This window comes from Eubalaena glacialis, chromosome 5, assembly GCF_028564815.1.
Source record: "Eubalaena glacialis isolate mEubGla1 chromosome 5, mEubGla1.1.hap2.+ XY, whole genome shotgun sequence".
In the NCBI taxonomy this organism is placed as follows: Eukaryota; Metazoa; Chordata; class Mammalia; order Artiodactyla; family Balaenidae; genus Eubalaena; species Eubalaena glacialis.
The window spans coordinates 121903877-122048055 of NC_083720.1; the positions used below are offsets into that span (position 1 = coordinate 121903877).

General features: G+C 38.2%; 1 protein-coding gene across 2 annotated transcripts; it reads right to left on the reverse strand.

Annotated features, from left to right (window-relative positions):
• Positions 1–26851: 26851 nt before the first annotated feature.
• HHIP (hedgehog interacting protein) lies at positions 26852–114158 on the reverse strand. Of its 2 annotated transcripts, XM_061191633.1 has the most exons (14): positions 113849–114158; positions 107938–108130; positions 101841–101997; positions 100939–101140; positions 57424–57575; positions 56871–57044; positions 56114–56257; positions 52208–52329; positions 49798–49921; positions 48712–48842; positions 44866–44947; positions 31677–31825; positions 27692–27820; positions 26852–26872 (listed from the first exon to the last, which is right to left on the reverse strand). In XM_061191633.1, exons 1-14 carry the CDS (start codon positions 114125–114127, stop codon positions 26862–26864), a joined length of 2049 nt encoding a protein of 682 aa, XP_061047616.1. In that variant the 5' UTR covers positions 114128–114158; the 3' UTR covers positions 26852–26861. The 2 variants fall into 2 exon arrangements, with proteins under 2 accessions (XP_061047616.1, XP_061047615.1); XM_061191632.1 differs by lacking the exon at positions 26852–26872 and having other exon boundaries at positions 27603–27820.
• Positions 114159–144179: the final 30021 nt, after the last annotated feature.

Below are 144179 nucleotides of genomic sequence, written 5' to 3' on the forward strand. Positions count from 1 at the left end.
GTTGCACAGTGATTAGCTAGACTCTGCTTTTTTAAAAAAAATTTATTTTATTGAAGTAGAGTTGATTTACAATGTTGTGTTAATTTCTGCTGTACAGCAAAGTGATTCAGTTATACATACATATATACATTCTTTTTCATATTCTTTTCCATTATGGTTTATCACAGGCTATTGAATATAGTTCCCTGTGCTTACAATAGGACCCTGTTGTTTATCCATTCTGTATATAATAGTTTGCACCTGCTAATCTCAAACCCCCACTCCATCTCTCCCTCACCCCTCTCCCCCTTGGCAACCACAAGCCTGTCCTCTATGTCTGTGTAGACTCTGCTTTTCTGACCAAGCACTGATTGATCCCAAGGTGGCTTTGGTTGTTCTTCCTTGATAGTGCCATTTGCAAACCTCTATCAGAGCACTCATCAGGCTGGACTGCAATCTCACTGGCAGATACTGGAAGTTATTTAGCATTAAAACTACACCTGGGGCTGAGAAGAAATGCTGCCTGTTCAGATAATGTAGTTTGTTTCACATGGCTTTGGTGGCATTGAGTAAAGGAGTCTTGAGACATTTGCTTATGGCTAGAACCTCAAACTATAAGCCCCATGAAGCAAGGGATTGTGTCTGTTTTGGTTACTACAGGCTTTCCAGGTCCATCTGGTGCCTGACCCAAAGTAGGCTCTTAATAAATACTTGTTGAATGAACAAATGCATGAGAAGGTAAGAAGCTGCAGAGCTGAAGGAACACCAGCAGGAACAGGGAACACCACAGTTGGCAAAGGAAGGGCATTTGGCCCTCGCGGTCCCCACCCAGGCGGCCTTGGCAGTGAGGAGGAAGGAATCCTTCCCTGTGGGGGGCAGCTCTGAGTTCTTCAGCTGTTCTGAGTTGGAAGGCTCACTTCACTACATCACACCTGGCTATATTTCAAAGATTAATGAACAGCGTCTTGTCAGGTTTAATATATTGCACTTGGGAAGTTTACTTTGACGATGTAATCATAAATTCCCTGAGCTGCGAATTACACCTTAAGGACTTAAATGAAGTTCTAGTGAGAACCGAAGAAACAGGAATCACCGTAAAATGTAAAAAGTGCCAGTTTTGAGAGAAAACTGTAAATTTTCTAGGACATTAGGTTTCAAAAGAAGGATTACATGCAGACTAAACAAAGTAGAAGTCATAAAAATTTAAAGACACCACAAAACATAACAAAAATAAGATCCTTTTTAGTTATGACAGAATTCTAAAAGGAAACTTACACCAAATTATGCCACCCAAGCAGAGCCATTAATTAACCTAATGAGAAAATATCTTCCATTTCCATGGCCAAAGCATGTCAGGAAGACTTTGACATTTTAAAATAGGAAAAAAGAAAGAAAGAGAGAGAGAGAGACAGAGAGAGAGAGACAGAGAGAGAGAGAAAGAAAGAAAGAAAGAAAAAGAAAGAAAGAAAGAAAAAGAAAGAAAGAAAGAAAGAAAAAAAGAAAGAAAGAAAGAAAAAGAAAGAAGGAAAGGAAGGAAGAAGGAAAGGAAGGAAGAAAGGAAAGAAGAAAGAAAAAAGGCAGTTGCACCATTCTAAAAAAGTTTTAAATATTCACTTAACGGTTCAGGAAATCTGAGGTACTTTGATAATATTCTCAATGACCCCTTTGGGAAATTTTTGCAATTGTTGCATAAATAAAATGTGGATTACAAAAACAGTATTGGGAAAAAGAAGTTGGAGTCAAGGGAACAATCAGGAAACTAAGGATCAGTGTCTTAAGTAGAAGCTTAGCCACTGACCTTTGGGCAGAACTTCAGAAGATGAACTTGAGTAATGTGGACAGAGATAAAGCAATGACCTCCCTTCAGCCCTGTCCCTCCCAAACCCTACATTGACCCGAGGAAAGACTCAAGCAAAGCATGGAGATAGAAAAATATGTATTGTGAAACAAAACAATGACAAAAAAAATTCCCCAAGCCACCCCCCTTTCTGTTTCCTAGTACTTTTATTGGTTCTATGATTCATGTTGCTTACATTACAACCAAAGTTGTTTTCTCTCTGGATTGCCATATTCCACCCCCTTTCTTCCTGGACCCCTCAATGCCCCAAATCTCTCTACTGGCTCTCAGTCTTGAGCCTAGTTATGAGCTCAGAGTGAGACCTGGGTAATTCACTGATGCCCTCTTTTTTCCGCCTGAGAAATGGAGACAATAATATTTCCCATATATTTCTCAGAAGTTATTTTAAGGATTAGTGAGGTCATGTGGATAGTGCTTTGAGGTCTTCAGATGAAAAGGGCTATAGGAGGCTGACATATTATTAGTCAGCTTTCTTCAATTGCTGTACATTCTTGTACTAGCATAGTTACAGTCTAGAAGGTATTAGTCAGGGCTTTATGTATTTCTCCCCAAGATTACTCTTAAAACTGAAATTGCAAAGTGGTCCCAGTTGTGAAAGTTGAAACCAGAGCAGGTAACGAAGGCGCTAGGCCTGATTCACAGGCATCCCGGGCAGTGCTTTGTGGCCTGGACAGGCTCCAGGTTCTACCTTCTCTGGTGACCTGAGGGGCAACCTGCCTGCCCTTTTGCCCTTTCAGAGGTGATAGACAGTTAACAGAGTCCTGGCAGCCCTGGAAATTTTGCCTCAAGGTCTGAGGTCATAGATGTTTTTCCAGCCTATTCTGGGAAGGTAGTCTAATTCTTACCAGACTATTGATGCTGCCAATCATTTCAGGAGGTCCTCCATTTGGCTGACTGCATTCAAATAGAAGAAATGAATCTTGAGTCCACCCTTTTTCAGTCTGACATATTACCGAGCCATCCATCCTCCTCACTTTAGGGATAACCCCAAGGCCACTGGAAATGTTCAAAGTCGTGCCTAGACTTCAGGAACTCCAGTGCTCCTTGGCCTGGTGTCCATACCAGGGTATTAAGAGCTTGACTTTCAGGATTTTGAAATATGAAATATCTTGGCCAAAGATCATATTATTGAATCAGAAGATCTTTAAATGAAGGTTGAAAGGATTAATCTTTTTAAATGTGAAAAAAGGCTGAGGATTTTTATATGGCAGTTGCAACCTGATGATGAGAGTGAAACAGTTTTGAAATGAATTTAAGTGCTAAAGTCTAGATTTGTGCTAAACACATCAAACTTATTGATTCTAGACTTGATGATTGTTAGATCTAAGTTTGGAGACAGTGGCTAAAATTCTTTAGTTCACCTGAGTGAATCTTGAGAGTACCTCCCTTCTCAGACTTCAGGATGCATCTGAATTTCTGGGAGGAAATTAAGATGTTTAGTGCTGAGCAACACTGCAGAAATTTCTGATCTAGTAGGTCTGGGGTGAGAGCTGAGAATTTGCATTTTTCACAAGTTCCCAGGTGATGCTGGGTGCCGCTGGTCTGGGGACCATGCTTTGGGCACGGGCTATAGAATCTGGAGTCTAAACTAGACTCTTACTACACTATGTATGGTCTTGGACCAGGGTGTCAACATCACATAGAAGCTTGTTAGAAATGCAGAGAGTCTCAGGCCCCACTCCAGACCTATTGTCTCTGAATCTGCATTTTATAAGATGTCCAGGTAATTAGTATGGACATGAAAGTTTGAGAAGCGCCACTCTCAAGCTCCCCATATGTATTTGTTATTATCCAGTAGCCCGTGAATTGTTCTGCATTCTCAGGACAGAAATCTCTCTTAGCCACGTAACTTTCCATTTGAGTACAGCTCTGCTTGAACATGACCAAGGACTTTAGGAGAATCAGCTTAGCACAACAGAAAGAAAACTCATCTCGCACTCATGTTACATCAAAGAATGAATTAGGACCTATAAAAATGGCCAATGAACAAATTCAAATGGCTTCAGTACACAGACAAGCTTGCTTTTGCTGCAGGCACCAAAGCCCAAGGAGAGACTCTGTACTTCTGAAATCATCAGTGGGGTGACTCCTTTTGATCCAGACTCCCCTGAACCAGACGGGAGCTCATGGGTGTTCACCTTTGTTGCACAATTCTGTAGAGCAGAGATGTCAATGCCTCTCTTGGCAGGGCTGGCCGCAGCTCTCCCTGTGTGAAGACAGGTGTTCAACATCAAATAACACTGCCCCGGACCTGAGCAACCCAGCGAGAAATGTAAATGAAACTAAACAGTTATGATAAGAGCCAGTCGACCACCCCATCCACCCTGCCCCCAACTCATCCCCTCCACCCCCCCCCCACCTCCCTTCTTTGCTCACAGAGCTGAAATGACAGGAGTGTCTTCATAATTTCAAATGCTGTTTGAAAAAACAAACTTCACAAACCTCAGAAATCAGGACAGATGAATTGAAGGTCCTGGGCACAAAGGACTTCAGGCAGAAGAACCCATCGAACTATCCAGTGAAGGACACAGTTGGCAGATTACAGTTTACTAAATGGGCAGATTGGGCTACTCAATCAAACATTTGGTGCATATTTCATGGGTTTGTTCTAGCAAGTCATTCATTCAAGAAGTATATACTCAGTGGTAGGACCTATGGGGAAATACGAAAATGCAGCTCTTTGTAGGGGAAATAAATGTGAAGATAAAAAAGTAGAATGCAAGGTTGAGAGGGTTCAGGAAACCCAGCAGAGAATCTCACGGGGTGGGCGAGAATCTTAGGGTACAAATCTCTGAGATAACGGAGACGTGGGCCATGGCGGTATGAGCAGAAACTGGTGACTTTGGCTGTGGGTGTGCTGTCTCTTGAGGTCACTCCATTTTGATTTCCAATGGAAACCAAATTTCCAGCCACCATGTAAGCAGTTGGACCACCCTGGGGCCAATAGGCTGTGAAAAAGCTGAAACTAGCCTCCGTGGAGAGACCACGAGGAGTACAGGAAGAAGAGTGATGTCTAGCCAGGCCTGCTGGGGAAGCTCCAGTCACCTCCTGACTGCAACTGCACGAGAGCCTCTGGGCAGAAACCGCACAGCCAAGCCTTTCCTCATTTCCTGTCCTAAAGAAACTCAGAGATATAATAAAATGATTGCTTTTGCTTTATACCACTAAGCTTTGGAGTGATTTGTTGCCTAGTCATTGATAAACAGAAGTTAAGAAGGAAATGAACAGGTTGATGGCATAGAGAGTAACCGGGAACAAGAGCTACTTTAAACAGGGTGGGGAGGGGCACAGAAATTCCATCTCAGGAGGAAGATGTGAAGAGTTTGGAAGAGGGCATCACAGACAGAAGAAAACACCAAGACCTGAAGGGGGGAAAGGTCTGGTCATGGTCACAGAGGCCAGATGAGCTGGAGTATTGGAAGCAAAGCAAGGAATGAGGTTGGAAATGTAGGCAGGAGACAGTTATGCAAGGTCTTGGAGGCACTGATAAGGAATTTGGGTTTTATGTTAAGTGCATTGGAAAGTCCTGGGGTGACTTAAGGCCACTAGCTAACCCCAATCCATACCCATTACTCCAGCTGCCTTGGTTCCAAGGCTCTCTCTCCACAGGCCGCAACTCCCTTCATGCATGATCATTAGTCCAAATAATAAGCTTCCGCGTCCATTGGAAACCAAAATTAAGTGACATCTAGAGACCGTACATCCACAGCCCCAATCATGAGTTTCTGCTCATTACTGCCACAGCCCACGCGCCCTCTTCTCTACAGGATTTGGTTATTCTTGTACCACTAGCCCAAAGTGGGTGTGCATTCGTTGTTTAGCTGAAAGTTGAATGAATGCCCAAATGTCAGGATAAATGGATGCTTCAACTCAACTCTTCCATGAAACTAAAACACGTCCTTTTTGAAATGGTCTTTCCCCTTTGACCCACCCACTTTCTAAAGGATGTAGTAGTAACTACACAGCAGCAGTAAGAAGTCTCCCCTACCCCTTCTTCCTTTTAAGGTGACATTTCTCCAATGCTGTTTAGTTCTCGTTTGAAAGTCACAGACATTCTGAGCTCTTCCTGTGTTCCCAACAGGGCCTGGACTAGTCTTCAGTAATTACTTATCAATGGATTGGTGGATTGTTGTGTTCTCAACACTATCCTTGACAAATCAGTGTCTCCTGGTCCTAATGTCAGGTTTTATTGTGTAAATGAAAAGAGAGAATATGTATGAAGGAAACCTCTCGATTTGTCCCTCCTCTCTCCCTTCCTCCCTCCCTCCATCTTCATTCTTTGATTTTTCTCTCATTACAGAAATGTAGGGCTAGGTTTATTTTGTTTTTGTTTTTTCTCAGACTCTGGTGATCAGACTTCTCTATCTCCCTTTACACTTGCAGTCAGTATAGTACATTGATATGAATCTTTTTTTTGAAATCTAATATTGTAGGGGAATCAATCAGGGGAAACACTTCACTATGAGCTCCTAAGTCAAAACAAAAAGAGGTGAACTACTACTTTAAAACAAACTTCTAAGAAACAAATAGTCATTTCTCACAGTAAAACAAGGGACTATAGAGGCCAGTCTTCGCATATATCCATGCTGGGACAGAAAGCGGTAAAAAAATGTGAGTTCATGTCCAAAATGATATCACAATGCTTTTTATGAGGTAAATGCATAGACCCTCCACACCTGCTGTGTTGGATATTCAGCATGCCTTTGAAAAACCCTGTGGACTTTCTTTTTACCAAAGTTGGTAACGTAGTGAGTCAAGCTAGATAATGAGCAAACTTACCAACAAAGCACGATTGCACTGTAGTGTATTAAACTCATCATCCGAAATAAATGTTTGAAAACAAGATGAAAATAAATATTATTATTAACTTGGTAGTCACATTGTGGGAGGCAACCCAAATACCTAGAAGTGTGGAGTGATTAGGTCATAGGAATCTTAGGTTTTTTTTAAAAAAAGCGGATAGACAAATGGCAATAAACTCCATGTCCTCCTTTCCCTTTTCTCTTTACTAGAAACCACCGATGTGGTAACTATTATTCCAAAGAGATACCGGGCCCGTGTGGTCTATCAGCTTGCTAATAAATTGTATTTACATCCATGAAGCACCATTTTCAAAACACTTTCGCTATGTTATCTCTGACGTTTGCAAAAATGTGGCAGTTATCCCTATGTTCATTTTATCAGATATGAAATATGTATAGATGATGATTTCTTCCAAATGTTAGCCTTCCGGTGTCTGTTGAATGTGACATTGGAAAGATCACTGATCAGTGACTGCTGAGTTTCGGACTCAGTTTTCATTGCTGGTCCTGCAACCCAACCAACATGCTATTATCCAGTCCAAATTATCTTGGGCCTCAAACTATGAACACAGATTAATTTACGTAGTCATTGTTAATTCATAGATGTCCAGTTAGAATAGCACACGACCTTGAGTTACATTATGAGGTCAAAGGGATAGAAGAATGGTCGTGTTGGCCCATCTTTCCCATATTCTCTGGCTGAGGCTTTTCCTGGAAGAAAGCTGTTGCTCTCTTTGAGGCCATCCTTCAAACTCAGGTATATTTCAACCTCAGGATCCATTTAGGGCTTTTCCTCTTGCTCATGTCCACCGGGAAAAGAAGACAACATTTAGCTTATCCTGTAATTTCTTATTCTACCAATTTGGAGGTTACTTTGGGAGGAGTTGGAATGATAAATAGAATTTCCTAAAATTTTGCTACTCAAAGAGGGGTCTGTGGGGCAGTAACTTTGGAGTGACCTGGGAGCTGATTAGAAATGCAGACTCTCAGGCTATACTTCATACTTAGTGAATCATAAACTGATTTTGCCAAGATTCCCCAGATACCTGGTAAGAAAGGACATTAAAGATTTGAGAAGCACTGGCCTGAAAGACAGGGTACCACTTAACAGTGCTGGGGATGGGCGATCTGGGTCAGACACAGCATCTGAGGTAGAAGAAGTAAGCACATCCTCCTTTCAGACGTTCGGTGTTCTGGTGGTTTCTGTTGGTGATGCCTGATGTTCAAGGTTTTGGGCACTAGAGGGTGACATTGGGCTGCATGGCTAAGTGAGCAGGGCCTCCCTCCAGGAAGTATCTTGAAATGGGTATCTTGAAATGATGTACAATTAAAGTTTTTTTTGGTCTCTCATATTAAATTTGGTCCAGTTACCAAATAATGATTGACATTTATTTAGCATGAACTATGTGCCAAGCACTGTGCCAGGGCGTTTACATGAATGGCCTCATTGAATCCTCAGAGGTACTATTATTGATCTACTTTAAAGATGAAGAAATTAGCGTTTCAGGAGGTCACGTTCATGGTCACACAGCTGAGAAGTGACGCGAAGTGATGGAGCATGGATCAGGCTGGGTCTGTCTGACCGTGAGCCTGAGGTCTGAGCCTCCGCCCTGCACTGCCTTCTCTTTGCTCCTCTCAACAGCCCTCCAGGGCAGGCATCACAGTAACCAATGGTGATCCCTTTAAACAATTGAAATAGAAGAACAAGGAATTAAATAAAAATTCTGTACATTTTTAATGCACTTTCTTTGTGAGGCAGGAGAGCACAAAGGTTATTGCACAGACTCTAAAGTTATTCAGTCCGTTATGAAAGCCACTGGCTAGGGATGGTTATTGAGCCCTTGAAATGTGGCTGTTGTGATGGAAGAAATGAATATTTAATTTGCTTAATTTTAATTAGCTTACCTTTAAAATCCGATACTTGATTACTGGAAAGCTTTTAAGTATGTTTGGAACAGCTTGGGTGTGTGAATCTACTTTTTCAGCTGTCAAGTTTTTTCGTTAAAAATTTTGTATCTCAGATAAATTGGGAGGTTGGGATTAACATAGACACACTACTATACATAAAACAGATAAGCAACCACTGTATAAGGACCTACTGTAAAGCACAGGGAACTATATTCAATATCTTGTAATAACCTATAATGGAAAAAATCTGAAAAAGAATATATATATATATAAAATGTATAACTGTACATTGCTGTACACCTGAAACTAACACAATGTTGTAAATTAACTATACTTCAATAAAAGGAGAAAAAAGATTAAAACAAATTTCTGTCTGAATGAAGATGTGCTTGCTGTAAGTGTAGCATACACACTGGTTTTCAAAGACGGTATACAAAAGGAATGTATTTATTAATATTTCATTAATAATTCATATACTGATTACACATTGAAATGATCATATTCTGGGTACATGGAGTTATATAAAATATATTTTTAAAGTTAGTTTCACCTGTTTCTTTTTACTTTTTTAACGTGGCTACTAGAATGTTTGAAACGATGCATGTGGCTCACATAATCTTTCTATTGGACACTGCTGCTCCAGAGCCAGATTGTTGGGTTCAAACCCTTACTCTACTGCTTAATAGCTGTGGGAACTCTGTGGCTTCCCATTTCATTTGTAAAATGGTGTAAAGGTACCTACCTCACATGGTTGTTGAGATGGTTAATGACTCAGTATATGTAAAGTGCTCACTGGGTGACAATTCTCCATGGGCCTTTTGTGTTTCTGCACCTCTGGTAAGCAGAAGCCCTGAAGGCCTTTGTTCTAAACTATCTTATCAAGGATGCTTGCATAGCAAACGGCCTTGGAAAATAGATGTAGCTTCTCCCTCTAACGCAAAGATCAGGTGCGTTTGCCTGCTGTCTATTATAAAAGATTTGGTCACCCTAAGCGCAAAGTTCCTCTTCTGAAACTCAACCCACTGCACGAGCAGGTACCATCTGGGCCTTTCTGCGTCACACTGTGGGAACTGGAGCTCAGAGAACCAGTTACTGATCATGGCTATTGCTGTGAATAATAAATTGTCCATTGTCTCTGACCCAGGAGTCTCCCGTCTTCTGCCGGCATCCATGAAATTGTGGCAGGCTGACTTGTCTACTTCACCAAGTAGAGTGAAATTAACACCAGAAACTAACATAACCTTGTTAATCACCTATACTCCACTAAGTAGAGTGAAAGTCACACAACATTGTTAATGGACTATACTCCAATACGAAATAAAAATTAAAAAAAAAAAACAAAACTCAGACCCTTCACAGTTTTGGACAGTACTTGGAATAGGTGCCGGGCACACAGCACTGTGTAAGTGTTAGATTTTATTACTATTTTACTATTACTTTTTATTATCCCCTCTTACTTCCATTTAGTTTAGTTGAATCACTACCATCTTCTGCCTTTTGTGTCTGCTTCCACTTAGGGAGAGAGATTTCCTCACTCTCTCTTTGGACCTCTGGCATTCCCATTGGGTATACCTTATCACTCACCCCTCATGTGATGTCAGGTTGCATGTGGTCTAATTGTTAGAGCTGAATCTTATAGATCAGCCTAATGGATTTGATTTTCTCTCTCCAAATATTGTTTCTTATTGCTCCAAAATTCTTCTCTTCCAGGAGAACTTTCTAGAAATAAGTATTAAGGCACAGAGTGGCAATTTATGCCCTCTGTTCCTCTGACTGTACTTCCTCTAATACAGAGGACAGTTTGGCACATGACAAGTGTCAGCCACCACCACTTCTCTCCACCAACAATTCCATGTGTCTAGTGCTACTTCTTCACTTGTTTACACTCAGAGATGTGCAGACACACGATCACGGTGTGTAGTTTCCACATAGGCATAATAGAGTTTGACTGTACTATAAAAATATACCTAGAGTTAACAATTTTATTGGTTTCCGTCAAAGGCCAATGTAAAAAATTTCGGAGCAGAGTATGTACGTTATGCTATTTGGAATAAGCTACAGGATCAAAACAGAACAAAGTTAAAGGGAACGTGAAACATTTCATTGTGAATTATGTATAAGGGATTATCACACAAACGCATAGGTAAAACGTTTTAACTGAACTCTGTGAATTGCCTTTAGCTCTGGTTTTTAAAGTAGACACCTACTTTATATAATATAAAAAGACACATTTTTATATTGGCAACAGAAATTTCAATTTAACTAAAATTAAATAAAATTAAACATTCAGTTGCTCCGCTTGATAGCCGTATGTGGCTCATGGCTACCATATTGGACAGTGCGGATATAATACGTTTCCATCACAGAAAGTTCCATTGAGAATTCCTGCTCTCAAATTACATGAATGTTGGAATCAGATGGTAAGTATTGTTCTTTAGCAAGCAGCATTAAAAGTTGTGTCCAAGGTATTTTGGACATAATTCTAGATATGTTTACAACTCTAAGTAATGTGATTATATCTTGGTTTTAAGATAAAGGCATGAAACTTTAGCTATGAAAAAATTCAACACAACACAGAATTCATTTGCTATTGTGTCGAGGGTTATATCTTCATTTAAATCTATTTGCTCTTAGTGATATTTTCCTTCTTAAATGTTTCCTCTTGACCAAAATCTTCCACAGTTTTGTTATGACTACGTACCATCTTGGCACAATTTACACAGCTTAAAACTAGCATGGGCGGAGTGCGGTTCCGGGTCGTGGCGCGGCTCGGGGCAACCGGGCTGCTGCTCAGCTGGCGAGCGGCGGCGAGCGGCTGGGGCATGAAGGCGAGCCCGGAAAGCGGCTGCTGAGCCGGCCAGGAGGAGCGCCAGTCCCCGAGGATTCCGAGAGTGCGGAGCTCGGGCAGGGGCCGGGAGGCGCGGGGGAGCCGAGCCCTCCCCTCAGGAACGAGTCCCAGGGCCGACCCGGCCCGTAGTGTGGCAGCAGCTTCAGCCGTGTGGATGAAAGGCTCTTGGTGCTCCAGCCAGGCATCAGGGCTGTGCCTCTGAGGTGGGAGAGCCAACTTCAGGACACTGGTCCACAAGAGACCTCCCAGCTCCACGTAATACCAAACGGCGAAAATCTCTCACAGATCTCCATCTCAACATCAAGACCCAGCTTCACTCAACGACCAGCAAGCTACAGTGCTGGACACCCTATGCCAAACAACTAGCAAGAGAGGAACACAGCCCCATCCATTAACAGAGAGGCTGCCTAAAATCATAATAAGGCCACAGACACCCCAAAACACACCACCAGACGTGGACGAACCCACCAGAAAGACAACATCCAGCCTCATCCACCAGAACACAGGCACTAGTTCCCTCCACCAGGAAACCTACACAACCCACTGAACCAACCTTAACCACTGGGGACAGATACCAAAAACAACGGGAACTATGAACCTGCAGCCTGTGAAAAGGAGACCCCAAACACAGTAAGATAAGCAAAATGAGAAGACAGAAAAACACACAGCAGATGAAGGAGCAGGGTCAAAACACACCAGACCTAACAAATGAAGAGGAAATAGGTAGTCTACCTGAAAAAGAATTCAGAATAATGATAGTAAGGATGATCCAAAGTCTTGGAAATAGAATAGACAAAATGCAAGAAACATTTAACAAGGACGTAGAAGAACTAAAGAGGAACCAAGCAACGATGACAAGCACAATTAATGAAATTAAAAATACTCTAGATGGGATCAATAGCAGAATAACTGAGGCAGAAGAACGGATAAGTGACCTGGAAGATAAAATGGTGGAAATAACTACTGCAGACCAGAATAAAGAAAAAAGAATGAAAAGAACTGAGGACAGTCTCAGAGACCTCTGGGACAACATTAAACGCACCAACATTCGAATTATAGGGGTCCCAGAAGAAGAAGAGAAAAAGAAAGGGACTGAGAAAATATTTGAAGAGATTATAGTTGAAAACTTCCCTAATATGGGAAAGGAAATAGTTAATCAAGTCCTGGAAGCACAGAGAGTCCCATACAGGATAAATCCAAGGAGAAACACACCAAGACACATATTAATCAAACTATCAAAAATTAAATATAAAGAAAACATATTAAAAGCAGCAAGAGAAAAACAACAGATAACACACAAGGGCATCCCCATAAGGTTAACAGCTGATCTTTCAGCAGAAACGCTGCAAGCCAGAAGGGAGTGGCAGGATATACTTAAAGTGATGAAGGAGAAAAACCTACAACCAAGATTACTCTACCCAGCAAGGATCTCATTCAGATTTGATGGAGAAATTAAAACCTTTACAGACAAGCAAAAGCTGAGAGAGTTCAGCACCACCAAACCAGCTTTACAACAAATGCTAAAGGAACTTCTCTAGGCAAGAAACACAAGAGAAGGAAAACACCTACAATAACAAACCCAAAACATTTAAGAAAATGGGAATAGGAACATACATATCGATAATTACCTTAAATGTAAATGGATTAAATGCTCCCACCAAAAGACACAGACTGGCTGAATGGATACAAAAACAAGACCCATATATATGCTGTCTACAAGAGACCCAATTCAGACCTAGAGACACATACAGACTGAAAGTGAGGGGATGGAAAAAGATATTCCATGCAAATGGAAATCAAAAGAAAGCTGGAGTAGCAATTCTCATATCAGACAAAATAGACTTTAAAATAAAGACAATTACAAGAGACAAAGACGGACACTATATAATGATCAAGGGATCGATCCAAGAGGAAGGTATAACAATTGTAAATATTTATGCACCCAACATAGGAGCACCTCAATACATAAGGCAAATACTAACAGCCATAAAAGGGGAAATCGACAGTAACACAATCATAGTAGGGGACTTTAACACCCCACTTTCACCAATGGACAGATCATCCAAAATGAAAATAAATAAGGAAACACAAGCTTTAAATGATACATTAAACAAGATGGACTTAATTGATATTTATAGGACATTCCACCCAAAAACAACAGAATACACATTTTCCTCAAGTGCTCATGGAACATTCTCCAGGATAGATCATATCTTGGGTCACAAATCAAGCCTTGGTAAATTTAAAAAAATTGAAATCGTATCAAGTATCTTTTCCGACCACAACGCTATGAGACTAGATATCAATTACAGGAAAAGATCTGTAAAAAATACAAACACATGGAGGCTACACAATACACTACTTAATAACGAAGTGATCACTGAAGAAATCAAAGGGGAAATCAAAAAATACCTAGAAACAAATGACAATGGAGACACGACGATCCAAAACCTATGGGATGCAGCAAAAGCAGTTCTAAGAGGGAAGTTTATAGCAATACAAGCCTACATCAAGAAACAGGAAACATCTCGAATAAACAACCTAACCTTGCACCTAAAGCAATTAGAGAAAGAAGAACAAAAAAACCCCAAAGCTAGCAGAAGGAAAGAAATCATAAAGATCAGATCAGAAATAAATGAAAAAGAAATGAAGGAAACAATAGCAAAAATCAATGAAACTAAAAGCTGGTTCTTTGAGAAGATAAACAAAATTGATAAACCATTAGCCAAACTCATCAAGAGAAAAAAGGAGAAGACTCAAATTAATAGAATTAGAAATGAAAAAGGAGAAGTAACCACTGACACTGCAGAAATACAAACGATCATAAGAGATTACTACAAGCAACTCTATGCTAATAAAATGGACAACCTGGAAGAAATGGACAGATTCTTAGAAATGCACAACCTGCCGAGACTGAACCAGGAAGAAATAGAAAATATGAACAGACCAATCACAAGCACTGAAATTGAAACTGTGATTAAAAATCTTCCAACACACAAAAGCCCAGGACCAGATGGCTTCACAGGCGAATTCTATCAAACATTTAGAGAAGAGCTAACACCTATCCTTCTCAAACTCTTCCAAAATATTGCAGAGGGAGGAACACTCCCCAACTCATTCTACGAGGCCACCATCACCCTGATACCAAAACCAGGCAAAGATGTCACAAAGAAAGAAAACTACAGGCCAATATCACTGATGAACATAGATGCAAAAATCCTCAACAAAATACTAGCAAACAGAATCCAACAGCACATTAAAAGGATCATACACCATGATCAAGTGGGGTTTATTCCAGGAATGCAAGGATTCTTCAATATACGCAAATCAATCAACGTGATACATCATATTAACAAATTGAAGGAGAAAAACCATATGATCATCTCAATAGATGCAGAGAAAGCTTTCGACAAAATTCAACACCCATTTATGATAAAAGTCCTGCAGAAAGTAGGCATAGAGGGAACTTTCCTCAACATAATAAAGGCCGTATATGACAAACCCACAGCCAACATTGTCCTCAATGGTGAAAAACTGAAACCATTTCCACTAAGATCAGGAACAAGACAAGGTTGCCCACTCTCACCACTATTATTCAACATAGTTTTGGAAGTGTTAGCCACAGCAATCAGAGACGAAAAAGAAATAAAAGGAATCCAAATCGGAAAAGAAGAAGTAAAGCTGTCACTGTTTGCAGATGACATGATACTATACATAGAGAATCCAAAAGATGCTACCAGAAAACTACTAGAGCTAATCAATGAATTTGGTAAAGTAGCAGGATACAAAATTAATGCACAGAAATCTCTTGCATTCCTGTATACTAATGATGAAAAATCTGAAAGTGAAATTAAGAAAACACTCCCGTTTACCATTGCAACAAAAAGAATAAAATACCTAGGAATAAACCTACCTAAGGAGACAAAAGACCTGTATGCAGAAAATTATAGGACACTGATGAAAGAAATTAAAGATGATACAAATAGATGGAGAGATATACCATGTTCTTGGATTGGAAGAATAAACATTGTGAAAATGACTCTGCTACCCAAAGCAATCTACAGATTCAATGCAATCCCTATCAAACTACCACTGGCATTTTTCACAGAACTAGAACAAAAAATTTCACAATTTGTATGGAAACACAAAAGACCCCGAATAGCCAAAGCAATCTTGAGAACGAAAAACGGAGCTGGAGGAATCAGGCTCCCTGACTTCAGACTATATTACAAAGCTACAGTAATCAAGACAGTTTGGTACTGGCACAAAAACAGAAATATAGATCAATGGAACAGGATAGAAAGCCCAGAGATAAGCCCACGCACATATGGTCACCTTATCTTTGATAAAGGAGGCAAGCATATACAGTGGAGAAAAGACAGCCTCTTCAATAAGTGGTGCTGGGAAAATTGGACAGGTACATGTAAAAGTATGAAATTAGAACACTCCCTAACACCATACACAAAAATAAACTCAAAATGGATTAAAGACCTAAGTGTAAGGCCAGACACTATCAAACTCTTAGAGGAAAACATAGGCAGAACACTGTATGACATAAGTCACAGCAAGATCCTTTTTGACCCAGGTCCTAGAGAAATGGAAATAAAAACACAAATAAACAAATGGGACCTAATGAAACTTAAAAGCTTTTGCACAGCAAAGGAAACCATAAACAAGACCAAAAGACAACCCTCAGAATGGGAGAAAATATTTGCAAATGAAGCAACTGACAAAGGATTAATCTCCAAGATTTACAAGCAGCTCATGCAGCTCAATAACAAAAAAACAAACAACCCAATCCAAAAATGGGCAGAAGACCTAAATAGACATTTCTCCAAAGAAGAGATACAGATTGCCAACAGACACATGAAAGAATGCTCAACATCATTAATCATTAGAGAAATGCAAATCAAAACTACAATGAGGTATCATCTCACACCGGTCAGAATGGCCATCATCAAAAAATCTAGAAACAATAAATGCTGGAGAGGGTGTGGAGAAAAGGGAACACTCTTGCACTGTTGGTGGGAATGTAAATTGATACAGCCACTATGGAGAACAGTATGGAGGTTCCTTAAAAAACTAAAAATAGAACTACCATATGACCCAGCAATCCCACTACTGGGCATATACCCTGAGAAAACCATAATTCAGAAAGTGTCATGTACCAAAATATTCATTGCAGCTCTGTTTACAATAGCCAGGACATGGAAGCAACCTAGGTGTCCATCATCGGATGAATGGATAAAGAAGATGTGGCACATATATACAATGGAATATTACTCAGCCATAAAAAGAAATGAAATGGAGGTGTTTGTAATGAGGTGGATGGAGTTAGAGTCTGTCATACAGAGTGAAGTAAGTCAGAAAGAGAAAAACAAATACAGTATGCTAACACATATATATGGAATCTAAGGGGAAAAAAAAAAAAAAGAGGTCATGAAGAACCTAGTGGCAAGATGGGAATAAAGACACAGACCTACTAGAGAATGGACTTGAGGATATGGGGAGGGGGAGGGGTGAGATGTGACAGGATGAGAGAGTGTCATGGACATATATACACTACCAAATGTAAAATAGATAACTAGTGGGAAGCAGCCGCATAGCACAGGGAGATCAGCTCGGTGCTTTGTGACCACCTAGAGGGGTGGGATAGGGAGGGTGGGAGGGAGGGAGATGCAAGAGGGAAGAGATATGGCAACATATGTATATGTGTAACTGATTCACTTTGTTGTAAAGCAGAACCTAGCACACCATTGTAAAGCAATTATACTTCAATAAAGATGTTTAAAAAAAAAAAAAAACTAGCATGTATTTTATTTATGGTGCATACTGCTTTAGCAACCCAATTTAAGTTTACTCGGAACAGATAAATGAATTGCAATGTACCTAAAAATATTGTGCTTGTTTGTGTGATTACGACGCTACTGCTGAAAATCACAGCAGCTGAGTAACAACAGCAAGCAGCCCCAGCATCACAGGAATAACTGACTGCCAGGTACAAGTATTTACCCTGTGTTGTGTACAGTCTACTCAACTAAGCACAAGCCTGATATGAAGATATGGGACGTATCATTTTTTCCTTTTTGGTGACAGAAAGCCATTATTTCCATCAAGTTTTCCCAATATTACTGTTCTGTCCTTAAAGTAAGAACAGTCTATAAACCATCCTTTAGATCTTTGCTCTTCAAAATGTGGCCCGGGAACCAGCATTAGCATCACTTGGGAGTTTGTTAGAGATATGGAATCTCAGGCACCCCCCAGACCTACTGAATCAGATTCTGGGTTTCAGCAAATTCCCCAGGTGATGGGAGGTACACTGAAGTTTGAGAAGCACTGCTTTAGTCACCGAAAATGAGACCTCAGTAAATTTGATGCCATTTCTGAGGCACAGTGTTATGGATTGAATTGTGTCTCCCCTCAAAATGCCTGTGTTGGAGTCCTAACCCCCTGTACCTCAGAATGTGTTCTTATTTGGAGACAAGGTCTTTACAGAGGTAATGGAGTTAAAATTAGGTCATTAGGGTGAGTTCTAATCCAATATGACTGGTGTCCTTATATAAAAGGGGGAACTTGGACACAGAAACATGTATGAAAAGAAGACTATGTGAAGACACAGGGAGAAGACGGCCGTCTACAAGCCAAGGAGAAAGGCCTTGGAAGGGGTCCTTCCCTCCCAGCCCTCGGAAGGAACCAACTCTGCCAACACCTTGATTTCAGACTTCTAGTCTCTAGGATTATGAGACAATAAATTTCTGTTGTTTAAGCCACCCAGTCTGTGGTAATTTGTAAGGGCAACCCTAGTGGACACATGGTTACTCTTTCTTTTGTATCATGAATTGTCCGCCTTTTAGATGATGTCTACCAGGCATTTGCCCTCTTGTATCTGCTCAGAATGTGGTATCTATCAGTCAGGTAGGGTGCCTACAACAGTCCTCTTGGGAACACAGATCATGGAAGAGACAATTATGTTTCTAACAGTTGCAAAACTAGATATTAAGGGCTCTGGAAGGAATGGCAGCCTCCCTTCAACCCTTTAACAGTGCGCTTCTTCAGCATGAAGAAAATAATGGCCATAGATCAGAGAGTGCTTTAGATATTTAGAGCAAGAGCTGCAGGAGACATGAAAGGATTATTCAAGAATGAACCATACTGGGATGGGAGGAACAGAAAAAGGTGATTTGGAGAACACATCAGAGAAAGCAACAAAGAACCACAGAGAGCAGGAGGAGAGGAGGCTGGGAGACTGGAAAAAAATGAGTAAGAGTGTCTTTTCTAATCATTTAGACACCACAAATTCATGCAATGGAGTACTTAATGGAGTCCTATCTAAGATTTGCAATTTCCAATCTGCAACTCACATGGATCCTGGGATTAGGAATATCTAATACAATACCTGTTACAGCTGGAAAGAACCTGTCTCTCATTTTACACATAAGGAAACTGAGTCCACCTAATTAGTTGGAGAAACAAGCCCAGGATCCCCATCTCACAGCCGTAGCCCAGGGCTCCTGCCAGCACACCTGGCGTACATGACTTTTGGTAGCTGTAGATCATAGAACAGGGCATCTATGACAATCTAAATTGCTTTACATGAAGCACATGGATTTTGCATCAAGTAGTTTTAATTATAAGGCTATAAATGTGTCAAAGGGATCTGATGACATCTTATTAAATTACAAGAGTGAGCTCAAGTAGTTTCTGATGTGGGCATAGTCCCAAGAAGAATGAGTTTTATAGTCAAGTGCTATCCAGGCTTCTCTCCGCCTCTCCTGGCCCCCTCCTTTCCCCTTTTAAATTCTGTTTGTTTTAATCATAGAAAATGTCATAGAGAAATCAAGCATAAATCAAATTATGAAAATACAGAAGAAATATTGCATCCAAATTGTTTTTCTTTCTTTGATCCTTTCATTCCTTTGAATTATGGCAGAATTTAATCTCCAGAGAGACCTTTTCAGGCCTCCATATAGAAAAAAATGTATTTTTTTCTGATGAGATACTCAATGTAGCTGCCATTTTAAGTTGTTCTTCCATTGGAAATAATACATTAGTGTATACAATTCAAAAAAAGAAAAAAATGAGTGTAAAGAAGCAAGTTCATAGAATTCTCTCTCATATTAGCTGTCAGACTCCTGGACAAACTGGAAGCTGATAGGTTTAATAGTACAAATGTGTGTTACGAAAATTCTTAGTGACAACTGTGGGAATAATGGCCTTTTCCATTGGTAGCTGCCTAAGTAATTAAGGGTTATATATCAGGTTTGGCAGTAGGATCCCTCTGACTACATCTTGCTGTAATCACGTTGGGATTCTAGGCAGTGGTTCCTTAAGGTGTTCTCCTAAAGGAGATCTCAATTCCCTTTGTAATGCCACCCTGTTATCTCTCTTCTCATCTGTGTCTAAGTCACTCATTAACATATGTATCAATCAGAATCTAAAAAAAGAAAACAGAAACCACTTTCATGTTTACAACAAAGGGAATTTAATGCAGGGGATTGATTGTACTGGTGATGGCAGAGCTGAGAAGCCAATCAAGGAACAGTGAAGAAACCCAGAGAGATTATTAGCATCAGGAAAAAAAACCACTTCCATCTCTAGGCTGTTATATACATATTATTATTTTCCTTATGGCAAGTAGGCAGGAGCTGCTCTAGATCTGTCAGGGATTCTAAGCAGAAGGTATGTCCTCAGGAGATTTATAATCTGGTCGGAGAGACTAGGCACGCACAGAAAACAGATTGTGATTAAGGGCTAAACCACAGGGACAGAGTCTCAGAACTGGAAAGGCAGTCGCTGAGGGAGAGAGACCTCTGGTGCTTCCTGGGCCATTGAGGAATGTGCTAAGGGACACTTTTCATGGTGTCACTTTGCCTAACTTAACACTCCAGAGAGTAACCTGAGTTTAGGGACTCTGTCTGTGAATAAGCATCTGTAACACGTTTTATTCTCTTAGAACAATCATCTCTTCTAGGGAAACAGCTTTTCCTCTCAATGAGTCAGAGAGATGTATTTGTTCAGGAAGGAAGGAGATCTAGATGAAAGCATTTTGCTCTTCTAAAGAATGTTGGCAGATTTAAAATTCATGTTCAAAATAGCATAGTTGACCTTGTACAAATACTCTTGATACAGTTAACTGGAAGCAAAATGGCAAGGTCAACCAGGTTTTACTGTATCTGCAATCACTTTTTTCATGTCTCTCCCCTTCTACGTGCTTCTTTCCTTCAATGTGGGCACTTAGGACTCTCAACTGCTCTTTTGCATTCTTCACTTATTAATTCTTACTTACTTGAAAGGATCAGATTTAAGTCATTTACAACTTAGAATAAATTTAAGTCAATATTTGTACACAGTGAAACTGACCCTTAACATTGGCCTGTATTTGGGGAGTAAATTTAAAAATTAGAACATGAAAAATGACAAAAGGCAAGAATATTTTGAACAAGTAGTTTGGGTATGGAATATTTAAAAATTAGTGTTTATATAGTCAGTATGGATACTTAGGGAAAACTTTTAAAAATTCCAAAATAAAAAAGAATTTTAAAATAGCACATGTACATCAGGTCATAAGATAAAGTTTAATACATTTGATCATGTTAAAGGACACAAAACACAGCCAATCTAACCAAATTTCAGGCATGCATTTACATAAATATATTAAATTAAGAAAAGAAATTATACACTTAAACATCCTTTTCACCTAAAAATCATTAAATCCACAGATCAACAATAAAAACCAATTCTCTGCATTTATCACTTCAAGATACAATTGTTCTATTTTAAAGATAACACAAATACACTTGTTAGAATTTATATGCATTATACATATATTATATATTACATAGATAGTGTGTATACATATGTAGTGTTTGTACAGATAGATAAATATATATACATGGGTGTGTGCACACATACAGATACACACAGATGTACTTTAGGCCATCTGTACTATTATTGCTGGATTTTGATGTTGAACTGAATTGGGGCTGGATGGGTGTGATTATTATCTTTTGCTTCAAATGTGTTCATCATACCCATGGGGCTCACAATCCCCCATTATAAACATCCTTGCCTTTTCCATAGTACATAACCGTGCTGGGCACTTCAATAAATCTTTGTTGAATTATTGAATGGATGGATGGCTGAATAATAGATCAAGCAAAGAGTACTGAATATTATAATAACTTGGTTAAGTAAGTCAGACTAATTCAAATTTAGAAGGATTATCTGAGCCAATGACTTTGCATGTTACTTTTCAGAAGAACATTTACAGAAATTCCAACTAGTACATATATTAACTCTGCTCCCTTAAATGTGTACCTGCTTTAATTACTTGTGCCTCTTATTAATAGAAATCCAAGCAAGGTATCCTCTGTGAATAAGGTTATGGACAAATTGCCCAAACTGTCAACAATCTAAAGGAAAATGAACAACTAGGAAAAGCAAAGTGTGTTAGAAGAATGATAAAGTTAACCATACTTTAAAACTGGATAAAATTAATCACAGGTAAAGCCAGGAAAGACACAGGGGTTTCTGTACTGATTTGTTTTCTGCTTATTAATTATAATGATTTGATAATTTTTTCATTTTAATTAGATGAGTTTCTTTAAAATAGTCTTCTTTAGCATGTCCTAGCGAATTAAGCTCCAAAAATTCCATAGTACCTCAGTATCATTTATCTTGTTACCACATGGTTCTTGGTGAGATGCACGTCCAAAAATGTCCTATGAATATAATGAGATGTGGGAAATACCTGATATCTTATAAGGTCGTCAATTTGATTTCTCAATAATAGTATTATGAACAGAATATATTAATGTTTTAATAGTATTAGGTTCTACAGTACATGAACTCCTAATTTATTCTATGACAATCATGCTTCTGATTTTAAGAATATGAAGTAAAGAAATATCCAACGTACATTTGGGGCACAGACTACCAAATCTGATCACACGGTGTTCATGTGAATGGAAACTTTTGGCTAGTTATTTTTTAGTGCAAAGGGAAACGTACAACAATTAGTTTCTAACTGTGAAGACGAAGCGTATTTTCTATTTAGCCATTATGAATCTCCCATCACTGTTAATGTTCTATTTTTTCTATCTTATGTGCTAAAAATGGTTTTTTTTAACTTAAAAGATTATAGTCAATTGAGATAACTCACCAAACATGTTTGTTAATTTGCTTGCATATGTATACATGTATTTTAAGTAATACGTAATCTACATGTGCAAAAAAAAATCCTGACTGAAATGTGAGGTCTGTCTTTGTGATATACATGAGATGTAACTTTAGAATTCATGTTGAGTTGGTACCTTTTTTTTTTTTTTTGGTATGTCTCTGTGTATTCTGGCTTAAAAAAGCAGTGATAAGATTTAGGCCTAAGGCTTTATGTTAATACAAGGGATCATTATTTATTTTTTATTTTTTTTTCAACCAACTTATAGATGACCTATACAAAAGAAAGCAAGGTAAATGATGGGTGTGTCTTGGGCTCTCACTTAATGAAGAATTGAAGAAAAGAGCTAACCTGATAAGTGAGTAAATCTCTTCATAGCCACTAGGGAAACAACAACTATGATTGAGAAGAAAACAACACAACACCTTCTTACACTCTCATGAGTACATCATACTCCCTGAAATAGTTATTTTAAGACAATTTTCAAAACTTATATATGAGTAGCTATTTAAGAGAAAGAAGTGTTGAAGTTGGCTAGGATTAGTGTTTGGCAGGTTTTAGTTTTGTTTTTAATATTTTTAATATCAAAATGCTTCTATTCTTAGGTTTCCCACCTTCTTTGTCATCATATTAATTATTATAGGTACGACTGATTTGTGTTGGTGTGATGACGAGAAAGAAAGTAAGAGAGCAAACATCTATTTCTTTAGGATATTCTAATGAAGAACTTTCTAAATGTGTTGCCAGTAGTCACAGTAACAGGCCCACTAACTTCCTGTGGGTAATAAAGAAATAGGTACATTTTCTGGGCATGGAACTTTGGTCTGAGTTCTCTGCAAGTTCAAGTCTCAAGGGTGGGGAAAGAAGATTCTGAAGTCTCCGTTGAGGAACTACTTATTTTTTCCTCATCAATTTCGGATAGTCTTATTTAAAATAGACTCCACCAAGGTGGTGGTCGCTTGAATAGGAAATAGCTACTAACTTTCCCTACTGTTAACTTGCGCTCTCTTGACTGGGGATATTCTTTTCAGCATCCAAGATGGAACCCCAGCTGAGCTGGGACATCCAGGCTGGGAGTCATTTACGCTTTTTGTTACTTCTTTCAACGATTGTAATAGGTCAGTCTAGTATGTTCTTATTTGTCTACTGTTCTTTATGATATAGCATCTGAGCAAATGTGGTACTAGGAGAAGGTGTTTTCAGGAAACTAAAGAAAAGATCATAACCAGCAAAATCAATAGCAACCTGCCCCAGGGTATCTTTATTATGGGTGTACTGAAGACATGTCTGTTTAGTCAGAACCAATAGAAATAGAGAAGAGAGAAGTTACGAGGAAGAGGGATACATGGGGGTGGGGACGCAAAAAGACAGAGAAACAGAAAAAGAAAGATAGATATCTCAGGTAACGTTCTATAGAGACACCCAGAAACTCTAATTTTTTGATCAGCCAACTACAAATGCCTATGATATACCTTAGTTTCCTCTTAAAAATTTAGGTTTGGTTTCTCTTTTATGTTTCCAAACTAAAAAAGTTAGACTAATAAAAGTTTAAATTAATGTGTTCTTTAAAAGTCCCTAGATGTAGCATCTAACCTTAAGTCCTAAACCTAGTAGGCTTCTTGTATAGTTTATGATTTGGAGATAAAAACAACATCACAAAAATGTTAAACATTATTAGTACATTATCATGTAATTATTTTCAAAGAAATAAATAGAGAAGAAGTGCCTGCTCTGAAGTATGTAAATGAAAAAGAGAATGGTTTTCTATTTAGGTTGTATGTATATGTTGCATGTGTAGGTAGGTTTCTTTGCTCTTTCTTTATGAGATAGTCTGTTAACCTGAGAAAACTTCTGAGTGTTCTTTGTGATAAAATAAAAGATATATTTTACAATAGCCACATTGAAAGGAAATTCCAAGAAGAAAGGTACGAATGGAAGCACTTTTTATCATCACTCAAGTTTCTTAAATCTTCCCTTCTTTCCACTTTAATGATGTGCCAATTCAGTTATCTTCTCATTACCTTAAATAACTAGCAAGAAAACGAAGTTCTATTAACCAGAGCAAGAGTTTGGCAGAAGCAGTGGCAGAAAGTTTTTTCCCAACTCTTTAAAACTACCGTAACAGCATTTCACATTAAATTGATACCCAAAGCTTAAGCTCTAGAATGGAAAAAGGGATAATAATCTACATTTTTCTGTTTCTTTATTTTATCTTTATCTCACACATTTGTATCCATACCAAGGACATTTTCTTCCATTTTGATTATGTGTTTTTTGAACCAAGTAGATGTTACCATTCGTGTGATGAAACAATCATTTTTCCCTAGCTCATACTTTTTAACCAATTCTTACTTGCCTCTCATCATGAATTATTAAGATCATTCTCCAGTTACATATTTTAAAAATCTACTTGAAAGGAAAGGTCAAAAGATTTTTTGAAATGACCACTGAGTTTTAAAAAGGTAGCTATTAATTAGCCATTGCTAGTTACTTCTCTCCTAAGAACAGAGAGAAATGACTCCAATGACTGTCTTTGCTGGGGTTTAATATCCCTGGATCTTGCGATTTTCTTTTTGGAAGATTTTTATCTGTTATTCTAATGACTCACAATAGAAAAGGCAATGATACCTGGGGTACATATGTTTTTCTAAGTCATTTGAAACTCTTTCACTTGTGAAAGGGCTGTATAAAAAAAGCTGGGTCTGATGAATTTAATCTAGATATTTTTAAATAGGAGAACAAATGGCAATAGAACACCATTTCTTTTGGAAAGATTCTTTTGGAAAAGATGGAGAGATTAAAGATGTAAGAAGAAATGCTGGGCGTTTTCAGATTTGGCTGAATATATAGCAGTATCCTTATTGTTTTCAGTGAAACTATGTACAGGAGAATGTGTAATAAAACTGCACAATTTGACAGATTTAGACAGCTGGCTCCCTCACAAGAAGTTCACATTTTGTGAATGTCACCCACGTTGAATAAGGGACGATGAGATGGTTAAGGTCCATTTACAAAAATGGTTGTCAGGACATTTTTTTTTAATTGTAAAACTTTCTGTGATGGAATTCAGTAAAAGGGCTATGAAGAGAAAGCAAAGAGGACAAAAGACTGCTATTAACCTACAGATGTGGGCTAGTACAGGGTTCACTGCAAGATTTGTCACACTGTTGGGCCAATGAAGTGTTCGTGTGACTAGAAGGGACCACCCCTTTTCTGGGGTAAGAGGGCAATTTGGTCTCCATGCTCATTTAATCCTGAGACTTCTTTGAATAGACCGTCAATTGAAATCTAAATTGTGCAAAATTATGCATGCATTTTTTAATGCAGGCTATTGTTCCCTAAGCACTGCACCAAGATTTGTCAACCCATTTCCATTGGGCATGAGGTCACTTGAAACTTAAGTAATCATATATGGGAGACAAGAGCAGAGTACTTAACCAACCTTTCTATGTTGTGGTTTCTCACTGTGCTTTATTTGCAAATCTCTCGCTTGAAAACAATAGACAAATATTAGTTACAAGATTTTGTTTATTTTTGAAATCGAGGCTCCTTTTTGTAAAGGTAAGGAGCAGGTTTGGGAAGTCAGTCTGTGCTGTATAATCTGTCCTGCTCTACAATTTAGATTCTGGAGAAACAGATGTTTAGAGAAGGGCAACCTATAGTAGGTGCCCACATGTCATGAGTCGATGTTTGTTCAGTGGGGCAAAGAGGCCTAATAATTTCGTTATAATCCAAACGTGGCAGGATGGCCTCAAAAACCATGAAGAAAAACGTGTACCAGACTTCTTGCAGTTTAACTTAGAACGTGGCATTTCTTGAAAAACCCGAACAGAACATTTACAGGAAATTTATTCATAAATGAACCAGAGAGGATTTTCACTGAGTTCCAAAGGAATGTATACATTAAAAGTCATATTTGGCAGGAATGATCATATTAAAAATTTGTACAAGTGACAGCTTACACAGGCAAGATTTGTTAAAAACGAGTGAACTCTTTTCCAGTGAGGCGATTCAGGGTGAAACCTGCAACGTTCCCATCACATATACTCTGACAGTCTTGCTATGGTGAAAAGCACTTTACAAAGGTTTAATGCTGGAATTTTATAAGGAGTGGCTGTTTTCTTGCTTTTTCATCCGTCGGTAATGATTACATGTTGGCACAAGGATACACTGCTAGATTAGATCCTCAGCACATTAAAGACTGTTTGCTTTCTCACTCCCCTTCTTTCCAATTAAGTTGGTGAAAAATGTAACTTTAGTATTTTACAGGACAGGGTAAAGGTGTTTCATCTAGGTGATGTCTATATTATAAAAATAAAATAAAAAATATAAATATGTAACACAAACCCAGTGCCTATTGTTAAATAAACTATACAATAAAAGCAGACCTTTTAGGAAGATTGGTTTTAGACTTTGCCATTATGATTTAATTTGAAAACAATCTTGAAATTAAGCTAGAGTAACCAGATTTCTCTGCCAATAAAAAGGTAAGTGCGTTAACATTCTGCAATTGGATACACTGATAAAAATGTAGATTACAATTTTATATCAAGTTGCCCACTTAGAAATTCATCAGGGAGCTCTGAAACATTCTCTCGTAGTATAGTCCTTTAATATAAAAATATGGCCTTTTAAAATTCAATCCATCAGATTGCACAGTAATGTTTTAAAACTCCGTTGAAGTTGACTTTAGTGATTACAGACAGAAAATTCCTGGGAAGGCAAATAATCTCTTCTGGTGACATAAAAATTCTGTTATCAATTTACAATGGAATTTCTGGGGAAATTACTCCACACAAGGAAATATACATTTAAAAAAACCCATCTGTTACGCAACCACACTCACGGGGGTTGTGAGTGTGTGTGCGTACGTGCATATGTGAACAAACGTGCCTATATACACACACAGGGTCTGCACATTTCTGGAAATGACTTTTAAATTAATCAAAGAAAATGAAATCACAGGAGTGTGTAGCAGGATAACAGTCGTTCTTTTTAATGACAGGATAAAAAATAAATGCCCATTGGAAAGGAATAGTCAAACAGTCCCAGAAACTATACAATGTAACTCGTTAGATCCAGCAAATAAGATGTCATGTCAATGATCTGATCAAGAATACCTGCCCTGGTCACTCTGCGGAGGTTTCCGTCCACTTGTTCACACTGAGGACCAAGATATCCCTTTTTACAGAGGCACTTGTTGGGTCTAACACAGACACCGCCGTGGCGACATGCTGGCTCACATTTCGCTGGGAGAAAAAAAAAGAGCAATAAAATCACACTCCATTCTGTAAGTCGGAAACAGCACTGAGTATGAGGCCAATAAATATCTGACGAGTAAGGGAACGGAGGGAAAGGAGGATGAAGCCAGTCCCAAAATGATCCCAAAGTTAATAAGTACAAAGAAAGAAGGCTTTCAGGCTTCTGGGGGCCAGAACGCAACAGACGGTGGGAGACATTTCGAGAGAAGCGGATCATCCAGATGATGGGAAACAATTTCAATCCCTTGCAGAACTGACTTTATGTAAAACGAGGATTTCAGTTCTTTAAAACCTCTGCTTCCCTAGGGCATCTCCAACACAGGGCCTGCCAAGTACCGCTCTGTTTCCGTCCCTCTGGGGTAGGACCTCACAGTGCGAAGGGCGCGGCCAGAGACAAAGGCCCAGTGGCTGGAGCATCACCAATGTAACGTCAAGAAAGGGTCAGTTTTTTGGGCTTCCCCTGTGGTGCAGTGGTTAAGAATCCGCCTGCCAATGCAGGGGACACGGGTTCGAGCCCTGGTCCGGGAGGATCCCACATGCCGCGGAGCAGCTGGGCCCGTGCGCCACAGCTGCTGAGCCTGCACTCTGGAGCCCGCGAGCCACAGCTGCTAAGCCCACGTGTCACAACTGCTGAGGCCTGCACGCCTGGAGCCTGTGCTCCGCAACGGGAGAGGCCACCGCGATGGGAGGCCCGTGCACCGCGGCAGGGAGTGACCCCCGCTTGCCGCAACTGGAGAGGGCCCGCCTGCAGCAGCGAAGATCCAACGCAGCCAAAAATAAATAAGTAAATTAATTAATTAAAAAAAAAAACACTAGAGTTTAAAAAAAAAAAAGAAATGGTCAGTTTTTGATTTTGGTTGGAGGGAGGATCCACCACGTGGATTCCTCCCTTTCCTTGTTCGCAGGGGATGTAGTGCATATGCCCCTTTCTGATTACACCCTGAAGCCCCCTTCTTGGGGTCAGTGCAGTTGCCCAGTGAAAGACGTTCTGAGCAATCCTTTACAGGGCTGCTCTATAGAGCAGGATTGCTTCAGAAAAGAACGTTTACCACTATAAAATAGGTAGGGAATGTAAAGGTTTATTGCTAAAATGAGATGGAGACATAAAATTGGGTATATAACTTAATTGTCTCTTACTGATAGGATGAATCTGAGGTGTGCAGCCATTGTAGACAGAATCAATTTCCTTGAATAAATGTCCTTATAATTTTAGGGGACAGAGTTATTATAACCTTTTCCAGGGCGTTAATCAAAATCCAGGGGTCTGTGGCTGATATATGGGAAAGAAAGAACAGGGAGAAAATAGACCAAAATAGTCTTTTAAATTTGTGGGAGATGAGCAAACTATGTCAGTATATGAATAAAGTTCTTACTTGGGTCAAAAGTTCTTACTTGGGTCAAAAATACCACAAATATATTACTTTAATAAAATAGTTCTGGTTTCTCTTATATATTCAAAGTATTTAGTTGATTTAGTGGAAAGATTAAAGTACTTTATGACAGCCATCCCCAACCTTTTTTTTTTTTTTTTTTTTTTTTTTTTTTTTTTGCGAGGGCTTTCTCTAGTTGTGGCAAGTGGGGGCCACTCTTCATCACAGTGTGCGGGCCTCTCACTATCACGGCCTCTCCTGTTGCGGAGCACAGGCTCCAGACGCGCAGGCTCAGTAGTTGTGGCTCACGGGCCCAGCTGCTCCGCGGCACGTGGGATCCTCCCAGACCAGGGCTCGAACCCGTGTCCGCTGCATTGGCAGGCAGACTCTCAACCACTGCGCCACCAGGGAAGCCCCACATCCCCAACCTTTTTCGCACCAGGGACCAGTTTCGTGGAAGACAGTTTTTCCATGGACCGGGGTGGGGGGATGGTTTCGGGATGATTCAAGTGCATTACATTTATTGTGCACTTTATTTCTATTATTATTACATTATAATATATAATGAAATAATTATACAACTCACTATAATGCAGAGTCAGTGGGAGCCCTGAGCTTGTTTTCACTTGCCACTCACTGATAGAATTTTGATATGAGTCTGCAAGCAATTGATTTATTATGGTCTCTGTGCAGTCAAACCTCTCTGCTAATGATAATCTGTATTTGCAGCCGCTCCCCAGCGCTAGCATCACCGCCTCAGCTCCACCTCAGATCATCAGGCATTAGATGCTCATAAGGAGTGTGCAACCCAGATCCCTCGCATGGGCAGTTCACAGTAGGGTTCATGCTCCTATGAGAATCTAATACCACTGCTGATCTGACAGGAGGCGAAGTTCAGGTGGTAATGCGAGTGATGGGGAGCGGCTGTAAATACAGATGAAGCATCACTCGCTCACCTGCCGCTCACCTCCTACTGTGTGGCCCGGTTCCTAACAGGCCACAGACTGGTACCAGTACCAGTCTGTGGCCCGGAGGTTGGGGACCCCTGCTTATAAACTTTCATTTATATCATATATCATTATTAATATCTATTATGGAATGTATTAAGCCGCCTATATTCAAAATTATGTTTACCCTCAGTTTAACGTACTGTTACTAGCAGGCACTCAATAAATATTTGTTATCTGATGACTTGAGGTGACTTAAAAGGTTAGGCAAAATATAAGTAAGGAATAAGACAGAATGGACACCACGTAAAAGCAGAGAGAATAGATATTGTCAAGCATAGAAGGAAGCAGAGGGAAGATATATCATCAGGAATTAGAATATTATTGCATTTAAACACTGCTTCTCATTTTTTGGCCAACTGATGAAAAAGGAGACAGAATGGGTCAATAGAATATAAGCATTTTAAAAAAATAATGTAATTACTTAATTTCTGCTGAGTTTCAGTTATGATGGCTTTTTCCTAGATATGTAACCATGATATCAATCAATCGCGTAATATTATTAGTGCTGAAGCAATTTAAGCTTCAAATGGATACTGTCTCTGTGACTTTAAATGTCTACTTTATTTTGACAATATATGAGGTAAACGAGGTATGGTTATAATTTTTTGAAACAAATACATGTTTAGAATAAAGAAAGAAGGCATTTATGAATTAAGGATACTGTTAAATATTAATATGGGACTTGAATTTTCTTTGGCAAGAAGAGATACTTTAATATTTGAAATAGCAGAGATCAAAATCTTTTGCAAGTAATATGTATATGCTGGTTGTTGAAAATGTACTTTCAATATACACATCTTAAACTCTAGGTATCTAAATTAATCTAATTGTCTTACTTCACACCAAGTAGAATTTAAACGCGATTGCATGTATCTGCGGAAGTCGCAAGTGAAAGGATAGAATAACCTTGGAATGAATCTCATTTGCTCTCTGAGCAGCTCCACACCCACCTGATGGTCCACAAGGCAGTGGCAAAAAGAATGGAAAAATCTCATTATATGCCTCTAGATAACTGCATTTTCCCCTTTTCTATAAAAACACCCACTGAAAACCCCTGTTTTTCGCACGCTGCAGCAAGAAAGCAAGCAGCAAGTTTAGGGAGGGCCTTTACGGAGTGTCTGGAAAATGCTGGCACTCGGAAAGGGGCTTTGCAAGCACCAGGTCATTGGCTGGTGTGAAAGCTCAAACCCAGGACTGAGAGTCCACAGGGATGATCCAGTTGGGCTGTTTTCACGTGTGACTTTGTGAAAGAACTCGATTATGTTTATGATGAACTTATACACGTGAACTGTTTCCAGTAGGAAAATGGCAACGATTTCAGGTGCAAGTTCAGAAACAGACCACGCATTACTATTGTAAACAGCTACAGTTTTGAACACGAGGTCGTTCTAGAAGAAGTAACTAACGTCAAGTGCTTGCAGGCCCCATCCCGCCCCCCCCACCCCCAGCAGAAGGAACACTAACCGACTCTGCACCAGTCCCCTTCCCATCCGGGATTGCAGCAGCACTTTCCTGTAGGCGCGCAGTAGCCGTTCCGACAGAGCCGGGAGCACTCCGAGGTCAGGGTCTGGGCAGGCTGGACCGTGGCCCTGCATTCCTCAGGCATCAGAGGTCTGCATCAAAAGACAACCGTCAAGAGTGCATTTCGGTTGCAAATCAATATTGGAATGAAATCTAGCGATTTCGTAGCTTGCAAAGCACATCTCTTGCTTTCCAAAGAGACCTTTCTTTTACGCCACTCAGACAGAAAGGTCGACCGCTTTCTAAGAGGAGAAAATACACACCCATGAGGAAACAAACTAACCAGTTTTGAACCAAAGGGAACAAATCAAACATGGTAAGAAACTTTATCATGAACAAAATTCATTGATTAAAAATGTAATTACATTACATCAATATTTTGGTAGCTAGGAATTCCTAGCAATTACAATTTAAAAAATAAAGATGAATAGATATTTTAAAGCTTTTTTTCTTTTTCCCCTCAAAACTCCAGAAGTTTTTAGGAATAGCACCTGAGACAGGTTTCACTTGTTATTGGCATATTTGGCAACATCACGAGGCTGAAGGCACTCATCAGAATGAACAGATGTAGCCTAAAAAGCTTGGGAATCATTTTTTATTTCATTTTTACATTTCTTTTGAAATACTTTTTCCAGAATGACTGTTCTTAAAAGGACGTCATAACACATGTGTGTGTTTACTACCGACTCAAAGTTTAAACTCTTTATGCAAAGAATGATCTACATAGAGAGATTTTATATACATACATGTATATATGTATATATATTTTTATAATTTGATTTTGTCCCGCTATGAAGAAAAAGAATGCTAATAGTAGCAAACAAAAACATCTTATCTGTCATGTTAAAAGTCATAGAACTTTGTTTTAATTGCTCTACGATTGCCATCATTTAGAGAGGGACCAAGATGCCTTCAGAAGACGGTTGTTATAGTTCTTAATGTTTTTGAATAAGAGGCTGTCTTTCAAGTTGTTTCACGCTGGAATCATGATCACACCTGCTCATTACCTAATCTTTGGGAAAAAATGTGCAGTGGTACTTTGCTATCAGTCACTGCTACCTGTGCCTCAGTGTGGTGAGAAAGCTCTTTTCAGTGAAGGAATGTAAGTAAACACTTCATCACCAGTCAAATCACCACCAGGAGGATGGGCAAATCAGTTGGAGTCCTTAAGTACCATAACAAAGAAGGTGATAATTATAGGTCAGAACCACCACAGAGGTAAATGATATAGCTTTCCGAAAGAAGCAAATAATTAGGCCCTGCAGACTCAGTTTTCTTGAGACAGGTTATCTTGTTATGCCCCTGTAGCAATACGAAAAGTGATAATAATTTAGAGCCTGACCTCAGGCTGTTTCTACAATGACTCAAAACCATATTTAAAATATCTAATGACTTCTTTAGCTCCTCTCTCCAATAAGATCCCATTCTCTGTTGAAGGCATTGTTCGGGATTGACAATGTACACACTGCTATATTTGAAACAGATAACCAACAAGGACCTACTGTATAGCACAGGGAACTTTGCTCAATATCCTGTAATAACATAAATAGGAAAAGAATTTGAAAAAAAATAGATACACGTAAATGCATAACTGAATCACTTTGCTGTAGACCTGAAACTAACATAACACTGTTGATCAACCATACTCCAATAGAAAATAAAAACTGAAAAAAATAAAATAAAAGAAAGTATTGTTTTGCAACGTGACAATTCAGAAAACTCCCTTAAATCTATTCAACCTCTTGTTTAAATCTAGAAATGGTCAGCTTATGTGAAAGGTACTTAAGGCATTCCATATTTTCACTCAGAACACACCAGCAAATATTTCCTATGTGCCCCCAAGGGAGTCTTTCTGAGAGTAATGGCAGTGTGATAAGGTGGCGAAGATGTTAAACGGATATGCCAAGGGAAGTGAGGGCATGACCTTGGCCTTCTTATTGTTGAATAGCCCAAGTCTGACTATTTCTTCCTCATATAAAATTCTTATTTTGTTTGTGAGACGATGGTGGCATTTGTGACCATCAGAAGAGCAGTTTCTCAGTAGCCATGACGTTCTTCGGAGTCACAGGCCACCACCATTTACTGAGTGATAATCGGTAAACAGGTATTGTTTCCATTTTACAGGTAAGTGAGATTCTGTTTACCCAATTCTATTTGTTACTCACTCGTTCACGCTCCTTCTGATTCATTCAAGAAAAGAGGCCCAGAAGCAGAGTGTGTCAAGAATATGTTACGTGTTATATGCAATGCAAAAAAGGCAGGCACAGGGGCTTCCCTGGTGGCGCAGTTGTTGAGAGTCTGCCTGCCAATGCAGGGGACACGGGTTCGAGCCCTGGTCTGGGAAGATCCCACATGCCGCAGAGCAACTAGGCCCGTGAGCCACAACTACTGAGCCTGCGCGTCTGGAGCCTGTGCTCCGCAATAACAGAGGCCGCGATAGTGAGAGGCCCGCGCACCGCGACGAAGAGTGGCCCCCGCTTTCCGCAACTGGAGAAAGCCCTCGCACAGAAACGAAGACCCAACACAGCCAAAAATATAAATAAATAAAAAAATAATAAAATAAAATAAAATAAAATGCTACTGAGTGACAGTATTAGGAATATATGGACTATTTAGGGGAGGGATATCATTAAAATCGAATCACTATACTTTTGTATCATAAGCATAAAACTAAAAACACTCACTGTATTTCTCTCTATTGGCTAAATTAACTTGTATTAATTACAAGTATTTGTAATTACAAATTACAAATTTTTAATATTGTATTACAAAATCCTTCCAAGGCATAGTTAAATTCATTTTAAATAAAGCATTTTTATACTAATTATAATCATAATAAATAAACAACAGGCTAAGAAGTAAGCATGACATAAAGAGATGGGATTACTTTCTCCTCCAGCTGGGAATTAAGTCAACATATCAACATTCATTTTTCTAGTAATACATTTGTTAAAGTTTGACAAAGATTTTTGGTGATCCCAACCATCTCTTTCCTTTCCACTCATTCTTTGTTCTAGGGACATTTCTTCTTTCTATTGAAAAGAGTAAGGTTCCTTCACATGGAATGAGGAGAAAGAAAAGGGAATAAAACAAGTACATTTGAACTTTATTATTATTGTCACCTTGAAATAAACCATCTTGTATATTCCTAATTACTACATATACACACCCAGATGGGATCTAAACAAAAATCTAGGGTATATACTTGTGATAGATGAACTCATTTTTCTTTCTTATTTTTATTACACTGGGGAATTGAGCATCTTAATGTAGGCCTAATAAAAATTACTTAAATGGTCTTGCTCTCCTTTTAAACAATTACTTTTTAAACTTTTGGACTCTTAGGTCTACTGAATGAAGTCTGAGATAGCTTTCAAAATAGAAAACTTACCCAAGAGGATATTCAGGTTTTTAATAAAGAATATATGGTGCCCATTTGTTGACAGTTATCCCCATAGTTCTCAAACTTAATTTAAATCAGAAAAACACAATTTCTAATCCCTTTACACATGACAGATACTGAAACACTAAAGGGATAGTGTAGAAAACTGCCCAACATTTTTTAACGTATAAATCATTGTTTTCAGAAATGTAAGACATTCTCTTAGAAACCTACGTTGGCTGGTTCTGTGTAGTAGCATAAAGCTTTAGATACTTTCTTGAAATAAAGGAGGAAGTTGAGAAGCCTGAGTAATTTATAACACACATTATACTGTGATGACTTTTTGTGAATAGCTAAGGCCAACAGTGAATGTCTCTGGGTAGTGGGATTAAAGAATGGTTTTAATTTTATGATACTTAATAAGTGAATGAATCAATCAATAAATGAGAAGTCTTCTGCGCACTTGCGTGGAAGCACAGGGATAAATTCTGTCTTAGCAGGCCTGATCTTCGGAGTGAGTGTTTCAGAACTCGATCTATTGTGTCCTTTAGGAAAAGTAAAGGGGTTCATTCTGAAATTTTTGTTAGGGGTTCAGATTTTAAATTCATGTTATTGTAAAACAAGGTACATCGATCATGAGTAATACTCTTTTATAAAAATCCTGACTCATTGGAAATTTCAGAAGATGTGCTAATTCTATAGCTTCTCATAGACAACAGCCTGCTTGAGGTGATTAAGGACGTGATATAAGAACTGTCTTATTCTTTTTTTTTTTTTTGTCTTGTGGGATCTTAGTTCCCTGACCAGGGATTGAACCCAGGCCCTCAGCAGTGAGAGCTCGGAGTCCTAACCACTGCACCACCAGGGGATTCCCTTATTCCTTTATCCATAGTCACATTGGGACACATGGAAAAGTGTTCCCTTGCAACTGTAACCTTTGCAAAACGATTTCTCTTCCATGCTTTTTCCTATTGTCATGAGGTAGGAAAAACTGATAAATCTAAATCCTCATCACTCAGTGTGGTCCCAGAGCAGCAGCCCTAGCAGGAGTTTGTCTGAAATGCAGACTCTCAGGCCCTCCCCAGACGTACAGAATCAGAATCTGCACTTCAGTCAGTTTGTCAAGTGACTCACAGGCCTGTTCAAGTCTGAGAGGCCCCTTTCTTAATTAGGGCCATGCCCAGCCAAAAGTGGTTAATGGGGCCATGAATAAGTGTGGTCAGGAGCTTCCAAGTACAGAATATCCTGGGATCTTGTGATTGGATGGAGTACGGCCTCTACACGAGGGGGCAGCCGTCCTGTGCCACCACAGATTCTGTGGTTTCATGGATTTCCTCACTCGGTAAGCATTCGATATACAAGCCATAACCCATAACCACTCAGTGTTCCTAAAACCATTACTCAGCACTTTTGCCTCAAAAAAAGTAAGAAAATGGAAAATTTCTCCCATCTGTATAGCTTGGGGCATAGGAATGAGCACTAGTGTATTAGCGCTATGTCATCTTTTAAATTATTCATTTTAGTGCCTTTCTCCAAGGTCAACACACAAACTAATTTTTCTTTTTTTTTTTTTTTTTTTAGTCTGGATGTTCACTAAATGCTTCTTACTCATGTTGACATTTCTCTTTTCAGGGTCAGTTTACCCATGAGGAGTAGAATTTTGGATTCTGACTACATATAACCATTTTGTAGTACCTGGTAAAACGATAATACATCATACAAATTCAATTTTGCTCTGAGGAATCTTATACATTCATAATACAATCCTATTCCAGGTTGGAGAACAGAGAAAATGGAATCTGCTTTTGTGTAACCACGCAATATCGGTCTCACAGGACTTCGTGGCTGTAGAGATAGCAACACACATTTCCTAAGAATATTTTTCAAGTACCATTTGAGATATACCAAAAAATTAAACGTTTTAAGAGCTACTTGCTTTCATTTCGTTCTTAAGGAATGCCTTCTTTGACATTATATCATATGTAAGCTGCTTAGAAAAATCTTTTTACATATGTCCTCAGTAACATATATAAAGTGAAGGAAAAGAAAACAAATTCAAGAATACCTCTGAACTTATATACATTATGGGTCATATTAAACATTTTAAATTTGTACTGTATATTTCTAGAATTCAAATTTAGAATGGGAAAGCCAGTGCTCTATCTTATTTCTCAAACCACTGCATTTCTCTGTTCTGAAATGCGCTGAACAGTGGGGCTGGGCCTTGGCTCTTTTTTCTGTGACCAAGGTTGCCTTCATTTTGAGGTCTGTGATTTAAATGCTGAGCACACGCTCACTCAGAAATAGTGCCGACTGGCTTTAATACGGCAGTTTGGGATTGAGTAGGTGCTAAACTCAAAGAGGACAAAGGCAGTGGCAATTTGGCGGAGCTGTGAGTTGGACCGCCTAGTGTTAATGAAAGTATTAGAACTTTCACAAATACCTGCTCAATTTTGTTCTATGGTTAAAGATGCAACCGGAATGAAAGCAGATAATGAAGCCACTTACACTTTCCAGTAATTTCATATGAAACTTTATCCCCACGAGACGGGGCCAACCTTGTTATTCCCAAATTTAGAAGATCAGAACACGGACGAAGATATGAAATAGCTTTCATACAGCTAATTCCAGATAATCTGGAACTCTTTTCTAGCACAGCTTTCTACTCAACTGGTCCTTTTTAGGAAAAAGGGAGCTAGGCACCTGTGTTTCAGGCCTTATTAATCTCCCTATCCAAACATCACTACCACTATACACAAGTATCTAAAAGGGTGTGTGGATCACCTTCATTCAACTTTATCAGCTTACCTCAGTTTATATATTTCCAGACGAAGATTAGGAAATGGAAAGTTATGTACTGCCTTAAAAGGAAAACCTAGGAGAAATGACTAATGAAACTGGATGATGAGGTGGTCTGCTTTTAGGGAAAAAAGGACAAAGTCCAATTTTATTAAATTGCCTTAGGTGTTTCTTGTATTATGCTTGCAATGTCCTTAATTCAGAAACTGGTCCACTATAATTATCAGAAAAATAGGCATTTGCACTTTAATTCAGTGGACTTGTTCCTGAAAAATCTTGTATTCTACAAAATCGCGTACTAAAAATAAGGCTTATGGGAAAAATAGAGTCGGGGCAGACCCCTCGAGATCCATGCAACTTTGTAACTAAAGCACTAGCAAAAATAAAATTTGGTACCTTGGGAGAGGGCAGCCCAGGGAGCAGGTCGGCAGTGGCTGGGGGAGAGATTTGCTCAGGGGAGATTGAAGCACACAAAACCAAAATGGTGATGGACGTGACGCTTTGAACTCAGGAGGGAGTGAAACCTGCAGAGAGCCATGCAAAGCTGGAGGGATGTCTGGAGCCATGTCTCCTGGGGGAGGGAAACTCATTGCGGGCACTTATTTCTCATTTTAACAGTCAACTGAGAAGGCTCCTTCTGCCTGTACAGCAGCCGGGCTGAGGTCTTGTTCCCCCTGGTAGAACAGACTGGACCAAGAAGCCAACTCATGGTGAGTTTTACCCATCGCCTTCTGGACCATTATCTGGCAATTTGTAATGTACAATGTTCTGGCATAATTTTGTTGTCCCAAAGTGGCAATATTTATCTCAGATAATATTGTTCATGTTATAGGTAATGTGTGCAATCTCCTGATTTAAGATAAAAATAAGCTCCTTAGAGGAAAGGACTAAATTCTCATGTATATTCTCCCTCCATAGCACATAATACAATATCTTGAACACAGGAGACAAGCCAAAGATACCTGCAGACTGATTAAATCTCATGACTTAATCTTGTATAACTGTACTTTGATATGATAGAAAAATAAAAACTGAAAAATTAGGGTACAATAAAAAGCCAATGCCATTGCTTCCTAATATAAAGAAGGAACCACATTCTGTTCAGAATTTTACGTCCAAAACCAATTTTTTTTAACTTAAAAACTTGATTCATAAGCCATAATTAATAAAAATGTTAGACACTAAATAAGAAATGTCTGCGACTGGGAAAATAGACATTTTAAGTAACACTTTGATTACAACATAATTCAAAAGACTTAAAGCCTATAGTATTTTTCTTTTAGAAGCCATCTAAAAAATAAATCTTTTTCCCCTTAAAAAACTAGATCTACTAGTGTTTTAATTTTATATTCTATGAAGGTGGAAATTTTAAATATCACTAAATGTTTTAAATGGGAAGTAAAATTTGAAATGATTTTCTGTCCTTTAAAATAGCACAAAAATGTCAGTTTAAATTCTCTTTGAAGACTATTAGGATGACAGATTCCCAAATTTTGATGTTACACCTTTTGATTCATTTGTCAATGATGAGAAAAACGAGTCATTTAAGCAACTGATTTTTTTAGCTCAACTAAAATGAATTAGTAAAAAAATGATGCGAAGGTAGTTTTTTTTTTCTTTAAAAAGTATATCTTCCTCTAGAAACCATCTTTTTGCAAATTTGTGTGGCTGTTTTATGCAAGATTAAATCTGCCTTTATCTCGAGAACTGTAACATCTGATGATACACTGTCATAATAAAAGTAGAAGATATTCAGAAGGTCTAATAATATCAGATTTCCACCACTGTCCCAGGTGGGGGAGAAACATGGGTATTGAAAAGAAATGCTTTTAAGAGGCTCTTAACAAATGAGGCTCTTTTTGAAGAATATATTTTTAATTATTCATATTCTCCATTTTATGCCTTTTTAACAAATGCCATTTGTAAGTGGCAATTCAATGAAGTTTTCATAGCAATCTGTACAATTACTCTAGGAACTGATATTCCAACATTTAAAATTGATAATTTAAGAAAGACTATAATTAGTATAAAGCAGAAAATTCCCTTGAATGCTGTGGTCATATGTCAGATCTTCAGAAAATAGGATATAAACATAAGAAGCTTTATAGTATAGACTTTTAAAATAGCATGGTCGTTTAGAGAAAATTTTTTCATAAATTATGGTATAATATTTTGTGTATATTTTGAAATAGGTGATGGCTCTACATAGCCTTGTATGGAATACCTGAGTATGTTTAAGTGTGTTTGTGTGCGTATATACAGAAACACACAAATCTTGGTAAAGTATGAATAAAATTCCAGTTACACTTAGGCCATTACCATATAATATGTATGCATGCTCATCCAGTCATTAGAAGTTTTGACTTTGATCTTATCTCATTCTTTTGCAATATATCTTTAAAATTTCAGATGGTATCTGACAACATAGGAAGGATTTGTTCACTAAAAATATTGTGCACCACCACGTAAACTATAGCATATTGAGAATAAAATATAAGCTGGCACCTAAGTGTATACCCTTTCTAGTTATTGGAAATGTAGAAAAATTATAGCAAAAATGTGGACCATGCTTCCTTGTCCTTTAGACTTCAAATCCACCATGCTGAATGAATTTTTATAGGGCATATACTTGTTCATGACCTCTAGTGTTAAGAAATTCTGTCATGTTTGAAAACTAGTCCCTCATCGAGCCTGTGTCCCTGTTAATAGCTGAAAGGTCAATGGAGCTGCTAAACAGTTTGTATTACTGTCAGGGTGGCCATGAAAACACCGCCTGCAGCAAGAGGACTTGGCAGCTGGGTCAACAGGCACCGTGGGGATTTATCAACCTAGGGAGGCCACTTGCATAAAACTTTGACTGATGAATTGGGACTAGACTGGCTTATTGGGCTAAATCTTCTCCATTATGCATGGCTTTCTTTAGGATGGCAGAGCGGCCTGCCGGCTCCCTGAGACATATGCGAAGGATAAACAGAACCAATTTCCTCTCATGAAGTGATTTTTGTGAAGAAAAAAAAAAAAAGCACTCTTCAGCATCCAGTAGACTAAGGAGTAGGATGAAGATATTAAATAAATAAATAAATAAATAAATAAAGAGCAGTAAGTGGGGTCATCACAGGGAGGGGCAGGGAGGAGACAGGAGGGCAGTTTTTTGATGTTGGTCACACAAGAGTCTGGGGACAGGACATTTCTGCAAAATGACCTCTGAAGCTGGGAATTTGCACTGGTAATTTATAGACCTCTTAAGGGAATGGGTTGTGTGACTTAGGGGGGTTAACAGATAAGCAACATGTTAAAATAGAGTAAGACTGGATACACAGGAATTAAATCAACATGTTTAAGAATGATTTTATTTTACGAATTCCTGGAGAAATAACCCTGGAAACATTTCCAGGTCAGAAAAGGTCATTTAGTTTAAGTCCATCTGAAACAAAAATTAAAGAATCTTTTTCAATAGTGTGAAAATATTTGTGTTCTATAAAACTAAAGCTTGGAAAGTTCAAAACTCTGTTAGAATTCTTTCATCTCCATCCCTCAGGAGCGTTTGTGTGATTCTGAAAAGATTTAACAAAGAGCAAGTCTCTAAGACATGACTTGGATATTCGAAAACTAGGTACTCAGGGCTCTTTAAAACTCCGTGGACACCTTGACCCCAATTTTGAAACTAACACTACCTCAAAAGTTGAGAGATCACCTGAAAATAATTCTTGAATGCATGGAATGAACACCAATGGTACTAAAGAATTGCATACGCTTTAAATACATTATTTATCTTTACAGCACTCTACAGAAATGAAGCAGAGGCAGAAGGATTACCTGTACTTTACTGACAGGCGAAGGAGCACAGTATGGTGACACAATGCAGCATCCACACTAAGGAAGATTCAGAGACAAGACCGTTTGACTGCCTATCCTGCCAGGATAGACTTCCTCATCTTGACAGGCTTCAGATGGTTCTACTAAGTGAGACTGAAATGAGTGTCCAGATCTTGTCCTCAATGCCTTGACATCTGCTGGCTGAAGGAGCATCCCAGACCAGGGCATGCAGATCCCAGTACTTGAGGCTTTGGGGGACCCACCCAGCAAAGTGGCCCAGCAAGCTGACTGATTGACTGTACTGATTCGCCTCTAACTCCACTCTGCCACGAAATGAGACTCTTCCACTTCTGAAGGTATCCCTGTTCTAACAAGGAGGCAAAATTCCTCCCTTTTCTGCTTTTCCTTTAAAAACTCCTGAGTTCTAGTGAAGCCATAGAGAAAGCTGATTGTATTATCACAGAATTTTCGTTTCTTTGACTGCAAACAATGGCATTCGTTTTTTATAACAGGTTATCTTGCCATCCATTTCTGAGAAGGATGCCCACCGTAAATGATTTTAAACTTATGTAAATGATTACGTAACATATAGCCTGAGACCAGATTGCCCTTACAGACAGAGCTGGTCAAGCTGGGACCTCGTCTGCCTTTGTCAAAATGACCAAAGAATATTACATATGGTTTCAAAACTCCCTCATTTTTCTTACATGTGAGTGTGTGTGTCTAGGAAAAAAGAGAAAAAACGTAAATCTTATGGTGTGTAGGAATGTAACTTCCATGATACATCATACAGAATATAAAAATTTTATGATTTGTAGTTATTCTCTTTTAGAGTCATGAGTCAACTGAATGTTTGAAATTCATTCTGAAAACATTATTCTAACAAGTCTGGGGCTCTTCCACAAGAATACAGTTAATCTAAGATTTTAATTTGAGTTAGGTTTTTTGATGTAACAAGAAATGTCTGTGTATTATTTTTTTCCGTTGATGAGGCTCTTTCAATTTCTCCCTCAAACATTTTAGGAAAACAGTTGTGCTGTGAAGCAGACATCCTGAACACAGCTAGGTTAGTAATTAGCTCGTGTTTCCAAAATAATCCCGTTCACATATACTAAAAAGTGTCTGCTTATATAGAACTTCCACTCATCTGGGAAGAGCTACTATAATAACAAACGTTGGCATCCAAATCGAAACAGCATGAGGCTCCCAACAAATGTTTATGAAAACATTTGTTTTCTTATCGTCAGTTTAATTTTGAAATGTATGCCTGGGCCTGTGTACAAGGACTGTGTCTCTGGGACTCTGTTAATCCCCCCACCTTCTGAAAACCAAACACACGTCTTAACCCTGGCCGCACGCATGACACGACTCACCAGAAACAGGCACCACGAGAAGTCAGGCCTTTCAGGTATGTCACTCTGAGACCACCCTACGAGAGGAGGCCCCATGATCACAAAGCCAAGGTCCCTCATGGCAGCCCTGGTAATTAGACACTAATAATGGACTGAAGGTGTAAAATTCACCTCAACTCACCACCAACAGACTAAACAATCCAGAGGAAGAGAGAAACATTTCTGTGAGAAGCAGCGAGAATTAATAACACCACCAGAAAGCTTGCAAAAGCACATCAACTTTGACAAATATAATGGAATAACAATGGCTATTTTGAAACTAATGGCATTAGATCTGAGTGAAATCCGTAGACCTCATTCCGAATCGTTAGAATGCTATTTTATGAATTAACACTGGTTTGATTTTTGTTCTTAATATTGCCACCTTCAACAATCACCGAAGTGTCTGATTTTTTTTTTTTTCTCCATTCATTACTTTGCTTCTCACAGAAGGACACTGGTTTCACGCTCAAGGAAGAAAAGAACCCTTACAGTGTGTAGATGGGTACTTCTCTTACTGTGAAAGAAAATGTGTACTGTTAAATAGAGAAGGAAAGCTGTCATTATCACTGTGTGATAGATGGGTGTATGTGATGCCTTCTATCATAGAGAGACCATTTTTGGTCTCTTTTTGTTCTGCAGCACCAATGTCAACCAATATTTTTCTCAGGAAAGATAGTGTTTTAGGGTACGGAAAAAGGACAAGAATCTCCTTTTGTTAGTCAGTGAATTTTTCAGAAAAACATACACAATTTATAACCTACAAATATTTTTAAAGTGGAATTAAATGAATGCTCTTAGTAAACTTTTCAGATTATTGGAATTTTTTCTCCTAAAAGGGACTTGAAATTTGGGAATTTAAATTTGCAGATGGGCTCATGAAGCTAAGTTAGCACAGAAAGAATTAGAAATTCACAGCACGGCGAAGCTAGGGTCTGACCACTACTGGCGTTCCACAGTAGTCGTATTTGTGAGGATACTGAAGTCCTATAATAATTGTTTCTAAAATTATGGCTAATATCTATTTGACAGTAGATAATTTTAGCAGCTTCTGAGAGTTCTGATTTTATCCATGAAATTAACAACTGACTAATGATGACTCAAGATAATTTGAAAGTTGTGCGTGTGTTGAAGTTGGGTGGGTGGGTAGAGAAGAGCAGGAGAGGGATAATTATATTCTCTAAAGGATTAAAACATTCACATCTTCCTTTTGCTGAAATAAATAAAATATTTCTTCAGTTTTCATCTGTTGAGTCACAGAAGCTGTGAACATCCAGTTATAAAATGAGGCTCCAGTGTTGAGCTGCCGAAATAACTTATCCTGATTACCTAACAAAAGTCATACTAAGCATACTAAGGTCTGCCAGAATGTTCCTGGTTTTCTCGAAAGGAAAGGAGGGTTTATTGCTTCCAACAAGAGAGCGGAAGCTGCTGCCTCATTCATCAGGGTCCTCCTGGGACATTTAACTGAGGACCCTGATTCCACAAATAAAATGCTGCTTTCAGATGACAACAAAGATGCCATGAACGTGGTCGAAATAAGGCCTTTAAAGTTCAGGGTGTTCAAGTCTAGGCCTCAGAGACTGGAACTGAGGGTCTCTCAGGAGGGCACTTAGCAGACGGACAGGGCGGAAATGTTCATCTTTGTTGAGGGCTAATTGCAATTCCATCGCTAATTTGAAGGCACTGGAATAACTAAGAGAATATTACTTGACTTAACGGAATATTAAAAAAAAAACCTCACCTTTTGGGATCTACAATTTTGTAGAGTTTTCCATTGTGAGTCTGGGTCATACTTTTACTACTTGATAGAACGTAAACTTCACCTATGAAGAGAGAAATACAAAAAGTTAATTCACAGTATTACAAAGCCTTACCTTCTGTTGCCTAGCAGATTATTATATATATATCATATGTATGTATATATGTATGTGTATGTAGGTATGTGTATGTATATACATATATTATATATTCATACATCCTCAGAAGATCACTTGCCTGAGTGCATCCAAATTCTGGTCGCTTCTCCCCACATCTCACTATCACTCCAGTGCGAGCAGATATTAATCTCTCACCTGGAAGATGGCAACAGCCTCCTAAACTGATCTCCCTGCTCCTACTCTTATTCTTCTATGTTTATTCTCAACATACCAGCCGCAGGGATTCCTTAAAAGGCAAGTTAGATCATATAAATTGGATCGCACTCCTCTGTTTCAATACCCTCCAATGGCATCTAATCTCTCTCCCAGCAAAGGTAAGCCCTGTCAGTGGCCTACAATGTCCCCCCTTACTACTCTGACCCCATCTGCAATGTGTCTAGCCTCACCTCTGGACTTTGGACATGCAAGGCAGGTTCCTGTCCCAGCCTCCTGTCTCAGGCCCCTGGTGTCCCAGGTTCGTCCCGCCTCAGCATCTGTCCCAGGTCCTATCTCAGGCTCCTGTCAGTAGACCACCACTAGATGCATTGTTCCCCTTTCAGGTCTGTGCTTAGATATCATCTTTCTTGACTGTTCTATTTAAAAGTACACTTGTCCCAACTCCTAGCCATCTCTATCCCTCTTTACAACTAGATTTTCCTCCTAAGCACTTATTACCAACTAATGTACAATGTATTTTTTTAAAATTATGTTTATTGTCCTCCTTTAGGATGTAAATTTCATGAAAACAGTTTAGATTGTTATCTCTTTATCTGCTCCTGTATCCCCAACTCCTAGAACAGAGCTTTGCACAGAATAGGTGCTCAATAAATAGCTGTAGAATGAGTGTGGAATGGTAAGTTTTATCTTGATTTATTCCACCAAGATTCAAAGGTTTGGTTACCAAGTTGTTACTGTTAATTGATAATTTGAGGCCAGATGGCATTGGGTACTCCTTTTTAATTTTTAGCTTTTTAAACAAAATACATTAAAATAAATAGCTGGGGGGAGAGAGAGAGAGAGAGAGAGACCCTTGTGCTCAATCCCAGCTCCATGTCTCTGATTCCTGACGCCAGGCTGTGTTCCTGAGAATGAACTACAACAGATGGAGTACCCTCTTAGGAGAGAACCGCTCTCGTTTATTACCACTCCTTCCATATAATTCAATATATAGAACTGATCAGGGCTTCCCTAGTGGCGCACTGTTTAAGAATCTGCCTGCCAATGCAGGGGACACGGGTTCGAGCCCTGGTCTGGGAAGATCCCACATGCCGCGGAGCAACTAAGCCCGTGAGCCACAACTACTGAGCCTGCGCATCTGGAGCCTGTGCTCCGCAACGGGAGAGGCCGACAGTGAGAGGCCCGCGCACCGCGATGAAGAGTGGCCCCCACTCGCCGCAACTAGAGAAAGCCCTCGCACAGAAACGAAGACCCAACACAGTCAAAAATAAATAAATTAATAAATTAATTAAAAAAAAAAAAAAAAAAAGAACTGATCACATGAATAGGGAATTACAAGCTGTATTTATGATTATACGTTTATAAGGCTTTAAAATTTATATTTGGTTCTCATTCATGAAATAGGTCTTGATTTAGTCTATATTTCTCTTTTCTACTTTATTATTGTGTATTAAGCACACCCTACTGCTTTCTCACTTCTGAAAAGGATGTTATGGGATTTACATTAAAAACACAGACACAACAGAAAAAATAAAAATGACGTTAAAAGGCAAAGGAATGTAAGTAAAAAAAATCATATTTATTTCAAGTACTTTATGTAGTTTACCGCATTTAGTCCTTACAACAAACCCATCCTAATTTTATAGTTAAAAACACACACACACACACACACATAGAAAAAAGACTCTCAACACTTTTTGTTTTAAAAAATGAAAACTCTAACTCACTTTCTTATATGACTCTTAATTAAAAACCAAAGAGTTTTGCATTAAAGAGTGAAAGTATATTTATTTTTAATTATGAAATATACACTATGTTGTTGCTTTTGGACAGTAAGAACTGTATATGCTTCATTTCTTGGTTCTCCTCCCAGCACTGTATTAAGTGTGGACAGATATTTGGATATTTTAATGGGGGTGATGCTAATAGGATGAATGATGGTGAGTCACTGGCAGTAAGGTCTGGGGAAATCAAAATGATTCATCAACATGATTCTAAATACTCATCTCTAACTCTGCCACAAACAATGTGATCCTAATTTATATTTTAAAATCAGAGTTTGCCAATGACGTTTAAATTACAATTACAGAAGATTTAAGCGAGAAAAAGTATCTTTCTGGTTCATTTGAATGGGGTAGGAGAATTTCAAGGGAAAACTAAATGCAAGATACTTTCAATGCTAGAACAAGAAAAAGATAGATTGGACTTCTCTTCTTTGAATCCTTATATTCCTGCGGCTTTGAAATCTGTGCGTTGTGTTTCAGGAAACTTGTCTGAGTCCCTTGGTAACCTAAGTGAATGGCATGGATGTATTTCTGATGAATTCTCTGTTTGATGTAGGAAAACCAAATCTGCGTGTTTAGAGTAAATAATTCTGATTTAGGGACTTCCCTGGTGGCGCAGTGGTTAAGAATCTGTCTGCCAGTGCAGGGTACACGAGTTCGAGCCCTGGTCCGGGAAAATCCCACATGCCGCGGAGCTACTAAGCCCGTGCACCACAACTACTGAGCCTGCGCTCTAGAGCCCGCAAGCCACAACTACTGAGCCTGTGAGCCTAGAGCCCATGTCCCGCAACAAGAGAAGCCACCACAATGAGAAGCCCGCACACCGCAACGAAGAGTAGCCCCTGCTCGCCACAACTAGAGAAAGCCCGCATGCAGTAACAAAGACCCAACACAGCCAAAAATATAAATAAATAAATTTATTTTAAAAATTTAAAAATTATTAATAATCCTGATTTAGATAGAAACACAACTTTTCTTTCTTAATACCTAGAAATGTATCTCCAAGGCTAAAGGAGCATGGTAGCCATAGTTTATTTGGATATTATTCTTTAAAGGGAATCATTATGAAAACTACATTTATCTCTGAAATTTAAAATTGGTAGCATTTCACCCTTTGATTGGTAACATTCCAATATCAGCTTCTTTTTGCTTGTTAAGCTGCATACATTTTGATAACATACCAACAAATAAATTGTATGTTATCCTGGAGATTATCAATGAGAAGATAATTTCCATTCTGTTGGAAAGCAGATCTACAAAGTCAGATTATCTTGCACAAATTTCATGCCTCGATGGGCAAAAAAATAAGGGATAAAGTGAGATTCAGATTACAACAAATTTTAATTTATTCCAAGAGACATGGATAAGTGCAAAGGTTCAGATAGAGAATATAAACAAATGACTTAGCTGCATCAAAAATATCAGTAGACATTTAAAATTTTCTCTGTCTTCAAGACTCAAAAATTCTCTTTTGTTCCTGACTCCCATTTTTCTGCTTTATTACTTTCATATTTCTGGGGGGGGGGGAATAAGATGTAAAGACCCCCAGAGAAAGTTTATTGGAAGAGAATACTGAATTGGTCATCTTTGCTGTAGATTACATTTCCAACAAATGGAGGATGAGATCGTTATACTTATTTTTCAGAGCAGAACAGAGCCTCTTGGGCAAAGATTGAGAAGGGAACTTAACAGAAATAGTTTGTACAGTACCTAATTCGTCTTCTCCAAATCCCAAAATGTGACCTGAAAAGTAACCTCTACAGGAACCACCGTTGCCAAGACAGAGTGGTTTTTCTTGCCATTGCTTGGTTACAGGACTTTGCTGGAGGGTTAAGAAATTCCTACAACAAAACATACCAGAAACCTATGATGAAAATATGCTTTTGCCTAAAAAACACAATAAAATGTTTAAAATAAAACTCATAATAAGTAATTGTTGTGCCACAGACCTGGCTTCTAAAGGGAAAAATAATATAGCCCATAATGTGTGTGAATACGCCGAAATTCCCATGTGAAGAGAAAGTACTTAAGATAATATTTTGTTTGGAGGTGGGGTACTAAAAGTACCTGAGTCTGAGAAAAGCCCTCCCCTTCATCCAGAGAATGATACTTCCTCTCCAGGACTAGACTCCATGCTGTGCTATTAATCAGAGAGAGGGATGGGGGAAGATCATGGGGTCAGTACTCTTTTCTAGTTCCTTTCAGCGACCAAGCATATCAGCTCTGCCATATGCCTGAATGCCAGTGACTTGGGGGGAACAAGATTCTCATTTTGGGTTTCATCACAGAGTTTCTTATAATTATCCACAATGTGACCTCTAAACTTTAGGCTAAAATTTAATTTTGTAGCATTCCTATGAATAGAGACAAATTAAGGTCTGTTGCCAAAAGTCCCAAAAGTTTGGCAAAAGCAAAAATTCTTAGCCTTCCAGATAATTTTTAAAATATTTATACAACTCATGTAAAACCACAGTTTTCAATTTACTCATGATCATGGTAAATTTATGTTAAGGATGAAGGGAAGACTCTAAATAATATGAAGTGTCTATCTGAAGACCTCTCTGCTCTTAAAAATTATTTTATGAATTGGATCAAGTATGTTTAAAAAGCATGTTTTAGGAAGTTCTTGAATTATCCCACCAAACATGGTGGAACTAAAAGTAAATAATAATGTTTATGTGTGTCCCACACCTGACTTCCAAAGGGAGGCAATCATTTGAATATTTTGTGATGGTTTGCCCAATAATCAATGGATATGTCATTTGATCTATCAAACTGTGGTATCAGGAAACCTACCCATTACGATCTCCAAACACGTAGCTGCCGTAGAGTCTTTCCGACTGGCAGCCTCGGTAAACAAATCCACCAACCAAAGGACCATTACTGAATGGCTTGAATTCTAAAAGTGATGGCTCACTTTCTGGAAATAAATAAACATAACATTAGATCAAATGAAACGTATTTTCATAAAGGAAAAGTAATGTAGGCCACACCACAATTATTACAGTAAGTTACTTTAACTCTGAAATGTGTTCCATGATGCATAAGATGGATCCTAGTTGTAGATATTTAGTGAAAATAATTACCCCTTTTGTGTAAATATAATGTAATTAAATATAATGTAAAGGGCTTCCATGCATAGCGGAATGAAATAAAAACGCTCTGCAAATGCTTGTTGTTATTATAACTGCCAAGACGTATCAAATTTTCAATGACATTAGAATCTGGATATTTTGCAAAATCATGGACTTTAGAACTAAAATGCTTAAAAAAATACTTAATTTTTTTAATATTGAATTTTTTGTAGAAATGCTTCTGCATATGCCTAGTAAACTGAGCCAGACCTCTCAAATTTTATAAAATGTTTAAAAGTTCAAGCTTTAAAGAAAATAAAGGTATGGTACATAAAAGGTCTTCAAAACCACATTTGTTGCATATTTTAAAACACTGTCACTTAGTCAAGTAATATCTTCATTTAAAATGTTTTAAGAGTTTTGTTTATAGAGTCATGTGGTTAACAAAGTCTATTTCAGTCATTCCTTCAGAATTACATGTGGATAGACATGTATCTCAGTCTTTCCAGGCATGTCATTATGTACTTGAATACAGGGATGCCAGTTGCGATGGAAAAGATACAAAGTCAGCTGCAAATTAATCTGAAAATTAGTTATTACGTACTTAAATAAGTCACTATCAACAGGAAGTATTTTAGGCAAAAGCTTCTGTGGAAAGACAGTAATTCTAAAGTCCTTCCCCCTCCCCATGTGATTATGGTGAATATGATATTATAAAAAGTAGAACAGATATGTTTTAAATAACCAGGATACTGAGAGGCAGCGTAACTGAAAGACTAAGGTCATGAACTCTGGAGTCAGGTTCAAATCCAGGTCCTGTCACTTTACGTGGTGTGACAGTCAACCTTTCTGTGTCTCAGTTCCCTCATTTGTACAATGTGGCCAATAAGAGTGCCTACCACATAGGGTTTTTCTGTAAATGAAATGAGTGAAGTTTGCAAAGTGCTTACTGCAGGAGCTGGCATGTAGTAAGTGTTGTGGATGTGGTTATTTGTTTTTCTTTCCCTGATTTATCGAGGTATAATTAACAAATAAAATTATATATGTATGTACATATATATATATGTGTTTGTGTGTATATATATATATACACATTGTAAAAGGATTCTGTGGCTGTGTGTTTAATACAGAAATGTAAGGCCATCAATATTGTAACCAGTTTCAGCTGAATCCCAATTAATGTGATTGTAGAATTTAGTTTAATCTACAAATATAGCCAAAATTCCCACAAGCTAGTGACTCATTAGATTTTTTTTCTAACCACATTATTCTCTGGTTTGGCTTTTATAAGATGCACACACACATACATGAATACCTGAAAAAAAATAAAGTAAAATAACTGAATACCACATGAACCAACACAGCTGCTTCATTCCTGGTACTAAGTAAATATCCGTATTGAATGAATAAATAGAAGAAGCAATCAATTTAATAATCTTCATCTACTATATTCCCTGAATCATAATCATATTTGATATATTGTTTCCTCCAAAAGGAGTATATACAAAAACACTGAAAAATATTAACTTTATATTTTAATATGTATCTCTAAATACTGTAGTAATCATGTTATTAAAAATAAGATCTAAACATTCCATCTTCATGACTTGGGTAAATAAGTCATGTTTTTATAAGTCTATTACTTTGTTTTCTCTAAAATAAACACCTTTAAAAAATACATTCTTATTTGAAACACTTATAATTTTCCTAATTGCTGAGACTAGTATGTTGGGTATTGAGAAATTTCTTACCTTCAACACTTGTTTTTTTCCTCTGTATATAAGATGTTAAGACAAGTTCTCCCTTATATATTAAATAAATAGAAGGTATTCATCTCGATTCTCAGATGAGCAAAATATAAACTGCTAACTTTTGAAGGTCCATTAAATTTTTTGGACCTACAGAGCACCATTCAATCCACGGGAAAGGTAATTACCCAAATGGAACCCCAAGAGCTTGTAAGAGTCACTGGACCTTTAAAAAGTGAGCAATTGACGCCCTCACCATGGTTAGGCCAGTATTTTGATGCTTTCCCAAAAGCTCATTTTGCAGAAATCCTTTTCTCTTATTAATATACTAAAATAAAACAAAGCCCAAACTAAAGCCAAATCAACAAATTATGCTCTACTTACCATAATCTTTTCCCTTAATTATCTGTAGGATTCTGGCTGATGATCTGTTCTTTCCATTGGAGTCTGAACAAAGTATTGTTAAATTGATGTTTATGTCAGTGGGGTGTCGATCCACAGCACATCTGCGACAAAATGGGGATGATACCCATGAATTCCAACCGGGGTATCTTCTAAGCTCAGACCAGAGATTCCTGACATAGGAATCCTTTGTGGGCTGGCAAGGATCCTATGGGCGATTTAATTTGGAACCTCTAGAAACCACCGAAGGAAACATCCTGTTTGCTTACTCTGCGGAAGTTTAATGATCTCTGGAGTGTGTTTTTTAATTTCTCTTGGTATCTACCTCCATCATGAATGTGCACACTGACTTAGAACATTCGTTAGTCTGTTGTTAAGGAATAGCACATGTATAATACACTGGTAAAGTATAAGAGTAAGAATGGTGGCACCATCAATTCACATCTGCAACACGTGCTACAGAACACTTGGTCCCCAACTTAACGATGATTCAGCTTTATGGTGCTGTGAAAGTAGTACACATTCAGCAGAAACTATACTTCCAATTGCGAATTTTCATCTTTTCCCGGGCTAATGACACGTGGTACAATCCTCTCTCGTGATGCTGGGCAGTGGCAGCTGCAGCTCCCAGCCAGCCACTCTATCACGAGGGGAAACAACGATACACTGACACCGATTCTGCATCCCCACAACCATTCTGCTTTCCACTTTCAGTACAGTACTCAATAAATGACATGAGCTATTCAACATCAAATAGGCTCTGTGTTAGAAGACTGTGCCCAACTGTAGGCTGGTGTGAGTGCTCTAAGCACGTTTAAGGTGGGCTAGACTAAGCTATGATGTTCGGTAGGTGAGGACCATTAAGTGCATTTTCGACTTAACGGTATTTTCAGCTGACGATGGCTTCATTGGGACTTAACCCCATCATAAGTCACAGATAACCTGTAATAGTTATAGTATCAGTTTTGTGTTTCTTACATAGAATCACTACGTTCTAAAGTGTGGGCTGCTCTAACGAAGGAAAGCACGCACTCCAGTTCAAGGAATAAAATAAAGCTGATCCCCACAACCATTGAGGTCTTTCACGTGGATTCTGACTTTGTGTTCACCCCCCAATCTGGGGCCAGAATATTTCTGTGACTTAAGCCACTGACGGTAAAGTCCATGGGGATAGGAACCACTTCCGACCTCTTTATCACTGTATTTCTACTCCTTAGTTCAAACCCAGGAATATAAGAGGGGCTCAATATTTGTTGAATGTTTAAGTCAGTGAGTGACTAGGTATGGGGAGTTTGGGTTGGGGGAAGAATGAAGTTGAATAACATTTTTGAAGTTCTCACAAATTTGGAAAACAGTCTTGCACTGTTTTTAGGTTTCTCCAGCTTGGCATTATTGACATTTGGGGCCAGATATTTCTTTCTTTTGGGGGGAAGCGGGGGTTGTTCTGAGCATTGTAGGCTATTTAGCGGCATCTCTGACCTCCCTACACTCGATGTCAGTAGCATGATCCCCTCCTTCCAATTTGTGAAAACCAAAAATGCTTCTAGATATTGCCAAATGTCCTCTGGGGGCAAAATCATCCCATTGAGAATCACTGTTTTAGGCCAATAAAATACACTAATGACAAAAACAAAATCATTGGGGCTATTAAATAAATTACAAAATTAAAAAAAAAATCTGAGAGTAGATTCTGGGGCTTAAGAGACATAAGAGACATATGCAGCAATTATTAAGCAACAACAACAGTGAAACAAAACCTGTTGGCTCCAAATGATCCTATTCATATTAGCCTGACCTGCCAAAGGTGGGTTAGTGGTTCTGTGGCCACAGTCACTTTCTTGTCCTCATTAATTCAGTGATTCGCAGGATACAATGTCTGGCAGGGATCCTGACACAGACCTGCTGTGACTTAAGGTGGAACCAAGTCCATACAGGGTGAGAAATTTTTCCTGTACTGCTTTGCTTTTGAAAATGGAGAAACTATGACCAAAAAAGCTTTGTGTTTCTAACAAAGAAAGAGCAAAGAGACCTTTGGCCAGGTCTCCCAAAGGTGGAGTTGCTGGAGACCATGAGGTCTAACTCTGACTGAATATCAAATCCACCAAGAACCACTTGGCCTTTGCCTTTTTTAACCTTTAGTCTCATATAAAAAAGAGCACAGACAGTGAAACTTCTCCGTATGATACTATAAGGATGGATCCATGTCATTATACATGTGTCCAAACCCATAGGATGTACAACCCTAGGAGGGAACCCTAATGTAAACTATGGTCTTTGGGTGGTAATGATGTGTCAGTGTAGGGTCATCAATTGTAACAAATGTACCACTTGGGTGGGGGAGGTTATGTATGTGAGGTGGCAGGGGTTATATGGGAAATCTCTGTGCTTTATGCTCCATTTTGCTGTGAACTGAAAACTGACCTAAAGATTAAAGTCCTTAAAAAAAAGGCGGGGGAGGTGCCCGATGCCAGCTACCTCAGAGTGCTGGCTGACAGTTATCAATCAGATGATGGGCACATGATACGTGGTTTGCTACTCTGCACCAAGGTGCTTAGTAAAAGCCAGCTTTACTTTTAGCCAATAATGATTTTAGTTTCCTTTCTGCTTTATTAAATCCTCCTTTGCTTGAAATACTCTTGGAGGGAGGCAGACTGTTAGGCCCTCTACCGTGGGAAGAGGTAAGACTCCACAGCACAGGCATCCTGCCACACGTAAGGTCTGTAAGGCACCTCGCCCTGTGTTTTCACACTGAGGGTCGGGACCCCCCGGGAAGGTTGCATGAAGGCTCCAGTGGGATTGTGGTGACTCAGGCTGCTCGACTTCAAAGTGCTGCTTTGTGGTGGTATCTGCCGGTTCTGAGCTCTAGGAATGGAATGTGACAGTTTCATCCACATCCTGAAGCCACCTTAAGTAGTCCCTGTCGCCCAGATTTTAAGATCTGCTGAGATGCCAAAAAGGAGATGAACTGTAGACTTGGACTTTGATGGAGGGGAGATGAAGGGCAGGAGGGATTATAAAAAGAAAAAGTTCGACAAATACTCACCTTGCATGTAGTGAACACTCAATAAATATTAAATAGCAATAATAACTAGTAAATGAATAAATGTGGCCAGATACCCCTTAGTATGAATAACAGACCACAGACTAGATAAAGCTTTCATCACAGAATTGCTACATTACACTTCCTAGCATTTTTCAAGTATACTCCAAATTTCTCATTCTACATTCTTCTTAGCGGTCCTTTCTTTATGGTTCATTGTAGTAAACGGTCAATCTGAATTCCTTTAGTATTTGTAATTTCTTTCAAGTAAAAAAATGTTAACATTTAGCTCAATTCCTTCCAAATGACACTGCGTCATCATCTGTTAAGTGAAGCTATGATAATAAGAACCATAATTTATTTACAATCCATCACGTGTGTCAGATACTCTATTTGATTCTTCACTTACAGATCTGTATTTAATCATTACAGCATCCTTGCAAGGTGGCTATTACCATCCTCACTGAATGTATTTATAAGGAAATGAACATTTAGAGCGGTTTAAGGAGACCAAGTTTATTATCTGTCTGAATTGTTCAGATTGAAGTCTTCATCCTGACACCCGTCCACCAGTGTTTATCCAATAATAACTCTCCAAAATGTTAAGGCGATATTTCTCTGTGAACTTGTCCTCTGCCTTGTCTAATCTGCCTTCTCCATCTGCTTCACACATTAATAGAAGAAAGAGGGCAAGATACTGGGTAAGATAATGAACCAGTGTAATTTGCGAGGCATAACCTTGGATACCACTCTTGGCTGCTCCGCGCCCGGAAACCCTCTTTCTTTCCCCACTTTGCGAATCCCGGCCCTGCTGTAACGCAGGAGAGAGGACGGGCTTGTGTTCTCACCTGCCTGGATCGTGGAGGCCGTGGGCAAACACTTCTGGGGGCTGGTTGGTGCTGTTGAAGTGCGGGTTGCTCCTGGGTATGGAATAAGGCACGTGGCACATGGCAGTATCCACGTCCAGCCGGAGCACGGAGCCTGTGAAGTCGCTGAGGAATCGGAGGACAACGTGAGTGCTTTCCGTTTTTGTTACGTATTGCACCTACACTCAATGCAGGGCAGTTGCCCTATGGCTAAAAAAACCACCCCCCGCCCCCCATTGGAGACAAAATTATCAAAGTTCCAAATTCCATATCGTGGGAAATGAAACCAGAGGCAGTTTGGTTTCAGACAAGTGGCAGCACCGAGACACAGCTCGACGGTGGCTGAAGGCTGCAGCATTGGTGGTGTGCTGCTTTTGGCATCCGTCCTCTAAAATGTTTTTTTTTTTTTTGCCAAACCACGTGTTTCATGTCCCCCAGGAAGCTCCGCTGGACAATGTTGGTCCATTAGGTAGAGTGTCGAAGGCAGCAGGGATGTGCAGGGCAGCTACTGCACAAACCCCACAGCAGGAACTCGTTTTAGGACATCTCAGTAGAGCGACTTTCAAAAATATTGTACCAGCATATTTATTTGAATTCCTCTTCATGTTATAAATGCAGATGCTGATAATAAAAGTTGAATATTTAACCGAGGTGATATAATTCAAAGACATAAGTGATATAACTCACTTAAAACATTTTACCATCAAGGGGCACCTGTTTTTTTGTTTTATTTTTTTACCTTAACCCATCCATTTCTTCCATATCATCCAGAGTGATCATCCCATCACCGAGGACGATGTACAGAAAGCCGTCAGGACCGAAGAGCAGCTGTCCTCCCAGATGCTTTCTGTGGAGTTCTGCGACTTCAAGAAACACTCTGGCTGTTCTCAAATCAACCTGATGGGGATTTTTTCTAGGTGGTGGGGAGGAAACAAACCATGATTGTGAAAGATGTAAGGTGAACCCGCAGAAAGTAAATAGGGCACAAAGGGGGAAGCAAACACGTGGCATGTAAATAAGCAAACATACTGAAAATGTAGCCAATAAAAATTACTGAAAAATTACGTTAGCCTCTAGGTTTCCAAAGTGGCATTTAAGTTGAAAGAGAATTGTGGAAAAGTGCCAAAGCTACCATTTTTCGCAATTTTCCTTAAAGACACACACGGGATTTTTAAGCCAGATGGAGACTGGGGTTTAATTATTGCCACCTGATGGTTAATTATTTGTAACTTCTAAACAAAAAATTATAAAGAGATAATGAGAAAATAAGATGAAACGTCTTTTACTGGTACCTGGATACTGTGTATTCCACAACTCTGAGAATATGGTCATGAGGCCCCATAGCCCACCGCTCTTGGTTGGTGGTATAAGACACATAGAGCTTTCCATTTTTCTTGTAATTGGGATGGAATGCAAGGCTTAGTAGTCCTCTTTCATCTCCTCCCTGCAGTCAAATGAAAAACACAAAGAATTGTGAAGTTAATTATGTTCTTTATTGTGTTTCAACTGGAACCCCCAAAAGAGTCTCTTTCTTTCTCCTGGATAATCTTTGCCCAAACTCTTTTCTTTTCTTCCTTGCCTACTGCACAAAAAGGATTATAAAACATTTCACTTTGCGGAACTCTTTAAGGGTTAGAACAAGACAATTGTCTTGTGTGGTTATCTATGCGCAAGACCCTTACACCACTTTTGTCAAGTGATTTGTGTATGTAATCTGGGGAAGCTAGGAAGACAAGTTTAAGTGCTGTGAAGAATTCTTTGCTGGGTTACTAGGTTGCCTGTAGTTCGCAGAAGACAAATAAAAAGGTTCATAATCAGCAGTGACTTCTAATCCAAGTCTCCAAAACCTAAAACACAGTGTGGGCTGCCAACTCCCACTGTCTTGGCAATCTGTTTAGAAAACAGTTAAATTGCTTGTGTAATATGTAAACCTTTGTTTTACCCTGGAGGCATCTACATCAGTTGTCACAACCGTGGTGGTCTGTTCATCATAGCTGGGTAATAAGCAGCCTTGGCCTCTCTACATGGAAATGAGGTATTTTTACATATATCCCTTCGCTGCCTAGAGTTTTTTTCCTTATAGAAAAATGGAGAAATGAAAGGAGAGCTAAAAGCCAGGGCTGGGATGGGGGTGGGAGAAATCCTAGAGGGGAAAGGAGACACTAGGAAATAAAAGAAAAATCCCAAACAACCTTCTTTTGTTATTGTATGAATGTCAAGAATTGTATACATTAGGCATGCCAAATGCTGTAACAATTAAAACATCATCGTGTGCTTAAATAGAAAGGCATTTTATCTTTATTTTCTGCTAATTCAGCTCGATGAAACTCAATATGGTCTTAGCATTTGTTTTATCCCACAAGTAGTCTAGGAATTTCTATAATGAAATCAAAGTATCTAAAATTATCTAGATCAGAGACTTCAAGTTCATATTCTGGTGAGCCAGGGAGCACTTCCTCTGTACTCTGCTGAGTTATGCACAGCGGCGAAAAACGTGGCAGAAATTGAAGGTTGCGACTGCCGCTAGGACATCACCTTATACACGCTGTTTCATTCCACAGCACAACATCCTTATGGCAAAAAGCTGTAAGTTACTCCTTAGAAGTGTTAGAGGAAAAAAAGTCTCTAATACTGCCATTTCTTCACAAGGCTGTGCTCAATCATGGAAACGCTCTCCTGCCTCTGTCCCCCAGAATAGCATGTGTTACTAACAGAGCACAGAACTGTTTGTAGTTTGTGTGCTACAAGGATTTGTGAATTTAAAGCTTTAGGCATAAAAGTTCACTTTTAATAAACACTGTTTGTTTTATTTCCCAGATTAGAGAAAAACTGCTTTCAGAGGTATGCCATCCAAAGTGGAAAACATCCAAACTTTAAGAGTGTGTAAATAATAAAGTGGATGCAAATATCCCAGACCTACCAGATTATGATTCAAAGGTCAAAAAAGGCAGCTTCTTCATTTGCATATCACGACATGATTAATTTTAAGCACAAGAACAAACTCGCTGAAGGGTAAGTCTCTATGACTAGGATTTATGAATGAGCCTTGGTTTTTTGGGTCATCTTGTTATGATGATTTTAATATTGACTCAACATTGCTGTTTTTCTTCTTATATCTTCAGTAAATAAACATCTCTTGCCTTTCTTATGAGATATTGAAAACAGGGATGTGTAACTAAGATTCGATTGTAGAAAAGCCACTGCACATGTAAACCTCCTTGATAGATGTGTAAGGAGGCCTAGGGGTGGGATTTAGTTTGTGATTAATTCCTCTCCGCATATATTTCCCTCTAAAGCTGTGAATGCAGGGTAAGTACTGCAAACCCACTTCACAAATGTTTGCGTTCCACTATAAGAAGCTTTTGTTGAAAGTAGTTCTTTGTAGTTTTTAATCAAATCATCGGAAAGACAATTTGAGCTGGCTAGAAACATCGTTTAAAACTGCTGGTTGCTTTTCGGGAATTAGGAACATAGAATTCATGCACTGTAGAGAGACAGATGGGAAAAGAGATTGAAATAAATCCACAAGTGATAGAAGACAGTCGTTTACCTTAAAGATTCACCTATCACACGAATGAATTTAGAGGGGCATCAGTGACTTTTATTAAAGGGCCAAATATGGAAACAGAATGAGACATCTGAATGACAAGAATATAAATCAAAAAAGTCATTTTAAAATGTCCTGAATTTTTCAGGTTATAGGATTTACATCTGTGTAATCATTACACATGATTTCATTTTTTTAAAGTCAACTTCCAGGTGTGAAATAGTGTTCTGGGTGGTTTAGAAACATGACTAATGACTCAAGTCATTTCAGAGAAATACTCACTTTCATAGCTATATTGATGAAAAAATTTAACGTTCTACATGTAAATATCCTAGAGTGTCTCTCGAAACTAGCTTTTAAAATTATATCGTATAACACAACTCTTAAATGTTCAGAGATTGGGAAGGAAGGATATATGACTGCTCTCAGGAGATTTAGCTTGAATTAGCCTGCAGAGTTATGCTGTCCATTTAAAGTATGTTACTGACAAATCATAAAGATGGAGAAGTATGTCCAAAATGTTTTCCTTAGTCATGTGAGAAGCAGCAATGTGTCCAAATATTCACATTATACTTTGTACTTTGTTACTAATACCGATAGCTTTGTGTACACATCGTGCTTCTGGGAGCGTACATCACTGCCTGAACCAAATGGGCAACAAGTAATTTACAAGCAATACTTTAGGGTTTCCTCTGTTTGCATAATGCTTTTTCTCTTTTTTTTCCGAAGAAGGTTTAACTTTGGACCAGGGTCAGAGGCCATAATGCCAGAACCACCACTAGACATCTGAGGCTTCCAGACCCTCTGTGGTGGCTTCAACCATAGTCTTCACAGGCACATTGCCGCCTGACAGCCTGAGTGTTGCCCCTGGAGTCAGGACTGGACCAGCAGCCCAGCTCTCCCAGGCTCAGCAGAAAGCCCTTGTGTCAATGTTAGACTGTCTTCTTATTCCTTCCCATCCTTTCCCCTCGTTATGTGTAGCTTTATGGAATTGAAACCATGCCCTTCTTCCAGAAATGTCAAATTACTGAATTGTTTCTGCTGAGCATCTGGGGAGAATGAACCTCTAGTGAATTTAATTAGTTCAGCCGAGCTGTCTTAAAAGGGAGACAGACACATTCGTAGAATGGCAAATGGAAGATCCGTGGAGCCGGGAGCCACACCTTTCAAAAAGACACTGACTTCTGACATCATACTTTTGAAAACTGTTAACCCAATGTCCAAAATGTTGTCCTTAGTCATGTGAGAAGCAGCAATGTGTCCAAATATTCACATTACACTTTGTACTTCGTTACTAATACTGATAACTTTGTGTGCACATCGTGCTTCTGGGAGCGTATATCACTGCCTGAACCAAATAGGCAACAAGTAATTTACAAGCAATACTTCAGGGTTTCCTCTGTTTGGGTAATGCTTTTTTTCTTTTTTTTTTCAAGCTCACTGACTGAAGCCTCAACCAAGCATCATCGTAGGCTACCATGAGCCCCTCTCTTCCCCGTGCTCAGCCCTCTCAAATACCACATCAACTTCTGGACAGCCCCTCACCAAGCACCAATGACTCCTCAAAATCAGGTAGCTGAATGATTTGAAAATAATGTCCCTCTACACTTTGGAACCTTGAGATTAACCCATGTTTCAGAGTAAATCATAAAACCCTCCTTAGGGACTTTTAATAAGTAGTTAACTGCCGTTCTAATTCTCATTCAGCTCTCAGGAACAATTTCACAGGGTCAGCAGAAAAGAGACAAAACCCCAAAACAAAGAGTATTGATGACTTTCACGTAAGTACAAGATCAGATCTAGTCCTACAGTTTTGAGATAAACTCTTCCCTGGTGAACACATGGAAGTTCTAACCAATTGACTACGAATATTCCTCTTTGAAGAAAATGAAGCATCTATTGAAAAACACAGAGAATCATAAGGTGATTCTAACAAGAAGTATGTTTTTCTTTTTTAAGAGAAATTGTGGGGCATGGCCTTTCATTATGATATTTTAAAGAAAACACTCCAGTGTGTTCATACTTTCAATGTGGTTAAAGTTAATTTTTTTCTGACTTCCAACTTCTTTAAAATTTGCCTTAATATATATACATTTTTCCATTCCTGTGCCTTCATATTTCATATTTGGCAATTGACTTGTGTCTTTTAGGAAACAGGACTGGGCAGCACTGAGCTGGGAGCATCATTTCTCATTTTTCCATAGTTTGCTTAGTGACCCTTTGGCAAGTGACTGGCTTCAAGTTCAGTGATCTAGACAACAGCCTTATGGTATAGAGAAAGCAAGGAAACATAGATTAAAGTAAATAATGCACTGCTAAATTCAAGATATTCCTTGTTACCCCCTTGTCAAAACAATTGTGTATTTAACATTCATTCGACAAATATTTATTGAATACCTACTACGTGTTAGGCATTGTACTTGGCACCAGGGATAAGACAATCGGTGAGAACCAATTCCTGCCCTCCAGGAACTTACCCATGGAAGCAGATAACAAAGTAAGTTTTCAGTTGTTTCATTCCTCCCATAACTGCTTTATGATGCTGATTTGGGGTGAGGGTATTTAAACAGTGCTACACTATTAGAAATATGTATGGCCCAAACACAAGTATTAAGGAGAGTAAATACCAACTCTGGGTAACTTCTGACACAGTATCACCGAGGTTTCTCCACTCTAAAACTTGGTAAGAAAAAGAAAAAAAATCTTGGTTTTATAACATAAATTATTAATTGTCATTTATTAATTGTCATTTACGCGTCTATGTTTCGCTGGCACACTCTCAGGAAAGGAACAAGGGGACTTGGAAACGAATGTGGGCCCCTCCTAGTGCAAACCTGTGCTTCTTAGACTGGAACCTTTTGCTGTTTAGAAATGACAAATAGGTTTGTTTGAGAATTATTAGCTCAGATACAATAGCAGGTGTATTGGTTTTCTCTTGCTGCTATAAAAAACCACCAGGAACTTAGTGGCTCAAAACGATCCAAATCTATTATTTTAAAATTTGTAAGTTAGAATCAAACATGGGTCTTACTGGGCTAAAATAAATGTGTTTGCAGGGCTGTGTTCCTTTCTGGAGGCTCTAGGGGAGAATCCATTTCCTGTCCCTTCCAGCTTCTAGAAGCCATCTGTCATTCCTTGGTTGATGTCCTCCCCCCTCCATCTTCAAAGCCAATAACAGCAGGATGAATCCGTCTCATATCTCATCACTTTGACCTCTGCTCCCCCTTCCACTTTTAAGAATTTGTGATGACATTGAACCCACCCAGATAATTCAGTATAATCTTAATTCCAGTGCAACCTCAATTCCCCTTTGCCATGTAAAGTAACGTATTCACAGGTTCTGGAGATTAGGATGAGGACATCTTTGGGGGAGGGGCATTTCCTGCCTACCACATGGCTATTTTAATCTATTTTTTAAAAGGATCCAAAGCATTGATGACTTGAGCCATCTTGGCCGTGCCCTGCTGTGAGCACCCTGAAACAGGAGGCTGGTGAACTTCACCTATACATTCACAGAGAGATACCTAAGGAGAGCGCTTTCACAGCAAGCACTCTCCCTCAGCTGTGAGTATTGCAAGAACAACCAACACCCTTCAGAGTGAAGTGAAAGCACTTTTCAGAATGGAGGAGGAGAAGGCGGAGACCATCTTTTAACATGTGGGCATAGATGAATTCAGTCAAGAGCAAAACTCCTGTGTTAATCACAGGATGCAAAGAAGGTAAAATTCAATGTGGGCAAACCATTTCCATGGAGGATTGGAGGATTTTAAATGGAGGATTTTAAACTCACTAAAACTGTGTCATTTTGCTTTGTTCATAAGTTTTGAAACACACTGTAGGGTATTCATTTCTCCAACAACTCCTGGAAAAGATGAGAAGCATTGCTTTTCAATAGTTCCAAAAGTCTAATTTGGTCTCAGAAAGGAGTCAATCCCCTGAGGCCCCTGACTTAGTTTATGGGAGGGACTGCATGATGTGGTCTGTGCTATACCAAAAAATGTACTTGGTCTTTGGCCCTGGATCTTGGCACAGAGCTCCTAAAACCATTGGAATTTCCTGAGTGAAAGGAGTGTCTTTTGTACTTCATAATGAGCCCTGTCAACCTTACCTGAGTTTATGCTAATGAAGGGACTCTTGGTGGGCCCCCAGCTAGCTTCAGAATGGGGGCTGGTAGCCAGAGGAACCAAAAAATGTGATTGAAGGATTGGAGCTTTCAGTCCCACCCACCAACCTCCAGGGAGGGGAGATGGATGAGAGGTTGAATTCAATCATCGATGGCCATGATTTCATCAATCATAGCTGCCTAAGAAGCCTCCATAGAACCTTAAACAATGGAGTCCGGAGAGCTCCCAGGTTGGTCAACACATTGAGGTGCTGGAGGGTGTGGAAGTGCTGGAGGTGCCCAGAGAGGGTATGGAAGCTCCATGTCCCCCTAACTCCCATACCTTGCCCTGTGCATCTCTTCCATCCAACTGCTCCAGAGTTATAGCTTTTATAACAAACCTGTAATAGTAAGTAAAGCAGTTTGCTGAGTTCTGTGAGTCTTTCTATGAGTTATTGAGCCTGACGGGGAGCTTGTGGGAAGAAGAAATGTGGGTAGCGTGGGCACCCCGTTTGTAGCTGGTACCTGTAAGGGAGACAGTCTTGTAGGACTGAGCCCATCATCTGTGGAGTCTGGGCTAACTCCAGATAGTGTCAGAATTGAACTGAGTTGTTGGACACCCAGTTGGTACTGGAGCATTGGCTGATGTGAGAAAAACAAAACAAAACAGCTCTGTCATTTGGTGTCAGAAAACACTCCAGAAAAAATCCAAGAGGTTTTTTAGCCCATCCTCCTTTCTAGGGAGAAGGAGGTCATGGTCACCTCTATCGAAGAAGTTGAAGTTAGACTTGGAATAATTTGGTAGTCTTCCTGTCATACAAATTTTACTTTGGAAATGAACATTTTTATAAAATATCTTGTGCCATTTTATTACTCACTCTTTTGGCTTTTCTTACCTTCACTGTTCTCTGAGCATGAAACCAGCCACAATATACTGAGGACCTATCACTCATAGTACTAATTCTCCCCTTTTCTTCAACATTTCCTCTATTTTTCCACATTTGGCTTTTCTTTTAAATAAGTCTGTAACTTATTCTAATTACTCTTTTGGTTTCCTGATAACTGAACGCTCTTCACGGCATTGTCTTGTCTCTTTAAGGCCTCTTTGCTTAACTGTATTTACCCACTGTTCTAGTTCTTTAGGAAAGTATTTATAATTTTCAAATGCTGGCAGGACCCATGCTTACCTCGACCATACCCACCTGACAAAGAGGTCTGTCCTGCTTCAAATGAATTTGGAGAGCTGCTAGGAGATACCCAGCAATTCAGAGCTTTTAGGAAGTGTTTTATGGGGTGTATAACTTCTGGTATGTAGCAATTGGTCCATGTCAAATCTACATTTAGGATTGTACAATTTATCTTCTGAAGGTAGCAAATGCAAAAACAGACTAGAAAAGTACAAATGAGAGGATAAAAGATATCCTAGATAGAGACCAGCTAACTCAAAGTCACAGTACCCTCTTCAACTGTTCTCTTCCCCACTTTTTTCAAGCATAAACAAAATAAATCAGTCACATAGGGTTTAAGTTATGACCTACACAGAGGGAAGATACTAGAAGCGGTTATTTTCTAGAATTTACAGCTTCCCAGCTGCTTCTTATTCCAGGTACTAATATTCTTTTGACATCTCATGCCTATGGGGAAAAAAGTATATACACATTCAGTTGCCTATGTAAAAACTGTTATGGTCACAATAATTTACGTATGGGTGTACATGATTTATTTTATACAAACTTTATATTTGTCAAATGGAATCAACTTTCATGTTTCTATTTTTCCCTAGGCTTTTTACCATTTGAACTGTGATATTTGATACAGGATGGCACATTAGAGAGTGGATTGACTTGTCCCTTTTACATTGTTCCAGGCAGCAATTAGCTGCTGTAGAACCTTTAATATATGCTGTCCATATGAATTCCATATGAATCCAATATGGTATCAAGGAATGGCTTGAGCACTAAGGACTCTTTGGCTCAATATGTGTCAAGTGTTAATAATATCTGTCATGTTCCAAAGTTCAGTTCTCCAAAACATCTTCTCTAAAAGAAAACAATGCTTCAATAAAACTAAACAGTGTGGAACATCTATTTGAAATGATTACAAAATACTAAAGCTACAAAAAGTATAATAAACTCTTCTTAAAAACAAAATCCTAAACCAGTTTGCAAGGCAGAAATAGAGACACAGATGTAGAGAACAAACATATGGACACCGAGGGGGGAAAGCGGGGTTGGGGGGTGGTGGTGGTGGGATGAATTGGGAGATTAGGATTGACACAGATACACTAATATGTATAAAATGGATAACTAATAAGAACCTGCTGTATAAAACAATAAATAAAATTCAAAGCAAAAACAAAAGCGAAAACAAAATCCTAGCACTAAACACTTTTCTGAAGAAGGAAATGTATAGAGACGTTGGCAACACTTAAAGAAAGCAAAGCTCTTATGCTGTATGTTTAGGGTACCTGAAAACAAATTAACAAAAGTTTAACAAAAACTACAAGAATATTCATGGAATTAAAAATGAATAAAAATGATAATTAAATAAGACTGTAACTACCTTAAACTCTTCTATTGCAACCTACAGGTTTAATACTCGCTGGACCTTAGATTTTTAAAAGTACACATTTCCTGTATAAAACAGGGTATTCAAATATCTTGTAATAAACTAAAATGGAAAATACTCTGAAAAATATTATATAGACAGATATAAAAATTATATGTATATAACTGAATCACTTTGCTGTATACCTTAAGCTAACACTATATTGTAAATCAACTACGCTTCAAATAAATAAATAAATAAAAATGTTAAAAACACACATTTTTAGACTGAATTATAAATGAGTAAAATATTGGGCAGCTACATTATTAGTCACAGCAAAATGTCAGATATGTAAATTAGGAACTAGACCAATTCTCCACTAGACTGTAAGCTTCTTAAAGGCAGGGACTTCCTCTTGGTATTTCTAGTGTCTTACAAAGTAAGACAAAGTGTCTCACAGTGGAAGGCTTGTCATAAAAGGTAACATGTATTGAGCTCTTACTATGTGCCAGAAACCACGCTAAGTAATTTGCAAGCATTACCTTGTTTAAACTTTATAACAACTCTAGAGTTTAATACTATTTTATTATTATCTTTATTTTCTGGATAGGGACACAGAGGCACGAGGATTTGAGTAACTTGCTCCAAATGTGCAACTAAAAGAGGCAAAGCAGAGATTATCTGATTGGAGGAGAAATAATGTAAACTGTTATGTTCTACCACCTCACCAAATATTTCCTAAATGAAAACATGAACAAATACAAAAGAGATAGTATTCCCTCATCAGCACCCATTGTTCACGGACTGAGGCAGTGCTGAAACAGTCTTACTTAAGTTTACAAAGCTGTGCAGGAGAATAAAATGAAGCTTATATATCGGTTATTTTAACACAAAGGTTAATTTAGGCTTAAGGCAAGGCGCTGATAAACTGACTATCTGGAAAAAAAATCCTGACTTATGTACATTTCCATGGTGTAAATACTCTTGCCATGGCCAATTTCAAACTGGCAACTTGATGTCTGACTGTGGTGTGTGAAGAGGTGAGCACATCAGCTCTGGTAAACCCTGGACCACCACTGTAGGACATTTCTGTTCTTCTTCAAGCCTCTTTTATTCTTTTCCCCACTAGTATTGTGTTCTTATCTTTTATCTCCTGCTTTACAATTTTATCAAACCTATTCCTTTCAATGCGAAGCACTCAAATCTTTTTGTGAATTGAAACGGGGTTCAAAATATTAAATAAATCATTAATTTAAGATGAGGGAGGAGGTACTTTTTTTTTTACTGGATTTTAGATGAAACTATACGTAAAAACTAGCATACCACCAAAAAATAGAGTAGAACGCTCAACAATCCTTTCAAGGAGTTTACTTGGTTATTTCAGGGGCAAGAAAGGCAAAGGAAAGCTCTTTGGTAAAAATCTCTCCTCCCTCTCATAAAGTTGCTCAGATAATCAAAGAAGACAATAAATGCAAAATCATTCTGTAAATTCCAATGTGCAATTTGAATGGAAGATACAGCTATTACAATGGACAGAGAGGTAAGAGCCATCCTTAAACTCAATTGATCCATAAAACAATCAGATATTGGAAGGGAATGTGATTTTGAAGTAGAGAATGTGTAGCCCTACATTTGAATCAGATGAGGAATGCATTTAAATTATGTAGAGGGAGTATTATCTTGCCGGCTACCATCTGAAGAACTTTTGGACTTCAGAAAATTGCAGGCATGGAAAGGCACAGTTATACTTATATTTAGCACCAGGCTTACCACATAGTTTTGATAAAGATCTGTCTATATCTCTTCAGAAGATTTAGATGGTATGTGTTACCAGTGGCTTATTAATGAATGATTTGCAAGACTCGAAGTAATCTGAATTTTTATCCTAGCGTTGAAACATATACACTTGGCTACTGTAGGAATCTTACTTTTTTTTTTTTCAGTTAAAAATATATATAGTGTTTGTATACTCTAAAGTTAAACATAAAGTGATTTCTTTAGTAAACAAGCAAAAGGAATGGGAGAAACAAATTAACCCCAATATTTGTTCTCTAATAATACAGATGGCAAGTCACAATATTTTCTCCCCTCTAAAAACAAACTCTATGTAAAAATGCACTTCCAAGATTTATGATAGAAAAATATGCATTCTTGATATTGGCAAACAGCTGGGAAAATTACCTCAGAGCAATATTACAGATAAAAGACACTGAATTTAGACGCAAATTTGAATATCCAGTTATGAACTAAGAATCTAAGATTATTCAAACAGTATGTGAGAGTATGTACATCCATTAAAAAATATACATATAAAAATATTAAAAATATACATATCCCCAAAGATTTGATTATGTTAAAATAAAGGAAATATTTGTTTATGTTTGGGGAGTTTCAATTTTTACTTATCTCACTCCCTCAAGGATTTTCTTCTTAGGATTATTCTTAAAGTGTAAATATTTTAAAAAAATTATTAAGTTGACAAATATTGGGCAAGCCTTGTTAGAAAAGCAACTAATTCCTCTGGAACAAGGAAGACGATTTAGAAAATACCTTAACTCCTTCAAACCCCAAAACTGTATTTTACTTAATGGGTAAGAAGAAGTGTCATTCTATCGTCTCACAGCTTGGAAATATCTTTCTTAGAATGACTTGGTCTGTCATGAAGAAAAATAATTTTTCATAGTTTATTAATAAAGGTCTAACAGACGTAAGGATTATTAACTTTTATAAGAAAAAGAGTAAAAGTTTTAATGAAATTATTAGAAATATTAAATTTTCATATTGAAAGCTAAAGAAATAAAATGGACTCATATGATTTCATTTACCATCTTTAAAGCTGAAATCTTTGTGGCATAAAGTCTGACCATTTTATTTTAAACATTAAACCCAAGGCTATAAAGCATGTTTCCTTGATATTTTCATCTGATTTATACCTTTGTAGTCTGAAAAATCTTTTGTCTCCTGTCAGAAAATGGAAGATTCAGGGTCCTTTCAATGAAAGAAAAAAAATCACAATATTAAGGATTAATGCCTCACTCTAGCTAAGGGTACAAAATTGTTTTAAATGAATTTGACCTCTTTTATAAAGTTTGTTTTTTATGACGTGTGGCTAATATGATGGTCATGCAGCTAAAAGCATTATCTTCACATCATTATATAGAAATACAACACTAGGATACTTGAGTTTCCTCGTCATGTTTCACTGCTCTTTGCCATTATATATTTCCTATTGTTACTAGAAAGAACTCAAATTGACTTATATGAGAACAAACATTAAACAATTAAGTAAGATTATTGCTTTGAAAAGAAACCTTGAAAAAACCCCCAAGAGTTTAGACCACCAAGGAGCACTAATAAATTTAAGAAAATATGAGGTTTCCTCTATGTGACTTCTCTTGAAAAGTTATGCAATAGATTGCTTCAACTTCAAGGTCATATAAAAATTATGGTACTTTTGAAATTACTTTCTGAGTAGAGTTTGCATTTACATGATTTAGATGTCAATTAAACTTGCAATTTACCAAAATAGTAAAATGAAATTCTTTGAATCTGATATTTTCATTATTCATTTTTACATTAAAAAATCATTCTTACTCCAAAATATCATTAGTTACAAATCAACATTTAGTAAACAAACATTTGCTATGCCTCAGATATCCAAATTAAGCAACCCTTTTTGAAATTTGATATATTACATATTTATAGTAATTCTGAATAAAAGTAATGAATATATATTTCTGGAAAAATGCATCTTGAATATTAAATTAGGTAACAATTTAAAATATAAAGTTTTGCCGTTCCATGTTTTCTATAATCAGGAAAGTATGATACTATATGGCATTAAGTGTGGGAACTATATATTACAGATATCTGAAAAATCTGAAGTCCAGATTAAAGATATGAAAGTAATTATAAAATCAGAATAGGATTTATGAAGAAAGACTAAAGGGAGGGCTGGTATTTCTTAAGTTCACAAAAGAAAAAAATCTGAGTGCACATAACTTGCTTCAAATACATGAAGATTTATTTTAAGGAGGGCAGTGTCTAGCTGTTCACCTTTTCCAGGGAAGTTTCACCAGGAGGACAGTTTTCAGTGCAAAAGAAGCTCTGTTCCCTATAATTCTTAATATAATGGAAAATTTGCTTTACATATTTAGGGATAATATAATTTTGGACCAAAAGGCAGAATTTGAGGACACTTCTGATATTCAAATTGCCTGAATTAGTGTTCTTAGTGAACTGAGGGAAGAGCCAAACAGGAAAAAGAGCAGAGTTTTCTAATATGTTTATAATTCAACATTTGTAGCAATGTGGACAAAACTGATGACACACTAATTGCCCCGTTTTCATTCACAGAATCACCATGCAGAGACTAGTTCCTGGTTCTCAAACATGGTGCAAATGAAGTGTTTATAAATGTTCCACTTTCCCAACCGCCAGCGCCCCCCCCACACCATCATCCACAGTGTGGTTACCATTTATCCTCACTCACTGCACAGCTTTGCTCTCAGATTCCAGCACTCCACTCAATCATCGGGGGGCAAATATGGTGAGATAGTTTCTCCCAGGTCATTAGGCATCAAATTCCTATTCGTTGGTGTCGAGGATGGGCCCAGGGGTTTAGACAGCCTAGGTTTGCAACTTGGCTCTTCCACTTGTTAGCTTTTTACATGAGAAAGTTACTCAGTTGACTCACCTTCAAAACAGGGACATTTGCTATCTCAAAAGTTGTTGGGAGGTAGTTAATTGAAAGAGTGTAGAGTGGGCCCTGACACAAGATGATGTTCATCAGAAGTCATCCAATGTTACTATACGCCACAGCCAGCTATTGAATTCTAGTTGGGGGAAGAGTCTTTAGACAAGTAAGCCTACAAACAAATGCATAATTCAATGTTGGAGAGGACTAAAAAGAAAAGAATAGGGTGTTATTGGAATGCATATCGGGGGGAATCCAATTTAGACTGGGGGGAGGGGGGGGGTCAGGGAAGGCCTCTCTGAAGACATGCATTCAAGTTGAGACTTCAGGAGCCAGACAATGAAAGGGAAGAAAATTCCAAGGAAAGAAAGAATAGCATCTCCCAGAGAGACACTTCATTAATATTGGGTATAATTCTTTGGGAAAAGAGAAATGTAAGGAAAGAGTACAAAAGTACACACACTCTTCCATTCCTGCTCTCTGACCATGGAGAGTTTTAGGGATCTGAGGTCACGGATGAATAGAGTGAAATAAAGGTGGGTCTTTAATATGAGAGCTGGGTTTGAATCCCTGCTTTGTGACTTACAAGCTGTTTGACTTTGGGGAAGTAATTTAACACACTTGAACTTCAGGTTTTGTTTTGTTTTTTCTTATTGTAAATGAATTATAACTTCTACTTCATTAGGTTTCCTTTTTTAATGAAAAATACAATAAAAATTTTAAGTTACTAACACTCAACTGGTCCATATTAGCTGCTCACTAATTAGCTCTTTTCTTCCTCATCGTGAGGGATGGAGCGATGGGCTTGTAGTTCATGTACATGACAGTAGGCAACAGAGTGCTATTCTTAAATGTAAGGAAGGATTGAGAGTTTAGGATTATATCCAGGGATGAATAATCATTTATTCATTCATCAATTATTCTAACAGAGCTATAACCTCAAACCAAAATGTACAATATAAGATCAGCTGTAAAAGAAATGATTATTCTTCCTAAGCACTTATAGTTTTTTTCATCTTGATAGGGAAAACTATCTTTTCTGTCTTGACGGTTTCAAGTGGAAAACTACGGTTGGGTAAAATGTTTGATTTGTTTCTCATTTGATGGCATGTGTGACAAAGTGACTTTCAGGGTGAGGACCTTGGAAAGGGCATTGCTGATGGCCTTTGGTTTTCTCATGTGTGACATCTGCAGTAAAGCTGCTTGTTTTACTGTGTATTTGTAATTATGTGAAATCAAATTAAGGAACCAATTTTAAAAGGCCATCTTTATATAGGAAATCTAAATCTACATACTTATTTAATTACATAAATAAAGATACTTAATGTTTGTATTTATACATAACGTGTGAATATAAAAAAAGAAAATATAAACACAAACACATTAGCAAAAACTACATAGATACTTTAAGAATCATTATATGGTTAAAAAAGCAAATTTCCAGAAGCAGCAGTTCATCAGCCGAATTATGGACACAAATATCAGTAGTATCCACAAACTGCCTTGTTCTGCTCTTTCTTAAATATTTCCAGACACAAAATATATTGCCTTTTATGTTACACCTATAAGCCTAGAAAGTGGGAATCAGGAAATGTGAAATTACCAATCAAAATTAATATGCATAATATAAAACCTTTTAAGGAATTTTTTCTTACACTTATAGCCAAAATGTAAGGCCATGTTGATGTGAATATTAGAAATCCAAGTATCCAGACACCCATATTTTATCACTGTAAAAATGATAAAGGAAGTCATTTCTTTTATTGGAAAATGGGTAATCTTTTCATTGTGTGATAAACAGCAGACTATCACAGATACATGTGAGACTGTCTGGAGAACTCTCAAATATACAAGGAACATTCTTTTGTATAATACCACACATGATCCTAGAGTAGTCTAGAAGCAGGAAATGGCCCGAGACAGAACTGCCCTTACTGATGCTGGGGTGCCTTTGGCATCCATCCTTGGCTGTTGAGCTGCTGAAAACACAGATCAAGCTAAGTTTTCTTTGAATCAAGTAATTTCCTGATATAAATCTAAACGGAGGTAAGAAAACCATGGACAGGATAAAGGACAGCTCATTTTTCTTCTTCGGCTATGAGAGGTTTTTGTTTCTGTTGGCTGTGTCTGATGATAAGAAGAGCCTTACCCCACTTCCTACACACAGGTTTGTAAAAAGCTCATCTGGTCATTTAACTTTGCTTCCTTAAAACAATAACAAAACAAAGCTTTCTGACTCTCATTACCTAAAAAATAAGTTCAAGGGATTAGACAGGGAACACAAGACCCTTTACAAGACAGCCCTAACCTCTTTTTCCAGCCTCAGCTTCTGCCATGCTATCTCAATGCTACCTAGGTTTTCACATCCTGATGCCTTTTGCACGTGGTTATTTCCTCTGCTTGGAAGACCATCCCCATCTAGTTGCTGGGGAAGAACTTATAGATCTTTTAAGACCCAGCTCCAGCTCTTCTGCAGTCTACTCTGATCCCAGCGCATGCCTCTCTCTTTTTCTTCCTAGCACTTTCTACATATTGCTAGGACACCATATCACTAGCCTATTATGTTGTGTTGATTGTACTTACCAGTCTCCCTACTCCATTAAGAAGAAATCTTGAATGGAAATCAAATCTGATTATTCTTTGACTGTATCCCAGCACTCAACCCAATGGCTGACACCTAATAGGCACTCAAATAGTTGGCAATATGAATAAAAGACTATAAGACCTATAGCGCCATCTCATGTATTATATATATCTTTGCCCCATGCTCTTCTAAGGCTCAATTTTATCAAATAAATCATTTAAGAGGATTTATCTAGAAAAGGTATTAGAGTAAAGCCTCAGTAAAAATAGAAAGTAAACTTCCACTTGGTATTAGTAGAACAAAGGAGCATATTGCTAAAATTTACATTGGATGGTTATGAAAAGCCTTTCTCTAATTGCAACTAGTAATGGTCTATAAAATATTACTCTAAAATTGTTCTTCGAGTTGTAGACTTATCCAAGCAGTAGTTCAGACAAAAATACAAGGTAATTATTTCCCATTACGAGTTTACTATCATGCTGGTTTTCATGATAAATGTGTAAAAGAGAACTGATGATAATATAGTGGTCCTAGAATTACTTCCTAGAATTAATGTCACTAGAAAACATCAGGTAAAGTATTAAGGGATAATGCCAGACAATTTGTTTTTCTTTATAACTACTGGTCTAGAGCTTTAGAGCTTCAGAGCAAAAGCACTAATAAAAGTCAGTCATCATTATGATGTCATTCTCATAATTTCCTTAGAAATAAACCAGCAAGTACAAAAAATATTTATAATGTACGACATCATCTATGTGCCTTTCCATTGCTTAAACTTTGGGTTATATTTAGTGAGATTTTCTGTTTGTTATAAAGAACATCTTCTAGATGAAACAAAATACATTACTAAAAGCCCTCTAAAGTCAAACTACCTTTGTGAATTGCACGTGTGCAGGAGTAGCTTAAACGCTATGAACTAAGCTTGAACTGTATGACCTAATCCAACAACTTATAAAAATATTTTTTTTCATTTTTGTGACCCTAACTCTTTGGAAGATATTTATCTGTCATTGAAATGGTTTAAGTATCTAAAAGAAGCTCCTAAATGATATCTGCCTACTGGTATGGCATGGGCCCTAGATGACATTTATAACATACCAAACTTGTTGGAGAAATAAGTGCGCCAATGACATTTATAGTTATAGTTTTTGGTGCTCTTACTTTAAACCCATAAATGTCTATGGTCTTTAACCACATCCAATTTACGAGTAAGGACAACTTACACAGAATAAGAGACACAGGAGAATTGAGAAGTTTTGTGTATATGAGAAAGAATTCCCAACTCTTCCACTCCTGCATACAGCTTCTTAGATGATGCATTTCCTCATTTCTCCCATTCTGCAACTGTTTCATCTGGCAGAGTTCATTAATGTCTACCCACTTGACACAGTCTCTTTGACATTTAACATGCTCCCCATGACATGTGTCTTTTGGTGTGTGAAATGGACTTGGAGAAACAACAGAACAAAAGAGCCTCAGATTTCTTCAAATACATCAGACGGGCATAACCCTTCTCCATAAGTTCTAATATTTAGACTCCCAATTTGTTTTCGCAGAAGAATCAAACTTCCCATTCATCTAAGATAGGGAAAGCCTTATCTCACCACAGGTGAGCCTTTTCCCCAAGATTTGTATGAATAATGCATTTTCACCTGTTGGCTGCTTGGGACTTCAAAAAAAGACTCTCCAATTAATTCTACAGAAGGACATTCTGTCAACCAACATCAAATGGACTCTTCTAGCAAGCCACACTTAACTTCCTTTACAATCATGTTGCTCCAGGCCAAATCAAGCTTAGCTTCTTTTTCTGCTTCAACAAGATGTTCCAGGGTTGACCCATACTTGGGAACAGAGGCTGATGGGAGCAGGAACATGATCTGAGTCTAGCTTTGTGTTAATTATGGAATGCTCAGTGGAGAGAGCAGAGTTGGAAATCAGTGCTGATTCTGGAGCAAAATTTCTTCAAATGTTCACAGGTTGGTTTTTGGATGGTTATTGCACAATTACTAGAGTCAGACAGACAGGAATTTTAATCTTAGTTCTGCCAGTTTCTAGATATATATCATTGAGAAGATTATTAATTTTTCTGAACATGAGTTTCTCACCTATAAAATAGGAATAAAAATACCCAGATTATAGGACTACTAATAACACCCAGAATTAAAGGAGGTGTACCTTAAAAAGTCTCTGAAATAGAGTGAAACTTCAAAACGGTACATCCCTTTCCCTATCAAGTTAAAAGGTGTATGTAAATAGAGTATAAGGTATCATATTCAACTTTGATAATGCTGAAGTGGCCTATAGACCAATAGCAAAAAATTCCAAAAAGTTACTAGGCACCTGCAACACCAAAAGCACTCAGCAGATCAAATGACTTTTATAGCTTTATGGTCGGGAGATAATTCCCGATTGTGTGAAGAAGGAAGACATCAAAGCATCAGTTTAATCTAGGGCTACTCCACATCTAGAGCCAAGGAACTGGAAGATGCTCACTGATTCTTGAGCATATCTAATACATTTTCTTGGTTCCTACTTGTAGGAGACTGAAATATCCTCCTTGAGGTTGGTAGAAATTAAGCATTAAGTTTGTACTTGTTTACAGTCAATGCACTAATGTTTACCCTAAACTCTTCTACTTCTAGGTAGAAGACTGGTTGTCTAAGAGATGGATTTGCTCCACATTCAGGTCCTTGATTTGTCTGACCAGTACCATTTGTGGGGTTGTACTTTATAGTGAGCAGCAGCCCTTCTCCTCCGCCCCAAAGCACTCTACTTCTATGAAAGCAATGCTTATTACAAGGTAGCTTTCCTGGGCAGGACACATGAAGAGAATATTATTAGGCTATCCAAGGAGTTATCGCACGGATGGCTGATGCCTAGACAGACAGACACAAGCAGGATTACCCGCTACATTATTCAGTCAAAACCAATGAATGATAAAAGGACTGACTGAATATAACAATCTATAGAGTGACAAAGCTGTGGTATATTACCAAAGAATAAATCACCCTTGCCCTGAAGACTTGATCGCTTATCTTAAGCCAATCTGTCATGGAGCCTAAAAGATAAAGAGTGATGCCTTGAACAGGAATGATTTGGAAAGAAATCCAGGCTAAGTATCTTTCTTTTCAGTGTTTATGCTTTCATACGTATTCTGAGAAACTTTTTGTCCCTGTGACTGCTGAGGCCCGACTAAGATCTTCTAGGGAAGCTCTGACAACTACACGAGCTGCTTTGCTGAGGGTTGTGGCCTTAGGGCGAGGCAGCAAATAGCCAAATAGCTCTACATTCTCATTTCTTTGTCTTCTTCTTTCCACTCAGAGTCACTCACATCTTTAATAACCTTTTAGTAGTCTATATTAAGTCTATACCTTAATAGTCTAAGTTGTTATTCAAAACTTTATTTCTAAATACAATTTATTATGGATAAGCAGAGAGCAAAAGTCTTCCCGATAATTCCTTCTAGAAACATTTCCTATTTTCCCTTTGTTTTCAATATTTCAAACACATCTTTAATCCTCCATTTCTTCCCCATCCTAACTCCAATAGCATCTTTAATCCCCAAAACACTACTCTTTTGAAAGATAATGACTTAATATACTCAGGCTCACAAGATAACAAAATATTGTATTTTAACCAGCCCTTTTCCTTGAATAACTTTTATGCTGTTTCTACTGATTTCTTTCTTTTTTTTTTTTTTTTGACTTTGCAACATTTCCCCAAGGACTGCTTCTCACTAATTTCCTGGCTCTGAAAAAATTCCTTTTCTTTAAGCTCGGTGTCATAATAATACTTCTCTGAGCCTCCAGGGAGGATACAGAACTTAATTATATTATGGCCACTGTACTTTGGTGGCTCAGCCACACTTATTTCTTAACCAATTCATATGCTACCAAAGGCGAAACCAAGAGTAACCACTCTTTATGCTTCAGCAACAAGCTGTTCCAAGAAAGCCGTTGTTTATAGTATTGAGAAACTGTTCCTCCAAGCCACATCCCAGTGTAATGTTCAGTTGGCAAAAAGAAGGTTGTATGTTGTTCAACAGGGAAATCTGCCTCATTCGACCACCCAAGAGGGCAGCAAAAATAAGTCACCTAGCAAAGGTGGTCTTTTATACAAAGGTCAAACAGAACTTTACTGGAAACTTTGGGTGGATTGGAAAGTCCTGGCTTAATATAGTGAACTGCATAATTTACCATGTGCTCAAATGTTACTGTTTAAGTAAAGCTTATTGTAAGATCAATGCATGCTCCGTTATGCTTTTTCTTTAAAAAAAAAAAAGTGATTAAAAAGGAATGAAAAATGAAACAAGATGGCTTGTGCAAGATATTGCTTCCAAATCCTGGACACAACCCTTGATCAGCCCCCTTCTTACTCCTGTTTTCATTTTTTTGGTTTTTTTTTCCTTCTTCTTTTATTGGCCTTTGTCTATAGTGACAAAGTGACAATAAAAGAAGAGGATTGAACGGAGGAGAAGATACTATGGAAGTAGAAGAGAAAAAGAAGGAGGCTCGGTCATCATGTTGCTTATATCAGGCACAAAATATCAAGCTCAAGTTAACTGAAATTCCCTCAATTTTTAAAACATTCGTTTTTGGTTATTTTGTTGCCATCATCAAGGTCATTTTTATGTCTATTTTATGATAACGAGTGAGTTAATGATCAGCCATGGTATAATTAAGGAAATTTGGTAATTTAAAAATTTATAAAGCTTAGGGTGACTATATGTCCTAGTTTGCCTGGACACAGTTCTGGTCTATGTTCTAATAAAACTCTCCTTTCACTCGCAGAGGTATCCCAGTTTGGATGATAAATTAAATGGTCACGCTTAATTTAATACGTACTTCAATTATTGAGCATGCGTGAGGAGGAGAATTTGGAAAGTATACTTTTAGATGAAAACATCAGCTCTTTGTACTGCAAATGGTGCCACCAAAGTCTGGTATGCGGGAAGATGATATCAGTAGAGTCCCTGTTCCTCAGGAGAGACAATGTCAGTGAAAGGTGGTTAGTGCTACAGTAAAGGGTGTAACTTACGAAGAGTGCTCTTGGGCTATTCTGCATAGGGCAGAAAGAAGGCTGCAGTTATATAGAGGCAGACCTCGGAGATATTGCAGGTTCGGTTCCAGACCACCACAATAAAGCAAAAATCACAATAAAGCCAGTTACACAATTTTTTTGGTTTCCCTGTGTGTATAAAAGTTATGTGTACACTATACTAGAATCTATTAAGTGTGCAATAGCATTCTGTCTTAAACAACAATGTACATACTTTAATTTTAAAATATTTTATTGCTCAAGAGTGCTAACCATCATCTTAGCCTTCAGACAGTCGTAGAAGTAACATCAAAGATCACTGATCCCAGATCACTATAACAAATATAATCAAAATGAAAAAGTTGGAAATATTGTAAGCATTACCAAAATGTGACAGAGAGACACGAAGTGAGCAAATGCTATTGGAAAAATGCGGCCGAGAGATCTGCTCCACGCAGGGCTGCCACAAACCTTCAATTTGTAAAAAACGCTGTTATTTGTTAAACGCAATAAAGCGAAGTGAAATAAAATGAGCTGTGCCTGTATAGGCAAGGTTGCACTGTTAATGGTAGGAAGCAGCAGTGTATCCAGGGAGTCAAGATAATGGGTTGGGATTTGAGGTATATATACAAGCCTCAGGTGTGCCAATGACTAATGGGAATCCTACCTAAGTCATTTAGAGTAGAAAGTTACAGAAGGCAATCAAAAACACCTATACCATTTTCTTTTCACTAGTTCCAAATACAGAACTCTCAAAAATAGTTCTTTGTAATGACGTCCTAAAAAATCAAAGCCCTGGAAATATAAACCACACAAAAAAATTAGGATTCAAGATAAGACTAAAATGTGCATTTAGAGAAACATGCTTTTTCAAGATATCCCTAATTTTGTTAAAACATCATTGTGTAAATGAATGTGGTGTCTTCAAAGATTGAAGGCAGCTTAACTTCTAAGAGAGGAGTGTATTGAGAATAACTAATTGACCACCTAAATCTGGGGTCAGCCAACTTTTTCTTAATGGGTCAGATAGTAAATATTTAAGCCTTTGAGGGCCGTATAGTCTCTCTGTGGCAATTACTCAAGTCTGAAGTTGTAGCACAAAGGTAGCCATGGATACTACATAAAGAAATGGTGTGGCTATGTTCCCATAAAACTTTATTTATAAAAACAGGCAGCAGGCCAGATTTGGTCTGTAGTTTGCCGACCCTTAATCTAAGTCATTACCACATAGTATGTCTTAAGTACACTTTACTTTGGCCCGCCAGTGGTATAATATCCACATATGTAGAGGCAGTTGGTATAATTTATTAATGCTTTAAATTCAATTATTTAACTATAATATTAATTTCCAAAGACCAACCATTACAACCACAGTGATCTTTTGTTAATTCTTTAACATTACTAAAACAAAAAGAAAATGATGTAATTAGCTCCTGTTTTGTTAACCATGGATCAACTTTTATACTTAAACTCCTCATAAATATAATCACACTTATTCTTTATTTCTTCTACAAAAATTAAGACTAAAGTAAATAGCACTTGCTCTGGTCATTCTGATCCGAGGTTCTTTATTTTAAAAAGAAAGTGAGAAACATTGGATTGCATATCAATCGTCTAAGCAAATTAAGAAGGTTTCAAAATTCTTGGACAGGAACATAAAATCCTATGATCTGACAATGGAGCTTGATTCTGGAAGTTACTACTTTAATGTGGGACAGATTACAAAATCAGAGATTTGTTTTCAGTGTCTAAACTCTCTCAGGTTCTCCCTTTCTTTTTCTCTTTAAAACTATTTCTTCTTCTCTGAACCCAAAGATTCCCAAGCTTTGTCACCACCAAAACCTGCATTTGAGAAAAGAGCTGAAATTTGTTCCCACTAAACCAAAAAGACTGGTAAGGATAACAGTCAGCTTTCTCAGGGACATCTGAATTTTAACAAAAATCAAGCTAGTAAAAATCTGACTGATAATCTTTAAAAAATATATTTCATACATCCTTGCTTTTGTAAATACAATTTTAACATTTTCTTAACGTCTTAGTGTTCTCCTTTAAAAAAATGATCTCCTCTGTATTCTGTTTTCACACATTGACATTGTTTTCCTGAAGGTAACTCTAATTATCAACAACGCTAATGCTGCCGTTCCAGGTCTCTCTTTCCTTAGGAAACTCCATTTAATTGAAATATCATCGAGAAGACAATGCAATTCTCTTTTTACACTTTGATATTGGGGGAGGTTTCGAAAGAGATAAATCTAACCCAAGGTGAATAGTTTGGCAACAAGAACTGCCATGTAGAACTTCACTTTGCATTCATGGAGAAACACCGCATTTCCTTTAAGAGCACCTGAACAAGAGACAGGTATCGCCACCCTGACATGAATCTGCTGGTCATGCTGTCTAGCCTTCAGGGAATGTATAAAGTTTTTTTCTGCCCTGCATATATCCTGCTTTCCTATCCTGCTCTCAGTCTCCACTTCTCAGTAAATCAACCTCTAGGGTGCCCTGTGTGTCCTTCGTATTTCTAATCCACTGTCCACTGTCACTCAGAAACCTGAACATTCTGGGAAAACTAACAGCAAAACACCAGCCTTTTTAACTAATGAAGATGAATTTTATATTATAATTCAATGTCAACATGGCTCCATGTAGCTAACCAAACTCACACAAATGATTTTGTTTTTCCAGGCTCTCGTTTCCTCAACTGTGAAATGAAAGAGCTAGGTTGAACGATTCCAAAGGTTCCTTCGACTTCGAAAGTTTTATAATTTTATGACTAAAGCACATGACACTCAGTGACAGCTATTTTCTTGGAAGCTCAGAAGCCATTTTTGCTTAATTATGCTTTCCCAGCTCTGTCCCTAAAAGTCGATGTTGAACTCACGGCCAGACAAATGAGATGCTAAATCACAGTGCTGTGATCTAAGGGGTCCAGAATTTCTCCTAGGCAGTTCTGAAATCCAAAAAGCTTTGATAAGCAAAAGCTCTTTTATAAGTTTGTGTAAAATTTATTTGCCTGCAAAACTAGATCTGAACTGTTGGGAAGAAGTTTACAGTCTTTCTTTAGTCCACTCAATTTGAATATTCAGATTTTTCTGCATATATATTAATATATTTTTTACATGGTGTTATCCCAGACCCCATCAGGGTTGTTAGATAAAATAGATAAAATGTAATACGTGAACCATATTGACTAAGTATAAATCTGGAAATCCCTGAATTCTGAAACTTATCTAGTTTCAAGGCTTTCGTGTAAAGGGTGATGAGAGATGATGAACCTGATGTACTTCTAATGATGACCTGAAATCTACAATATTTCAAATTTTGCATCTAAGAATAAATGGTCCTTGGCATTATTTACATGTTTTCATGATACGTTCATGTACATTCTTTGAAAACTGATCATTTTCACCATGTACCTTTTAAATTATTAATCAAAATATTCAGTTAAGAAACTAATACAACATTGTAAATCAATGATACTTCAATAAAATAAATTTAAAAGTATTCAGTTAATAAGAAGTCCTCATTCCCTGTTATAAATAGAAATTTTATGCATTTTAGTATTTTTCAGGTCAATATTAGGAATATCTCATAAGAAACAAGTGAACAAGTAAATGGGGAGATGTTTGAACTTGCTTCGAAAGTAACCCTGGAATGCAAATCCAAAGGCCCTCATTTCCTCCATCTTTCTCTCCTTCTAATTCTATAAATCTCTATCTTCATGTTTACAATCAATTCATTGTATTCCATCAACATATAAAGACAGAATTTCTGGACTTTCCCCAGTTCCCCTGGCTCAAATAGAAGAAATCCAATAAACATTAACTCGATGAATGAATCGGTCAATGAATGGGTGACACACCTATAGCCATCTCCCCCATGTGGAGCAGAGCCATGTTATTTTTGCAGATCCATAAAACACAGGGAAAACATTCAGTAAGTTCCTACACAGAGAACTTTGAAAAACAGATTATTCCTTTGAGCTGAATTCCACAACTCTGTCGCCCTTCGGATCAAACAGTAGGTAGCTTTATTACCATCTCTGGGTAACAGTCCTCTAGCTGGATTCCACCTGAACCTTCCATGGCTGAAAAGCCAGTTTCAAAGAAAAATACCTTCCCATCATTTGACATAATCAAATGGCAGAATGAAAAGTCTGACAAGGGGTCAGGGTGATGAAATAAAGCAGAAGGGTCAAGTCATTGCCACTTTCTACATAAGCAAATTAAACACTGGTTTTAGAAAGAATGGATATGACAGACAATGGTATAATATATGCTAAGGAAAACAAGTTAATTTTTTTAGTGAGGGATAATGAGTGCATAGGCATGTTTTTAGGGACAGAAAAGTCTGTCATATACTTATGTAATACTCTTCCTATTTAAAATTCAGATATATAAGACATAAACTAGTTTTTTTCCATTAAAAAGAAATTAACTTTTAATTTTTGAATGCTTATTGCATGTAGTTAGCATTAGTTTGAAGAACATGTTTAAATGTGACAAAGGCTTTCAATAAGAAAACAAATAACTAATTTAAAGATTTTCCTAATGTTAGAGATAAAACTATGCACATTCTTGGGTAGTCAGGATTTGTGTTTTTCAAACTTTCTCTTGCTTTCATTTAAGTGAGTAAACAAGAACAGATTTTAATGTGCTTATTAAATACCTAGCAAAGGCATACTAACAGACTCATGAGAATATTCAGAGTATAAAGAAAAGAATGACAATATTACTCTTTAAGTAGTCTACAGCACATTAATCACACCATTATGACTAAAGACAAATTAAAACATGTCATACTTGTTTACCAAAATTAATTAAATTGCACAAAATGAGCTCAACATCATTGGAAAGAAAACGTGAACTTTAGAGCCATAGGGTGCAAAATATTCCAAAATTACATGTTGCCAAAATACAAAACATTATCATCAAATGTTTCATATTCTCTATTTAAGCATTTTGAAGGCAGTTCCCTACACGCTTCTGGAATTCTTGCAGGCTTGGATGCAAACTCTACGGTGACTCACTAATAAATATGATTAATGGATGGAACTGAAATAGAAATTTCACAAAAGCCTTTCAAAATAAGGACAGGACTGTGGGTTGTGTAGATGCGTTTCTTATGGGGCCTCAGCTACCCTGTTTTGGAGATGGGTCATTTTCTGTGATTTAAAAGCTATTAAGTCAGTCTTTTTGGCCTCATTGTCTCTGCTGATTTAGCAATGCTTCCTGATGCATATTTTATTGGTATATCGAACCAAGGTATCTTGAGCTACATGTCTTAAAAATAAACATAGACATAAGCAAGAAACTAGTATTATGTGAACAATAAGAAAATACCACCTACTTAGGTATCTTGTACCAACAGAAAGCTTTAGTTGGGCTGCTTTATAACCCTTGAATGTCCTTGAAATATGACCCAGAGGAAAGCCCAGTAATCAGAAGCATGGGGAGGAAGGAAGGCAGGATTGAATATTAAAAGTCTGGACTCTGATTCAGAGTACCCTTCTTTGCCCAATGAGTAGTGGATGTCTGTTGTGTAGACTGCCCAGAATCCACTCCCTCCTCTTCTGGTAACAATACTCCGATTTTTTCCTTTGGGGTATTACCCCTTCCACACTTGGGGCGTAGTGCTTTGGACTGTCCTGATCTCTGCCCCTGGCTCCAGAGGTGGCCACATGACCCAGGCCAGGCCAACAATGGTAGCACATGACTGGCCCCAGGGTGGGTGTGGGTCCTAAGACTGGAGCATCATTTAGGGAACTTCTGATGGAACTCTTATGGGAAAGCAGCTCTTGTTCCCCTAGATTTGCTAAACTGTTAGGACGTGAGCCTGGAACTACCACAATCTGTGCCACAGGAAGAAAGCCTGGCAAAGAATGAAGCTAACACAGGGGAAAGCAAAGCCGGGGGTTGTTTTATTTTGTTTTGTTTTTTGATTAAGCCCATTTGAATTGAGTTTCTGTTTTCCCTAGGATCTTCTCCCTTTGCATTCATTTTTAAATTCTTTCTAGATTCAGTTCTTGAGCTGCCTTGCCCTCCAGAAAAGGAGAAGCTCCCAGATCCCCTACAAGGGGAAGTAGGGCAGTCACAGCAGCCTAAAGAAGGCAGCTGGTTACATGAGAGCCTAATACATCACTGGGGGCTGGCCAGAACTGTCCTTGCTGTCTACTCTAGGAAGAAACTCAGAATCCCTGAGTATACAAGACCCTTTATGGGGGCTGTCTCTTGCCTCAGTTTACATGTCTAGCCCCATCTCAATCCTTTCATGATGTTTCCTGCATGAAAGCCTCATCCCTCTTTTCTGCCCATACCCTTAAAGAGTCATTCCTTATGTGAGGCGCCACCATCATCAGATGGATGGAGTTCCCTGTTCTTTCCCCTGGGATCTCCCATACTCAGCTCAGACTTTCGTTATAGCATGTACTAGGTAATTTTTTCTGTTTCCTCTCCCTTGTTAACTTGAGTTTCTCAGATCTCTATTGCTTTTCCCGCCCACCATCCATTCCTTTTGGTCAGAGCACTCTGATTTTCCTTTGCGGAACTACCCTCCACACACCAGGTCCTGTGTTTTTTGGTCGGGTTCCAGAGATGGCTCCAGAGATGGGCCCTGTTCAGTACCTAACACATGAATGTGTCTTCTGGTCCATGTTCAATGGTAATCGAACAGCAAGTCTCCAGGCAATAATAAAGCAGAACAGGCTGTAACGGTCAAAACCGTCCAGATACTTCCCTGCAGAATTTTTGACAAAACCAAACAAAAACAAGCACACACACAAAGAAAAAAACGCCCAGCCATATCTCAGTAGGAGCATACATGATGACAAACAAATGCTTTTGGTAGGATTAAAACAAGCAAACAGCCTAAGATAGTTTGAATTTTTGTGTCATAATGTGCGATTTATTGTATTCTAACTATTGCTTCCAAATTCATTTCAAAATTGTGAGTTTGATGGCCATTTTCTCAGCTAAACTCTTCTTAGGGTTATCAACAAGTTACATCTACATCCTGCTTGACTGTTACTTTACTGTTGCTACTCCTCCCACATCCAAAGATAAACAACTGGGGTGGGGTAGGAGGAAGAGGACCTTCCGTGCTGCAGTTTTTGGAAGCACGTGCCTATGTATTCCTAAAGTATTGTCACCGGTTTAATATTTTCTTCACCATTTAAAGACTGCTCCCTGTCTCTTGACAACTTCTTTACCACTGAGTTTTTCTCCTGGGTGGCATTTAAACTATATTTAAAACTTACATCTTGTTTATATACGCTCTTGAGCCAGAACCTTTGGTTTACAGGAAAGAATTTGCTGATCTCTTTCCTTCCCCACTAAAAAACTACTGAAGTTACACTAATTGCTTCTACGACTGCATATCGCTGGACTCCTCGAAGGGCTGACATCACATGCAAAGCTTAGACCACTTGGCTTTGCTTATGTTACAATCTGACATATAAGTCAGAGAGATTATAGAAATATTCTACATTTAGTCTATGTATTTAAATACCTAAACATTGTCTGATTAAAAATTACGTGTATAATTTTTTGGAAAAAGCTTATCTTTAGCAATATTTCATTCAGCCACACAGTGTTCTATTATATATGTATGTATGTATAATACACTTATAAACAATAAAACTGAGCAGTGAAGTACTTTGCTTTAGGAAAGAATTAAAAATACTGCTCTCTTCAATGTCATCCAAAACTAACGGGAAAAGAAGAAAAATTAGACACTCATGGAACTAAAACATAGACATCTGGGTCTACCTAACTTATGCCCTGATCATTAACAAGAAATTAATGATCACTTTGTATTTTATATCCTGTAAAAGAGCATTATTTTCCAATGTTTTCAGTATAAGACAGCCAAAGAAGGATATATTTTTTTTTCATCTAAAACTGAATCTAAATTCCTACATTTGATAATTTTGATGTAATTATCCTCCCAAAGCACAATAAAAACTTTCTCATAATGGAGACAACACAAAAATTGACAAGACTTGTTTTCAATAACTAAATATATCGTGAAAAAAAAATGTATTCTGATGCAATATCTTCAATCATCCTTAATGGCTCTTATAAATTTTCAAGTGCCACGATAAATTCAAATTAGCAAAATTACAGGGATTAAATTTTCTACAGTGTTTCCCAAATGTCACCCAAGGCAGTCATAATTTAACTATGAGTCCGTTTTGAACTCATTTATATTTCAACTCATTAAATGTTTGGTATTTAAAAGTCAATTGTAGAAATAAAAAAGCGTCCTGGCATGCTTCATTGGGAAGTTTAGCAACAAATGTGTGGTTAACGCTATCTTATGGGCACAGGAGAGGCCTCCCTTTTCATAAGATATCCAACAATGTGACTAAATGCCTCCTAGAAATTTAGAATTAGAAATGCAAAGGTTAGATAAAGTTAAAGGTCATCCCCCTACAGGCAAGAGGGGGCCAGCTCCCTACCAAGTTTCTAGCAGACTTGCTTCCCTAGGGCACATCATAAAAGTAATTTACTGACAACTCACCTTACCAGGGGTCATTTGGGGCCTCAAGTCTTCTGGAATTCACTTTTAAGAAGCATGATTAAGTGGGGACAACTATTGGCCCTAAAGTATTTATGCTGAGAACAAATGTCCGTCAGAATTAAATCCTTTGTGTGTGGTGGTTTCAGACTTAAAAATGATGTGTGCCCTGATGAAAAGCACATATATTCTATTCACCAAATTAAATCTTAGAATGAATACTGGTTAATTGATTTATTAGGTTTAAAACAAATACTCCAGAAATCCAAATAGACAACACAGCCTAATAAAATGGAGAATGTATTTACCAAGTTAGTTAAATCCTTTTCTAGTCCAGTTTTGTCTCATGCTGGACGAAAAATGTATTCACGTTATTTCAAAGAAAAATGAAGATGCTATTTAAACCAAGCCAGGAAAGTTGACTTATTGCAAAGTTTTTGCAAGAAAAAGCGATTTCCTGATTAAAACAAATCTCCTGCTTTGAGTGTTTTTGATAATTTTGACATGAAATATTTGGTTTAATACTAGGTAGAGAGGGCTTTTCCACATTAAAAAAATTACTAAAGGTGAAAATATGTGTGCATTGGACAAAATTAAAACAAATTATCTGACACTGTGTGTGGGATACAGCTCTAATCTATACAGTGCGTGGAAGTGAAGCTGGTACTTTGAATCGCCCAGCACACATCTTGGTAATAACAGGGGATGAGGCATACGATTTCAAGGAACACCCACAATGAAAATTATTCTTTCTAAACAGAGAATTGTTTTGGAATACGTTAAGTTAATTGGCACCATGGGATTTCGTTCAAGGAAACACAGAGCACTGAAATCCTTACACGTGCAAGTAAAATGATGGAGCGTACCCTCTTTCCCTTTTCAATTTTTCACATCTAGTTACTCTGTGCACAACCAAATTAACTTTTGTAGATTCACACGCAGGTAGAAAAGGAGCCAGTTTTTTTTTTTTGTTTTTTTGTTTTTTGCCAGCTTAATTTACAGCACGAAAGACTGATTAGTTAAATAAGGTTCCATTGGCATAAACAAAAAAGAAACTCACTGACTATATCTGGGAATATTCTACTTTGGAGAGTGAATTATGGATATTTTAGAAGTTAAGTCATTATTTTATTTTTTTAATTTTTTTTTAGGTCATTATTTTATAATTTAAATAGTTAGAAATTCCCTACAATAATATTTGTGTATCCTCCTTATCAGAAGGCCATAGTTTTGTATTCCATCATTGTTTTAATATTCTCTGACTTAAGGATACCTGGATTTTGGCCTCTTATATACTAAATCCAATTATAATTGCCCTTTTAAAAAATAATCACCTGACCTCCTTCCTCTATGTAAATGTACATTTCCCGAGGAGGAACGTGTGTGTGAGTACACAGATAGTCTTTAGTTGTGGTTACCATTTTCATGAATTAACATTTACGACTGGTATAGAGTGAGCCCTCTTCTTTATATCAAATACCATAACTGATATTTTCCTGTAATTCACAACCTTTCACCGGAACCAATTAAATGTCCTATGTTGTTAACGTACTGAGTTTTAAAATCTGCACTTTAAAACTATGGGAAAGAATGTATACATTTTGGTAAACACCATGTGTAAAAATGCTTACCTTTAATAGGGTAAATTTCTAAATATATCTCCGAGTGTTGACACACTGAAAGTTGGAAATGAAAGGAAGCTCAGCTATTACTGATTCGCTCATTTTACAGAGAAAAATTGAGGCTCAAGTGGTCAATGACTTGCCCGTTGGCACAAAGCCCTTTCAGAGCAGAACTAGACCCAGGAGTCGATATTCACCCCTGTGTCCCTCCTTCCACTCCTGCCCCGCCTCGCCGGCTATCTCTACACCGCTGCTACTGATCTTGTTTAAAAAGGCTTAAGTCATTGCGGCAGCTTCTCTTGTTGCAGAGCATGGGCTCTAGGCGCGCGGGCTTCAGTAGTTGTGGCTCACAGGCTCAGTAGTTGTGGCTCGCGGGCTCTAGAGCGCAGGCTCAGTAGTTGTGGCGCACGGGCTTAGTTGCTCCGCGGCAATGTGGGATCTTCCCGGACCAGGGCTTGAAGCCGTGTCGCCTGCATTGGCAGGCGGATTCTTAACTACTGCACCACCAATGAGAGGCCCGCACACCGCAACAAAGAGTGGCCACTGCTCGTTGCAGCTAGAGAAAGCCCGCGCACAGCAACGAAGACCCAACGCAGCCAAAAATAAATAAATAAAATAAATAAATTTATAAAAAAAAAAAAAAGGCCTACGTCAGACCATGTCAGTCTTCTGTTCAAAATCCTCCAGTGATTCCCCCTTCCACTCACAGGAAAAGCCAAAGACCTTAGGAGAGCATGTAAGACCCTGCATTATCTGATGCACACCTTCCACCCCGCCAGCACCACATAGGTGCTCTGCAATCTTATCTCCTATGATGACTCTCCTCTTCCGTCACTCAGCTCCATAGTGTGTCCTCCCCAGCACACCAAGTACTGCCCACTTCAAGGTCATGGTGTATCTTTACCTTCAAACCCAGGTTTGAAAACTTACCACCCTGTTATCCCTACACATTAAAGACATCATGCTTCCATTAACTGAAACCTGAAGTCTCACTTCATGCTGAGTTATGCAGCTTTTAAAAATTAACTGGAGTGATGGTGACCTTCCGGAAAGGTGAGTGCACCTATCTGTCAGTGTGGTAGGGTGCCCAGTGGGCTCTGCACTGGGAGACACTGCCTGTGTTTCTGTATCAGTGCAAAGGAAAAAAATCAGAATAAAGCAAAGTGAGCCCCATGCTCTCTGAGCCTCGGCAATGGTGGAGTTGCCAATGCCTGAGCCACACTGACCACTTCTCTTTACCATAATTTTCTTGGAAAATGTTGGAGATTTGCACTGCTTTCTATTTCGCAGAATTTTAGAGCTAGAAAAGACCTAAGGTATCATTTAGCCTAGTCCTCTGATTTCGAAGATGAGGACATAGAGAATCACAGAAGGTGAAGCAGATTGCTCCAAATCACACAACCACTGGCAAACTCCGTGGATGAGCGCCATAGCCACTCAGAGATTAGTTCTCACATGTACCCAACTGAGGTGGGATATTACAGGAAAGAGACACAGGAGGGACCAAAAGCATTGACAATGTGATGCTGTCGCCCAAAGTTTTAATAATTACAAGGGAAGATGCTCACCTACTTAGTCATGCCCATAAGCCTTTTTTGGGTGTTTTTCTTTCTTTGTTTCATTTCTCTGCTTTTATGCAGAAGTTTTATATGTACTGACATTTAATCAAAGTCAAAATCTTAAAATACACACACACACACACGCACACACACACACAACCTTCCTTGGACAAGAAGACATTGTCTTTAGGTTGCAATTAAGGAACTTATGCAATTAAAGAACTATGCCAACTATTGGGTAAATCTTTTTGGAGCTGCCTATGTTACTGCAAGTCACAAAATCCTAACTAAGATCAGCCCCAGGGTGGTGTGCGTGGAAACCCTGGGCGTAAATACATTATTAATGTCACGGGGTCAACCTGGTCTTCCAACCCCCTGGAGATTTCAACAGAAGCTTTACCAGTGGTACAGGGTAAAACCACAGACTAGGTAAGAGACAGAATGAGCTACGTGGCTTTTTCAACCTCAGGTCACAGGCTTGAGTCCAGTCTAGCCTAGTAATTGATAACTTATGACAGATGTTTGGTGACCTGTGTGGGAAGGGAGTCAGTTCAAGTTTTGTTTCCCTTTTCCTGAACAGGTGTGTTCACATCCATCCACAAAGATGTTTGCACTGTGGGAATCTCATCACCAAATCTTTCATAGAAAGGCTAAGAATTTAATGGGAATTAAATTCGGTTATCTTTTTATCCTCTTAAGGGTTAGTGCTGTCCTAATTTTTTCCAACCTCAAGCATCTTCCCTCCGCTCTCTGTACATAGTCTTTTCTTTTTTTAAGGAATTCTTCTGAACAGTTTCAAACTGTTGGCTAAGAGTTCTTAGAACAGATGTGTTTTCCCTATCTAGAAATAGCCTGAGGACAGATGTCATTTTATTTAACTGTGTGATCCATTTGGATCAAAGGTGCTTTAGGATAAGAGGTTGGTTTGGAAACAGCTTATTAGAATTTTTTTTTTTAAAGAAGTACAGAATTTAGTTACTCTTAGAAAGCCAGAATATTCAATATTTGAATATTTGGAAGGAATATTCTTTTCTCAAGAATTTTGTGACAATATATAAACCTTTAAGATCCTTTGTCATCATGCTTTATTTTTATATTAGTTTCAGCTTATTGGGTTCAGTTTTACAAGCAGATTAAATATAATGTCAACCGCAAGCAATCATGGTATTAGTTTAGATCAAATTTATTGATGTTCTCTTTTTCTGTTTTTGTGCTACTACATATATGTATGATAGAATAATTAGCTCATATTTTTTGTCTTAAACAAATAATTATTTTTTACAGATTTTCTGTGATTTGAAATTTAGGCCTGTGGAACTGCACAACATTTTAAAATGAGTAAATGGATGAATTTAAAGTTAGTTGTATACAACATGCCCAGACAGAGTAAAATGAAAATTCACTAGGAAAAAGAGTCAAATTTTACTCCTTTTGGATGGTAATTCCCGAAAGCCACTGTGGCCATATGTATTGTCACCTAGTATCACAAAGACAAGCTGGGACAGAAAATGACATGATTTAGAAAAAGATGTTCTCGAACTTTTCTCATTATAACACATTACAGAATGGTCTCAATAAATAGCATTTCCAAAGATGATTTTAATTTCTAGTCAGTGACCCAGTTTTTCAAAATGTCCTCAGTCTGGCCACTTTGATATTATGATAGTTCAACATAATTGCAGACTTTCAGATTTTAAAAACAAAACAAAACAAAACTAAATGTCAATTGGCGAATACTACCAACAAATAAATTAAAATGTATTATAGTAATTGATAACATATTTACGTACATATTTATTTTACATAAGTATTATATATTATATACATAAATCTCTATATATATTTAGTATATAAATGTAAAGATGAAAGAAGTCTGTTAAAAGGCAAATGCTACATAAACAAACTCCCAAAATTGGTCTTAGGTAAGAAGACAAATCAAGGAGCAAACATGCTTACAGATTTAGGAAGCTTTCTGTAAAATACTGAGTTGATGTGATAGGAAAAGGGTCTACTGCAGCCTGGGGTCTGAGAGGGAGGTAGCTGAGATCATTTCATTTATATATTCTCGCACCTGACCTCTAGCACATTTCATGATAAATTAACTGATGTCTGTTATGTTGTTTAATTCTGAAACCTTCCTTTAAACTTCTCTCTTCCCTGACCTCATCTGCTTCTTCTACAAAAATATTTTGTTGAGTAATACACTCTTTGTATCATGACATTACATGTTAATTTCAGAGCAACTTTGCCCAATTGCTCCCCTCCCAAATCCTGAGATTCTTAATCTGTGCTTTGAGCAATTGTTGCTGGTGGGCAAAAATATGTGCTTTCTTAGTTTTCAGTCTCAGTATATTTCCTTTGCAAATCCTACAATTTATTAACTCTATGGCAGAGTGACACAAACCATGTTCCAAAATAAACACACAAAAAGACCTACATTACTATAATATCCAGGTTGAGAAAAACTACTCTGAAAGCAAGGAAATGCTGAGGAAGCTTGCTGCCGTACTCATGGGTCAGCTGCTTTGTGCTTTGTGCTTTGTGTCAGGCATATGCTCTGAGAAACTCCAGACCTGGGGGGTTTTGCATAATGAGGTAAGTAGCAACGCCCTACACCTCATGCCAAGAGGTGATGATCTAAAAATGAAGATGTTCTCTTCCTCCAGTTATACATTTTGATAAAAAATATATCCTAGGTTTATCTTTTTGAATGGAAGAAAACCCACATACATACATCAGTATAACTTTGTTTCCATACCATATAATTTTGGTGCAAACACTATCATGGAATTTCCATAAATTGTCATCCAATCCCATTTGAGGGGGGACTGTTAAATACTACAGAGTATAGTTAACTGTGGCCACAGGAGCTTGTAAGTCATTCTGAGGGCTGGGCACCTTTTCCTTTCTTTCCTTCCTCTTCTTTTCATGTTAGTGTAATAGATGATGATAACAGCTAATGCTTACAAAGTACTTCGGATTCATGTGAGATTGTACACGTAAAGTCGTAGGTGCAACCTTTTGTTATCTCTATTCTACAGATGAAGAAACCAAGCCTAGAGGTTAAATAACTTGTCCAGAGTCAAACAACCAGCACGTGGTATGAATGCAGTGACTAGCACCCAAGTCTGTATGCTTGACGTTAGATCTAGGCCCTCAGCCTCCCCACTGTCCTGCGAGCCAGGGCGAGCAGCACTGAGCATGTCTACACCAACCGTCACCCATCTCTGCTTCTTAAACGTGCTACCCAATCTTTCTTCCTGTGCAGTGGCTGCCGATCAAAGGCACAGTGCAGCACAACACCGTGGTTGACAGCATGGCGTCCGACAACTGCCTTGCAAATCCGGCTCTGCTACTGGCTCTGTGGTGTCCTCTCGGGCAGTTTCCTTAACTTCTGGGTCTCAGTCTCTTCATCTGTGAAATGGGACATGCATACCTGCCTCACAGGGTTACCAGAAGGATTACAGAGGTACTCTATGTAATGGCTTAGCAAAGTAAGTGCTTAAAAGAATGGTGGTTATGATTAGTAAGAGAGAAGACTAGAGTACAGTAAGTCCCCTACATATGAACCTTCAAGTTGCGAATTTTGAAAGATGCAAACATGCGTTCCATCCACGTCAGGTGTGAGTGAAATTGCAGCTTGCCCTCCGTCTCCTATTGCTGATGATCCTTCAGCTCTACCCTCTCCCACCTTCTCTCCCTCCTCCAGTCAGTAACTCTTCTTGCCTGTTCACTTGATGCCAGCCCCTGTATGCCAGCTGTTGTGCTGTACTACTGTACTTTTCAAGGTATTGTATTGTAAGATTAGAAATGTTTTCTTTATTTTTTGTGTTTGTTTTTTATGTGTTATTTGTGTGAAAAGTATTATAAACCAATTACAGTACAGTATATAGAGCTGATTGTGTTACTTGGGTACCTAGGCTAACTCTGTTGGACTTAAGAACAAATTGGACTTAATGAACGTGCTCTCGGAACAGGACTCGTTCGTATGTAGGGGACTTACTGTATCCTTGCTAACAACATGGCTGGCTTGAAGACTCTCTTTAGTACTGGGAAAGAAAAGCTATTGCCTGTCTCTAAAAGGGAGTACTGTGCTACCTTCTACTATTTAGAGGCAGTTTTGGGACACCTGTGATTTCCTTTTCATTAGATAATAGAGCCACTGGAAAATCGTGCCAACTGATATCACCAGCAGCCCTTCTCTGTTCTCTTTCTAGTCAGATACAGCGAGGTGGCGGCTGCCACGTCCAGACAGATGCTTTTGAAAGATGGCAGTGACCTTCTCTAGGGTCCAGATTTCTTGGTTTTTCACTTGTTTTAAATGATTACCATAGGACTTCTGAGATTTATAAGCTCTATTTCCTTTGCCCTTCAAGTCTTAGATAAATATAAAGACATTCATGTAAAAGCTTTCCTCACCTCAGCTGTGACTTACAGGACCTAAAATGTAGGAGAAAGTAGGTTTTTCTTTACTCAACTGGAGGGACCCTGCATACTGCAGTTTCGACTTCAGTAAAAAAAAACATGATGCATGCTGGAGAGTACTTTATAGATTAAACCAGTTTATAATGGCATACTCCATATCTATGTCCATTGACATTTATTAAAATGCTTTATCAATAGAATTGCAAATGCCAAAATAAAAAAGAGCACCAGAAATGAAATTAACTTAACCAAATGAAATTACACTGAGATTATTTCACATGACCAAGGGACAAAAAAATTATTTCTCTGTGGACTTTTGTATTAGATTTAAAATGAGATTAGACTTATTTAAAAATTGAAAACAACATTTATCTCAGAGTACAGGGCATTCTGATGTAAGATCAGCAACACTCAATAAAATAAAGTTGGGTTTAAGGCCACATCATTACTACCTTGATATATATATAAAAAAAACCCAGTAAAAAATTTTACTTGCGGATCTATATTTTAATGGTTTGGAACCAGAATTTTAAACTACCCGCAAAAGAAGGCATTTAAAAGTTTTTATCTGAGGGAAGACTCTTCAATTAACTTTCTACCACTTTTAGAATGAATTTATCTAATGGTTATTTCTACCACTACAGCAATTCTCTTTCAGATGAGATTTAATAAATTCTAATGCAGTAGTTTGATAGGTCACCAACTTTAAAAATATCACATATACAAAAAATTGCAGAATGGTGACTCTTCTATTGTAATATTTATCAAATATATTAAATATATTGCTGTTGTCTTTCAACTGAACACACACTTTTTTCCAACCTAAAGCGTGCTTTAAAGGGGAGTTCTAACAATTTTCCTGAGGAAGCATTTGATATGGGACCCAATCACTGCCATGTACATGTGTACGTGTGTGCACACACGCGTGCTATGTTTCCAACATCAGTTTTGAAAAGTAAATTGCTTCTCATTTATGTTCTGACTCATTTCACTTGGAAAAAAATACACTAACATTGCATGGAGATCACCAGTTAAAGACAGAGGAAAATGTAAAAGGAAGGGTCTCTGACAAACTTCAGAAAAGTAGGACATCAATCCCAATGGGATGATGAGTAATGGGTTTCACTGAACTTTCGCTGCTCGTAATTATGCATGTGATTTACAAGCATGTGAAATCAGAGGCTGCCCGGCCGGGTCGTGCCCCGGTGCACACTGCGTCCTCCTCCACATGCTCTTGTGGCTCCTGGGCACCTGGGCCACTGTCTCTCAAGAGCCCCAGCGTCAATGGGCTCAGTCACCCGGACAATCAGCAGCTTTCAGCCTTACGTCCTCTCCTCCCTCGGTAAAAGGACTGCTTCGAAAAGCATCTTTTGAAATGAGGATCCAAGCAGATAGAGAGGGACAGGAGCCCAGGCACACTTGTTCCAATGATCGACAAGTCTTTAGCTCTGTCTGCTGCGGGTGCGAGCCTCTTGGTCCTCTGGCTGCCCCTGAGAACTGGGGTGCAGAGAACGGTGTGTGTCGGCTTCCCTGGGGGGGTCCACCCTGTAGGTGACAGGTGCAAGCTTGTCTTAACTGCCACACACATGCAAAGCTAAGGCTGACTTTCAGATCCTTGGTGGTCAGGGGAAGTTTGGTAAGATTAGACTAGAGTAACTTCTGGGGTAACAAGGGTTTTCAGATATAATAGCAAACTACACATTTTAGGAACAGGAATGAGAACAGTTTTGCCAACTAGCTGAATACCAAATTCCCAAAAGGAACAAAAATAGGAAAATGTAATAGGTAAAGCAATTGTCCGATTAGAATGAATTGTTGAGATTTTTAAATGTCATTTTCCGAAACTTTCTATCAAGAATCTTACAATGCTGACAGAGTTAACTACTCATCTCCTCACTCAGAGTGGACAAGTAATATGTGTAGGTCAGGTAAGTGACAGAAGGTACAGGACAATGACAACTGGTGTCCAACCATTTGCTCCCAGTGGTCACTTCAGTAATATGACTTGGCCATGGATGGGCAGAGAAAATGTGTCTCATTCCTTATTCAACTGATCCAGGGGTCTGGCTCAGTCTAGACCAGTGCCTCTGAAATTACCTGTAAAAGCTCTAAAAATGTACCAATGCCTGAGTCCTAACTCTAGATATTCTGATTTAATTTGGGCAGTAGAATTTTCTAAAGCTCCCAGGCGTTTCTACTCTGCAGCCATTTTGGAAAACCACTGGTCTATCATCCCCAAGGACTTCAAGTAGATGAGGCTGGTTCTAGTACTTCCAGAAGTTCTGACTAGTAATTCAGATATAAGCTCAATTTAAAGATTTCAAATCACCAGGATCTTGGAATTTCCCTCTTTGGGCAAAACAATACCAACAACAAACAAGGTATATGCCCTCCCCCTGACACTAGACACACAAAATGAAGATTTTAAAGTTTTCTCACCAGTTGGACACTTGAGCCATTCTTCATAGCATCAGTATGAGTGGTCATCTTGTACAATGCACTACCACCAAAGATCTAGCAAACCACTATCTAGTTTTAAAACCTATTTTTGACTTACTCTTGGCAATTTCACAAAGCTCGGTCTTCTAGGATTTGAGCTGTTGTGAATGGAATCACCTCTTCCTAAATGGCAGTTTAAATTCATATGGCATAGAGTTTACTCCATTAATCCAACTCCACAATTTATTTCCTATAGCAGAAAGAAGTCAATTCTTTAGCGGGTGCTTTGCATTTTTGCACATAACTTTTGCTCGGTGCAACTTAGTTACACTCACAGGGTACCGAAATCTCCTACAATCTGGGTGTTAGATAAAAACCAGATGCCATATTTTTAGCTTCAGTCAGGACCCATTTAGGGAGGAGTTTTCCAAGTTCCCCAAATGACTGGCTCTTTGCTGGTGGTATCAGAATCAGGGCTGGTAGGGATTTAAGGAGATCAACCAAGTCCAGCTTTTTGCCACAAAAAGGCCACTCCTTAACCAGGTGACAGATATCCCTGTCAATTCTTAATTGACAATTAGCAGAAAAGGAATTCCAAATTCCCTTATAGCCAGCACTAGCTTTTAGAAACTCTTATAATCAAGAATTCCTCTTTATGTCTGATTTAATATACTCATACTGGTCATTAATTAATATCCCGGGGGGGATCATCACTGTGGTTTGTCCTGTATTTATTTCAAACATACCAAGGTTGGGTTTCATATACATTATTAATTCTGTGATTTGAAAATTGCAATCAATACTTTGGTCTGTTAAAACAGCTTTATTCCCTCTCTTAGGATTTTTAAAACTAAAAGACGAGAGAAATGATATGCATAATAATTTATGAAAATTCCTATTTGCATTATTAATGCAAAATGATCATTGACAAACACAGAATACACTAACTGTACACTAACATGAACAACTAACTATTCACATATCAAGAAGCCTGAAAAATGCCTGTGAAGTAACTGTGATAATGTTTTCACTTCAGAAGTCTCTGAGGGGCATACCACAAAAATCAATGGCATAATCCTAATCAACTCATGAATGTGTTGGCATCCGCCACATCAAACCAACAGTAGCCACTTCTAACACTTCCAATCTGTGACTTGTGACAGGAGTTCCTTGGAGACTGAGATAAAGGCCAGTTGTTGTATAAGCTACTCGAAGTGATAAGGATGTGGTCTTGTTACTCCCTTATCAGTATACACTCAAATATCCATGTGATAGATTCCTATCTTATTGATATCACTAGTGCCAAATACTAAGGGAATCCAAAATATACACTTTGAAATATGTCTTTAATTTAGAAATATGTATTCTATCAATACATATGTAGAAGAATGGATTCTGAAGTTTAAGCCCCAGAAGCCCTGCAGCTCTCCTAGGAAAGGAAGCCCAAAAAGGGTTCTGCAGAATTCCTAGAGGCCTGCAGAACGTATTGCAGAATCACGGCACTGTCATAACCGAGTTTGTATAATTTTACTGCATGTTGAGATGTCTCAAAGTCAGAGAAGATAAACTTTCATTCATATCCCAATGAATGGGTGTAAATGAAGAGGGCGTCTGAAGTAACTCTAATTATAGAAGCAGGGCATTCTTTAGGCAGTTAAATTGAAGTAGAAAGAAGAACATCAGTTTTTTCCTTCTTACAACAAAGTTTTCAAGTATTCTGAGCCCATTTCTTTCACCTACATTTTATCATACACAGATTTTTAATACCAACATTTTAAGTAAAATGGTATTTGAAAACTATGTGTTATTCTCTCAAATACCCAAAGATATATTAAATTTTAGAGCAAATTGGCAATGTGTATTGTGGCATATGTCCTTCAACTCAGTAATGCTCTTTCTATCAGTGAATTTTAAAGAAATCATCCATGATCAGGTTAAATAATATATACAAGAATGATAAATAACATTATTTACAATGATAAAAAGAAAATACTGGGGGTCTTCCTAAATATCTCATAATAAGGAAATGGAACACTCAAAAAAGATAAAAAACTAAGTTTTTGAGAAAAGTTTCCAAATCTGGTAACATACTCATGACATGCTGTTAGGTGAAAAAAGAAGGCTAAAAAGATGTATATATGGTTTGATTTCAATTTTATTTTAACACTTCTTAGGAAAAAAGCTATAAGAAAACATGTTCTTCTGTGTTTCCACATTTATTAATATGGACCTGTGTTACTTTTGTAGTCAGGAAAAATTCATTTAATTTTAATATAAAAACTGGAAGAAAGTATATCAAAATGTTAATAGTGATATTCTTTAATTGATGGGATTATAGGTGATGATTTTTAAAATACTTTACTTTCCCCAATTTTTTATTTTATAGAGAGCATGTTTAATTTTCAAGGTAAGTAAAACACTTGTAGTGAGTAATGCACTTGCTGCTGCATCTTTATTCCTTCCTCATGAGGTACCACTTGCAATGAGTTATCAGAACACATTTCAGAATGTATTTATTGAACTCTGATGTACAAAACACTAATGTTTTATTTTAAGAGACTTTGGAATATTTGCTGTGAATTGTAATGAAAAATTTTATTGGGAGAAAGTTGAAACTACTGATTTAAACAGCTTTTCCAAATGATCTGTGTCTTTCTGCCAAAGTCCTTTTCCTTAAAGGACCACAAGTACCATAAAATACTTCTCTTATGCAGTATGTCTTGGTGATGCTGTCACAACATGGCCTTGAGGCTGGGTGGTCCCAACAATAGGTATTCTCTGTGCTCTAACTGAGTCACCCTAATTATTTCATGTGGTAGATATTGAATAGATAGATATCAGGAATATATTTATATTTTTTTCTGATTTGTTTCTGCTGGTTTTGATGTTCTTACCTTTGAATAGAGCTTAACAAAGCAAAGAGGAGCTTATTTCGATATGAGTAGCAGAGTAAAAATCCTCCTTTGATTCTTTTTTTCCAGTTTAGAAAAAGATAACCAGTTCTTCCCCAATCATACTTAATTCCTTTCATTCTAAAACGGTCATGAGCTGTTAAATGTCATAATTTAGAATGCCACAATTTGCCTTATAGCTTAGTACTGCTAATATTGTACTGTGTTACTCTCTTGTGAAATAAACTTGACAATAATTTTATTTATATACCTACTAGATTATTTGAACATGAGAATTCAAATTGGAGAAGTGGGAAAGAAGGCAATAGATGTGCTTATATATTATAAAGGTGGCTAATTATAGATAAAAATATCTGACTTACCTGTAAAAATATTGTACAAGGAAATCACAGTATAAGTAGCATTTTTTATGACACAGACTCGAACACAGATGCGGTAAAAGAATGATTTGCAATTGCCAAAGTAACCCAAAGACCTCTTTGTTTCTGCTAGCAAATGCTGATATACAATTCTAATGCCTGTGAAACAATATTTAAACAAATACTTTATAAAACCAATAATTATTTTAAGTATGTAAATTACATAGGGAAACCATGTCAAAAATATCAATCTGATTGCACTGCTTAATAGTCACCAAATCACATTAAAAATTTAATGTCATTGTCCTGATTTAGTTGCCATAATTATTGTTCCCTTATGTTGTCTCCTTATTTTCTCCTATATTATTTCTTTTATTACAAAGAAATACCTTTAGTGAGGAGAACACTAAAATAAAATTAACATAGCCAGAGCAAAGATAAATAAAATTTAAAAAGCCAACCTTTATTCCACTTTGAACAAGTTTGTGAATGTCCAAATAAGGCTCCTTGAAAATTTCTCCTTCAGGGGTAAGTATCTTCACGTAACCTTCTTTTTCCAGAATGAAGAGACGGTGTGAGCCATCCCCACTATGCAGGGCGCTGACGGGCTGGCGCAGCCCACTCACAACCTCCTGAATACAGAAGCAGTTGTGTTTGTGCTTTCTAAACAAATTAAAGAAAACCAGTAAGCTTTTCTTGAGATGAAGGAGGTAAGGGATGCACTTAGCATCCTTTTCAAAATATATTTCCTCTAGGAATCAACGGTTTTGATAATCACGAAGGACTGCTAACCCAAGGTCACACTCTGATTCTTTTAAATTCTTTTCAATGAAAAAAACAAAAAAAACCAAAAAAGCCTTCTATTAGGAAGTAAAGGAGAGAATCAAAACACATATGTATTTTAAAATTTCACAAGCTCACTATCTCATCTTTCAGCGACTCTAATTAAAACTGACTTTACTCATAATAATTAAACCTTACAGAAAGGCATTCAGAGAGAAAGTTCTAAGATCTATTTATAAAACTCTGGTTTGCTACTAATAATTGTGCTGAATGTTTCCACAGTGCCATAAGCTAACAACTATCATAAAATTCAAGTTTAAAACTATACTCATAAAATTCCCATGAATCAGAGAGAAGCCAAGCTCATAACAGAAGATTAGTAGTCTCAGCATTAAAAGCATTTAAGCAAATATGATTTTAGAGAAGCAAACTACCAAAAAGAAAACAAAAAGCATCTGGAGGATATAGCTGCTGGACATGAGCATAGCCAGTTGACTCATTGTTAAAACCACAAGACTTGTCGGGTTTTTTCTTTCTTTTTTTTTTTTTTTAAGATTAAAGAACATTTATCTTTATGAACCTGCTGATCTCTTCCACTTTGTCGTATTCTTCCATCTGGTCCAAGTAGTTAGATGCTGGTCCCCTGATTTGTTTTCTTGGGAAATCTGGAAAGCACAAGCCACCATCTTTTCTTGCATAGTAAAAGCAAAACTCATCAGCAGTAGTTTGAAGGAAACCTTTAAAAATGTAAAAGGACGCCTTAGAAATATTTAGTGTCATGGTAAAAACATCTCATTTGAAAGACAAAATATAGGTAAAGAATTTTTTAGGAACTATATGAATATTCTAGGGAAGTATATAGACAAAAAACAAAAGGAAAGAAGAACATATTTTTTGGCTTGGGATTTCCATTTCTTTTTTAACCAAAATTTAAAAATTGCAGTAAAAGTGAAATGATATTGTGTTGGATGTCTTAAAAGGCTCATATGAAACAGAATTGATACGAACACAGCATTAATCTCGTTATTGCATTGACTCTATTTTCAAGCCTCCCTGGTTACTATATGTTGTACTTTCAAGCTCATCTGATTACTATTCAGCACTTTTTCCCCACAGTACTATTAACTTCCTAAGAAGAACAAATTGCGATCAGGAAAGAGATAGACCATCGGGAGCCAGTTTGGGTCATTTTACAATTCTTATTGTATTGTCACTCATATATGATTAAATAATAAATCTAGTTACTATCCCAAGGTCATTCATTATATGCTACAGTAAATGACTGACTCCCTGCAATGATCAAGCAATGAATTGATGCCAGTAACAGAGCCTCTATATTCAAATGTGTTAGTGCCTTTTTCTTGCTCACTTACTGGAGACAATGATTATTTTGTAATACAAAAATTTTCTTTAAAATATCCTTTCAATATTCTCAAGCAGAATAGCTGACATACTACCTCTCAATGAAAAAAATATTAAAACGAGCCAAAACAAAAATGCAGAGTAGACTTAAAAGGATCTGAAAGACCTTTTTTTTTCATTTCTTACATATTAAGAATTTTTATCAAATAAAAAGTTGAATAAGAAAGAAGATCCTATTACAAAAAAATTTTGACATTACTTTTACAATTTGAATTAATAAGGTAGGTTTTTATTGGGGGGGAGGGCATATTAATTAATCAGATTCACTTCCATATTCTGATGATTTTGCTATTAAAATATGATGCTGCTATCAGAGTTGACTTTATATGATGTCCCAAATTCCTGCTTCTGGTTTCATACCTTTAATTATGCTCAAGGTCTTGATTTTTACCTAACAAATTAGATTATTGTACTCCCAATCAGTTTTGTAACAAAGGCACCTGGTAACTCAGGTGAGGTTTAGAAGTTGTATAATGGATGCAAGTTTGCAAGGATTTGCAAGAACAAGAATTTGGGGACAACCAAGTGAGGCGCATCAATGGAACATGAAAGACCTTAAAAAGTTGATTTTCTGTGAGCTTGACCTAGGTCCCCTCAGACCTAAAGCTAATCTTGGAATCCGTGGGTCCCAAATGGTTAAAACATAATATACATTTTGACCTAACTTTTGGGTGAAATGGATCACCCCTAAATTTCTGAGACAGACTCTTCAAGGCCAATATCTGACTCAACTACTGGGAAACATCTTGTCTTTGGGAAACTGGCAAGTAAAAGCAGATGTCCTTGGGTGTGTGTGTGTGTGTTGTGGGGGAGGTGGGCAGAATAAGGAGGCAAGGAGGCTGTCAGCTGGGGAGGAGGCAAGGAGGCTGTCAGCTGGGGAGGAGGTTATCTTTCTTTGAAAAAATCCAGGGATTAGAAATTGGGGAGAGGAATGACGGCTGAAACAGCTTTTACTCATCTTCAGCAATTCACTGTTTGCAAAAGATAACTTTTCTCCTCCATTCTTTAATGGCTAAGCATCAGATGAAAACTGCCCGGTAGTGTGAAATAATTCTGTTTGAGGTAAAAAGAAGAGAAGGAAAACTGCGTTGCTAAATCAGACTTTTCACAGTTTGGGGCTAGAAGTTTTTGGGGGCTAGGTGTTTTATATATAAATATATATAGATATGTATATATATATATTTACCTTCAGGCAGGGAGTTCTCCATGTCAATCTGATGCATGCGGGAAGACTGTCATACTATGGATCTATTTAAAACTGAATGTGTGAAGGAGAACTTTTGTTTTAATGTGATTATTTGCCTGCAGGGGTCACAGAAAAATTCCAAAGTGCAATTCAGAGGGCATTTTGAGTTTGCTTTTTAAAAAAATATCTCTTTTCCAGCAGTCTGCAAACCAATACCATCTTAAGGGGAAATTAATGAACAATGCCGGTGGCTAATTCCATTTTATAAGGAATTATTAGCTGGGGACAAACATGAGGAAATGAGAAATCATTTTCAAATGGAACATCTGAAGATGAATGAGTACAGATTCATAAACTCTGTCGCTCCAGAGATACTATGCTCTCTTAGCAAATTAAACAAAACAAAACAAAACAAAACCAGAATGTTAACAATGAATTATTCCGAGCTTTTTACAGTATTGAGACAAACTGAACAAACTAAGTGGGAAGAAGGGAGCCAACTCAGAAGACTTTTACATAAAAATATGGGCATTTTTCTGACAATTATGTTACTTTGAATTGAAACATCTAATACTTTTGTTAGTACTTTACCTTAAATGACCCGATTTTATAAGCAGGGATGAGTAAGATATATTTTCCTGTGAAGAACTAAAAGAGATCTGGTTTCAGGACATGGGGCTAACATTTATTGCCAGGGAAGATATAATTTACCGAATGGTACCCTTCTGTTTGGAAGGAAACACTGAAGAGTATTTTACTGAAGGTGTGCAGCTCACCCTGGATCATCATAATATGATGAAGTCCACTAACAATGGAAGTACACTGATGATTCCAGCAGCTGTAATTTTTTTACAACTCCTGATAATTTATCAAATGTTTTGGTACTGTAACTCTTCTCCTGGATCATAAACCCAGTCCTACTATACCACAAAGCACCCTATAAAGTACTGACATGTAAATAAATATTCTCTGTGCAGTTTTCTAAGCTCTAGCTTTTCACTGAGCATGTATGCTACAGAAAAGTTATTTTTTCCTCATTATATATGTTGTTCATCATGATAAGGAAAAAATGGAAAAACCCTACCATCTGTAAGGCTTGCACTAGACAGCATTTTCTAGCAGAGGGAGTAGACTTTGGTGTATTCATATATCCGCTCTGGTTTGCTCTCTTGGGCACTAATGAGACACACGTGTAAGATATCTGACTGGGTCAGGAGTGGCTGTGGACTCGAGAAACTCAGTGGAATCAAATTCTTGACCTTGGCCTCTTTAGCAATGGGATTAAACCAACTGAACTAATTGTGTACAGACAGATATTTCACACTACCATAACCTACAGCTGAGATATGATGGTCCAAGAGTGATAAAAATCACTATGATAACAAGTATAAAGGGAGAAGCAAGGCCCAGAGATGTCCTTTCCTATCCTTTCCACAGAGGGTATTTATTAGGCCATCATTTAGTGAACAGCAAAGCATCTCCTCTGTTCATCGTAATTCAGGCAAAAGACGAGACCCATGGTATTGAGAAAAGAGTTCCTGTGGGTTTTTTTAAATGAAATTTGGGTATTTTTTAAGAAGTTTTAAGAGTTTATCTCCCTAAGTAAAGTCACAACAGGAGAATATTATGATTAATAAAACTCTAGTGTATCCTCACTGTCGTGATTTTTAACTTCCTTCTTTTTATTTTTGTGGAGATAAGCAGACCATGAATGTTTCTGAATTAAAGTTTCTAGAGAGTAGCTGTCTTTCAGGTATACGTGTATCCCAAAGTGAGTGGCACTTTCTTAAAGCCAAGAGGGTGAAGCAAAGGGATAGACCGTTTATGTGTTTAATTCTTTACATATTGGGCAGTGGGGGAAGAAATGAAGATGTCTCTAGAATTATTTTCTCTCTTTCAACCCCTTTCAGCAGTTCCCTTCTCTTAGCAAACTACAACCCTTAAGGTCCCTTCCTCTTCATGGTTTTGATTTGCAGAAAGATGAGGCTAACAATGAGGATAGTAAAAAAAAATAAATAAATAAAAGAAATCACAAAGTAGCTGTTTTTCACAATTTCGAACTTCGGAGAAAAGCAATCCATGTCATTAAATAGACTTAAGAAGGTGAAATTATTACAAATTTTGAGTAATTTCTGAAAAACGAGCGTTCTAGAATTCTAAAGAGCCTTCTGTGCTGGGGGCCAGGGCTGAGGGGAGGATTATCATCTGATTCATCACACTTTAGGAAATGGTAACCTACGTGCCAAGGATCAGTCTGGCTAACAAATTGATCAACCTAAGTAACACAAAGAGTGTGTTATTACAGCTCACTTTTGGGACAAGTATTTAGAGCAATTATTAGCATTTGATGGATGCAGAGGAAGCCCCCTCTGCTCGCTGCTAAAGCCTGCTGGCCTGGCCCTGAAAAGTACCCTTGTTGCTCCACCCACCACTGGAGTGGAGCTTTCATCTGGTTATCTTTCAAGGCAGCCTGGGTGGCCACCAAAAGCACTTGACATCTTGATGCACTTCAGCAGTTTTACATATATACAAACTTTGTAGAAAAATAAATTTGTCATTCGTCACCACATATGTTGATCTGGGGAGTGAGGTGCTTGCAGCTCTGGCTCCTGAGTTGTTTGCTGTGCTCTCTCTTTCAGTGGATATTGCTTTTTGTTGTTTGTTCTGGAAGCTAAAATAACTTCAAATATAGGAAGCACCCCACAGATGAGTCTCTAATTCCAGCCTGGTGGTATTTATCGCAAGTAGATAAAGGTAGATAAAAATGCCCGCTGTCAATACCATTTTCAATTTATAGTGGTAAAGGCAAACCTTCCAGACTGGAAATTTGCAGCAAAACTTTATGGGACCTAATCTGTTATCGCTTCTCGGCAGGCCAGCTAGGCAACCGTGACCTATTCTACTTTGCTTTGGAGAATGTGATAAAGAGAAAGAAACAGCTGGTTTAAGGAAAGCCTTAGAAACATGGCTGTAGTTTAAAAAAACAATAATAATATTTTCACATTGAATGGGTTTAGATACTTGTTATGGTACACCAAAGGAAGCAAGCAACCCTAGTCAAAATGTTTTCTTAGGCTATTAAGAGAGGTCTATAAAAAATACAAAAATCTACACTTCTCTGGGTCAGAGAAAAAAGTAAAATGTGCATAGCAGTTAAAAAAAATTCTCCAAGTGCATCCTACAGTTCTTAAAGCTTGTCTTGTCCTTCAGCGCTATTGAGTTTTATAAACTGTTAGTTTCAGTAGATTTGTTTGTGTGTGACACTGCCTAACTAAACAGAATCGGTCTCGTTAAATTCGTTTCTACCTCTGTGTTGAATCTTCCAACCTAAAGCAACAACCATCAAGGTTTACAAGCTTCTGATGGTAAAATTAATCAATGCCCAAGAACCTATATGTTTATTAGGGTCCAAAAGACGATAGTGACCAGGTATATCTGGGACATTATAAGCATAAGAACTTGAACTTCTTTTAGCCTATCACTTTCTCATTGTACAAGTTTGGTTACGGCATTTAACTTCTCCTGAGGCTCAGTTTTCCTCATCTGTCAAATGGAAATGACCAGACCTTTCCTATCTACCTCACAGGGTTTATGAGGAGCAAATTAGTCATTATATATGAAAGTGCTTTGTAAGGTGTTACTTTTGGGGGCCTTTTGAATTATATTTTATTTAAGGAAATACCTTAAAAGTCGGTGGACAATCTGCACTTATGTATCAGCTGTGTAGAAGGGGAAGCCGTCTTGATATCAACGCTGATGACTAAAGACACCAACAAGAAATTTGTGCTGATAATCCAGCATGTGTAAAGATTACCAACTGTATTATCTATTTAACAAGAAATGTTAAACCCTTCAACAAAACAATGTATTGTTTGTAGGCTGAAATGACAGCAGCAATTTTAGCAGCAATAAAATGTTCCAAGTTTGAACAGTTAATTATGAGGTAAAAATAGATACTGTGAAAGGCAGATAAATTTTATACTCTCCTAAGCAAGCATTTAGGAACAGGTATCTTGGAAAGCTATTCTGCAGTAGTTGATTTAATGTATCTTTTTTTTTTTTTTTTTACCTGGAACATGGCCTCGGCAAGTATAAAAGAATTCTTTGCAATAGTCTTTGCAGAGCAGGGGAAGTGCCAGGTCTCTTTCCAAGGATTCTGTCTCAGGTGAGTAGAACAGGCTCTGAGAATGTGGAGAGCAAAGTGCACATTTGATTTCCTCCAGTAACTTCCCGCATTCTGTGTTGTTGGTAACAGAAAACATCTGAAAGCCATAAATCAGAAACAAACTTCTTTTTAGTTCCATGAAGTTAGGTTTAGTTATGTTTTTTGGTCATCATGGAAAGAGAAAAGTGTCATTTAGCTGTTGTCTGCAGAGAATCACCAAGTCACAATACAGTATGTCTTTATAAGGACACAAGTGCAGTCTCTTGGGTTGGGATGGGAGCGCAAAGGGTAGGGAGGCACAGACATGCTTCTTACTCTTGCAAATCCAAGTCTGTTTATCTGTCCTTCAGGTGTGAAAAATTAAATGACAATTATATATAGATTCTTTAACCCTTTTTCTTACGCTGCCTCAAAGTCTACACTGACTGATAATTTAACTTTAAAACTCCAAATACCTTTATACAACTGTATGTAAAGCAACTTTTAAGACATGGCTTATTTGTGTCTTGGGTAAAAATCTATTTCACTCCTGAAATTCCTAACGACATTCTCAAAGATATTACTTGAATTACATTGTTCTCATTTTAATTAATTTTCAATATACAGATTGCATAGGGAAAGTTTTCTAAAGTGGGGGAAATTTCGCCCTTTCATGTTCTATAAAAATAATACCTGAAGCCGAGTCAAACAGGTTTAAGACCAATTTTTATTATTCATTGTATTTTAGCCAGGAAACATTTTCTAACTAGTTTTATGCACGAAAAACACAAGAGTTTAATAAAAGTGATTTTGTATAGTATTTAGTGAGTTTCAATGAAAAAGGGCATACTTTTATCTTTGTTTATACAGTATTATTATGTCTTTTATATCAATAAGACTAGTTTGAGAGTTACTGATTCATTGAGGTTAGTAATTTGCAGATAAAATAGGTTTCAGTGTCTAGTACTAACTTTAAAAAACTGACTTCAGGACCTCCTCTAATAAATATAAATATAGAATATCAGCACAATAATTGAGATGTGAAATGTAGTGCTGTCTAAATTAAGCATTGATTTTTCATATTAAAAAACACCATATGGTGTTAAAAAACACCATAATGGGATTGAATTTTATGTTTTCCCAGTTTATATAACTATGTTTATACTTATTTCTTTAGAACTATGAACTGAAATTAACATTTTAAACTCTAGATCACTGCTTAAAGCAAATATTTCATTCTTCAGTTGAGATTCTAATTTGAGTAAATTGAGTGAATCATATGGCTTCTATTTTTTAGGATAAAGATATTCTAAGTGATCACAAAATTTGGATCTGAAAGAGCAAAGCAACTAAAAAAAATTGTTGAATACAAGGCATGCTGAAATTTTAAAAGTCCAATAGAAGCTACCCTGTTTCGGAAAAAAAATATATGTGTATAAATATGATGAGTCGTAACTATCTACAATATTCAGAAAAGTTATTATTAATCACAATTATGTTTGCATTTTGATTTTTATCAATTTATTTAAATGACAATGGCTTAAATGGTTAAAGTTTTCTAAGGGGAAACATACACCAGACACTTAGAATTTGCATTCCAAGAATGTTTTAAATGTCTTTTGTTGTCCATACTCTGGCAGACCTCACCAGATCTATTCAATATTAATACTGTTCAACTTTGTCCTGTTTGTTTATCATACGGCAGTCCACTAAGAACAAAACAACTGCAGGATGCTGAAGCCACCGCTTTTGCTGGCTGAAAAACTGGAATGTAATTACCTTTGGTTTTATGGAGAACATGCATGCTTAGATTTTTTTATAGCTGAAACAAAATGATCCCCATATACTCTCCCAGCTGCTATCCAGGAAGAGCTTGATTTTAGGGCCTCAAGAATTCTGTCTTTTACAATTTTTGGAATGTGTCCTGGCCACAAGATCTCTCATCAAAAGTGCAGAAATAGGATTCAATAAATTATCTGAAATCAAGTATAATATTATTCTTTGTAAAGTTTCATGCTGTTCCAACCCAGCAGGATGGTAACATTTTGCTCTGTGTGAGGTCTGCAGTGTAAATACCTATTTGAAGATAGATAGAGCCATCATTCTGGCTTTGGTTTCAATGAACCAATAGTCTTACTGAAGTCAATTAAACTGACTCAGCCCAAGCTGCAGCGCTGTTTTAGACAGATGAGTGCTGCTGTGTGTAGGGTATTTTTTTCTTCTTTTTTGCCTAAGTGTCTGTGTCTATACAGGTCCTTAACTTTATGTCTGACAATGTCATCAATCTTAAGAAGAAATTTAAGCTAATATCCTGTTTCAATTTTTAAAAGCCATATATGAAACCATCAAATTATAGCGGTTTAAACTAAATATACTTTGGAAATCATGTAAAACTTCGAATCATTATTACAGTGTGCCTAGTAATGATTGTGGCTGTTGCTGACTAATTTATAACATCTGGCAGGTCATCCTCTAATCTTCAGCCACATGAAAGTAAAATCCATACAAGGAAGGTAAGATAAATCCTGGAATACACAGTGAAGCGTGGCCTACAACTACAGTTTATCAACAAATAGTAAAATGGGTGACAGAGACCTTCTGTATGTCTCTTTATTTATCAAGTAACTAAACAGAGAGGATAAAAAGGCACCCACATGGGTTCGATGAGGGGACAAAAGGAGAAAATACAGGACAGTATATTAAGATGACGCCTTAAGATCACTTGGTACACAAAAAGTTATTTCTAAAACTCATATGCCTACAAGGTTGTTCAGCTGTTGGGTAGAACACATGCCTCTCTGGACTGTAGTGCTGGATTATGTCATTAAAGAGTTCAGTTTCAATTTTAGGCTAATATGTAAATAGATCATTGTACTAAGGCAGCTGTTAAAGGGACCCCAGGATGAGTTATTTGTTTAGTTGGATGTGTTCAACAATAGCCTTTGTCCCTGAAAGAGCCAGAGCAAACAAATGATTGTAAAAGGGCACACTTGAAAACAATTACTTTTCACCCATTCCTTGACAGCTTTGGCTGTGAAACCACCCAAGGTAGAGAGAGCTTCTATGCCTCTGTGGCTACAAGTTAAGTTTTAGAAATGGGGGTATTTCATTTGGCTGCAGATTCAATTTGGCTAATGGGAATTAGATCCTTTTAGCATCTTGTATTTAGGAGCTGCAAAAATATTGCTAAGACAATATAACTTCCCAGATATTCGCAGTACTTATTTGTAACAGTAGTTAACCATCTCGTTACAGTACACAAAACTATTAAAATATACAAAGAAATGCAAATACAGAATAACTTAGAAGAATAATACCATGGCTAAAGAATTGAACTCAATTACATTCAATAGTTCATTACATATTAAAGAAAATGGGTTAGCCTGGAAACTGGACTTAATCGCACAGCTAAGCATGATCAATATTCTACCCAGTTTGCTACTATCTATTTGTCTATGAAGTTTCTTCACTTAGGAAAAAGCTACTCCTGTAGTTTCTTGAAAAGTTGCAGAAATCTTTCTGGGGAAAATTTTTTTTTTTCATGAACAAAAAAGGGCCCTTTCAAATAGCCATCATCTCTCCTGCACACACATTATGAAATAAGACCCTAACATATATTATAAGCCAGGAAGGCTTAGGGGGAAAAAAGGGAAACACTGAAGTTTATTATAAAATAACATGTTTTAAAAACTATTAAAACTTGAGAACTAACATGGGTCAAGAATGCATATGCATAACTATATCAAATCCCTGATTGGAACAATTTGAGTACTGTTGGTTTATAAACCACTCGTAATGGAACCAGCAAAGTCTAGTGTACCAAATTTAATTCAGACACGTTTTCCAAATGAGTAGGGGTTTGTTGGAGATTGGAAGCACATAAAACGGAAAGGAATGTGGATAGCTAACGTGGCAGAATGATTCCTAAAGAATGATTTCTTTAAAAAAATTTATATAACTTCTCTTAAGGGTTATAACTCCCCTCAGTCTCAGTGCCCCCCCACCCCCAGATCCCCACTACATTTAGTTAAGAAAAAGTTTTCACTCCTCCTGTACCTGGAAGAGTTCAGTATTGCAGGGGTCTTCGGATCATTGGTATATTCATAGCGTATATTGCACACGGGGAGGCTTAATGCCAAATATTTCGAATCCTTTCTCTCAATTTCCTGGTTCTGTCCGGCTCCTGGTAAAAACCCTGGAGCTGATGTGAATGTAGCGATTTTGTACTTTAATTCAATTACAACACAGGAGCTTAATGACATTGTTTGGAACAAAATGCTGGAATATCTGTTCCTTGAATCTCAGGCTACTGCTGCATGTGGTAAGAATAAAGAGAGAGTTACAGCTGAAAACCTGCAGCAAGACAGTTCTCACTCAGCTGGGAATAGAGGGAGTTGGACAAATGCTCCCTCAAAAGGCATGAACATTTGGACAGAGCTGGGGACTGAAAGAGAATGATGTTCTCTAGTTTCACCCATTAGTGAACCAACTAACAAACACAATGGTGTTGTTGTTATTCTTTTGCCATAAGCAACAGGACTCTGTGTGTGGGCAGCAGTTTAGTGGGGAGGAGGATAAGTCGACCCCTTTTTGTCCTATTGATTTTTTCCTATTTGCATGACTTGAGCAAATTAAATGATGCAATATGGCTTTTTGTTACAAAACAAAGTGAGAGATACCACCCAGACACATATGTTGATTCGTAGGAGCTGTTTACATGAGAATAGAGTGAAATCTACCGTGAACTGAGCATAAAAATTAGATTCAGCCTGGGTTTTTTTTTTTTTTTTTTTTTAATGCCTGGGCCAGCAAGACTGAAGCACAAGTTTTCCAAGAGTCTCTCAGACCTTGACAACTGCAGTGTTGTAACAGAGGAATTCTTAATTAAACCTAAAATGGGGGAAGCGAGGAGGGGGGGCAAAGACACCTGATTGTTTATTTCACGCGCAGGGATTGTTAATGACTGATCCCCGGAGTCTTTCCTTGGAATGCAGTAGAGAACACACATTACTGCAACCCAGGGCAAGAAAGTTGTTGCAAACTCAAATATAAGCATGTCTTTACACCCAACCAACACTCTTTTCATATTTGTTTAAACTTATTAACATCGGGAAAATGTAAATGCCATTACCCCTAAAACAAGTTTCTGGAGAAGATCTTCCTAGACAACTAACTACCATTGAAAACCCGAATTTATAATGTTACAAAACGTGACAGGAGGAGAATCGCCTCGGTTTTACGTGATAAACATGCCCCAGCAAAATCTTTCGCCAATTTTGGGGTTCTAAACTGGAGTACCAGGAGTTCCTTTTCGCTGTTTAACTACTGTAATGCAAGACACCCCCCCTCTGACGGGGCTGGGGATCATAAACCAACCGTGCTTCAACATCCTTTACGATTCAATCCTCTCTCTAACCGAGCACGTGGAGAAAACTGCACAAATCTTTTTACCCTAGAAAAATAAACCAGAAACCACAGCCACCTTCATTTACAGTTTTACCGCAACCAATGCCCGATTCGATCCAAAACACAGTTAATCGCGATTCTTATAAAATATTTACCCAGCCCAGAATGCGGGTACCACAGAAGCTTCTCTTTTCTGAGACAGGCAGATTTGCACAGCATCCCGACCGGGGACTCTTGGGGGCGGAGGGAGGTATCTGCGCACCCCAGAGGACCACACAAACGAATCACGCTAGCGCTTTAGGAAAGTTATCAAAAAGAACTCCCCACAGAAGTTTCGCCCCTCTTCCAGTCACCAGCATTGCCAGAGCCACAAGGCACCCCACCCAGCCAGTATGCCAATCTCGCAGCTGCGAGGCGGGTGCGTGCCTACCTTGCTATCCAGGCGCCCCAGCCCGGGGCTGTCACTCCGCAGGCAGCAGGACAGCCGAGGGTAGAAGCCACCGCACAGCATCTCTCCCCCACTCAGCAGCTCCAGCTGGGACATCATCCGCCTATCTCTCCTTTTCAGGCGCTTCGGAGGGTTCCCATTCAGGCACCTTCTCCTCCTCGCTCCGCTCCCTTCGCTTCTTTCCCCAAACTTAGCATCTCCTTCAAAGAAGCCCAGAGCCACGGCTAACAGCAGCAGCTTAAAAGAGAGCATCTTCAGCATCGCCTGCCCCGCGCGGCAGGGGCTGGGCGCGGGAGGATGGGGGGGGAAGGCCACTGCCCAGCAGGGGCACTAGGGCGCAGCTCCAGGAGGAGGCTGCGGGGCGGCAGGACACTCGAGAGGCAGAGAGAGGTGGCGGGGCCGAGAAGATGTAGAGCGATGCAACTTTGCAAAAAATAAAAGACGAGGCGATGGGCCCAATGCCTCAGGGGAGCCCGAGGACCGAGATAAAGTGCGGTTGACACCGTTTGCGGTGGTGCCAGTGTCAGTTGGGTGGGGGGCTTTCTGCTGCGGCTGAGGGCTGGGAGGAAGAGAAGGAGTTGGAAGAGGAGGAGGTAGAAGAGGAGGAGAAGACGGCCACAGAGGTTCACTTGTCCGTGTAACGGGAGTTGTTTAGGTGAGACAGTAGTAGCAGGAACAGAAACGGCGGCGGCGGCGGCGGGGCAGGCGGAGGCAGGGCCAGCGCTGGGCTCTAGATGATGCTGAGGTCTCCTCTGCCGGCGGCTGCAGCTTCTCACACAGCCTCTCATGTTTCGTTCCCTCTTTTCTTCTTCTTTTTAACTAGCGCGCGGGGAGGTGCTGCCACCGCGCGCCCCTTGACGTCACCGCTGCTCGCGCGCCCCCGCCCGGGTTGGGGGGAGAGGAGGGGGCGGCCCCGGCGGCCTCCGGGGTGCGGTGGGGAGGGGCCGCGGGCCGCGGCGGCGGGCGGAGGGGGAGGGTCCGGCGGAGTCCTGGGAGCCGGCCTGGAGGGCGCGGGATGCCGCGCGCCCGCTCGGCCGCGCCGTCCGGGTGGGGGCGTGCACGGCCCTGGTCCCCCGGCCGGCCCGCCTGGGACTGGGGCGCGGCCCGGTGGCTCCCCGTCCGCTCCTCGCTCCTCGCGCAGCCCCTCCGTACGACCCCGGGCGTGAGGCGGCCGAGCTGAGGCGCCGAGAAAAAGTGAGTAAGAGAGGGCTGCGGGAGGCGAGAAGAGGGGGGGGGGGCACCCTTCCAGGGCCTCCCCTGCCCCGGTCCCGGTCCGCGCCTCTCCCTGGAGGGAAGATGAACCGTGTGGGCTGGAGTTGGCGGGAGGGAGCTCACCGGCCCCTTTCCCTCCCCTGGCCCGCTTGGACTCCCCCAGACCCCGGTGTTTTCCAAAGTGAAGCTCGAGCCGGTAAAAATCTTCCTGGGGGTCTGATTGAGAGACGGGGGGAACAGCCCAGATGCTGCAAGCCGCTGAGTATGTGGAGGTGGTTTGAAGACTGTGCCGAGAAGATGTAGCCATCCTTGCCTAAGTCTTGCGCGCTCTTGGAGTGGCACAAGCGCGTGTGCGTGAGGTGGGGTGTCGGGGCCTCCTGGAAGGGTTGCTCTCGCCTGGGTCCTGGGCGGGCTGGCCCCGGACGCCCCGTTCGAGGGCCCCACCTGTGCCCTGGAACTTAGCCGGGCCCCGCTGGTGCCTCCCCGGGAACGCAGGAACGCAGGTTCCCCTGCCCCAGGTGGAGGAACGGAGAAGAAGCTAGCCTTGGAATCAGCATTCATTTTAGATGGGAAAAAAAAAAAAGTCCTAGGGAGATTTCCGTAGGGGTGTAAACACAGAGGCATCAGCTCCGGAGGAAGAATTAGTAGTGGGTTTGCAGGCGTCTATGAGCGGGATGCGCTACGTATCCCTGGTACCTAAATAAGTTAAATCGCTCCCGCCACCCCCGCTAGACAAAGTCTGCGTAAAGAAGGTGTTCCTAAGGTGATTTGTGCCTTATCAAGAGTGGTGACTTGGCATTGACTGGATCCCCGCAAGTTGGCATCAAGAGGAGTCTCTTTGGGATTGCATCACAAAATGTGCTTTCTGCACACTTGAGTATTTAACAGGGGAGCTGATTTTCTGGTAGATGGGTTCTGAAGAGGAGATAAGGCAGTTTTCTCATCTTGGCAATGGAGGAACGTTCACCATATTTGGATTTGCTTCACTCTTCAGGCACAGATTTCGCCAAGCTAATGTAAAAGTTGGTGACGGTGGGTGTGGATAGCTGATTAAACTAATTATTGTTAAAGTGGTCGCAGTGGCTAGATAAGGCTTCGGCCCCTTTCTCTTCCTGGGCCCGGATTTACTAGTGGAGCTAGGTTTTTCCCAAAAGAGGTGACAGATTAGAATAGCTGAGAAGAATCTGCTGAGATATTCAGTCCAGACCTGAGCTCATTCATTGGAGGGCCCCTATGACTTACTTAACGTTTCTCCCAGGGGCTGTGGGTATACACAAGACTTCTGTATGCTTGTGATCACAAATGCTTCTTCTGATCCCACAGACTGCTTTATCTGACATTCTTCCTGCTTTGAAGACTTTTTAATATAAAGAAAATCATAGAGCTATAAAGACGTTAAGACTTTAAAGTCTCATTTAATAAACAAATCTATAAATGAATCCCATCGAGATTATATCACTTGTACAATCTCATCTAATTAGGTAGTTTAAAAACCAGGGACCCAATCTAGGTTGCTTTCCACTATCTAAAGCTTTATTCCCAAACACCAGTTTTATGCTGTTTCTCCAAAATAAAAAAATCCTTTAAAAATTCTATTTCAGTGCTATGAGCTCCCACCCCAAGTGATGAATTCATCTTAGTTTTGGAACAGGCCTTCCTTATGGTTCGTACTTAAAGACTAAGGACGTTTAAAAGTAAATTAATTTTGGTTTTAAAAAATTATGCAGATGTTATAAACTGTGACCCTAAGTTAAAGATACAGAGTTTATGAACGATTACTGAAATGAGACAGACTTGTTCCTTCTTGATCCATGGGAGCTAGAATTGATCCCATCTGCTCTTAGTCACGACAGTCCATAAATCGGGTCACTGATGAGTTAGCTGCATTTATTTTCAGTGCCACTGATAGAATTTCCAAATAGTCACTAAGCAGTGTTATACAAGTGAACTAACTTCTGATTCGTTTTTTGCAGAGGGAAATTGCAAAGCTCATCTACAGCCAGATCACAGCATATTTTTTTTTAGGAATCAAGAATCAACATTGGGCTATTTCCTAAGATTAAACCATGAAAGCCCACTTGGAGGCTGCATGGCCATCTGTGCACTTGAACCTGAAAAATGGACTTTTGCAATCGGGGAGATCTCCTTCAGCTAAATCATCAGAAGTGGTGGAAGAAAAGACCCCTACCCGACCAACCTCCTCCAGACAAATTAAATCAGTCTAGCAAGGAATGGAGCTGTACAAGGGTGGCCAGAACACCATCTTCTGCTTGCATCATCACTGAGCCGTCCCTCTAGGACTGCCACCTACATGCCGGTTGCACCCAGTGCAAGGCATCCAGCTGCATCAGGGAATGGGAGCTGAAGTCCTGCTCCACTCACCAAGCCGAGTTTATTGGTGCATGGCCGTGTCTGCCCAGATGATGTGGCTCGTTTTTCTAATTTGCACCAATGCCCCCTGTATGGGCTAGTGGCATGTCTGACCACCCCACTCCCATATCCCAGTCCTACCTAGGATTCTATTTCTTACCTGGGATGGATTCAAGATTTTCATGAACAAGTTAGGTTTCTTGCAAAAGATGAAATATTTGACCCAAATTGAAATTAATTTCATAGGTAAAGCTCAAAATATTACCATAGGTGTGAATTACGTATGTATTTATATACGCATGTATAAACAGTCATGTAGATATACATGTCTGTGTATCAGAAGTTAGCAAAACTTAAATTTGGTAAATGTTTAAAATAAAACTATTTTGGGTATTCAAATCGGTTTTATATATGGATTTCTGGACTTCACAGAAATATGTGCTATTTAATTCTATTTCAACAAACCTATATTAAGCACCAGCCACTGTGCTAAGTGATGTGTACCCAGTAATGAAAAGTAGTACAAACACCCTGCCTCTAGGTCGCTAATAATCTAGTAAGGAAGACAATCTAGAAAGGTCACAAGTAAACTTATGATTGAATGATTATGGTAAAGGCTATGAAAGAAATGCTAAGATGGAGAATAACAAGGCACATCGATTTCAGATTAAGTGACTGGAAAAAGCCTCTCTGTGAAAATGACATTTCAGCTGGGACCCAAGGATGCGCTGGAAGGAGTGTATGAAGTGACTCCTCCCTGCCATTTAAAGTACAGAAAAAAGAATGAAATCATGCCATGTGCAGCAACAGGGATGGACCTAGAGATGATCATACTAAGTGAAGTAAGTCAGACAGAGAGAAAGATAAATATCATACGATATCACTTATATGTGGAATCTAGAAAATAATACAAATGAACTTATTTACAAAACAGAAATAGACTCACAGACATAGAAAACAAATTTATAGTTATCAAAGGGGAAAAGGGGGGAGGGATAAATTAGGAATTTGGGATTAACAGATACACACTACTATATATGAAATAGATAAACAACAAGAACCTACTATATAGCACAGGGAGCTATATTCAATATCCTGTAATAACCTCTAATGGAAAATAATATGAAAAAGAATATACATATATACACATATGTATTTATGTATAACTGAATCACTTTGCTGTACACCCAAACCTAACACAACACTGTAAATCAACTATACTTCAATTAAAAAAATTAAAGTACAGAAACAATTGAATTCAGAATAGAATATGATACATTTAAGGGAAAGCATTAAGGGATAAAGTAGATAACTAAGAAAGGAAGAGGCTACAGGCCAAACTCATAGGGTAGTTTATAGACTCTAGGAAATTAATGAAGTTATATTCATGCATTTGTCATTTCCTTTTGCAAGTACCCTATCCTCACTGATCTTTGTCTCTTTCTTTAAATCCTGGCTTTTCACTCAACTTCTAGGGATTTTAGTTCGAATGGCATTTCAGCCATTGATTCTCATCTAATCAGCACTTATTTTCTTTGTTTGTTTTCATTTGTGCATTGTTAACGGGAATTGAGGTTTTTTCATCCGTGGGAGTTGAATATCCATGCAATTGTAAACTCCATGCGGGCAGGAATTGCATTTCCTTCTTGGTTACTCCAGCACAATCTCGACAACCTCGTTCAGTCTCATGGTATAGTGCCGACCTCTCGATAAATGCTGCTGACTGTCCAATCCTGTTTGAATTAATACTTTTTAAAGGTTTTAAATAGAGGAAACATTTGCATTATAAAAATTTTTAATTGTTAAACAGAAGACACACTTAAAGTGCACTCTCACCAAGGAATTTCAGGAGACATTGTTACCGAAGTGTGAGTCCACCAAGGAAAGGGCAGCCAATAAAGCTAAAGAATAAATACACATCCTTTAAAAACTAAAGACTGCTTACAGTTAAGGTACGCTGATGACAATGGTAGGGCTGCTTGTAGGGGTTTTCCTATAGTTATTCAGTCTTTCTTTCAAAAGTTGGCACCTGCTGGGTGCCAGATCCTGTTCTGGGTGCTGGGGACACATCAGAGATCAAAATTTCTTTCATGGAGCTCGTGTTCCAGTGGAGAGACAGATAACAAGTAGCTACAGAGTATGCCAGAAGATGATGAGTGCTGTAGAGAAAGGGGGTCATGGGGAAAGAGTGCAGGGGTTGAGAGAAATAGTAATTTTATATATAGTTGGCCCTCCGTATCTGCAGGTTCTGCATCCGGGGATTCCACTAATTGCCATTGAAAATATTTTTAAGAAATTCCAGAAAGTTCCAAAAAGCAAAACTTGAAGTTGCCATGCTGGCAACTATTTATATAGCATTTACATTATACTGAGTATTATAAGTAATCGAGATGATTTAAAGTCTGTGGGAGGATGTGCATGGGTTATATGCAAATACTATGCCATTTTGTATAAAGGACTTGAGAATCTATGGATTTTGGTATCCAGGCATCCTGGAACCAATCCCCTGTGGATACCAGGGGCGACTGTACATTGTCAGGAAAGGAGTCTCCTGAGGTACGGGCAGAGACTGGGGCATAGATACTTGGACAGAGGCTTGAAGCAGTGAGCCTCTGTTCACTTACATAAATGCATACGAATGTCTGTAAGCACAGGGAACAGCAAGTCAAAGGCCATAAAGCAAGCATGCTTGGTATGTTTAAGGATTAGCAGAGAGACCAATGCAGCTGGAGCAGAGTGGGTGACGGAGGAAATGACAAGAAATGAGGGCAGACAAGTAGCCGGCGTCCCGCATTGCATAGGATTTTATAAACTATGTTACAGACTTTGGCTTTTCCTCTGAATGAAATGGTTATCACTCTGGGGTCTTGTCAGAAATAAATTCTATTTATTAATTAATTATTAAATAAATAGTAGCTATTTCCTATTTCCACAGAGCAAATTAAACATAAGGAATTAGTTAAATGGGTGTTGGGAAACTGAAAAAGGGAAAAAAGATTATTGAAGTAAAATAGCGACTGCAGGAAGCAGCTCCCATCCCTGGGAATTGGGGAACAAGCAGAGTCAGGGTTACCAAAACCTAGAAGCTGACTAAAGAGCCCTGGTGGAACTGTGGAGATGCAGTCGTTGCCCAGCTGGTGTGGATACCTCCCAGATGGTGACATGAAGTTGATTATGGGCGTGCTGGGAGAAAACAAGGCTGGAACCAACTGCCACTGACAGGATGCATTAGTTTCCTAGGGCTGCCATAGCAAAGTACCACAAACTAGGGGCCTTAAAGCAACAGAAATGTTTTCTCTCACAGTTCTGGCAGCCAGAAGTCTGAAATCAAAGCATGGGCAGGGTTGGCTTCTTCTGAGGGAGAATCTGTTCTGGGCTTCTCTCCTAGTTCTGGTAAGCTCGGGAGTTCTTTTCTTGGTTTGTAGATGGCGTTCTCCCTGTGTCTTCACATCATATTCCCTCCAAGCATGTCTGTCTCTGCGTCCATATTTTTTAAGGACACCAGTCATGTTGGATTAAGGTCTACTTCTTAACTCACGCAACTGCCAACACCTTATTTTCAGTTAAGGCCACATTCAGAGGTACTGGGGGTTAGGACTTTAACATCTATTAGGGGGACACAATTTAATTCATAACACAAGATAAAGGGTCATCGCTGGGGTGATACAGACAGGAATGGCAAGGAAGGAGGAAGGAACAAGTCCCTTCTCTCATCATTTTGCCTTCCAGCCTCCCTCCTGTGCCTTGTCTTAAGTCAGGCTGCCAATAAACAGAGCTCAAGGCAGAGATCCTTGGCCGAGTAATTTATTGAAAGAGTACTCTTAGGGAAGGAGAGTGAGGGGAGCAGGATAAGGCAAGAGAACAAAGCTAAGTAAGGATGTAAGCTGGAGACTACCTTCAGTCTCATCCCACAGGGGCCTCTACAGCATGAATTGCACCACAGAATTGGTCCCAACTTGAGGCAACGGTGAGGTGGGGTGGAATGATTTTTTTAAACCCATGTATCGGTTATTATTTGCAGGTTGCCCCCTAGGGAGACATAAGCCCCCAGGTAGACAGGTCCCATTCTGCCAAGAACAATGCTCTGGAGAAGCGGCAGCTGTGAACTCTAGTAGCCTATGTTTTTCAAGGAATTTGTCCATTTCATCCGTTGACATGAAGTTGTTCATGATATTGCCTTGTTATCCTTTCAGTCTATAGAATCTGTAGTATTGTTACTTCTCTTATTCCTAATATTGACAGTTTGTGTCTTCTATCTTATTTCCTGATCAATGTGGCTGTAGGTTTATCAATTTTATTGGTTTTCTCAAAGAACCAGTTCTTGGTTTCATTAATTTTCTCAACTGTTTTTCTGTTTTTTATTTAGTTGATTTCCCTTCTGATCTTTATTGCTTACTCTTTTCTGCTTACTTTCGGTTTAATTTGCTCTGATTTAGCCAGTTTCTTACAATGGAGCCCAAGGTCATTAATTTGGGACCTTCCTCTTTTTCTAATGTAGGCATTTAGCAATATACATTTCCCCTATAGTGCTGCTTTTAGCCACATCCCACAAAATCTGAAACGTTGTGATTTCAATTTCATTCAGTTCAAAGTACTTTCTAATTTCCCCTTTGAGTTCTTCTTGACCAACAGGTTATTTAGAAGTGTCCAGTTACTTGGGGATTTTTTTTTTAATATGTTAATCCACTGATTTCCTTATTTATTTATTTATTTATTTATTTATTTTTTTGGCTGTGTTGGGTCTTCGTTTCTGTGCGAGGGCTTTCTCTAGTTGCGGCAAGCGGGGGCCACCCTTCATCGCGGGGGGATTTTTTAAAAGCCTTTCTGTTGTTGATTCTAATTCAGTTCCATTGTAGTCAGAGAGCATACTCTCTTAACATTTTTTGAGAGATTTTTATGGGTAGGAAAATGGTCTATCTTGGTAAACATTCTGTGTACAATTTTGCTGTTGTTGGGTGGAGTGTTCTATAAATGTTGATTAGGTTGATTTGTTAGATAGTGTTGTTCAGTCTTCCATCTTTACTGAGTTTCAGTCACTTGTTCTATCAGTTATTGAGAGAGGAATAAATATTGACAGTTCTGAATGTATTAGGGATTTTCCTGTTTCTTCTTGCCGTTCTTTCAGTCTTTGTTTCCCTTTCATTTTGAAGCTCTGTTAACTGAGCACATAAGCATTTATTAACATAACATAAATTATTGGAGTATAATTGCTTTACACTGTTGTGTTAGTTTCTGCTGTATAGCAAAGTGAATCAGATATACATATACTTATATCCCCATATCACTTCCCTCTTGTGTCTCCCTCCCATCCTCCCTATCCCACCCCTCTAGGTGGTCACAAAGCACCAAGCTAATCTCCCTGTGCTATGAGGCTGCTTCCCACTAGCTATCTATTTTACATTTGGTGGTGTATATATGTCAATGCCACTCTCTCACTTTGTCCCAGCTTACCCTTCCCCCTCCCCGAGTCTTCAAGTCCATTCTCTACATCTGCATCTTTATTCCTGTCCTTCCCCTAGGTTCTTCAGAACCATTTTTTTTAATTTATTTTTTTAGATTCCATATATATGTGTTAGCATACAGTATTTGTTTTTCTCTTCCTGACTTACTTCACGTTGTATGACAGACACTATGTCCATCCACCTCACTACAAATAACTCAATTTCATTTCTTTTTATGGCTGAGTAATATTCCATTGTATATATATGCCACATCTTCTTTATCCATTCATCCGTTGATGGACACTTAGGTTGCTTCCATGTCCTGGCTATTATAAATAGTGCTGCAATGAACATTGTGGTACATGCTTCTTTTGGAATTATGGTTTTCTCAAGGTATATGCCCAGTAGTGGGATTGCTGGGTCATATGGTAGTTCTATTTTTAGTTTTTTAAGGAACCTCCATGCTGTTCTCCATGGTGGCTGTATCAATTTACATTCCCACCAACAGTGCAAGAGGGTTGCCTTTTCTCCACACCCTCTCCAGCATTTATTGTTTGTAGATTTTTTGATGATGGCCAATCTGACCGGTGTGAGGTGATACCTCATTGTAGTTTTCATTTGCCTTCCTCTAATGATTAGTGATGTTGAGCATCCTTTCATGTGTTTGTTGGCAATCTGGATATCTTCTTTGGAGAAATGTCTATTTAGATCTTCTGCCCATATTTAGATTGGGTTGTTTGTTATTTTGATACTGAGCTGCATGAGCTGCTTGAATATTTTGGAGACTAATCCTTTGTCAGTTGCTTTGTTTGCAAATATTTTCTCCCATTCTGAGCGTTGTCTTTTCATCTTGTTTATGGTTTCCTTTGCTGTGCAAAACATTTTAAGTTTCATTAGGAGCCATTAGTTTATTTTTGGTTTTATTTTCATTTCTCTAGGATGTGGGTCAAGAAGGATCTTGCTGTGATTTGTCATAGAGTGTTCCGCCTATGTTTTCCTCTAAGAGTTTTATAGTGTCTGGCCTTACATTTAGGTCTTTAATCCATTTTGAGTTTATTTTTGTATACGGTGTTAGGGAGTGCTCAAATTTCATTCTTTTACATGTAGCTGTCCAGTTTACACAGCACCACTTATTGAAGAGGCTGTCTTTTCTCCTTTGTATATTCTTGCCTCCTTTATCAAAGATAAGGTGACCATATGTGGGTGGGTTTATCTCTGGGCATTCTATCCTATTCTATTGATCTATATTTCTGTTTTTCTACAAGTGCCATTCTGTCTTGATTACTGTAGCTTTGTAGTATAGTCTGAAGTCAGGGAGCCTGATTCCTCCAGCTCTGTTTTTTGTTCTCAGGATTGCTTTGGCTATTTGGGGTCTTTTGTGTTTCCATACAAATTGTGAAATTTTCTGTTCTAGTTCTGTGAAAAATGCCACTGGTAGTTTGATAGGGATTGCATTGACTCTGTAGATTACTTTGGGTAGTATAGTCATTTTCACAATGTTGATTCTTCCAATGCAAGAACATGGTATATCTCTCCATCTGTTTGTATCATCTTTGATTTCTTTCATCAGTGTCTTATAATTTTCTGCATACATGTCTTTTGTCTCCTTAGGTAGGTTTATTCCTAGGTATTTTATTCTTTTTGTTGCATTGGTAAATGGGAATGTTTCCTTAATTTCTCTTTCAGATTTTTCATCATTAGTGTATAGGAATGCAAGATTTCTGTGCATTAATTTTGTACCCTACAACTTTACCAAATTCATTGTTTAGCTCTTGTAGTTTTCTGGTTGCATCTTTAGGATTCTCTATGTATAGTACCATGTCATCTGCAAACAGTGACAGCTTTACTTCTTCTTTTCCAATTTGGATTCCTTTTATTTCTTTTTCATCTCTGACTGCTGTGGCTAAAAGTTCCAAAACTATGTTGAATAATAGTGGTGAGAGTGGGCAACCTTTTCTGGTTCCTGATGTTAGTGGAAATGGTTTCAGGTTTTCACCTTGAGAATGATGTTGGCTGTGGGTTTGTCATATATGGCCTTTATTTTGTTGAGGTAAGTCCCATCTATGCCTACTTTCTGGAGAGTTTTTATCATAAATGGGTGTTGAATTTTGTCAAAAGCTTTTTCTGTATCTATTGAGATGATCATATGGTTTTTATCCTTCTATTTGTTAATATGGTGTATCACATTGATTGACCTGCATATATTGAAGAATCCTTGCCTTCCTGGCATAAACCCCACTTGATCATGGTGTATGATCCTTTAAATACGCTGTTGGATTCTGTTTGCTAGTATTTTGTGAGGATTTTTGCATCTATGTTCATCAGTGATATTGGTCTGCAGTTGTTTTTCTTTGTGATACCTTTGTCTGGTATTGGTATCAGGGTGGTGGTGGCCTCGTAGAATGAGTTTGAGAATGTTCCTCCTTTGGCTACATTTTGGAAGAGTTTGAGAAGGATAGGTGTTAGCTCTTCTCTAAACGTTTGATAGAATTTGCCTTTGAAGCCATCTGGTCCTGGGCTTTTGTTTATTGGAAGTTTTTTAATCACAGTTTCCATTTCAGTGCTTGTGATTGGTCTGTTTATATTTTCTATTTCTTCCTGGTTCAGTCTCAGAAGGTTGTGCTTTTCTAAGAATTTGTCCATTTCTTCCAGGTTGTCAATTTTTTTGGCATGTAGTTGCTTGTAGTAATCTCTCATGATCCTTTGTATTTCTGCAGTGTCATTGTTATTTCTCCTTTTTTGTTTCTAATTCTGTTGATCTGAGTCTTCTCCGTTTTTTTTCTTAATGAGTCTGGCTAATGGTTTATCAATTTTGTTTATCTTCTCAAAGAACCAGCTGTTAGTTTTATTGATCTTTGCTATCATTTCCTTCATTTCTTTTTCATTTATTTCTGATCTGATCTTTATGATTTCTTTCCTTCTGCTAACTTTGGGGTTTTTTTGTCCTTCTTTCTCTAATTGCTTTAGGTGTAATGTTAGGTTGTTTATTTGAGATGTTTCTTGTTTCTTGAGGTTGGATTGTATTGCTATAAACTTCCCTCTTAGAACTGCTTTTGCTGCATCCCATAGGTTTTGGGCAGTCGTGTTTTCATTGTCATTTGTTTCTAGATATTTTTTGATTTCCTCTTTGATTTCTTCAGTGACCTCTTGGTTATTTAGCAGCGTATTGTTTAGCCTCCATGTGTTTGTATTTTTTACAGTTTTTTTCCTGTAATTAATATCTAGTCTCATAGTGCTGTGGTCGGAAAGATACTTGATACAATTTTAATTTTCTTAAATTTATCAAGGCTTGATTTGTGACCCAAGATATGATCTATCCTGGAGAATGTTCCATGAGCACTGAGAAGAAAATGTATTCTGTTGTTTTTAGATAGAATGTCCTATAAATATCAATTAAGTCCATCTTGTTTAATGTGTCTTTTAAAGCTTATGTTTCCTTATTTATTTTCATTTTGGATGATCTGTCCATTGGTGAAAGTGGGATGTTAAAGTCCCCTACTATGATTGTGTTACTGTCAATTTCCCCTTTTATGGTTGTTAGCCATATGTATTGAGGTGCTCCTATGTTGGGTGCATAAATATTTACAATTGTTATATCTTCTTCTTGGATTGATCTCTTGATCATTATGTAGTGTCCTTCTTTGTCTTTTGTAATAGTCTTTATTTTAAATTCTATTTTGTCTGATATGAGAATTGCTACTCCAGCTTTCTTTTGATTTCCACTTGCATGGAATATCTTTTTCAATCCCCATTTTCAGTCTGTATTTGACCCTAGGTCTGAAGTGGGTCTCTTGTAGACAGCATATATACGTGTCTTGTTTTTGTATCCATTCAGCTAGTCTATGTGTTTTGGTTGGAGCACTTCATCCATTTACATTTAAGGTAATTATCGATATGTATATTCCTGTTACCGTTCCTTAATTGTTTTGGGGTTTTTTTTTGTAGGTCTTTTCCTTCTCTTGTGTTTACTGCCTAGAGAAGTTCCTTTAGCATTTGTTGTAAAGCTGGTTTGGTGGTGCTGAACTCTCTTAGCTTTTGCTTGTCTGTAAAGGTTTTAATTTCTCCATCAAATCTGAATGAGATCCTTGCTGGGTAGAGTAATCTTGGTTGTAGGTTTTTCCCTTTCATCACTTTAAATATGTCCTGCCACTCCCTTCTGGCTTGAAGACTTCATGCTGAAAGAACAGCTGTTAACCTTATGGGGATTTCCTTGTATGTTATTTGTTGCTTTTTCCTTGTTCCTTTTAATATTTTTTCTTTGTATTTAATTTTTGATAGTTTGATTACTATGTGTCTTGGCATGTTTCTCCTTGGATTTATCCTGTATGGGATTCTCTGTGCTTCCTGGAGTTGACTATTTCCTTTCCCATATTAGGGAAGTTTTCAACTATAATCTCTTCAAATATTTTCTCAGTCCCTTTCTTTTTCTCTTCTTCTTCTGAGATCCCTATAATTTGAATGTTGGTGCGTTGAATGTTGTCCCAGGGGTCTCTGAGACTGTCCTCAATTCTTTTCATTCTTTTTTCTTTGTTCTGCTCTGTGGTAGTTATTTCCACTATTTTATCTTCCAGGTCACTTATCCGTTCTTCTGTCTCAATTATTCTGCTATTGATTCCTTCTAGAGAATTTTAAATTTCCTTTATTGTGTTGTTCATCATTGTTTGTTTGCTCTTTAGTTCTTCTAAGTCCTTGTTAAACATTTCTTGTATTTGCTCCAATTCTTTTTCCAAGATTTTAGATATCTTTACTATCATTACTCTGAATTCTTTTTCAGATAGACTGTATATTTTCTGTTCATTTGTTTGGTCTGGTGGGTTTTTACCTTGCTCCTTCACCTGCTGCATATTTCTCTGTCTTCTCATTTTGCTTAACTTACTGTGTATGGGGTCTCCTTTTTCTAGGCCGCAGGTTCGTAGTTCCTATTGTTTTTGGTGTCTGCCCCCAGTGGGTAAAGTTGTTTCAGTGGGTTGTGCAGGCTTCCTGGTGGAGGGAACTGTTTCCTGTTTTCTGGTGGATGAGGCTGGCTCTTGTCTTTCTGGTGGGCAGGACCGCATCCAGTGCTGTGTTTTGGGGTGTCTGTGAACTTATTATTATTTTAAGCAGCCTCTCTGCTAATGGGTGGGGTTGTTTTCCTGTCTTGCTTGTTTGGCATGCAGTGTCCACACTGGAGCTTGCTGGTCATTGAGTGGAGTTGGGTCTTAGCATTGAGATGGAGATCTCTGGGCGAGCTCTCGCCAGTTGATATTATGTGGGTCCTGGAGGTCTCTGGTGGTCCAATGTACTGAACTTGGCTCTCCCACATCAGAGGCTTAGGCCTGACACCTGGCCAGAGCACCAAGACCCTGTCAGCCACATGGCTGCACTGTTCATAGGAATGCAATTCAGTGCAGCCACTACTGAAAACAGTATGGAGGGTTCTGAGCCATTTCTTGGGAGTGTGTTTGTAATGAACAGCTGTGGGGAGAGAGGTAATGTTTCCCCTTCAGACAAACAGGAAGCTTGCTATCCTCTCATTTTAAAAGCAGTGGAGTCCTCAAACTCAGTGTTCCTTAGGGTAATACAACCAAGTACATGCATAGCACCCAACTGAATCCCTCTGAGTCGTCCCAGTGGGAACTCCAGATTTCTATTTGGTATGATTTTTCTTCTGACTGAAGAACATGTGTTAACAGTTCTTGTAGTCTTGTAGTAAGCTTCTGAGTGTGATGATTCAGCTTTGATATGTCTGACAAAATCTTTTTTTTGCCTTTGTTTTAGAGAGACATTTTTTCTGGGTATAGAATTTTAGGTTGACAGGGTTGCTGCTGTTGTTGTTTCCCTAATACTTTAAAGATGTTGCTCTACTGCCTTAACTGTATTTTTCTGAAGAGAACTTGGTCTCATTTGTATTTTGTTTCTTTGTGTATAATGTGCCTTATTTCTCTGATTGTCACATTTTCCCTTTATCAGTGGGTATACGTCTTTTAATTCTATTATGCTTTGGTATAATTTTCTTCATGTTTCTTGTGCTTGGGGTTTGTTGAGCTTCTTGGATTTGTAGGTTTACAGATTCATCAAATTTGGAACATTTCTGGCCATTATGTCTTCAATATTTCCTCTCCCCACCTCCTTTGGTGACTCTAATTACATATCTTATCTATTAAACAACTAGAAAGTTTCCCACAGCCCACTGAAGCTCTCTTAATTTTTTTCTTTTTTAGTCTTTATTTTCTCTGTATTTTATTTTAGTTTCTATACCATCAAGTTCACTAATCTTTAATTCTGCAGTGTCTAATCTGCTCTCTGTTATCTCAGGTATTTTCTATTTCAAGCATTGCACTTTTCATCTTGAAAAGTTTGATTTGGGTCTTTTTAAAATCTTTCAAGTCTGTACCTTACATTCTTGAACATATGGAAGATAGTTACCATAACTGTTTTAATGTCCTAATCTGACAATTCTACCATCCATGCTGATTCTGGAACTGTGTTTGTTCATTGATTTTTTTGCCTTATTATGGCTTATATTATCCTATTTCTTTGATAATATAAGCAAATATAATTTGCTTATATTATCCTATTATCCTATTTCTTTATGGCTTATATTATCCTATTTCTTTGTAATTAAAGATTAAAATCTTTAATTTTTTAATTAAATTCCAAACCTCGTGATTTTTACTTTGTTAGATGCTTAATATTACATTCTTATAAATATTCTTGAACTTTGCTCTGAAGTTTGGTTAAATCACTTGGTAACAGTTTGATCTTTTCAAGCCTCCTGTTAAACTTTGTTAGGTGAAACCAGAACCACCTTTAATCTAAGACTAATTTCTTCCACTATGGAGGTAATACCATTGTAAATACTCTGCCTGATTTTCCTTGAATTATGATGTTTTCCCTCTGGCTGTTTGGAACATGAACTATTACTGGACCTGTCTGAGCTCTGAGTATCTGCTCCTTTCAAGTGGTTCTTTCCCTTTCCTCAGATAATTTCTCCACAGGCCTATGCTACTAAATATGAAAACTTGAGGGGGTATTGCCTGTGAATCTCCATAGCTCTTTCTCTGTACAGCTGTCTTTTCCCCAGGACTCTGCTTTTTTAACTCCAGCTCTTGGCCTCACTAGACTCCATGTGTCTCTCCTCGATTCAAGGTTACTGCCTGGTTCTGTTTGGATTCCCTTTCTTTGCAGTGCAGCCTGGAAAATATGTCTGGGCAGTAAGCTGGGACTGTCATGGGGCTCACCTTGTTTGTTTTCCCTCTCTCTGGGACCAGTGTCCTCTGCTTACTGAGTTGATGTGCAATGCCTGAAAACTTTGTCTAGTTTTTTTGTCAGCTTTGTTAAAATAATATTTTGTTAAATATTTTTGTTAAAATATTAACTGTTTAGTTGTTTCAGGAAGGGTAGTCTAAATGGTCCCTCTTACTCCATCTTCGCTAGAAGCTGAAGTCTTATCTTTTGTTTTTTTTGGTGATATTTTGGATAACCAATTCAATTTCTTTAAAATTTTAGGATATAACCTATTCTTGGTGACTGTTTTTATTTCTTTTCAGTTTCTTCTTGTCAGCCAGTCATCATGTTGTTCTGCCTCCTTGGACCTACTGCTTCATATAATCTACACCCTCACAAAGTAGTTGGCAGGGTTTTTTCCGTTTTTGCCCTTCATTATGAGTAGTGATCCCAATGAATTCTATTCACATTTCCTTTTGTTATATCAAGCCCTTTCTGTCCACCCGCTTTTGTTTCTAGAGCTGTACTCAGGCCTTCTTCCCTCCTCTGCATTACTCTGGGGAACCCTGACTCTCAGAATGTTTTCCTTCTCCTGCTCGGACAGCAACAGTTACTTCTTTTGTTTATGCTAGACAGTGTGTTAAATTTATTTGGAAAACACACAAAAAACCCTTCTTCTACTTTTTTTTTTTTTGCCTAGAGGGTAACACCTGGCTGCCATGTATTCTGAATATATGGATGGGGCAATTGGCAGCAGGCTTTCAATAACTGCTCCTGTTTTCAGCCCTGTGTGGTACCCTGCTGCTTATCACACCTGGCATCCTGAGTCTATCACCCTCCCACCTCTGAAAGGCAGGATGGCTCCCTCCTTAGCAGTAGCCCCTCCATATTTCTTCTGGGCTGTGCCTTTTCCTGGCTTGCTTTATTGAGCTGCACTCTTCCACTCACTTTCCACCCTCTAGAACTGTGTTGAAACAGTTCATCCATTGATAAACTCCCTCTTGTTCTTTTCACTGCTCTGTGCTTACCCCTCTTCTTTCAACTGGTGTATTCTTCTTTTAATGAGATCTGAGGAATGAGAGGAGATAAATTCATATGCTCAGTTTGTAATCTTGATCTGACACCAGTTGCTATTTAGTTACTAAAGCCAAGGATTATTTTTTTTCTAGAATTTACATTTAATTTTTTAATTCACACTGTTGACCAATTCCTTTTCCTGAAACCATGTCTTTCCTTGTTTCAGTAACTCCAATCTCTACTGATTTTTCTCTTATTTCTCTGGATATTACTCCTCTGTCTTCACTTTCTCTCTACATCTCTTTACATGTTTTTATATCCCGGATTTATATCCTTGAGCTTCTTCTCTGCTTACTGTACCTATTGAACATTTGCACATGATTATCTACCTGTATCTCAAACTCAGCACACCCCAAACCAAACTTGCCATCTTCACTCTGGTATCTGCTCCTCCACCGACCTGTACCTCCTTGATGAACAGAACTTCTGTGCCTCTAACCACCAAGACAGAAATTTAGACACCATCTCTCCTCCTTTTTCAGATTCAATTGGCCATCATGCCTTGCCTGTAACATCTCCTAAATAGTGTTCAGATTTACTCACTTCTTTCTATTCTCTCAACTATTGCTTCTTTTATTCCTATTATTTTTAATTTTTATTATAGAAAAATTTAAACACAGTAAAATGTACCTGCCACTCAGGGTCAGCAATTACCAACATTTGGCTAATTTTGTTTTATCATCCCCCTGCCCCCCATTTTCTCCTCCGTTATTTTAAAACACATTCCAGATGTCATATCATTTCATCTGTAAAAATTTCAGTGTGTCTTTCTAAAAGGAAAAGATATTTGAAAACATAGGCACAAAATCTTTATCATCATAAAATAATAATTCCTTAAAATATATTCATATATCCAGTAGGTATTTATGTTTCCTTGTTGTCTCATAACTTTTTGTTTTTACAGTAGATTGGTTCAGATCTGGAACTAAGCAGGAACCACATGATGTATTTGGTTGCTATGATGTAACTGAGTCTCCTTTAGTTTAGAGGTTCCTCCTCCCTTTTTGTTTTCCCTTCCCTTTTATTTATTGACTAAATCAGGTCATTTGTCCTGTAGAATCTCCCACATTGTGTATTTTTCTGGTTACGTCCTCATGGTGTCATTAAAGACGCTTCTCTATTTCTGTATTTTCTGGAAACTCATATTTAGATCTAGAAGCGTCATTAGAATTTTTGTAAAAATCGGGATTCCCTGGCAGTCCAGTGGTTAGGACTATGTGCTTTCACTGCCGGGGCCCTGGTTCAACCCCTAGTCGGAGAATTAAGATCCCACAAGCTGTGCAGTGTGGCAGAAAAAACAAAACAAAAAAAGAATTTTTGTAAGAAAGATCCATAGATGGCTCCTATGTCATCATATCAGGGGGCATATAATGTATAATGTATGGTTGTTTCTCTTTTTGTAATGATATGATTTTTCAGTGGCTTAGTGTGTTATTATTCTAATCCATCCATTTAAAAAAATCCCTATAACCTCTCACTTAGTGGTTTTAACAGCTATTGACTATTGCCTAGGTCTGTTATTATTAGGGACCTATATTTCTTACCAGCTTTACTGCAACAACTTCTTAAGATTGCCACTATAATTTTTTCCCCTAACTTGACCCCATTATGCACACGGCCACCAAATGGATTTTTGCATACCACAAATCATTTCATATGATTTCCCTGCATAAAATTCTTCAGTGGATTCTTAGTGAATTCAGAACAAAATCCAAATTCTATAGCAAAGATATACGTGAGTCTTTATCATTTGGTCCCTGCTTACCTGCTGTTATTTGCTTTATATTTATAAATGCTTGAAACTTTCTAAAATAGAATTCTTCTTGAGGTAGACAAAGTTACAAGATGTTGGTTTAACACATGGGAAATGAGGGATGAGATGCTGCACTGCTGATATACAGGCAGATGGCAGGATTATTTTCACAACAGAAAATAAGCTTTGAAGAACCAGAGCATCTTAATATTTCACAATATATGTAAATCAAATCATTATTCTGTATACCTTAAACTTATAAAGTGCTGTCTGTCAATTATCTCTCAATAAAGCCGGGAAAAATGCTTATAAATAAAGAAAAAAAAAAACAAAACCCGGGTCTTTGACCACATCAACAATGGTAACGTGGCATCTCAAGGCTGTGCCCAAGGGTGTTGACTTTAGGGCAAGAAACCCAGGGAAGGGATATAGGAGGAGGGGGCAATGGCTTTTGGAAGAAAGAATAGTTATATTTTTTCCCAGCTTTACTGAGGTAAAAATTAACAAAAATTCTGTATGTATTAAGGTGTACCACGTGATGGTTCCATATACATAATAGTTGCACTATGAAATGATTACCATGATCAAGTTAATTAACACATTCATCACCTCACATAGTTGCCGGTTTTTGCCTTTTTTTTTTTTTTTTTTTGGTGTGGTGAGCAAAGTTACATTTTAAAATGTATTGTTTATAAATTTGCTAGAAAAGTATATTGTTTGCCTCGGTTGTGTTACCATTTCAAGCTTCCTTCCCATGATATTTCTCTTCAAGTTATTATGTAGATGTAGATAACTATGATTTAATTAATTAACTCATGAAATCGAAGTATAATTTTATAATGAATTTTTTATCCTCATCTACATGTTTTATTTAGGTTCATGTTTAATAAAAATTTCCCAAGAAATATATATTGTAACATCATAATGTTTACTCATCATGATAAATTTACTAGCATCCATACATTTATTCTCTACATCTGTGTCTCCATTTCTGCTTTGTAAATAAGATCATCTATACCAATTTTTTCAGATTCCACATATATGTGTTAATATACGATACTTATTTTTCTCTTTCTGACTTACTTCACTCTGTATGACAGTCCTTAGTTCCATCCACGTCTCTACAAATGACCGAATTTAATTCCTTTTTATGGCTGAGTAATATTCCATTGTATACATGTACCACATCTTCTTTATCCATTCCTCTGTTGATAGACATTTAGGTTGTTTCCATGTCCTGGGTATTGTAAATAGTGCTGCAATGAACATTGGGGTGCATGTGTCTTTTTGAATTATGGTTTTCTCTGGGCATATGCCCAGTAATGGGATTGCTGGGTCATATGGTAGTTCTATTTTTAGTTTTTTAAGGAACCTCCATACTGTTCTCCATAGTGGCTGTATCAATTTACATTCCCACCAACAGTGCAAAGGGTTCCCTTTTCTCCATGCCGTCTCCAGCTTTTGTTGTTTGTAGATTTTGTGATGGTGGCCATTCTGACCTGTGTGAGGTGATATCTCATTGTAGTTTTAATATGCATTTCTCTAATAATTAGATATGTTGAGCATTTTTTCATGTATTTGTTGGCCATCCGTATGTCTTCTTTGGAGAAATGTCTATTTAGGTCTTCCGCCCATTTATTGATTGGGTTGTTTGATTTTTTGATATTGAGCTACATGAGCAGTCTGTATATTTTGGAGATTAATCCTTTGTCAGTTGCTTCATTTGCAAATATTTTCTCCCATTCTGAGGGTTGTCTTTTCATCTTGTTTATGGTTTGCTTTGCTGTGCAAAAGCTTTTAAGTTTCATTAGGTCCCATTTGTTTATTTTTGTTTTTATTCTCATTACTCTAGGAGGAGGGTCAAAAAAGATCTTGCTGCGATTTGTGTCAAAGTGTGTTCTGATATGTATATATATATATGTATAGCTGATTCACTTTGCTGTAGAGTAGAAACTAACACAACATTGTAAAGCAACCATACTCCAATAAAAATTTAAAAACAAATAAATATAAAGCAACAACAACAACAGAAAAAAAATCCGATATCAAACATTCAAGGAAGAAATAATATCAATTCTACACAAACTTTTCCAGAACACAGGAGTATGAACACTTCTTGATTCATTTTATGAAGTCAGAATTACCCTTTTTTTAAACAAAATCAAAGACATTACAAGAAAAGAAAACTATAGGCTGATATTTCTCATGAACATAGATGCAAAAATCCTCAACAACATATCAAATTAAATTCAACAACTTATAAAAATATTATGATATCAAATTGAGTGGGATTTATCCTGGGAATGCAAGCCTGGTTCAACATTCAAAATCAGTGTTATCAATATATCAGTAAACTAAAGAGAAAATCCATATGATTGCATTTATACAGAAGAGGTATTTGACAAAATTCAACATCCATTTGTGTTAAAACCCCTGATGAACTAGGAATAATTTATTGTTTTCAACCCAATAGAGAATCAACCAAGAGAATAGGGCTAACATAATATTTAATTGTGAAAGACTGAATTCTTTCCATCTAAGGTTAGGAAAGAGGAAAGTATGCTTACTCTCACCATCACTCTTATTTAACATCATACTGGAGGTCCTAATTAGTGCAATAAGGCAAATGAAGAAGGAAGTAAATAATAAACAAATACCATACAGAATGGAGAGAAAGGAATAGACCTCTATCTATTCACAGATGACATTACTGTCTATGAAGAATCTACAAAGAATCAACAATAAGGTGTTAGAACTAAAATGTGAGTTTAGCAAGGCACCGGATGCAAAGTCAAAATACAAAAATCAGCTGCATTGGTACATATTAATAATGAACAATTTGAAATTGAACTGAAAACCTAGAAGAGTTTATCTAATGACTGGCCACTCATTAATTTAGTAAAGTTAACTTATTTTTCTTTGTACATGAAGTCATTAAGAAGTTTGGTCAGGATTTGGCAGGAATTTTCATAGCCTCCCAAAGAAAATCACTTATTCATTGGGTTGGGCTTCTCATGTTTCAACATACCCTTAGTCTTATTTCAAATCTCTGATGACACAGTGACAACTCAACCGTTGTTATATGTGACACAGATTGACAGGAACTATTATTTTCAACAATAGATCTGAAACAGCTTTGGTTGAATTCAAATAAATTGTGGACAGAAAAGACTTGTGTTCTGCATCATGGCATCTCATCACCCCAAAGCATACGTTTAATAAGTTATGAGGAAGGGACATAAAATGAAAGATTTCCTGAACAAGACTGTTGAAGGTGACAGTTAAAGAGAAATTTAGATTTTTTGGAACCCAACATGCCACTATGCATTTCATTAAAACTGTCTGTCTTTCTGAATTTCTTATAGGGTGAACCTATTATGCAAGTAAAATATAGATGTGGTCTGGATATGGTTCAACTTTTGTTTACTTTTAACTTAAATGTTAAATTTTCTTTAAATCGCTGACTTGAAACATGGCGAGTTCCTGTCTCTTTATATAGATTTTTCAGCCTATGTTTTGCAAAGTGCGTTAAAAAAAATTTACTAGCATCTTATACAAAACATTTTAATTTTTAAAAAACAAATTAAAATATACATATGACTTTTTAAATGAAACAATACAGGAAGGCTAATAAGAACGCAAACCCTTCCACCCATACTTCCTGTTCTAATTTCCTCTTTTCAGAGGCAACAATGTTTAACCCTTTGGGGTTTCAATTCCTCTTATGATTATAATTAATTTGAATTCTATTCCATTTATATTTAATTTATTCATAATTCATTATAATATTTGGCTAAATATAATTCTTTATAAAACAACTTTTAAAGACTACATCTTAATTATACCTTATTCCTTATACTTTACACTTTATATTTACTTATTCAATTCAACTGAGTAAAATTTTATTGCTAGATATAAATTCCCTAAATGTAGTAGCATCAATTAGCAGGTGGCATGTACGTGAGTTTCCTTACAGATAGTTGGCCTTTGCTAAATATCTGCAATTGGTCCTTAATCATGTCTGACTCATAAATAGAATGATAGAATCATGTCTGAATCAGATGGATTCTATCTGCAACGTTCCCTGCACCAGCCACAGTTACAGGGGCTATGACCGGCCACTATTGCCTAGCCTCTTTTATGCGGCCAGCCCCACAACTCACATGTGTCCCTGAGTCTCCAAGACTCTGCTGATGCACCATTGAATATCCCTGACACTGATTTGCAATCTGCATAATGACTGGAGTTGGTGTCAGTGAGAGGGACTGAACTGGGATGGAGATCCCTTGGGCCCTTGCAGTAGGAGTCACTCTTGTAGAATTCTCATGAAGGCGGGGAGGTGTGTCTCATGAAATTGAGTCTTGTCAATTCAGATTTATTTTGAAAAAATAGTCTTATTTAGTGGTAGTGACTTAAACTGTTATTTTTATAGTCCATGCTAGTTTTTTTTCTTTAGTAATTCTCAATTTCTTATAATACTTGAATCAGTTGCAGTGGTGTAATTTGCTAATACATTTTCCTTCGATGGAATTGGAAGGGTGAGCTAATGGGACCAGAGGGTGTGCAGGAATGGTACCTAATTATAAAATAATGGAAAACAGTCTGCATAATGAAATTACCTCATAAACAGAACGATCACAACCGAGATGATTCAGTAATTAATGATTACATCAAGTAAATTAACTCGTTTGTATCTCAACCCTACATAAATGATGTGAGAAAGTATAATACCTTAACTATGTAAACAATTAATAAATATGGAAGACATTATAAATTCACAGACTTGAAAGCCCACACAGCTATAGAATTAATTACTTTTGTGTGCGTTAGGTGTTTTGGAAACTAAGCATTAATTTTCTGGCTTTGACTCAAATCAAGACCACCCTGTAGGAAAGTTTAATTCCTCAGTGAGTACCTATTTATCATTTAGCGGAATGTTTGGCAACTAAGCCACCAAAACAACATATGCAAATGAATGTTTACTAATGATTGAATGAAAACATGCTCTATTTCTGAATGTGCTTAATTCAAGAGTAATGTAAAAATACAAAGACTTTTTTACTCAAAACAAGCTACCTTAATTAAGATGCAGAATTAATCTTCAAAGATACTAAGCTGTTTACAATTTTGGCAATTTGACAATCTGGCAAACATTTCTTTGAAAATGTGAGCGACAAGTACAATATGAGTCTAGTTAGATCAAACCTAAATATATGATTATTTAAACATTTTCAAATAAACATTTAAAACTTTATTTATCTTATAAATAATTGTCCTGGAGAAAGTGTTACGTTACAAAACCTTTACCGTGTAATTTAAAATGTGAATTTGCAGTAGTCTTGTGGTTATTTGGTCTGGAAGGGGACAGATATTTGTGAAAGAATGTTCTGACAGACTAAAATAAAACCTTAGCATTTAAATTTTAGGACCAAAGAAATCATTACATCTAAAACGACAATATATCTGATTTGATAGAACGTGATATAGTTAAAAAATTATTTGTGTGGTGTGGTTTGAGACTACAAATTCTTCCTTATTCAAAAATCCATGAACTGCATGTATCATTTTATTTTCAAAATGGATGGTTTACTTGTAAAGAAATTCTTCAGTTCTTTATTAGAAATACATCTAAGTTTTATGTCTTGCCCAAGGGCATGAAATTCTGCAAACATTTTCATTTATTAATAGTTGTGAACACCTGGGCATTTATAGACATTACTGATATTTTTACATGTATAAATTTAGAATAAATGTTGGATATAAGAGAAGGATTTTTAACTTTAAAATCTATTTGTATTTCATAAGACCATAGGTGCCACAAGAGTCAATGTTTTGCTGTTCTGGTTTGTTTACCTTAAATAAAATATGATTTTTCTATTTAAAACATCTGAAAAATATACTCTCAAATATCAACTAGTTCTTGAAATATATCTGGAGAGTTATGAGTGTAAATTAACCCAAATATCAGGATTACATTTCCTTTAAAACAGATTATTTTTTTTTTCCTTTTTGGTAAAGGGATGGAAAATTGTGGGTTTATTCTTGGGAGCATGAATCCAAAACATATTAAGCCAGACTTTATTTTCCCTTGAAAAATAATTCTGTCCTAATTACCACATGTGAATTGTTTATTGCCTTTAAAGAATGACTTAACATGATTAATAAGCAAGCACCTGAGAAAGAATAGTTTTATTTTCATCCAGAAAAAGTGAGAGGTTCTCTGTGTGAGACCACCCCAAAGGCCAGCATTACACTGGACGATAGTCCTAAAATAAAGTCTTCACTCACAGTTAGGAAAAGAAACTTTCAAAAATGTATTGAGGTAGAGCTTCAAGATGGCGGAAGAGTAAGACGTGGAGATCACCTTCCTCCCCACAAATACATCAGAAATAAATCTACATGTGGGACAACTCCTACAGAACACCTACTGAATGCTGGCAGAAGACCTCAGACCTCCCAAAAGGTAAGAAACTCCCCACGTACCTGGGTAGGGCAAAAGAAAAAAGAAACAACAGAGACAAAAGAATAGGGACGGGCCCTGCACCAGTGGGAGGGAGCTGTGAAGGAGGAAAGGTTTCCACACACTAGGAGCCCCTTCGTGGGCGGAGACTGCGGGTGGCAGAGGGGGGAAGCTTCGGAGCCACGGAGGAGAGCGCAGCCACAGGGGTGCGGAGGGCAAAGCAGAGAGATTCCCACACAGAGGATCGGCGCTGAGCAGCACTCACCAGCCCGAGAGGCTTGTCTGCTCACCCGCCGGGGCGGGCGGGGGCTGGGAGCTGAGGCTCGGGCTTCGGTCGGATCCGGATCGCAGGGAGAGGACTGGGGTTGGCGGCGTGAACACAGCCTGAAGGGGCTAGTGCGCCATGGCTAGCCAGGAGGGAGTCCGGGAAAAGGTCTGGAGCTGCCGAAGAGGCAAGAAACTTTTTCTTACCTCTTTGTTTCCTGGTGCGCCAGGAGATTAAGAGCGCCGCTTAAAGGAGCTCCAGAGACGGGCGCGAGCCGCAGCTATCGGCGCGGACCCCAGAGACGGGCATGAGATGCTAAGGCTGCTGCCACCGCCACCAAGAAGCCTGTGTGCAAGCACAGGTCACTATCCACACCTCCCCTCCCGGGAGCCTGTGCAGCCCACCACTGCCAGGGTCCCGTGATCCAGAGACAACTTCCCCGGGAGAACGCACGGCGCGCCTCAGGCTGGTGCAACATCACGCTGGCCTCTGCTGCTGCAGGCTCGCCCTGCATCCATATCCCTCCCTCCCCCCGGCCTGACTGAGCCAGAGCCCCCGAAGCAGGTGCTCCTTTAACCCTGTTCTGTCTGGGCGGGGAACAGACGCCCTCAGGCGACCTACACGCAGAGGCGGGTCCAAATCCAAAGCTGAACCCCAGGAGCTGTGCGAACAAAGAAGAGAAAGGGAAATCTCTCCCAGCAGCTTCAGAAGCAGCGGATTAAAGCTCCACAAACAACTTGATGTGCCTGCATCTGTGGAATACCTGAATAGACAACGAATCATCCCAAATTGAGGAGGTGGACTTTGAGAGCAACGATATATATATATTTTTCCCCTTTTTCTCCTTTTGTGAGTGTGTATGCAAATGCTTCTGTGTGTGATTTTGTCTGTATAGCTTTGCTTTTATCATTTGTCCTAGGGCTCTTTCTGTCCGTTTTTTGTTTTTTTTTTGTTTTTTAAGTATAGTTTTCAGCACTTGTTATCATTGGTGGATTTGTTTTTTGGTTTGGTTGTTCTTTCTTTCTTTTTTTTAAATTACTTTAAAAAATTTTTTTTAATAATTATTTTTTGTTTTTTATTTTAATAACTTTTTAATCTTATTTTATTTAATCTTTTTCTTTCTTTCTTTCTTTTTTCTCCCTTTTATTCTGAGCCATGTGGATGACAGGCTCTTGGTGCTCCAGCCAGGCGTCAGGTCTGTGCCTCTGAGGTGGAGGAGCCAAGTTCAGGAAATTGGTCCACCAGAGACCTCCCAGCTCCACATAATATAAAACGGTGAAAATCTCCCAGAGATCTCCATCTCAACGCCAAGACCCAGCTCCACTCAATGACCAGCAAGCTACAGTGCTGGACACCCTATGCCAAACAACTAGCAAGAAAGGAACACAAACCCACCCATTAGCAGAGAGGCTGCCTAAAATCATAATAAGGTCACAGACACCCCCAAACACACCACCAGACAGACAAGATCCAGCCTCATCCACCAGAACACAGGCACTAGTCCCCTCCACCAGGAAGCCTACACAACTCACTGAACCAACCTTAGCTACTGAGGGCAGACACCAAAAACAACAGGAACTATGAACCTGCAGCCTGCAAAAAGGAGACCACAAACACAGTAAGTTAAGCAAAATGAGAAGACAGAGAAACACACAGCAGATGAAGGAGCAAGGTAAAAAACCCACTAGACCTAACAAATGAAGAGGAAATAGGCAGTCTACCTGAAAAAGAATTCAGAATAATTAAAGTGATCCAAAATCTTGGAAATAGAATTGGAGAAAATACAAGAAACGTTTAACAAGGACCTAGAAGAACTAAAGAGCAAACAAACAATGATGAACAGCACAGTAAAGGAAATTAAAAATTCTCTAGAAGGGATCAATAGCAGAATAACTGAGGCAGAAGAACGGATAAGTGACCTGGAAGATAAAATAGTGGAAATAACTACTGCACAGCAGAATAAAGGAAAAAGAATTAAAAGAGTTGAGGACAGTCTCAGAGACCTCTGGGACAATATTAAATGCACCAACATTCGAATTATAGGGGTCCCAGAAGAAGAAGAGAAAAAGAAAGGGACTGAGAAAATATTTGAAGAGATTATAGTTGAAAACTTCCCTAATATGGGAAAGGAAATAGTTAATCAAGTCCAGGAAGCACAGAGAGTCCCATACAGGATAAATCCAAGGATAAACATGCCAAGACACATAGTAATCAAACTATCAAAAATTAAATACAAAGAAAAAATATTAAAAGCAGCAAGGGAAAAACAACAAATAACATACAAGGGAATCCCCATAAGGTTAACAGCTGATCTTTCAGCAGAAACTCTGCAAGCCAGAAGGGAGAGGCAGGACATATTTAAAGTGATGAAAGGGAAAAACCTACAACCAAGATTACTCTACCCAGCAAGGATCTCATTCAGATTCGATGGAGAAATTAAAACCTTTACAGACAAGCAAAAGCTAAGAGAATTCAGCACAACCAAACCAGCTTCACAACAAATGCTAAAGGAACTTTTCTAGGCAGGAAACACAAGAGAAGGAAAAGACCTACAATAACAAACCCAAAACATTTAGGAAAATGGTAATAGGAACATACATATCGATAATTACTTTAAATGTAAATGGATTAAATGCTCCAACCAAAAGACATAGACTAGCTGAATGGATACAAAAACAAGACCTGTATATATGCTGTCTACAAGAGACCCACTTCAGACCTAGGGACACATACAGACTGAAAGTGAAGGGATGGAAAAAGATATTCCATGCAAATGGAAATCAAAAGAAAGCTGGAGTAGCAATTCTCATATCAGACAAAATAGACTTTAAAACAAAGACTATTACAAAAGACAAAGAAGGACACTACATAATGATCAAGGGATCAATCCAAGAAGAAGATATAACAATTGTAATTATTTATGCACCCAACATAGGAGCAGCTCAATACATAAGGCAAATACTAACAGCCATAAAAGGGGAAATCGACAGTAACACAATCATAGTAGGGGACTTTAACACCCCACTTTCACCAGTGGACAGATCATTCAAAACGAAAATAAATAAGGAAACACAAGCTTTAAATGATACATTAAACAGGATGGACTTAATTGATATTTATAGGACATTCCATCCAAAAACAACAGAATACACATTTTTCTCAAGTGCTCATGGAACATTCTCCAGGATACATCATATCTTGGGTCACAAATCAAGCCTTGATAAATTTAAGAAAATTGAAATCATATCAAGTATCTTTTCTGACCACAACGCTATGAGACTAGATATCAAGTTACAGGAAAAAATCTGTAAAGAATACAAACACATGGAGGCTAAACAATACATTACTTAATAACCAAGAGATGGCTGAAGAAATCAAAGAGGAAATCAAAAAATACCTAGAAACAAATGACAATGAAAACACGACCACCCAAAACCTATGGGATGCAGCAAAAGCAGTTCTAAGAGGGAAGTTTATAGCAATACAATCCTACCTTAAGAAACAAAAAAATCTCAAATAAACAACCTAACCTTACACCTAAAGCAATTAGAGAAAGAAGAACAAAAAAACCCCAAAGTTAGCGGAAGGAAAGAAATCATAAAGATCAGATCACAAATAAATGAAAAAGAAATGAAGGAAACGATAGCAAAGATCAATAAAACTAACAGCTGGTTCTTTGAGAAGATAAACAAAATTGATAAACCATTAGCCAGACTCATCAAGAAAAAAAGGGAGAAGACTCAAATCAATAGAATTAGAAATGAAAAGGAAGTAACAACTGACACTGCAGAAATACAAAGGATCATGAGAGGTTACTTCAAGCAACTATATGCCAATAAAATTGACAACCTGGAAGAAATGGACAAATTCTTAGAAATGCACAAACTTCTGATTCTGAAACAGGAAGAAATAGAAAATATGAACAGACCAATCGCAAGCACTGAAATTGAGACTGTGATTTAAAATCTTCCAAGAAACAAAACCCCAGGAACAGATGGCTTCACAGGCGAATTCTATCATACATTTAGAGAAGAGCTAACACATATCCTTCTCAAACTCTTCCAAAATATACAGAGGGAAGAACACTCCCAATCTCATTCTACGAGGCTACCATCACCCTGATACCAAAATCAGACAAAGGTGTCACGAGGAAAGAAAACTAAAGACCAATGTCACTGATAAACATAGAAGCAAAAATACTCAACAAAATACTAGCAAACAGAATCCAACACCACATTAAAAGGATCATACACCATGATCAAGTGGGGTTTATCTCAGGAATGCAAGGATTCTTCAATATATGCAGGTCAATCAATGTGATACACCATATTAACAAATTGAAGGGGAAAAACCATATGATCATCTCAATAGATGCAGAGAAATCTTTTGACAAAATTCAACACCCATTTATGATAAAACCCTCCAGAAAGTAGGCATAGAGGGAACTTACCTCAGCATAATAAAGGCCATATATGACAAACCCACAGCCAACATCATCCTCAATGGTGAAAAACTGAAACCATTTCCAC

Coding starts and splice junctions, on each gene's coding strand:
- HHIP (XM_061191632.1), bottom strand. CDS start 114,127: ATGCTGAAGATGCTCTCTTTTAAGCTGCTGCTGTTAGCCGTGGCTCTG. Junction 101,998..107,937: donor TTGCCGAGGCCATGTTCCAG/GTAAAAAAAAAA, acceptor ACATTTTTAAAG/GTTTCCTTCAAACTACTGCT. Junction 31,826..44,865: donor AAAATTGTAGATCCCAAAAG/GTGAGGTTTTTT, acceptor CTTTTGATGCAG/ACCTCTGATGCCTGAGGAAT.